The 131,551-nt window shown below is 41.4% G+C and overlaps 6 protein-coding genes and 3 non-coding genes across 26 annotated transcripts in view; 3 read left to right on the top strand and 6 right to left on the bottom strand.

The window, feature by feature from the left end:
* The first annotated feature begins 13,302 nt into the window (after nt 1-13,302).
* LOC128256958 (protein jim lovell) lies at nt 13,303-43,758 on the top strand. Of its 2 annotated transcripts, XM_052987700.1 has the most exons (6): nt 13,303-13,795; nt 13,953-14,268; nt 34,064-35,546; nt 35,652-36,263; nt 38,891-39,022; nt 41,470-43,758. In XM_052987700.1, exons 3-6 carry the CDS (start codon nt 34,100-34,102, stop codon nt 42,306-42,308), a joined length of 3,030 nt encoding a protein of 1,009 aa, XP_052843660.1. In that variant the 5' UTR covers nt 13,303-13,795; nt 13,953-14,268; nt 34,064-34,099; the 3' UTR covers nt 42,309-43,758. The 2 variants fall into 2 exon arrangements, with proteins under 2 accessions (XP_052843660.1, XP_052843659.1); XM_052987699.1 differs by having other exon boundaries at nt 34,064-36,263.
* A 1,663-nt stretch (nt 43,759-45,421) lies between these two features.
* On the top strand, nt 45,422-61,656 carry LOC128256960 (E3 ubiquitin-protein ligase goliath). 7 transcript variants are annotated; one of them, XM_052987707.1, is made up of 9 exons: nt 45,422-45,989; nt 46,058-46,233; nt 56,428-57,062; nt 57,124-57,256; nt 58,399-58,516; nt 58,577-58,728; nt 58,787-58,883; nt 60,717-61,073; nt 61,142-61,656. In XM_052987707.1, exons 3-9 carry the CDS (start codon nt 56,504-56,506, stop codon nt 61,556-61,558), a joined length of 1,833 nt encoding a protein of 610 aa, XP_052843667.1. In that variant the 5' UTR covers nt 45,422-45,989; nt 46,058-46,233; nt 56,428-56,503; the 3' UTR covers nt 61,559-61,656. The 7 variants fall into 7 exon arrangements, with proteins under 7 accessions (XP_052843667.1, XP_052843670.1, XP_052843669.1 ...); XM_052987710.1 differs by lacking the exon at nt 46,058-46,233 and having other exon boundaries at nt 45,422-45,857; XM_052987709.1 differs by lacking the exon at nt 46,058-46,233 and having other exon boundaries at nt 45,422-45,864; nt 56,431-57,062.
* Nucleotides 57,323-57,394, bottom strand: Trnaa-cgc (transfer RNA alanine (anticodon CGC)). Its single transcript has one exon. It is a non-coding gene; the product is annotated as a tRNA-Ala (tRNA).
* Trnaa-cgc (transfer RNA alanine (anticodon CGC)) lies at nt 57,664-57,735 on the bottom strand. The gene has a single exon. It is a non-coding gene; the product is annotated as a tRNA-Ala (tRNA).
* Nucleotides 58,200-58,271, bottom strand: Trnaa-cgc (transfer RNA alanine (anticodon CGC)). Its single transcript has one exon. It is a non-coding gene; the product is annotated as a tRNA-Ala (tRNA).
* A 10,120-nt stretch (nt 61,657-71,776) lies between the features above and the next one.
* On the bottom strand, nt 71,777-74,438 carry LOC128256969 (protein gooseberry). Of its 2 annotated transcripts, none has more exons than XM_052987732.1 (2): nt 74,165-74,438; nt 71,777-73,127 (listed from the first exon to the last, which is right to left on the bottom strand). In XM_052987732.1, the coding sequence occupies exons 1-2, from the start codon at nt 74,217-74,219 to the stop codon at nt 71,887-71,889; spliced, it is 1,296 nt and encodes a 431-aa protein (XP_052843692.1). In that variant the 5' UTR covers nt 74,220-74,438; the 3' UTR covers nt 71,777-71,886. The 2 variants fall into 2 exon arrangements, with proteins under 2 accessions (XP_052843692.1, XP_052843693.1); XM_052987733.1 differs by having other exon boundaries at nt 71,777-73,121; nt 74,161-74,228.
* Nucleotides 74,439-84,228: 9,790 nt separating this feature from the next.
* Nucleotides 84,229-105,472, top strand: LOC128256968 (protein gooseberry-neuro). The gene is made up of 5 exons (XM_052987731.1): nt 84,229-84,855; nt 84,980-85,293; nt 88,402-88,513; nt 103,846-104,436; nt 104,946-105,472. Exons 1-5 carry the CDS (start codon nt 84,798-84,800, stop codon nt 105,224-105,226), a joined length of 1,356 nt encoding a protein of 451 aa, XP_052843691.1. The 5' UTR covers nt 84,229-84,797; the 3' UTR covers nt 105,227-105,472.
* A 373-nt stretch (nt 105,473-105,845) lies between these two features.
* Nucleotides 105,846-115,324, bottom strand: LOC128256967 (neuropeptide-like 1). 4 transcript variants are annotated; one of them, XM_052987727.1, is made up of 5 exons: nt 114,921-115,324; nt 109,774-109,893; nt 108,968-109,640; nt 108,512-108,765; nt 105,846-107,151 (listed from the first exon to the last, which is right to left on the bottom strand). In XM_052987727.1, the coding sequence occupies exons 1-5, from the start codon at nt 114,990-114,992 to the stop codon at nt 106,825-106,827; spliced, it is 1,446 nt and encodes a 481-aa protein (XP_052843687.1). In that variant the 5' UTR covers nt 114,993-115,324; the 3' UTR covers nt 105,846-106,824. The 4 variants fall into 4 exon arrangements, with proteins under 4 accessions (XP_052843687.1, XP_052843690.1, XP_052843689.1 ...); XM_052987729.1 differs by having other exon boundaries at nt 107,022-107,151; nt 108,493-108,765; XM_052987728.1 differs by having other exon boundaries at nt 107,037-107,151; nt 108,506-108,765.
* Nucleotides 115,325-118,027: 2,703 nt separating this feature from the next.
* Nucleotides 118,028-131,551, bottom strand: part of LOC128256966 (protein unzipped) — a 21,662-nt gene continuing 8,138 nt past the window's right edge. For all 7 annotated transcript variants that reach the window (XM_052987719.1, XM_052987718.1, XM_052987724.1 and 4 more), the window contains 3 exons: nt 119,687-120,464; nt 119,279-119,628; nt 118,028-119,224 (listed from right to left, as the gene is read on the bottom strand). In XM_052987719.1, coding sequence (XP_052843679.1) covers nt 118,811-119,224; nt 119,279-119,628; nt 119,687-120,431 — 1,509 coding nt within the window. In that variant the 5' untranslated portion in view covers nt 120,432-120,464 and the 3' untranslated portion in view covers nt 118,028-118,810. The remainder of the gene's footprint in view (nt 119,225-119,278; nt 119,629-119,686; nt 120,465-131,551) is intronic.

Genomic DNA, 131,551 nt, shown 5'->3' with positions numbered 1-131,551 from the left:
ATGATATTTTTTTTAATAAATAAAGTTAGAGTTCCAGAGACCTTCTACTTCCTGTTAGGCGAGAAAATTGTTCACACTTTTAACTTTGTAAGCTATATACAAATTCCACCCTCAAAGAGATTTTCCTTTTTTCGGGTACATATACCGATTTTTAAACTAATTTCAAGACGCGCTCTTCTCTCATTTTGGCTGGATTTTCTCTCAAATCAAGGATGGAGTCGTCGGACTCGGGACAATCCGGATTCTGAGTTCATTCCACTCATTAGCATGTGCTCGCCGTAAGAGGAAAACGAGGGCGGAGATTTTTTCCTTCTTTCTTTCCTTTAAATTTATCGATTTTCTTGGATGGGTCGCTGTGCTCTTTACCGTTGCTAGCTAATGAGCTGCACTTGTGCAGACTCATCCCGGCCCAGGCGTAATCATTCAACTTTGCTGCCATTGCTGATTATAATCAGCATAATGTGTACTCTCTTACACTTCAATAGTTCACGCCACGGATCAGTGGAGCTCGGCTCGGCTCGGCTGTTCCTGACCGGACCCCCTCTCACCTGCATAGTAAGAATGAAAAGACGCAGTGGCCAGGGCAACGGTTCTCTGCCTGCGTTCTTATAGGTTCTAATAACCGTAATCAGGTTAACGTTAACGTTCAGTTTACCTACTGATTTGCTGCCACTTGGCAGTCACTCCTATTCGGGCTGCAGCCATGGTTCAGTGAATGTGTGAACATTCAGAGCCTAGTTTCTGGAAAGCCGTTCGAAGTTACAGAATGCCCCGCAGGAACTAGTGCAAAAGTTTTTAGTTACTTGAATTTAATAAAAATCGGTGTTACGTTGGCCAGCCAAAAGACCTTTCTCCCGCACGTTAGCTCTTTATATAATTATGATATTTGACTTAATGACGACTTGCTTCCGAAACAATCCAATCAAAAAATTTGATTGGAGTAGGCGTCAACGCTACAGAACTGCCAAAGTAACTTCTGCTGCCTTCCAGGCGTGAAACTATTTCAAAGGTCAGGCGAAAAAAAAATAGTTTCTTACACTCGCTAATGTTTAACCAGCTTTCGGAATTGCTTTTCCTGATTTACTGTAATGGGCAGTTCATGCAGTTTCCTGAAAATTTATAACCACCTGATCAACCCACACACTCACATGGCGAGCGGATCTATCGATATTACATTTTCAATTTGGAATCATTAGCAAGCCAAGGCAAAGTTGATAAGGCGGTGAGTGAAAAGTGGTCAGAAATGCAACGCCCATTGTTTCTATATTCGGTATTGGACAACGAGCCCCGTTCACAGCCTTACAGAGTCTTCAACTGTGCTAAGAACACGAGTACACAAGAATACTCGCCAAAAGCAAAATCAAGCCGGCAAAATTTAATACCCATATATCGTTACGGGGCTGCTACACAACACACACGGCGCACGGAGCCACAGATCGCCGGGATCCGATTTGCGCGCACCTCCTGCCTGCTTTTGATTTTTAAATTGAAAATAATAATTTTGCGCACTCAATTTTCAGCGATTTGTCAAAACATTGTTTATTGTCGACGCCAAGTCCCGATTCTCCAATGCTCTAGACCGACTCCACATCGCCCTGCCGCTGTTCTCTAACTCTGTCTTTCACTGCGGCGGCGCACTTTAAGTTAATTGAAATATTTCAACGATTTTCGCCCTGTGGTTTCTTCTACCTGCCGTCGTGTGTCCGTCTTTGGGATCAAAGGGGATTTCTCTCTGCATGCGGCTACGATCAAAGGCCTTTTTGCATTTTCCCCTCAGTTTAGTTCTCCGGCTGCCTTTTATTAAAATTCAACGCTCATTTCTATCGCATGCGATTTATTTCCAACAGTTTTCGGTTCACGAGTCTTTGCCCCTCGCCTTCGGTTGTGTGCGGAGAGTTCAATATTAATTTTTATTGCCATTTGACCGCTAGGCGCTACATTGCTTTTAAATTGAGTGATTATTGCCAGCTAGTATTGATATGGGAAAATTTTAAATGAAAATATTGGAAGACGATTTATTGGTACTGAGTGAAAAGAGCGTGAACATCGCCTAATAAGTGAGTTTCGACTATTTGTATCGCAATCGTAAGTTAAGCAAAGGATTAAGACAAAAATGTTTTTAAAATTTGTTGCGTTTGTTCTACAATGGTTGCTATCCTATGCTCATAATATCACAGCCCACTTTATATGATTAACTGCTGCAACTGCTTGACTCTTGGCCATGGGCCTGCTGAGCACATTTAGAGGTAATCCTGGGCTTTGTAGCCTACAAATTTTCGGCTTGTTAGCTGTCACAGACTGCACCTCATCATACTAGATCTGCCGCGCAGCGTGTCCAACGTATCTGCCATCTGGCACCGCATAGGCCGTTGGTGTTTGTAAGTGTATGATTGTCATACGCTATTTCCACTGCGGCGTTGGGCTATAAAATTGTATACAGCGTCAGCCAGAAGTCTGCCAACGCCCCAAAAGTTTGTGAGCAGTCCGAAGGCAGCGCGTAAATCTTTTGCATAATTCAGTGCCTGCTTTTTCTTGTGCCTCTCCAGACCTACTTGAGGGGCCACTTCCACTTTCACCTCCCGGCCCAGCTCTTGCTCATACCACCCTCACGCATTGTCCCCCGCAGTCCTTGTTTGTGTCCATCCAGTCGAACTGGCGAAGAGCCCTCTGTCTGTACTCATTCTTGGCAGCATCCTGGTGGGTGTCCGACGCAAAGCCTCGGCTGTCCTTCATTCGCACCCAACCCACCCTTGGTCTCATCCTGGTCGCGTGCGTTTTATAGTTAAACATGCCACCCATTTAATAATCATCCCTCCACGTTCCTGTAATGTCGCAGCCACATGTAAATGATTTCTTCCTCGCCCCGCCGTTTTGACGTACCTCCACACTTTGCTACTTTCTCGGGCTCTGTTCAAACACACTCTAGAAGCTCCCTGGTTATGTACATGAATGTATATATACTTTTTAAAACTTAGCCCAGTGCTTCGGTTGGGAGTGTTTTTTCCTTGGTCTCTTGGGGCGTCATTTGTATAAAGCGAAGGTGAAGGATTTCTTAATTCCCGTTGCTGCCCCTTTACGCGTTCAGTTGCTTTGTTTTCGATTGTGCCACAGTGAAATGAATTTCTAAGAGATACAGGCATTGTCTTTTAGTTGACTACATTGCACTCAATGCACCACAGTTCCAAATGCCAATTTATTTTCATTTTCAGCTAAATTTGTATTACATATAAACAATGTAATAGTCAGGCTATAAAGCAGTTTCTGAATATATATTTATGTGAAGAAGTAAAGAAACCATTTTACCTGAAAAAGTGTTGCAAAGATTCTGGAGTCAAATTTTTCTGGTTTTATTTCAGTAAAATTATACAAAATGTAATCAAAGGATCTCACGTGCAATTTGCCAAATTTGCTAAAACACTCTGGAACATAGCACAAGTCTTAAACGATTGGTAGACAAATCCAAACGCAAGGCGGTTATTTCTCCCACCTACTCGCAAATCCGCGAGCACTAAAGGTGGAAGTTGCGCATGCTCAGTTGGCGTTCTGCGGTAACAATATCGGAGTGGAGGCATCGATGCCTGCCTGGCACGAAGCATGAACTCGCCAGCCTCAAATATAATATTTGTATGCGTTATGGGCATATGCGGTTCCCAAGAGGTGCAGCGGAAGGAGTGGAGGCTAGTCTAAGGAAACATTTGCAGAAAGGCTTGTTAGTGCGGAGCTGCCCTGACCATGTCTGTGGCTACCATCGTCATTATCATCGTGGCCCAAGCAGGCATAAAGTTGTGAAGGCTGTTACACTGTTTCCATTTGATTATCGCTGGTGCTTTAGCAGGGGAACCCTAAGGTCATTTAGCTTCTTAAATATATTTCGACGTGTTCGTGTGGTATTTTTCGGCAACACTTTACAATTGATTCTTGCACTACAAGAGGCTTAGATGTGTTTCCCGGAAGCCTTTGCTAAGAGTCTTCTCCAAGTTTTCTTGGTGGCAGCTTAAAATAACCGTTTTCTAGAAATTTTCCTCCAAAGTTCCAAAAGGGTTTATGTATTGATTAAAAAAATATGGTTCATTTGGGTACTTTAGCAACCTTAATTGGGTAGTAGCGAACTTTATGTATAGACAGGGCCAGCTCTTAGCAGAAAACTTTTAAAACGTAATCTTATTTAACCATTTATCGACATAAATTATTTAAAAATTTAACAAACACTCGCAACATCTTAAAAAAAAATATTAAATGTCTCGACAGGGCCAGCTCTTAGCAGAAAACTTTTAAAACGTAATCTTATTTAACCATTTATCGACATAAATTATTTAAAAATTTAACAAACACTCGCAAAATCTTAAAAAAAAATATTAAATGTCTCGGCCTTAAATTTTGGTATTTTACTGAATTATTGTTCTGCGCACCAGAGTCTGCCGCTTCCGATTCCATCCTTATTGCCAAAGAACAGACATATACGACCCGCAAATATTTAGATCCCCTTTACCTCCCCCTCGCGACTTGAGCTTGCTTTTGCATCTTTAGTGCCACTCAAGCCTGACCGAAATTTTCACAGCACCATTTTTCTCAGTCCACTTTATTGGTTTGCGGCACTTTTGCACTTGAAATGAGATCGCCAATGGATCAGACACTCAAGTCATGGACATGATTTATTTGTGCACGCGCACTTGAACCCACAAAGTGAGGCCCTGAAGCCTTTTCGTAGTATAAAAGTCTTTACTATCAGTGGGCAATTAATCCGAGTGATTGGTAATTTCACGCCCACATAGACTAAAGGTCTGTTAGAGATGCAGGAATTTCTAATTGTATTGAACGGGGAATAGCAGCCACAGGAAATAACGATGAATGCATCACATTTTTAATGGTCTTTCTTTTAACACAGCCACAAAACCTATTAAAAAGAACGATTATTAAATATTTTAAAAATTAAATATTCTTGAAAACATTAAAATATGATTTTCTTAAGTATATGTCTAAAAACATTGAAGCTATGATTTTTTTTTCCGATTGTTCCTATGGAAGCTATATGCTATAGTCGTGCGATCTGGCTCGTTCCTAATTATGTACTACCTGCAATAAAAAGTCAACTTTTGGGAAAATTTCATGAAGATAGCTTTAAAGCTGAGAGACTAGTTTGCGTAGAAACGGACGGACAGACGGACGGCCAGACGGACATGGCTAGATCAACTCTCCTAGTGATGCTGATCAACATATATATTCTCTACACGGTCGAAGATGTCTCCTTTACTGAGTTCCAAACTTCTGACTAAAATTATAATACCCTCTGCAAGGGTATGAAAAAACCGGTAATGAAAAAACTTTTAACCGACGATTTTAAGTATATACAATAATAGATCGACTATTTTGTAAAGCTGTCATTAAAGGGATCCCAAGATAATAGGAAAATCGACATAAATTACTTGTTGTTCAACATATAAGCATATAACTCCAGATATGGATGCTTTTTACGATTTCAAAAATACATATTCAATATACAACAAAAATCTTACAGTTATAACATAAAAGATGTACACAAAATAAGCTATAAAGTTGTTTTAAGAAATATAATTTTATTTTATATATATAACGGCTTGCTTAAGTTTGATTATTTTCTGGTTAATAGTAAACCAGTTTAATTGAAAGTTTATATTACAGCTGAAGGCAAAGTAATCGTGTCAAACCACTCTCTTTTATTTTACTACATTTCGAAAAGATCTCTTATTTTTACAAGGCATTTCTAAATCTCTGGTTACTTTAAACAATGTCCATATCCAATCTCATTCGTAGCGATTCGTGCAGTGAGTGCTATAGCAACCACCTCCACCACTCGCAACCCAATATCTTGCCACAAAAAAAAAAGATAAATGACAGCAATTGACTTCATTAGCAGTATATGTCAAGCACTGCATCGCTTGGCGAGAGCGTGTGTAATTTTTTATAACAACAAACAAAACGCCAGTATTCCCGTTCCACCCACTCGCCCACCCCTTCACTACCGTGGCACCTCCCTCCACTTGAGATATCCCCGAAAAAGTCAGAAGAAAATTTGCATACGCATTTCGCTTGCATCGCTGCGTGAAGGCAAGCGGAATAAGCTGGCAGCAGTGACTCCATTACTGCCGACCTCAGCACAGACAATGGAACCATCAAAATCCAATGAAATAAAATAAAATTCCAATAAAAACATTTAGGCAAAGGGAAACCAGGAGTGAGTTTTGCGCCCTTGGCACTGGCTCCCGGACGTGAATTCTGTTGACATCCCATGGAAGGGAAGAAAGTGTGTGCAGCCAACCAAAATCTGCACATATACAGCCACCACCACCCACCCTAAAGCCTCACCCACACCCGTGAACGTGTGCTTGGGATTTTGCAAATTTTCGCAATGTCGTGGAAAAACCACTGGAAAAACAGTTTTCTCTGTGCTGATGCTGTGCTGGTGTTTGCCTTTACCCTTGTTAGCGGTTTCTGCCCTGCGCTTCTGATAAACTGTCAAGTGTCAACATGACACTTGGTGGGTTTCGTCAAACAAGGGGCGTGGGCAAGTCGCCGGAAAAGACTGAGAAGATACTTCAATAAATTCCTCCGGAGTGCAAATAATAAATCGTTTGGTGTTTTGGGAAACTTGCCGCTTACTTTTAGCTTCAAAAATTTCAAAGCTTCCACGTACTGCCTGTTTCCACGAGCTATTAAAAATTAAAGCGAATTCGATGCGTACTGAGATGCAATTGCTGAGGTGCAGGGAAACAAAAACGTGGCAATTGCCACAGTTACAATATCAGAGTCAGATTCAGATACGGGCAGACTTGCAACATGCTATTACCAACATATGCCACACATATCAACGAACGGCAACCAAAGGCAAAGTCATTCACTTTGACTAGCCAGTTGGCCGGTTCTGCGACTGGTCTGGAGAGTTTGCCTTTGAAGCCGCACAATTTACGATGCATATTTGGATCAGGCCACATTATACGGTGTAATCGTTCCACTGACGCTCGCTGCACGTTTTGTGCAAATTGGAACAGAGCCATGCTGTTGATGGGCAAGGTATATTTGCTTTCGCCCCCTTTCTGCTGACAGTAACATCAACCTTTTCGCTATCAAATTAAACATTTACGTTTTTACATTTATTATCTCGAATCGCAAATAAGCACTATTTTACCTTCAAACGACACCAAAAAGAAAAGAGATTTATAAATCAGAACGTAATTCACATCTTGATTATATGTAATGTAATTTGTATGTACCGTAAAAGGGCATGCTTCATTCTCGATTACATGCAATGTATCACGAGCTGGTATTTAACACCACTTAGCGCACATCCGACCGCAACTCCTTGTGAAACCGGTCTGGAAGGGCAAGTTTCAGTCCCTTCTTCAACTCTTTAATTTCCTCTACAAATTACAACTTAATCAGGAATTGACCCACAGCACCAGGCCGATTTAAAAATAAACGGAGGGCAACAAACAAGCAGGGGAAACGGTGACAAACAAAGGTCACCCAATGTCCATGACGACGACGGGCAGCCGACGAACGACAACAAACTGACCGCACGAACAAATAAATGGACACGGGTCGACGGTAGAGGTCAGTTTCAGTTTCGGTAGCTGCAACAAAAGGTGGGCAATCATAATAAAAATAATTCCTAAAGGGGTGCGATTATTCGTAGGGGTGAGTGCTGTTGGTGAAGGAAGGCAGGCCAAAGGCTATTAAAGTTATTGTGGCTGTTGTCGTTCTTGTTGTTGTTGTTTCGGCTGCTCCTGCCAGTGGTCGCAAATCAATTAAGGTGGCAAATCATAACGGAAATCGCCAGACCGGTTTTTTGAGCAATTCAGTTTTTTGACTTTTTAGCAGGTCGACCTAGGACGAATCGTACAGCTCTTTTGGAATGGAATGGAATGGAAGGACCAAAAACAAGAAAGGAAGCAAACTTCGGCAAGCTAAAATGTATATACCCTTGCAGCTATTGCCAAATTTAAATATTCTTGAAAACACTTAATTTTCGGTTTATATGTGTATATCATTAAAAACATTGAAGCTATTGTGATTTTAAGCTTAATTATTCGATTGTTCCCATGTCAGCTTTATAATAATTATTACTACATTTCGAAGAACTAAGAACAAAAAAAGCAGCAAAGTTAATTTATTTTTCGTATTATTCCTATGGGAGCTATGTGCTATAGTCGTCAAATACGGCTCGTTCCGACTTATGTTTGCGTAGAAACGGACGGTCAGACAAACGGACCTGGCTAGATCGACTCTCCTAGTGATGCTGATCAAGATGAGAGAGGAGATGTCTCCTTCACAGAGTTGCAAACTTCTGAATAATATAATAATACCCTCTGCAAGGGTATAAATATAAGCCAACGAAATCAGCAAAGCCATTAAATTAAACATCTGGAAATAAAGAGCCAAACAAGGAACATGCGGGGGTCAATCCAACTGGAACCGATAAGCTATAAAAATCGTTGTATGAATAACCAATAATTTGCAGGTAAATAAAATATTTTATTGTCCCTTTTAATTGGTTTTCCGAGATTTTTGCATGCGATTTCAGTATCTGTATGTCTTTTTTTTTTTTAATCCTCAAATTTGCGCTCCTAATAACTAAAAGACGAATACGAGAGAAATAGGGAATGGATAATGGATAAAGCATTTCACGCTCCAGAACGTGAATGCAAATGAATATGATTGAAAGGGGGAAGGGGAAAGAAGGTCAACCTAATTGAACTTAGTTGTTGTGTTGCTGCTGCAGACGAGAACTGCCCAGTGCCTTAGCGTTCATGTAGATCATCTAGACACCAAACAAGAATAAAAGCTGGCCCTTACACTCTTGAGGGCTCGCGTGTGTATCGCCGCCGGATCAGCATCGGCAGCAGCCAAGGTATAGCATTATCGGTCACGTAGTAAAACAAACATTTTCATAAAAACGCCATACATAAGCTGTTGCGCATTCGGCTTCGAAGAGGGGGCGAGGACTCGGCATGGAAACTACTCATAATGGATGATAATCGTTTCTGTATTGCAGTGGGACCGGGACCTTCGACTGAGCATTTTGGCAATGCCTGTGAAGCGCCACATGCCTTCAGTTTTTGGTTTACCTGCAAGTCTGCCCATCCGCCAGACTAGATCGCCTTGCACTCTTCGCTCTGGGAAGCAACGTGGGCACATCTCGGGCACTTTTATTTGTTTTTACCAGCTTTTCTTTGCTTATCTTATGCAAAATTACTTAAAATGTGGTTTATTATTAGTTTAAAATAAATAAGTAACTTGACAAATGGCTTAGCAGGTGGAATTCCTTAAAGTATTCTAATTCATGTACAATTTTCCACAAAATGAACGTTAACTTGACGCAGGTCTCATTGCAGGGCCGGATTGTATGACAATCAGATAATAATACCTCTGAGATACAGGGCAATTCCCTTTATAACCATGAGCCGTTGACAGGCGCCGCATGCTGCCCCCAAGGAGGCGGGGTGGGCGGCGTTTAGGATGAGAGCTCTCTACTTTGTCGGCGTGCAAATTTATTCTGGGAACAAAAATTTATGACACGCAACTTCGCACACCCGCTGCACGTAAACAAACATGCACCCTCACCCTCATAAAAGACAGCCAATAAACTAAACGACGAGCCATCCTCCTCTTGAAGTCCCCCCTTTACGGTCTTTCGATGCTTGCAAAAAAAGGGAAGGAAAGAATCAGGCTTACCCTAATATATTTTGGCTTTCACTTTCATATTCAGAGTTTTGGCAAACAGCGAACGACTAAAGGACAGGACTTTCTCTTGCATCCCTTCCCCGAAAAAATGAGCATCTACCCCTGCGAGTCGGGGGTTTTCTATTTCCCGTCATCGCTTTGATTGCAATTCAATTGCAAAATTGGCAAAAACATCAATTTCATGCCGCCGCAGAACAATCATCAAGTGCCAAACCATTACGTAATCAGGAGCAACAATGGTGGGGGTGTTGACGGGGGAGGGTAGAACGAGGACGAGGGGTGTGACCCAATAAGTATTGGGCAAACATGTTACCCATATCCTAATCCTGTGCCCTGCTCAACGAACCCCATAAAGGATACTTAACTCGACTTTACACAATCTGATTTTCGGCTTGCAAATTTTTCCTTCTGCGTGGCGCATTTTCTGAGTTTGCCAATTTTCCTATATGCTTTCTTGTGCGGGAGAGGGTGGCTTGTTGTGGTTGTTGATTTAGTGGTGTTGTGATTTCTTGGCTCTGCCATTGTTGATTTCGGGCCTTTTGTTGTTATTGTCGCTCTTGGTGTTCAAGGTAACCAGGAAATATTTGATAAACGGTTTAATCGCATTTGCATTAAAATAAGTAACGAAAGAGTCTATCGACGGCGAAAGAAGAGAAAAATTGTGAAAGTGATGTTCATTTTGTGCAATTTGTGATCAAATTAGCGGCCAGGGAGTCTGATTAACTATCATGGCAGTGAATTGGACTCAGCGAAAGGTAATTCTAGATCGAGCTGGTTTAACTCGAAAAACTGTCTGATTTAATTTCCAATATTTCAATGCAACAAAGTTGTGTACTGCTCAACCAGCATTTATAAAACGAACTTAATCTCTTAACTCCTAAAGTTATCGTTAGGATAACTTTTCATCGTCCCATCTTTAGTTACTCAAAAGTTACTTTCATTCACTGGGTATTATGCTAATCTCGATTCATGCCCTGCTATACAGGCAAAACAAAAGCCATAGGCTCATGTGCAGCTTCAATCCACAACCCTCGTCGCTGAGGCGATTGAAAATACTATTGGCAATGCCACCCTGCGGCCTGAATCGGCCTGCTGTCGCTCAAAAAGTTTCTGCCACCAAATCCAATTGATTTTAACCAATTTCTCAAACTCCTCAGCCAAGGGAGAACGAGAATACAAGAAATACGTGCTAGGCGGAAATAAGAAACAAAAAAATAGCAAAAAGATCAATTGAAAAAACTTTTTATTTTTCCCGATGACAGTGAGGAGTCTCACGCCCACGACCCACCATCTCCTGGCCACTAAGCCTCAAGCGGTCCAAGTCCAAGCACTCAAAGCACCATTGGGTCCATACTTGTGCGTCGCATGAGTGACATAGAAATGGGAAAAAATGAGAACTAAATCCGGCGGCGCGGCGAGTCCTGCGACAGCTCGAAGGTTTCTCATTGGCCGTTGTGCAACACATGGAACATGGATTGTCAATGGAGTTGCGTATCCAAATGGGCAGCCCCCAGCAAAATACATACATACACGAGCGTATCTATATTGCTGTCTGTCCTGGTCGGTATATATCGTAGTGAAGGCTGCTTGAAAATGTAGCAAATAAAATGGAAAAGATACCAAATAAAAAATGACATTTGGATACAAATCGAAATCGGAAGGTGATGGTGGATGGTGGATGGGCAGGTCGGGCATAAGAAGTTCGGAGAAAATTTCAATTGAATATTCAACGGCAGCCAACTGCTGTTCAGCTGACTTGGACGTTAGGGTAAACTTGATGTTGGATTATAGAATTTCTTTTGAGCTTAGAGCTTATTCATAATTAAGAATACTTGGTACGCTGACGAAAATTCCATGGAATTTCAATATCTATATCTATCGAACGAGAAACCGTTCTCAAAAACTTGTTTGAGACTTACTTGACGCACGTGATTAATACGAGATGTTCCACTAAAAAAACAACAATAAGGAGAAAAATACATTTAAAATAAACTCAACAAAATATTAACTAACTGTATTTAAGTTTCTAGGCGTATATGTATAAAAGCAAAACTAAGTCGATTTTTTTACTGAATTTTTTGATCACTTCTTAAGCATCTTAATAACATTAAACCGTAGTTCAAATAAAAGTAAGCCATTGTTGAGTATAATCGTATAAATTGAAAAACAGCAAACTCATAATTCTTTTTTCATTTATTTTTCGATTGTTTGAAATACATGATGTATTCGCCGAACCTGCCCGCTCCGACTTTTAATTAATAGATATTTTATCCAGCCAGCTTCTAAGCTCAGTTTTTGTAGAAACAGAGAGACACAATGATGCTGATCAAGAATATATATACTTTAGAGTGTCGAACATGTCTCCTTCACTGCCTTACAATATTTTGACTCCAATTATAATAGCTCTACAGAAGTGAAGTAACAGAACATAGACTCTTTAAATTAAAATATACCCAAATGTTATCCAATTGAAGTCAGCGTTTTCTTGAAGTTTGTCATTATGTATAACGCCTCCAACAAACTTCACGTGGGCTTTGGTCATTATGGCCGAGCACAGAGCAAAGAACGAAAACGAAGACATAAAAAACCTTGAGAAAACTTGCGCTTTTTCTTTTTCTGGTAGTCCATTGTGCTTGGGCAAGACCGCGAGGTGCAGAGCAAAGCCATGAAAAAAGACATCCAGGCAAACTGTTGTTCAAAGTCAAGGCAAAATCTTAAAGTAATAAAGTAGCCGCCATCGCGAGGTCATTGCTGAACCTGCTCCAAAGTGTGGATGACCTTAAAGTGACCCGTTTTTCGGCTCCACATTGTGGCAACGTCGGCTCTTTTGCGCTTTAACTTCCGTGATGGACTCTACCATCTGCCGTCCAGGACTTGGCCTTGACTTGAATTAAATTAAACTTTCTTTCCGTCCATTTCTAAAATTTATTCTTGCTTTTATTTAATTTTTTACCGGTGTCATTTTCATTTGCAAGTGCTTTGGAAAATTGCATTGCCTTTGAAGAACCCTTTGCCTTTGACTGTCCTATTATTGTAAGTACCGCCCTCAAGTACTTCTAAAATAATTTGAAACCTTTTTGAGGCCTTTGGGGTTCGCTGAAGGGGGTTTTGATTCTTCCGAATAAATAAGTAGTTTTATAGAGTTAACTGTTCCGTTCAAAACGGCAATTTAAGCGTGTCTCACTTGGTTTTTGGTTGTACATAAAAACGTTTGTTGCTTTGCATTTACCAGATTTATGTAATTCATAACTCATAAGTTCGACTGTATCCGGTTTTTATACATAAATGAGCTGTTCACACACCTCTTAGTATAGCCACAATGTCATATACGTGATATATGCACAACATAACTGATACAATCGTCTCTGTCCTATTTTAGCAAATGTATGAACACACAAGAACATTCCAGCCATTTCAGTCAATCACATGAGAGAATACGTCTGCAATGTACTACCATGTAGTATATAGGGAAAGTAGGAGGGAAAGCTTCGAGTATATAAAGCTGCAATCGTATGTATAATTTTGTGTGCTAAATAAACCTAAACAAGCTACCAAGGAAAACTCATTCGTTTCCCATTCGTCGCTTCGCTTGGAGTCCAAGCTACACATTAAGTTCAAAACGAATGGATGAGAGTTAAAATGAGCCACACACATACACATGCACATTCATACACACACACAGGGCAAGTGAGCATAAGTACGCAACGAGTACAGAGAATAAATCACACGAAATGCGAATGGAACGAAACGAAACCGAAGCACAGTACCAAACAGTCTCTTACATACATTCACTCTTTCACCAGGCAGCCTCTGCCCCACCTTTCATCGCCTAACCACCCACCACCCCATTCCACCCTTTCCAACCTTCTATCAGAGGCAGCGACGACGACGTCGCTTAAAAATCCCACAACAGTAGACTGCGAAGCCGAAAGGTGGCCTCTGAAAGTGTGCGGAGTGTGGGGACGGGGTGGCGAAGACACACAACCAGAGACATGCAGACGACAAAAAAGGCGGAGTCTAAAAACTGGGGAGCAAAACAACAACAACAACGTCAACTGAAAAAGGAAATAAAAATTATGTAAGACTGAGACACACACCCACACATATATATAGGTATTAAAGCGGCAACTCGTGTGCAGCAATATACCCACAACAACAACAACAACAACAACAACATGCGCGTCTGTATGTATGTGTACCTATGTGTGAGCAGCTCTCTCTTTCTACCCCTGAAGCTCTCTCTTTCCCTCAACTGGAGCTTGAAACGAAAAAAGCGTGGAGCAAAAAAATGAAGCGAATGCCGAGTAAAAGCCGAGCTGCGCAGCCGGCAGCGCTGCTGGCGCCTCAGCCACAGTCGACGTCGACGGAGCGTGTGTGACGAATTCAACTCGCATTGCACACTTTCATACGTGTCCCGGAGGTGGAGCTAGAAGGGAGTGGGTCGGGAACGGAAACGGGAACGGGAACGTGAGCGATAAGGGGAAGGGGAGCGGAGCTTGAATCAAGACAAGGGTCGAGGCGGAATGATGACGATGCCTGATTCGTACATTGGTAAATACATACGAAAGTACCTATCCGAACGTGTGTTTGAAAATATGTACATATGTATACTCATATACATTAGAGAGTTGCATGTGTTTTTCAATTTATTTCAGCCGATAAGAATCGGAGAAGGAGGAGCAACGGGGGGCAGGCTAGGATCCTATGAATGATGGGAAAAGGTAGCGAAGATGGAGATGACCGGCGTCTTTCACAAAGTGACTTGAAGAGTAATAATATATTAGCTAACTCTTATCGGTGATAAGGCACTTTAGGTTCCAAAGTTTCCATATAAAAAATCACTTTGAGGACATTGCCCATTTAAGATAGCAATGTATTTCACAAAACAAAGATGGTCATAATCTCTTTATCCATGTTTACCACTAGAATCGCAAAAACAAAAAATAATCGTATGCAGAAGAAACGCCCTAGGTAATAAACCTCTCGTATTCTGGCTCCTTCCTATGCAGATTTTAGCGACAAAACGCGACTACAAGCAAATTGCGCAAATTCAAAACGGAAATGTTTCCATCAGTAAACGAGAGTAAGAGACGAAGACGAAACGAGCCCTTTTCACCATGGCAAGATGAGGCGGCGAGAATATAAATTAAAAATCTGACTTAATGCGCAAAAAAAAAAAAAACGAAAATCTGTGCATTTGTTAGAGGAAACAAAATATCCACAAACAAAATATGCCATCGGACGGGAGAATTATTTGAAGTAGGGAGCATGGCGGAGCACAATCCAGTAGACGTTTAATGGAAGTCGAAGCCAACTGACGACGCTCTGTCTGTGGGGAAAAACACTCCAGCTGGCTGTGTAGTGGGCCCAGAGAGACAAGAGCACTCTTGTGAGAGAGGAAAGCCAACCGGGTATTCGGAGCGTATGAATGACTTTTTGAGCGCTCTATGGCAGTCTCTCTCTCTGCTATTCGGTGTGACTCGGTTTTGCTTATTTATCTTTTGCCTTTTTATATACTGAGACATATAGTGAAAGGGTTAAAAACCTGTGATCTTTCGAGACACCCCCACTAACTTTCTCCCTTATTTATTGACAATAGTTAGGAGTTGGACTTTTCTTGTCTAAATTATCGATTAATCTTCTCAGTTATTTAATTTGATGTGTTCGATAGAACATTGGAGTTCTGCACTTACCCTGGCGACACCTTTAACAATAACATGTCTACAGTGGTTAAGCAACCCTACCAGCGTTAACCCTTAATTTCTGGAATTAATACAGAGTCATTACTCTTGCGACGGAATTTTCTCCAAGTGGCCGGGCAGCTGGCGGTTATCTATGTTTTTACTGATTTTTCACATCTTTCAATTGCCTTTCTTCCGCTCTAACCGTAAAAGCCTAATTAATAATTTTTCTTTAAAACATCATCATCGTTTGCTACGCAAATCAATCAGCTTGGCATTTAGGAAAATTCGTTTCCTTTCATTTTTCTCCCCTCGGAAGTTAAAATGTGAAAACGTTAGTCTTGCCCTCTAGTTGAAAAAGACCCACACAGGTTAAGCGACTGAAGTACTCGCTGATGAAATAGACAGAATTAATTAAATGTTTAACTTAAAGATCTTTGACATTTTGTTTGACGTTATAAATGACTAAATATTGAGCATCAAAATGTATTATAATCAACCAGGTAACAAATATTCCAAGACCGGTTTCAGTTTCTCTTAATTTAGTAAGCAGCTAAGTAATGGACTCACTTACGTAATAGTCTATATCACCTCAACAGTGAGTAATATTTCCGCCAACACCAGTAAGAGCCTTAAACGTGCCCTCGATCGCGAGATTGATCATTTAGCAAGCGTTACCACCTATTTTGGCTGGTGCTGCACTTATACATTTTGTGTGGCTTCCTTCCAGGCATAGCGAGGTGTTTTCTTTTACGACGAAATGAATTTTTTTTTACATTGCACTTTCTACACTCTTTCAAAGAGTTAAGTAAACGCGATTTAATTGGAAATGAAGACTGTTGCAGTGCAACTTAATCGATAAACAAAAAGGTATGCTTGAGCAAAAAACAGTTTGTTGTGATTGGATAACACCATATAAATGATAATTTTCGAGCATAATCAGGTATGAGTAACAAAGATACCAGAGTATAATCTACTTCGTCGTGCAAAACAATTTTGTATTCTTTTTTTTTTTTTTTTTTTTTTATCTTAGGTTTAGGTTTTAATTTATGACTTTGGCGATATTATGCTTCTTATTTGAATATAATTTCTTATAGCAAAAGGAGCTGTTTTGCTCTAAAGCCCCATTGAAGAGTTAAAGCGGTCCCCGTTTTACATTGACTTTCAAAGCATAGGCAGAGCGCTGTCGATGGGCTCTCAGGCCGAATCAAACGAATCAAAATCCGGAAAGTACATTAACAGGTCTATGATTTATTTAGAGCAGAATCGAATTTCAAGCATCTCTGAGACTTCGTTAGTTAGATACATCGAAGAGAGAATAAGCCACAGATGAACGAAGTTGCAAATAAAAAAGGGATACGGGTTGAGAGCCGAGAGCCGCGTGCTTGGAGATCAATGCTTGCAAAATCGATTTTGGCACCAGCAAGAGCTTGGACATCTTCCACGCTCCGACATCGCTTCGTTAGCTGAACCAGATGCCAGTGGTCTTGGGAAATCTTGTCCAGACGGCAAATTTAGCTGTAAAATGTCATTTCGTGCAGACAAGTTAACAAGGCAAATAATAATGTTGACGGGTAGCATGGACCCAATCCCAATAACCGAAATTCAAGTCGGTTCGGTCAACTGGCTTACTGGGTCAATCTGATTAGTTTGAAGAGTCGCTCCACGTCCAGTTGCCTGCAACCAGCTTTTAGTGTCGAAATCTTTTCGCGTAACAATAAACCATCGGCGTCGATTATGAGAGCCCCCTTTCCTCTGTGGTGCGCTGAACTTTCTGATGACATTTAAATTTGTCTAATTACCGACTAAAGTTCAAATCCAGTCCGATGATGGATCAATAGTAGGCACGCCACAGAAACGTAGATACGAATACGTAGATACGCTTCCACGGTTCGTTCACACAAAGTTCTACAAAATTTCTCACACTATCTCCCCAGCAACTACAATGGGTGAAAATATAATAGACACATTATAACCCCAGACAAAACAGACAAATACCCAAACTACAATTCGTCAATTGTATTCAAATTTATGCAAATGGGGTGGGTCAGCAGAGGAAGATCTAGAAGAAGTTTTCCCCGAAGTGCCCAGTAACGTGCCATGAAATTGATCTTCACACTTGAAACAATTTGAAAGCGCTCACATGCTGGGCCCTGGGCAGCTCGACTGTTGTCTCTCGCTCAAGAGTTCCAAATAAAGCATTTCAGGGCGCTTGGATCGCTTTACCTGTTGTTTGACTTGGCAGTGGGGTCTGGTGTTTGATCCGCTGATCTGGTGTTTAATCTCGATTAGTTTCTGCTGAGCTTGGATCAGCGCATATGCCTGACGAGAGACGTCTGGTCTTCGCTTTATCGGCGTTGTTGTGGTCTTGAGCTGCTAATCACGCGTGCAACATGCCGCAAAGGCAAAGATACAAAGGGATCAGCGCTGGCATGTTGGCCGAGGGTCTGGACCATTGTTTGCTGCAGATTTAAGTTGAGAGAAATGTGTGTCAGCTAACTTTCCTTCGTTGGAACGGGCGAGGGGGAAAAGTTGCAAATTGTTTCTATTATTAAAAAGGTACAACTGATCTGACCCCAAGCCCAGTCTTTTTCTACTTGTGTGTTTGATAGCTTGGCGCTTGATGCGCCGATAAAGAGAGTCTGATAGACAAGTAAATCGCCAACTGCCCAACAAAAGGGGCCCGTAGACGGACGACCTGATCTGGGAGCACAAATCGGTTGTGGCATGATGATGGTATGCATCGTTGTATGCACCAGCTGATCAACCTGGACACGGAACACCAGCGCCGACAATTAGAATCAAATTTGATGCTGCGCTTATTGTCGGCTGGGCTCCATCTGCAACTGCCTCTAACTAGGAAGTTTCGCTATGACCACATTGTGCGTCACGATGCGGCCTCCGATCGAAATCTTGTACTCAACTGGGAAGTCGGCATACTCACACACGCTAAAACTCGGACTACCTTTCCCTTCGTTTTGATCCGTACGGCGTGGCCGATGATGCTGCTGATTCGGATCTTCTAGTTTTTATGTTCTGATCTTGATTTCGATTTCAGCCTCAGCGACATGCACTGTTGGTGGGTTCTGGTTGTGTTGTGTTTCTGCAGCGCGCCGGCGACGACTCCCCGGCGCGGCAGCTGCAGCTTCAACTCTGAACTTGCAACAAATTCAAGCGCCAAATTTGAATGCCCCACCACGACGATGAAGATGATGACAATGATTGGGCGCGGACGGAGGGCGACTGCTGAAGGAGTTGCGGGGGTGACAAAAGCGTGTTGTGTATGCGATCGGTTGGTTCTGAGCTCTACCCTCAGAGCACGGTTGGCTCCCTTCTCTCATTGAATTTTTTTTTTTTCGTATGACACGACGAACATGATCTTGTTGCAGCAGTTGTTGTTTTTGATGTTGTTGTTGTGCTTGCTGTTTTTGTTAGTAGATCACTTCGCTCTTTGTGTGGCTTTATCAGTCGAGACAAGCGCTACGTTTATTGCTGCAGGAGTTACGAAGGAGTTGAGTTCAGTGCAGTTCCTGGCGTACTCAACCAGCAACTCCACCTACACTACAGAACCCTCGCTCTGGGCTGGCCCTCTTGACCACGTGATCACGATTTATTTGCTCGCATTGCATTGTTGCGGTTCTTGTTTTTGTTGCTGTTTGTTTGGGCCTAAATACCCCGCGTGTTGCTGCTGCTGTTGAAGCAGCCACTGTGGCCGCTGCCGCGAACGTTCCCTCCGCTGCCTCCGAAATTGATGCCTGAAACTATTCCCGTTGCAGCTTGATCACAATGGTATTATACCATGGCGGCAGCATTGGGAATAGAAAATTTGCCTTTACAGAACATGAGCCTTGCGACCGGATTTAAACCGCAAAATTTTCTAGCGAAATTAATTTAAAATTCTGGTATTGATTTCGATCACACATTAAAACAATGCATCGGAACATAGCCTGTTAATTGCTTTCCAAATTAATTACAATTTTACTCAACAAATTTCAACCTCGGTAATGAAAATCAAGTATTCTACAACCTTTTCGCACCATTGCATTGATCTAAAGCCAGATGAAAACTCAATTAACGTGCAGCCTCTCTGAATCAGAAAATAAAAACTTAAAAAAAAATATATATATATTATTGCCCATTCCATCAAGATGCAATCTGGGTATTGACAGCACCCGCAAAAACCAGATCAGATGGCACTTTGCTTTTTTTGCTAAGGTCAACACTGTTGTTGACTGTCCAGGCAAATGTCGGACAATATATATTTCTGACCAATTAGAACGAAAACTAATTGCTCAAGAGCCAACGGGGAAGACCGCTGACCAATTAGTCGGGCCAACAAAACATTAACCACGACTGTAATAGAAGCAGCAAGAGAGAATATGGAGCCATGTGGCCAAAACCAGTTCCGAAACTCTCTGCAAGTTGGCCAACCAACCAGGGAACTTTAAAAACGCTCAAAAACACAAACTACACCATAAGCACCGGTTTCAGCTTAAGCCGAACTTGTATAGTGGCTGTGGCCGATCTTGGCCGATTCAAGCTAACTCAGTTTCGGGCCAAACGCGAAGCGAACCTGACGCGCAGGCGCACAGCACAGTCTAATTGGAAGCGCAAGTCGATATCGTAATGTGAGCAAATATCGTAACAGTATCAAACGTTCAAGCGCCGTCGGAAGTTCCGTCTTGAATCTAATCAGAAAACCGTTTAAATAGTTTTAGTGAAATGGAAATTTAATGGATTGAGTTAACATAGAAAAATCGAAAGCCTGAACATCCCTGAAAGCAAAGAAATAAATTAACCTCAAACTCACGCGAATGCAAATGTTCAATTTTTTACTTAACCTGGCAAAAAAATGAATTGAATGGGGCATGTATTCGGGAACATAATATGCAAATGGCCAATATTGTATTTAGCATTTCTCATTTAATAAGCAGTGAGCAACAAAAAGTTGAGAAAAATTTTCAGAAATGCCGTGTGTCTTTGTGAGGGTCGCCGACTAAGATTTTTACAATGTTTGCATAAGTTCACATCGCAAATAAATAATAAAGAACTGCGAGTATTTTTCAATACTCAAATTAAGTTAGCTTTTAAATACATCTTAATTGAATGTTAATCGGCACTGACAAGCCCCCGCGTCGATGTTTCAATGAGCACCTTCAACTTGGCCAGTTCCAAAAATTCCATGCGGCTTAAGCTTGAAGGTAAGTTCAATTAGATGTTGCCAAGAGTTTAAGAGGTCGGTTATCTCATTATTTTGTCCCTGACAGTAAACTTATGTTGTGAAATATGCACAGCAAGCAAACCAACGTTGCGAATATTTTCACTTTTCAATTAGTTGAGGTGTTATTGGCTCTATGATAACAAATTATCAATCTTCAAATCTCCTATTTATATATCAAGAAGTTATTGCAATCAATAAACACATATAATGTCAAAAGCCAAAACACAAAATAATTCCTTGACTAACATGACAGCAAATGTCGAAGTCTATATATAACGTTGGACTAGAAAACGAGTGAGATAAGAGGGGTGTAAGGGGCTGAAGAAGGAAATACACCAGCAGTCACACAATAAGAAACGAGTGAACCAGACATGAATAGCATACAACGTCATATCCTCAGGGAATTGACAGCAATTACTAATAACAAAAACAATACAAACCAACAAAAAGGTTATCAAACTGCTGAAATCAAAACAAATCGCACAGCGAAATGAAGCAATAAAAGCCAAAGCGCCGGCACTCGGTTTTGTTTTCTGCTTTAGATGCCGCTTCTGTAGCCCTGGGATATGCCAAGGGTACAAAATGTTGATAGTGGGTTTGGTTCGGCTCAACAGCTTTTTGCAAGTGGACTTGCACAAACTCTTTGCAATCGGCCAGATGCCAGACGAGTTGGAAGCCGGCAAAACTGAAGCCAACCTTCAGTGCGAAAGGCAGATTTACTCCAGATACGTGTTACGTTATTGCAAAGGAAAAGTCTTCAAATATGCGAATGGGGCCAGAAAATCTTCATATGTGGGTCATAGGACAATGCGTAACTGTTGACAATTGTGGGATTAGTTTATCGTCTCACTCAGTTTTCAAAAACTGCCAGGATATTTGTTCTGTCATATCGTTGGTTGATGCCTATCGATAAGGACGAAATGTTTTTTAATAGGACGACATATTTTAATACTGATCCTGCCTAATTTTGATGATTATCTGGCGCTTCCCAAACAGAAGCCCTTCCCTCTCGTGAACCCATATCTCCTGCTACGCAGACTGACCTAATTTTTGGTGTGTAGAGGGATTAGTCGTTCCTGTCTTGTGGTCACTAATAGCGTGTCGTCGTTCCTCGACAGGAACCTGACAAAAAAAAATCCCACCCCCCCCTGGCTAGACGATGGTAATCTTAACTTTTGCTGGTAAAGGATTTGGGCATTCATTGATGCTAATGTTTATTTGATTTCGCTATTGTCTGACCTGCAGTAGAAACTGGGACAATGAACATTAGCCCAGATCACGGCAAAGGCTGGCTAATCCTGGCGCTAGGATAATCCTCTATTTAGACATGGCTCAGTCACAAGTCTAGACAATGGTCACCGACAAGCATCTCGATAAGGATAATTTGTTTCCAATGAGTATGATGATGATGTAATGTGCTTGACAAAGCCCCTTTCACATGTGGCACAAATTCCTTTTGGCTATTCCTTTTATGCCAACAAAAGCATTCCCCTGCCTACGGCACACAATGGACAAACAATGGACCACACCACGGCTAAGAATCATTTACCTTGGTAGATCACTGTAAGGTCCCCGCTTTTTATGTGGTCTAGAGATGGACTCGGGATATTATCGGGCTGCTAAAGCTAGTTTTTGACACTCGCCATTCGAGGCAAGCAGCTCCCACTTCTAACGTAATGATCTCTTCCCCTTCACCCATAGAATTAGATGCCTTGGGCATCTGCGAATACTGAAGTTGATTTTACTGACGATGCCATGCAGCTGGCTGCAGACCCCGATTTTAATAATATTACTGTACGAACAATAAAGCAATAAGGCTATAAATGTTATAGTATGTATTATTTTACTTAAATTAATTCATTTTTTATTCTGGTACGACCCAAGTCTGGCCTTTGCATAAGCCAATTTTTTGGTTTACAGAGTCGTCAATTGTTCATTGTTCGAGGATCGCTGCACGTGTGGCAAAACACACAAACTGCGGCCCACATGTGCCGGGGTGTGGCAAATCAAGGTATTGATAGTAAGACTCCAATAGCCCTGACACCAAAATAGGATGCAAGGCGGCGCCTTGGTTTGAAGGTTATGGGAAACGCTAATAACTACGATTGCCTAGAGCAGATCTAACTGAACAGAGCTCAACAGTCAAAATGTTGCACATAAATACAGTAATCAGCTTTTAGAGTTATATCTTTAATCGTAAAGTTGGAAAATTTATCGGTTCATTTAAACATTTTCAATTCTTCGGCATCACTTTATAGGTTTCTGAAGCTGACGACCAATCTTTAATTGCGTTTTCTTATTACAAAGATAACTCTATTAAAAGTTTCCTGTCATATTTCAATATAGAAGTGTGAGCAATCTTGAAGATTGACTGAAGTTTATTTCAAGAACACCAACAAGTTTTAAATGGCCAAGGAAAGTTGGGAAAGTCTTGCGCTGCTCCATCTGAAATGGTAAAATAATATTAATTTTTCCTTTGAGCTGGATGTGCAATTGACAAATATTTGTTTCTCTAGACATTAACATTACAAGAATTTAATCATAAGTTTTCTTTGCAACTCACCAAAGGCGGCTTCAGTAGGCGGATCTTGAATTGCAATTAAAAACAATGAGTAACCATTGTCCAAAAAAGAAAGACTACTACTAATCTGGTAAAAAGCAAAATAGAGAGTCCAATAAAAGCAGCATTTCTCGAATAAAAGAAATACAATATAATCACAGAACAGTAGCGGGCAGTAGGAAACCTGGCAGAAATATGAGGCTTAAAAACTCCACCCTCAAACAAAGTAAAACGAAATAAGAGCGGGCAGGGGCTCTCCCGGGAAACAGGGCACTGATAATATTACTTTAAGGTGATTCCCAGCGCATATTATGACAGAGATAAACATCGCTTAAAGCGGGCGATGGCGACGAATGACCAACTTTAAAGGCCACTCTCAGTACTCGCAGAATGTAAATTGACCTCGGAACATTTTTTCGTCCACCGAAAGAAAGCTGAAAAGAAAAAAGAAGATACCAGAGTAATAAGAACAACTTTCGGACAATAAAGGTTAAGTTAGGAAAGTTGTCCGCCGACTTGCTGGTCAGTTGATGGCGGTGCCGACGACCGCTAGAATCGATTTTTATCTTGGCGATAAGAAAGCGGCGGGGGCGTCTAGGGAAGACCCTGAACACTAAACTATGTGCCCAAGTTAATGAGGCAGCGCACAAGACACGGCCTGGTCAACTTTCTTTAAGGGAAGACGAAAATTTAAATTAGCCTAGATAGCAGTTTTGTTGAGTTTAACCCAACTCACTCCCACCACGAAATGTATGCTCATGTGAAGGCATATGGGACGGACGCATTGGGCGACTACCCGAAATAAGAAACTAACTGGAACTATAATTTAAGCGTGTGAAAAACTCATTCAATTGTGTGAAAAACTTAAATTTTCTTTTGTTGTTCTTAAATGTGTTCACATTCGAGTTTGCAGCGAGGGAGGGGAAAGCTGAACTTGTAATAAGGGAATGATGTGAGGCTATGGGAATGTGTAGTTACTGTATAAGTTATGATCGAGTTATAATGCGCGATAGCGATTCGGCTTAATGTATGTGAATGACCAAGCCCTAAGTCACACTATAAAAGGTATCATACTAAATAATTTACATTTCTCCGCTGACTCTTTGATTTAAGTACTAGGTTTATTTTGGTACAGTGAACAATTCCCATATATGTACGTGTCAGCCCAAGCTAAGATTGTTTTGCCAAATTTACTTAAAAAAATACATTGATAGCACTCACTTTCACACTTATTCGTAATATGTAAAGAGATTTGCATTATGAACAGTAATTTAAAAAATATTTGCCATATGGCAATCCAGGAGAAAACAGTTATTCAAACATTATTCAAGATTAAAAATTATTATTTGTTCCCCACAAGAACGAAAAATCCGGTCCAAGTACAAGCACAACCGCCTTGAGGAATCTCAAACGAAGCCGTCAACAGGGAAGGGCTTGGAAACTCAGATCCCATTGGGGAAGCAGGCACCGAGAGGTTACATTATGTGAGGTACATAAATACGCAAACATTCGATAATACGGGCTCTTACGTTTATAATTGTGTATAAGTGTGTCTCTCATCAGCAACAGCGACGAACTTTTCGTGTGGGGGGTGAACGTGGAAAAAAACGAAAGCACCGCCAGTGAAAAAACTTTTGCACATACGCGGGAGCGGGATAGGTGACGATAACGATGACGACGCCGAGAAAATACGACGATTGGTGGGGAAAAGGGAAATGGAAAAGCGAGGAGAAAAGGGGAGTAGTCGTATATAAATGTGTATGTGCGTGTGCGCAGCGCCAGTCGCCAACTAATGGATGGGTCTGTGATGAAAAAGCAATGGCGAGCTGAAGGGGGCCTACCAACGCACACTTTTCCGAATCCTCAACCGTCCGCTGATGAGTTCGAAAACACTTCTGCCTTGCAAGTATATCAGTTCGGTATGAAAAGTCTTCCCTTAATTTCTTCCCCTGGGGAACCGACTTTCACTTTTCGCTCCTTTGTCGCCTCACAAATGAACTCATTGGTTGGGGAGAGGCACCAAGGACCGTCCAGAGAATTGGGCAGCATAAAAAACTCAGAAGAACGGTTTATTAGTCCGATAATGATGGGCAAAAGAAAATAAAATATAAAGAAGTTAGTAAACAAACTTTAAAAACAATTTTCAAACAAGAACGGTACATATAAATTTGGCTGTTTACCACACTTCCGCCATAGCTATTTCTGACAAATTCTAAGTTGCAAAAAAAAAACCATGCAAAATATTTAATAGATGGTAAAATAACTGTACACATGAAACATGTATTAAACCGAATGCCTTCAAATTTCTTCACCACTTTTCCTTCTGAGACGAAGGCACAAATAATTTCTGGAGTAATAGGAAGTAGCAGAAGTTAGGATATATAAAGACGAGGAAATGAATGAAAATATGGGGGAGAGTAGGAGCGGAGCCAGCCATCACCAAGGCCAGAATGTCCACATATCTTTGGCCCACCCCCACTCAAATCGTAATATGTTTCTATGCCCAGCAAGTTATTTAAAAAACTCGGCTATTGTCTTTGAGCTCAAATTTCAACTAAAGGCGAACAAGGAAGACGGACATGACAGGACCGTGGTGGGGATTGGGGAACAGTGAATCGGTGGAAATATAGCATGAGCACGGCCATAGCCATGGCAACGGTTTCTGTTTCTCAAGTAGATTTCAACCAGGGATAATTCACGAAACAAGACAGCTGCTCTCAGGACGAAAAATGCTTTGGTAAACAATATTAATGAAAAATCGGCAGGAGCGGGCAAGAAAAGCACAGGAAAGAATTTCAACTGTCTAGCAACATCAGTTCAGTTGACACGATACGATGAAAAAAAGACTACACAAAATAAGCATTTATATATGTAAAAAAAGTTTATTAAAAATTATAAATCAGCAACAAATTGTAAATAATATGTGAAGACAGGAGATCTTGCTAATAAGCTGAAACGAAAGCCTTTATTTAACGAAGTAACTTTCCTTTTTATCGTCATGCTATCATTGCCATAAAACCTATAACTAAACGTAATGTTTCTGCTTTGGTCAGTTTTAATTTGGTCAAGTATCCTGACCAGGCTCGTTGGAGAGGCTGACATTGTCAACAGTGGCAAAATGAAAATAGCGTTGACGGCTGGCGCAGTAGCCGCCTTTTTTAATTTCATATTTTTTGTTCTTGTTGCTGGCGCTGTTCTTGATGTTGATGTTTGCTATGCATGTCCTTATTGCCTGCCGTTTGTGTGAAGCTCAGAGGTGGTAGTGACGCTTTCCACTTGCCCAACGACGGCAAAGAGTCGCGCCAACTTTTCTCCGCCTTGTGCTGGAGGAGAGCAGCTTCCCCCTGTGGGTTTTGGTCTACGTGCCTGCGATGCATCTGCCGCGGTGCAGTCCCTTTCTCTTCGCCATCAGAAAGCTATCTCGCTCTACTCCAGCGAATCGCCCGCTTGTTGCTTTTGGCTCCCCGGCGTATTTCTTGGGCAAACTTTTCCCGCATTCGCCATCCATTTCTCCCTGCCCCTGTCCCGTTTACCCGCCTCCGTCGGATTCCTTTTTATTTTCTTTTAATCATATTTAATTTTTTTAGCTTTTCCATTCTCGGGCTTGAGTTTTTCCTTTTCCTCTTTTCCTGCTTATTCTGGCGCATTTTCTCGCTTGTGCGGAGCAACCTGCTTCTGATTTCTGCGCTCCTGTTCTAGCACTGGACTTGGCCGGCCATCCAGCTGCCAGTCTCTTGCCTCTGTTTTTTGCCAACGCTGTGGTGCCTCGTCTAGTGGTCAAGTTGTATTTACACTTGTAGCGCATTGATTTTTTCGTCTTCTTTTCACCTTTATTCCACCACTGTCCGCTGAGATATGCCTTTGTTTTTTAAGAGCTTTGTTTTTATGCTTCTTTTTGCACACCCTGGACCTTGTCAACTTTTTGCCAGACTTTTGAGTTGGCTGGAAAATGCACTCGTATAAAATGGGCGGGTGGAAAACGGCTTGGTATTTTAATGTTCTGTTTGTATGAAATATGCTTAAGCCTTTATTCAACACACCAGAAATTTCCTAAAATAATTAAATAAAATATGAAGCCGTTGCTTTATTTGTGTTAGAGAGAAATAGATGGTCTCACCCATAAACTGACATTAGGATTGTGAGAAACTGAGGCGCCACGACACAGATATCTGTAAGCCACCTGATATCTCGTTAACATGCATCAATAATGACCCTATCCCCAAGAGCATCCCCACCGCCTTCTATCCTCTGCTTACCCCATCGCAATAGAGAAGTTTTTAGCAGATAGAAGCTATCGAAACACGCTCCGCCGAGTCACTGGCAGCGGACGGCGGCAAACTTGTGAGCTCTTAATTAGTTATGGCGGATCCTGCACCCCACCCTGCAGAGCATCTCGAGTAGCAAACAGACCATAAAGCTTCAGCATCCTTCGCACTCGCACGCTTGGCGGACCTCGTATATAACCCATACAAAGCCATTTCATACATTTTATAATTATCAGGCGAGTCAAGAACCCTTTTATCACTAGAAGGAGCACCTACAAGCATTTTTTCCTCCCACTACATAATTTTCAAGCCTTTAATGTTATGGGAAGCCAAAGGAAAGAGAAGAAAAAGAAGACCGAGAGAGAAAGGGCGCATCCCCGCCAGCACCGAGTCCGCTCATTTTCGCGAGCGTGAAAAATTGAGCATCCAAGAAAATTCCGGAAAAAAGGAAAACATAGTAGCGACCGGAGACATGCGCACGTGTGCCGCGGAAATCGCGCGGAAGGGGTGGCACCGAGGAAAAGCGCGCTCGGGAAAAGTACCTTTTAACTCGGCTTCTGCAACCAGGCCCACGCAGACAGAGACGCAGAAGCCGCTGTTGGGACCAGACCGCGTCAGGCACCCGCTGCATACAGCGATTTGAGCAACGTGAACAGCTCTAGTGAACTCTGCTCAGTCGAATCGAATATCGAAATAGTTGGAAACTTAATTTGCATAATTTCCAAATAAATCCCATGAAACGAACGCAGCTGAGAAGTGCATCCGTTTTCCGGGCACAGACTATTGCCACCCCTTGAAAATGTTCCTTTTCTCTTTTTTGTTGTAAGGTGTACAAAATGTGTAAACGTATCCTTTATTTGCCCTTTGTCTGAATTGCATTTGCATATGAAACGCGGCACTTTTTTTTCGTAGAATTTGCATAATCGATGCGCGCATGCGTACAGTTTTGGTTTTTACTTCGCAATACGATATGATTTCTACCCCTCAGATCAGATTGTTCAGATCTGAATCCAACCTCGATAGCTTAGCGACATGTTCCCCACTATTTTGGTAATCAAGTAAGCCTGATCGATCGATTTCATCAACAATTTTGATAGTAATTCGAGTATACCATTGCATACTCCATGAAGATACAGACGGCGAAATAGATGTAATCAGTAGAATTAAATAGGCTTCCATCATTTTTCGATATCGAAAGAAAAAAAACAAAATACAACAATGCTAACGAAAAACAAAAATTATTAAGAATGGTAGGGCGTCCAGTATAATTGTGGAGCATCAAAGGTGGCACACGCCTGAGCCGAATCAAAGAGGGCACCGCAGCCACGGAGCCAGTCACTGACTGTTCAGCTCAAGCATTGAACTGCCAGAGACGTTCAGTAAAATCGAAGAAAGACAATTAAAATGTATGGCGATAACTGAGCCCTGGAAACAAAGCCCATGCAAACAAATCATAAAATGCAAATGAACTACCAAAGGGAAAACATAATTAAATGCAAAGAACGGCAAACAAAAGCGACGAGACTAGGCTGGAAAAATGGAACCGAAGCCAACAAAATATGAATAGAAGAAAAAAAAAAAAAAGCGTAAAATAGCCGCTTTAAGGAGACAACCCTTTTAGGATTTTTTTTACAAAGTCCATAGGCTTGATCTGCTCGGATAGATACAAAACATTTCCAAATAAAGTGGGGAAAGTTGGTCATGGATTTGGCAGAAAGAGTTACTCCTCTTGTTTGCTCGCTCCATTTTATGTATACGTCAGTCTCGCTCTTAGGAGCCGGCAGCGACCAATGTCGATGTTCGGTTGCCAACATACGGCTGACCTCTCCTAATCCATCCGAGCACATATGTGGGCGTGTGTATATACGCGAGTCCTGAGTGCCGTATCCTGTCTCATCTAGTCCTGTAGTGGTGAGCGAGAGATTTGCGCCAACAAATCGAAATGTTGCAAAAACGTCCTCATATGGCCCAAACACAATAACACAGTCACACATGCTGACATACACATACACATCCACTCACATCCACCCTCCACCTTCCGTCGAGTTTCCCACAACCGCTTTTCCGATTTCCACAAAAATCGCGCTGAGCTAGGGGTTGGTTTTTCCGAACTTCGCGATGTACATACAAACATTTTTTGTTTTTCATTTCTCTTTCGCACACATGCCCGAGAGCGAGAGACATATGCAACATACAAATGTACTATGACTGCTATGTGTGTATTATGTTGTGTAAATGATTTTTTTGTTGTGGCTCTGCGCCAACGCCAGGGTTCTTGCGCTCTGTTCCCCAAGCTCCTATGTAAAGGCAGCCCCCATGCATGCCACGGAATAGATAACATATTAAAAACTGAGCACATGCGACAAGGACAGCACCAACAGTCGTGGCAGCGCTGCAGCAGAGCTGCAGATCGGCGTCGCCGCTGGAAAAGCTTGAAAAGCAGAGCTGCCGCTTTCCCTGGAAGATGAGCAGAAGAGTTGTGCATGTGTGGGGCACACACACAGATACACCCCCACGTACGTTGGTTGTTCAGTTCTCGTGCGCTCTCTTTCGGAACTGCCGTCTGTCTCTTTCTCAGCTTCTCCCTCTTCCTCTCGCACACTGTGCCACTTTCCCCCATTCGACAACGACAGCGGGAAAAACTGAACTCGCAGGTTTTGAAATTTCCATAAGCTGGCAAAAAAGGGATATGTTGCCGTCGACGCTGACGCTGACGCCAACTGCGGCGTCAACGCTTTTGGGGGGCCTGTTAAAAATGTTACACTCCCGCGCAGTTGGCGGTTCCAACGTGTGACAACTGTGGGTCGTGAGTAAACTCCATGTGGGCCAATAACACGATGGAGTGAGTCCTTCCAGTTGTTGTTGCTGTTGTTGCTGTTGTCTGGTGGTGACTATTACTCTTTACGGACTTTTGGAGCCTCCACATGGATAAGTGTGTGTGTGTGTTTCTGCATGCACGAAGGGATGTCGGTGTGCGGGCGTTTCGCTCTTTTGTGCTCTTTTTTGCTCCTTTCGTGTCCTTTCGGCCCGCCTCGTATCACTCGGCTTCTGCTCGGCTTCGGATACGCATGTGTATGCAAATGTATTTCGTATAAACATATAAATAATAAATTTTTTTCGGTGTGACGTGCGAGGACATCCTCCTCCTCCGGCCTCACGCAGCTGCTGTTTTGATGAGGGAAAATATATATTTTATATGATGAAGGAGTAAGGACGTCGGCGTCTCTGCCGCTGCTGCTGCCTCTGCTGGCCTCGCCGCCAGCTTCCAAATCCGATCCGACCCAGCTTCGTCCTGCCGAACGGAACGCCGCATCCTCATGTGAGCTCTGTTTCGCAGGCTCCGACTGTTTGTGGCCCGCTGCTCATACGTGTGCGCGTACGTGGGCGGCTTTTGCCCACGCGGGCAGGGGGCGTGGCAACAGGGGGGGTAGTGGGGAGCAGCGCGTATGTGCCGTCGCTGCCGCCTCTGCTGCTGGCGCTTCTGTTGGCTGCGACGCCGTAGCTGTGTTTTTTCGGGCCGGCCGACATCATTTGAATTAGTCGCTTCGTGACGTTTGAACGGTTCGAAAGATACACGCGACACCCACATACGTCGAGAATTACCCGTTAACCGTTACGATGCGCAGCGGTCGTCTACACCGCCGCCGCCAATAAATACAATATTTATTTAATCGAGAAGTATGTTTAAAAATAAACGCGGGTTCCTTAATAAAAAATAAGAATCAAACAATTAGCAAGTGTTTAACAGACTTTTTAGAATATGAAATATTTATTTTACACTTTTTCATAGTTTTGGAAACTGTTTAAAAGTTACCATTTACAGTTGAATCGTTGAGCCCAATACTAATAAAAAAGCTTTCAAAGTTTTTAACAATTCTTAGGTAACCTATATTTTATTAATTAAAGAATCAAGTTTAGAAAATCAATTAACAACTTAAGCTATAACAAAAAGTAATGTAGATATCAGTCCATTTTTAATTTTGTATGAGTCTTGAATTGAGTGAACTGAAAGCAGTTAAATTGTTAAGCCCTCTAAAAATATTTTCGAAACCAAGAAAGTTTCGTGTGGAAATAACTGTTGTGTGTAGAGTGTTAAGAATATCGCGCCCCTCATAAACATGCAAACATTTTAAATGAAACCCAAAATCATTTCTCCGAAAATTGCCTGCAAAATTAAAGGATCGATATGGTCACATAAACATACAAAAGTGCCTCAAATTGACCTGTCAGCAGCCATTTAGGGAAAAATACCCAGCACGCTGCAAATCTACCTGTGCGGCAGGTCTGCCCTTTCTCCTGTTTGTTTATTATGATGTATGTGTGTGCCAACATATACGATCACGCACCCGATTATCACATGTACGACTGACCAAGAGAGGAATCCTTCGACCAGCAGAGTAAGAGAATTGCGAGAGCGAATCTCAGTCGATCAAGCTCACCCCGACTCACACATGCACGCATTGTGTGGTTTGGTGCGTGGTGTATGGTGGTTTTTGAGGGTTGCGTGTGTGCGGGGTGTGGTGAGGGCCGCTCGCACATAGGTGAGCACCATTGCTAACTTGCTGTGCATTTATTTGCATAGATATAGCTCAGTTTGTTACAAACCCTCGGCAAGACCGTGTTACGATCGAGCTGCGTGAACTCGCACTCGTTAGCAATTTATTGAATAGTGACTACGTAAATTTATTGAACCTGTTTCAATGGAATGACGATTGCCAAATATAAAAGGATTAAAGTGAAAATGTTAATTTTCACATAGGTGAGCACCATTGCTAACTTGCTGTGCATTTATTTGCATAGATATAGCTCAGTTTGTTACAAACCCTCGGCAAGACCGTGTTACGATCGAGCTGCGTGAACTCGCACTCGTTAGCAATTTATTGAATAGTGACTACGTAAATTTATTGCACCTGTTTCAATGGATTGACGATTGCCAAATATAAAAGGATTAAAGTGAAAATGTTAATTTGAAAAATAGATAGTGGAAGTGCAAATCAAAAAAGAAGTATCGTTTGAACATTTCAGATATACTGCAAATTTAAAAATGGTATGTAGGTTTGATAAAATTAATATTTTTGGAAATGATTATTTTAAACAAATAGTCAGTTAAAAATGCATCAAATTTGTGGTCCAGCTACAAAATTTGAAGTTAACTTGTGTTGCTATAAAAAACATTTCCCAAATTGCATAAGTCCCATATGTGACATTATTCAACATTATGTATATTTTTTTGAAAAAGCACATACAAAATTACCTAAAGCATTATTTAATGCTTAAAAAATTAAAGTGAAAGGTTTATGGTTAAAGATGGAACTAGCCAAAAAAATGGTTCCCGATAAAACTTAAATATTTTAAATGCATACCCTTAATGTGATATCCTTAGCCACTCCGCACTGGCTTACTCTACCATTAATTAAAAAACTTGACAGTTTCTTTTCTCGGCGTTCCACTAACTTGCTTTTACCTGTCGCCACTCTAAAGCAAAATAAACAAATAAAAATGTTGTCTCAGCTGCCGCAAACCGCAAATGAGTTACGAGAAAAAAAGGGGCAATCCAAACCCGAGAAAGAAACGAGGTAGGCGCCTAGCAGCTCGCTGCTAATTGCACATTGTTGCATTCGAGCGTGGTTATCCTTTGGCTCTGGTTTCGTTCCCAGCAAAAAGTCCTGGTGTGGAGAAGCATGTGTTAATATGCGGTTTTAAGCTCCGTCCGCCCACCACTTACTACTCTACAATCGCTCCCAAAAGGTAGACAGGCGAGCCAAAGATGAAGCAACTACAGCAAATAAAAATGTTTATTTTGCTTGCACTCCTACCAAAGTTTTTTAATTTTGCCCTAAGAAGTCAGTGTGAGGGACTGCCAAGTTTGCGGACGTAGTCAGGCAGCTGGTGACTCTTTTAAAAACTCTCACATCCGAGAATATGGGGTGCGAAGCCGTGCCAGACAGTCGCTGAATTAATTAGATGCTCGCACTAAATGTGGCAATTGCTTATTTATAAAATAAAGCAGATCCAGGAAATTCAATCTGCGTTTCGAGTATTACAAAAATGTTATGTTGATCTTTACTTGATATTTTAAACACATTACCAAATGAGTTGCCGGTGACTAAAAGTTGGGTCTAGCAAAAAGCAAAGGATATTTCTTTTGATTTGCATTACCTCATTCATTCCACTGTGCCTTGTTTGGGCACGGTTAAGCAAAGCAAAACAAAATCCAGAGGAGACGAATGCTGAGCCAATTATGAGGGGGGAATGAGCGCCTTTATCACACATCACACATCTGCATGTGATATCCTCGAGGATATACGACACGACACGTAGCAACTGTGATTGCTACACCTTTCAGGTGTCTGTTCCCTGGCTTTTTCTTTTTCTTTCTACAGCTAATGTCTGTTTTTGGCTTTTGTCTTTCCTATGCTTTGGCTCCTCAACAGAAAAATGATATATGCAGCGACTCATTAACATATTATCGCACTGTGTGTACCGTACTTTAGAGATACCTCACAGCATATGTCATGAATACGAATACATTATGCCCGGCATTATCCTTAAGCTTTGCTTATTCGTCTCTCGCTTAAAAACTTTTTTCTTTCTCTATCCCCGCTTTTTCCTTTCTCAGACAAGCAAAGCACCTTGCACGTGACTGGGACGGGGCATGTTAAAGGACGCCGACAAGGAGTTGATTAAACATCGCCTACTGACGTCGCTTCCCATGACCGACTTCGCTCGTCAGGTGGCGCCCATACAGCCTCCTCTGCCGCTCCAAATTCCGCTGCCGCTTTTGGCCAAGACGCCGACCAACGATCACGCCCCGATGCACTCTACGCCACCAACGACGCCGCCCACGCCTCCACCTCTGCCCTTGAACATGAGTCAAGCAGCCACGGCGGCGGTAGAAACGGAGTCTCCCTGTGAACACAGTCCGCCAACCACACCCCCCTCGAGAGGGGCAAGCGGAGCAAACTCGGCCCCACAGGATCACTACAGTCTGCGCTGGAACAACCACCAAAACCACATCCTGCGGGCCTTCGATGCACTGCTGCAGACCAAGACGCTGGTGGATGTGACCCTGGTTTGCGCAGAAACTTCAATCCGTGCACACAAAATGGTGCTCTCTGCCTGCTCGCCCTTCTTCCAGCGCGTTTTCGCGGAAACCCCCTGCAAGCACCCGGTTATCGTGCTTAAGGATTTTCGGGGCTGGGTTGTGCAGGCCATTGTGGACTTCATGTACCGCGGAGAGATCAGCGTCCCCCAGCAACGTCTCCAGACCCTTATTCAGGCTGGAGAGTCGCTTCAGGTGCGGGGACTGGTGGAGAGTTCAGTGCCCGAGCACACGCCCACGCCGGCCGCCTCTCCCGACGACTTTGGAATGCTAGACGCATCGATGCTGTCCTCCAGTTTCAATGACGAATCGCCCTCGATGGCCGGACCGTCGGCGTCGGGCAAGCTGATGATGCCCTCCGCCCGACTGTTTGGCAATGGCTCAAACACCATGCCTGCATTGAGTCTTCGCCGTAAGCGGGAGCAGGATTTCGACCGCGAGCAAGAGAGCGATCAGGAGTTGGGGAGCAGTTCGCCCATGCCGCGACGCAAGCAGGCACGGCCTCGCCGCCGATCTGGCGATGTTCCCCACGACTTTGCCCTGAACAAGACCGATGCGGAATCTCTGCAAACTGTGATCAAGCACGAGCTGCTGGAGCGTTCGGAAAGAGACCACGACGAGGATCATGATCAAGATCACATCCAAAGCGAGACGCAGAAAAATGATTCCTCGCCAGCGGAAACGTCGACAAACCAGTCGAAGGAGCAGCAGACGCTAAAGCCAGAAATACCCGATCATCGCCTTAACCTCAACGAAAGCCACCATCAACTCGAGCTGGACGATGAGGACGACGACGATCAGGACCATGAGGAAGAGGAAGAGGAGCAGGACATTGAAGAGCTTATTCACACAACTAACGAGCTGAGACGACAGGCTGCCGTGGCCGCTGCAAATGCGACCGCCATGTCGCCCACCCCCTCACCCTGCCCCAGTGACGGGCCAGAGGACCTCTGCACCACCAAGAAGCCCAAGGACGGAAACACCGCCCACTCGTCTGACTGTGAGTCCAATAACAACAACAGCAGCAAGCTGCAGGACAACAACCAGCGCATTATGCTGTCTCTGAAGGACATCCGCCAACTAAACGCCAATCCGAACCCCACAGCCATCCACACGCCCACCAGCTGCTCTGGAGGCAACAACGGACTCCTGAGTTTTCCACCGCCGGGTCTTCGGCCACCTGGACTCCCGGACAGCCCGCCGTGCCACATGGAAGCGCTGGAGGCGCAGATGCACGCTGCCGCGGCAGCAGCTGTGGCGGCTGCCGGAGCCGGCGAGCATCCTTTCCACCACATGGAGCACCAAATGGAAATGTCTTTGGCGGCTGCGGCGGCAGCAGCTGCCATGCATCAGCGGGAGCCAAGAGATCCCCGTGATCCTCGAGACCACAACGTATTTGCCAGCAATCTTTTAGGGCCAATGGGAATGCCCCCCTTTGGAGGTCATAACGGAGGACATCCGGGCAGCAGTGGTCCTGGAAGCGGATGTCCCGGGCAGGCTGCTCACGAACGGCTCGAGGAGAGCATGAATCGGCTGAGTAAGGAGCTGGGCAAGGAGTTCGGAAAGGATTTTGGCAAGGAGTTTGGAAAGGAGTTTGCCCCGGCGTCGCCAATGAGTTTGCCAGGACACTTCAATGCACCGGATGGACCTCCGCATCCGCCGTCGCCACTGCCCTTTCCTGGCATGTCGTCTGCGATGACGTTGACGCCTCCGCACAGTAAGTACTTCTGTTTGAATCTAATTTTGTTCGACACTAGAATAAAGGGCCTTCAGGGGTCACTGGGTTATCTGTCAGGATGCAAGTCTACACGCAGCGGAAGTCTTTAATAACGCAAGCCCACTTTCACCTCCTCACTTATGGTCTTAGGGTCTTTTTTCCCCAACGAACATCCCCAAAACGTACGTTCCACATGCTTGCTTGTTCTTTTTGCCACTCTTCCAGAGTTGGCTGAAAATCAACATGTGGCCTCTTTGCGACATCAAAGTATCGTCAGTGACGAGAATGAAGAAGTGCTCTTGCATTGCCACGCAAAGCTGTCGCAAAGCCCCTTAGCACATTAAGGCTCCTATCGCTTATTTTTCTGCTTCTATGACCAGTTAAGAACTTTATAAAATAACTCCTTTTAAACGAATCAAATTTTTTTTCAAACTAATTAAGTCATAAAAAGTTTAAGCTGTTGACAGCTAATAAGAAATATGGAAATGCAATCGTATAAGCAATGGACTCCTAATAATTTGACAGTTTGGCAGGCCCCCACTCCGTTCTCCGCAGACAACACCGTCTGGGCAGACCTCAGCGGAAATACCTTGCGGTTAAGTCCCAGGCGGAACTGCAGTCGAAGTAAATTCAATTGCGTTTTATATGATTTTTATATTCATGTCACTTGGAGTCAGGCAAAACAAACGCAAACACAAATTGAGGTGCAAAGGTTGAAAAAAGGGCGAGTTGAGTTGGGTTAGCTTCCGCCGTTGCGTGCAGAAAGCGCAAGAAATTTATGTTGTGTCTTTCCAACATGTGAGTTTCCGAGCGGGTTGAGTTCAAACTGTCAGCAGACGTTTAGCCAAATGACTTTTAAGTTGCTTGGCTGCCGAGCAGGAGACGGCACTCCTCCGCTCCAGAACATTCCGTGTCTTTCTCCGGCTCTTTATCTTCATGTGTTGTGTTTAAAGTATGCCAAAGCGCGCACAACTTAAACCTTTTGGCAAACAACTTTGGCAGCGTCGGCGGCATAAATAAAAATACGAAGGCGACGTCTCGTGGCTGGGCTACCCTTGCCATGGTCTAGTCGTCCACACAACTTTTGCATATAAGTCGCGCGATATTCATATTAATAATATCCGTTTGGGGAGGCCGAGCAAAGGCAGAACCCAAGGACCAAGACCTTCACCTGTGAAAGCCGGGGAGGGTAAATGCAGGGGAGACGCGCGCACACAGGATATAAAATAAATTAAGGCACAAAAATATGAAAAATTGTACGAAAATGCCATCTGAAGTCAGGCAGGAAGCGCAATACCTTTTAATGCGACAAAATTTTCAGCCAACATATCAGAGCAGCGAAGCTCAGGAAGAAGTAGGGGCGAGTAAGGCGCACCAAAGTCCCGTCGTATTCGAGCAAATCACTAACTACTGAATAAACAGGCTGCAGGCAATGAACGATCCAGCCAAGGATACGGTAAAGCACAGAACTCTAGATTTGATGGTCACGAGTAGTTGACTTCAATTTACCCTGGACGTTTAAAAGTCAAAAGTTATTAGTACTGAGTATTCCAAAATTATGTGACTTTTTTATTCTTTTCAACTTCTTTTTTTTATTTTTAATTTCAAATTTTAGTTCACTTAATTGAAGAAAATATATTCTGTCGAATATACGGTACACAAATTTTCTGTCGAATTTACGGTACGATTAATTCCCTACCGCTTCCTTAAGTTCATGCTACCCACTGATTGTTACAACAAATCTCATCCCCTGACAGGACCTCGCAGACAGTCCTGTAAGAGATTTACCACCGTTTGTCGTTCGTATGAAGAATGTGATTTATTTTTTTTTGGTGAAATATTTTCGGCGTGAAAATCATTGAACTAATAGCTTGTGACATGTGGTGTGGGCAGTATATTCTACCTGCTTGAGCTTCTTCAGATTTTGAAAGAAAAATCCACTAATTTCGTGCAGTCAAAAGAAGTGGGAAGAAAATAACGCACATAACGTATACGCAGCGTGTTGTAATGTCTACTTGAGAAAACAGAGTCAAACAATGTGCGCTCGTTATTTGTGTCATTATGCTGCAGATACAACACATCCTCGAGACACAGACAGAGATACAAGTACGGGATACGTTTCCTTATTCATATGCTTGAACATTGTCTTCGCCTCCTTCTTTTTGAATGTGAGCTTGTCTGTTTTGCGGGGTTTGTTTGCATCTTGGAGTCCGCAGCGCGACTTATGAAATCATTCAGCACAATGGCAATATTATGCGTTACTTCCCAGCAGGCGAAAGGTTCTTGGTGGAGTCCCATCCTTGGTGATCCTGCAGCCTTCGGCTCATCAGCGCTTCAATTGTTTCACTCATGTGTAGGAGTGCACTCCAAGCGTAAAATATTAATAGAATAACGATGTTCCATTGTTTACTAACCGGTTGGCGTAACCGCTTTTCGAAGTGTGCTTGCGTCTATTGTCTTGGCAGCTAATCAGCTTCAGTGAGCCGGAAAATGAGTCGCTTGCCTATGCTGTATTTGCCCAATGCAGTAACTCTTATATAAGACAAGTGCATTTTGCTATAAATAAAAGTTTTTCTGTGAGGCTCTGGTATAAGGCAATCAATTTATGACAATATTTTTATCCGCAGTGTTTGGGTTGGACTCCCCACTCGGACTCTTTCCTCCTGGGATGGATCCTGGCAAGCTGTACAATCCGCTAATGGAAATGAGCGATCCGAGAGACATGACTGGAGGGGCACCACCGTTTCTCAAAAAAAAAAGTAAGTACAAGGAGCCCATTAAATAATTGTATAAGAACAAACTTTCACCAAGCTGAGCAAACAACTAATTAACCCGGGAGACAATGGCGAACCCCAGAAGAGAAACACCCAAACACCTCCCTACCGCTCAAGAGTTTGAAATAATTTCGACATGATTGGCGTCGATCACGTTGAGGCGTTCGAGCTTGTAGGCCGATCGGTTCCGTGCCTGGCTGCAATACTTCACACCTGACTGATTGATCCCTCGCTCGGGCTGCAGAGTTCAAACTGAGTCTTCTACCTTTGTACCTCTTGCATTGATCTGCTGCACTTTTGATCACGTATTCGAGCTGGGGGCAGTAAGAAAATCGATTGCGGATAATTGAAGAGCAAATAGAAAGGTTTTAACCAGTTTTGTAAGTGGCTGACCTAAATTATAACTGATTATATAATCTAATTCTATTAGGAAATCAACCAAGAGGGTATAGTTGGATTAAGTTCATTTCAAAACTTATCGTCTGCAAAAAAAAAACAGCTAAGACTGAACTCACTATACTCATTTCGTTTAAGCCACATTTTATGTCTCTCCTCTATACTCCTCCCCTCCTCGAACCGTTCCAGATGCGATCACTGATCGCTCGTGCGATCATGTGAGGCGGCAAATTTGTTTCTGCGGTTTTCCTGTGCGCCGATGCAATCGTTGAACCGTTCGAGAAATGGTTTGTTTGTTTCTTTATTGGTTTCTTACATGTGCACCTATGCATATCGCAGGCAAACGACAGCGTAAACGTAGCTTTTTCTGATTGACAAATGGGCGAGGCGTGGAAGTAAATTCGCTTTTTACTCAGTTCACCTGCGGACGATGCGAAGCAAGTGAAACCTCAGAGTTAATGAAGTTTTTTGTAAGCCAGGAAATCAAACGAATTAGATAAGTGTAGTTCACAAATCAATTATACCCAGCCAGTAAACTGATTGACAAATGAGAAGAATAAGGAATGAAAAGGGTTAATGTGAAGATATGATTTTTTAATCTACATATGAGCTTGTTTCTTTGACAGGTAATGTGACATGCAACCCGCGTTGATGGGTTAAGTGCTTGGCTATTACTATTTTCCTTTTTTAAAGTCAAACTTATGTTGGCCAATGCTTTTAAATCTCTCCAGGCGCTAGACAAGAGAGCTTGAGAAACGTGAAAGAAATATAAAGTGGACATAGTTTCTCACTTTACTCACGATAAAGTTAATCGCTTAATTTTCTTGCGCTCAAGAACCCATCAATTGAAGGAATAACAAAGCAAGTCGTGATCATATATTGGAAATCTTTCAGTGAAGAATATCCAAAGAAGATTTGTAAAGTGTTATCTAATCTACATCTTGAGGCGTGCAGAATGATGCCGAAATTACAAATACAATTACAACAATGTGAGCAGGCAAATAAAACGCTAATCTGCCGTATCGCACGATATTCTTTGCATATCTGCAAAACCCGTTTCGCAACTGATACCTATCAGGAGCTGAAGAAGCTCTACACGGACAACTTCGATGCGATCGCCTCGAATTCTGGGACTCGCAATCGTGTGGGTGTGATTAACTGATTTGTTCACATTTATTTGTTCATTCGGTGATTGTTTTGAGCCCGTCTGTGAAACGTGATTTGCCATTTGTACCAAATTCAAATTGCGTTCACGTAAAAGCCCGACTTAGCTAACCGTTGGGTCTAGTGGAACTTCATTAGACAGCACCAGACATTTTTGGTATTTTCTTTTTCACTGGAATCGAAGGGTCAGACCTTGCTGGTGACCCAGCTGCTCTAGACCGAAGCAAGAGTCCAAACTGCGGACAAGCCAAGTATTCAAGACTGCCAAATAAAGGAAAATTCATATGATCAGGCTAAAGCAACCAGTGAATTAGTGTAAGCTGAAGCCACATAGTTATATTTACCGGCACATGACTGTGCCGTTGTCAAGCAGCTAAAGGGTTTTGCAGAAAGGAACCTGTGGCTTTGCTGGCGTTTTAGTCGGTGCCAGCCGATATCTGGTGATCTAAATTGAGTTTTCGCGGCGCATGTGACGCCGCAGTCTCTGCACACTCTTAATTTGCATATAGAGGAGAGCCAAGCCGAGCCGGGCAGGTCAGGTTGGGAACCTCCACAGCGTTCTTATTTCTTCGACAGTGCAGAATGATCGCTCTCTCCAATAAAAGGTGCACCTTAAGAATCATAGCAGGGTGTGTACGAGTTGAAGGCAAGTTGAAGTGAGCCGCTTCGCTATGTAGGTCCCAGACAATGGGTGACTTTTCAGCAAATTTGTCTAGGCAGCATATGAGGCCAAGAGATTGAAACATTAGCAGATATAAGCTTAGCGATAAACTCGTGCTTGTGGCGCCTTGTCGTGCCTCTTCCTCATCCCTGCCTAACGTCCTCGCAGTGAGAAGCTCTGTTCTAATCCACTTTAACTTATTTCTTTGTAGTGCCACGACCAAAGGGGCAGCACTCGGCGCCTCGCGGAGGTCCTCCTCGCTCCTGGACCAACACAGAACTGACGGAGGCACTGCAGCACGTTTGGAACAAAAAGATGACCACGTCGCAGGCCTCGCGCATTTTCGGTATCCCCTACAACTCCCTGCTTATGTATGTGCGGGGCAAGTACGGAAAAAGCTTGAAGCTCGAGCAGCTGCGAAAGGATTGTATCAGTGGTCCGCCGATCGAGATGCTGCAGATGGGCATTAGCGGCGGCAACGGGGGCAGCAGCGGCTCCAACAAGAGCGAGAAAAGCAAGGAGCGCAAAGATAAAGAGAAGGACAAGAGCTCCGCGAGCAACAACGGCTCCGGTGGCTCGACCAATGCCCAAGGCGGAGGCCCGACTTCTGGAAACGGATCCTCCGTGCCGCATTCCGGGGATCTTGGACCCTTGGGCCCGCTGGACCTGGAGCTAGGTCTTCCCCTGGGACCACCTGGCGGCCCTCGCAGCGGCAGTTCGGAGCCCGATCTGCTGAGCGGTCCCAATGCCCTCTTCAACCCGTTCAACCCGCAGGGCTTCTACCCGGACTTTGCCGGCGGCTTTCCCGGTCTTCCCCTGAGCATGCTGAATCTGCTGCCGCCGTCAGAGCGCCACCACGCTGCGGCAGCCATGCACCACCTGGGCGTGACCATGGACGAGGACTGCAAGTCTGTGGGGTCGAAGCAGTCCTCCTCCATAGACGATGACTTCGCGGGCCCTGGGATGCCACACTCGCTTGACCAGCGGCGGGAGATGAGCGCGACGGGCCCACCACTGTCGCAATCGAATGGGGCGGCCGGGCAGGATTGAAACTTGTGGCGGGATTGGGCAACTGGGGCTACCAACGCCAATCCAATATACTTCCCTGCTTTCGAGCTGAACCATGAGCAGAACCCGACCCCACAGTCCCTGCCTATGCGACCCGCCCAGCACCAAATGGCCTGCCGTGAGCTCAGTTTTAAGCCGGACCTATTCATGGCCAGGCGCAAGCTGAAACGCTTTCGAACCAAACGCCAGCTCCAAACGCAGATGGAGCCGCCAAACGCAGCCGTTTCTGCCAACTGTACCATCAGCCACGCGCTGCCATCGCTGAGGACTTGAATGTTAACCCGAATGCAATATGATTACTTTTAGTTTATTTTATTTTTTAGTGCCCGTGAAGGACAATATTGATTTACTAGGATAACGTTCCCCTTTGTTTGAGCAAAAAAAATCTGTAAATTTTGCTGGTGCTTTTAGTTCCTATTCCCAATTATATAATTTTAATATTTTGCTTTAATTTGGATAATTGTAATTGGATATGACAAAGCTTACAAAGCATTTGAGGCAATACATAAAAACAATATATATTACAGTCTGTATTATTATATAATTTAAGTATGGAAAGGAATATAATCAAAAAGAGCGAAGGTTAAGAAAAGATAAAAATTGTGTATATATGAGGAAATCCAAACCAACAAACAACATTAGCCCCCTGCTCAGGCTGTGGAACCGATTGCCACGGCCTGCTTGTTTGGGAGAGAGTTATACAACATGGCGAATAGTAGTATTGATAATATCGGTTACACGGCCGATGACTGTACCAAAATTTTTAATGTTATTTTATAAAAGAAAAACAAAAAAAAATAGTTTTAGTCGTAAGTTTTCTCGTAGAAAATTCGTAATTGTATAGAAAACATCAGCACCAATATTAACCACTCATAGTTGCACATTCCCCTCACCAAAAGTCGACATTCCTAGTTATTGGCAGATGCCCTTTGTAAATCTCTGCCAATCTCATGGAATAACCCAGAAAAATCCGTTTTGTAATCTTATTTGTAAGGAATTGAACAAAACCGACCGATTAAAAATACACAATGTGACACATTTCCGCACATAGTTTTAATACCTTATAAGCTCAAATAAAATATTTTAATATTAAATATTACAACAGAAACTTATGTAAGTAAAAAAAAAAAGTATATGCATTACAATAAATAGCAAAGGTTATTAAATAAAACGTCAAATGTTTATCTTTATTTAAACAAGAAAGGATTTTTATGAGTCTGTCTAAAAACAATGAGGTTTTGGTGATATTCCGTTCTATTTTTTCTTCGTTCCGTTAATATTTTAATAAATTTAAAGTTCTAAAAAAATTTGTACCCAAATAATAACCAATCAATATATATGGAGTATATTTGTAGAAATTAAAAACAGCGAAGTTATATTGGTTTTAAATGTATTTTTTCGCTTACTCCAATTGGAGCAGCCCGTTCCGACCTATATACTTACCTGCAAAAGAAATAAGACTTTCGGGAACGTTTCATCCAAAAAGCTTTACAACTGAAAGTTTATCTTGTGAAAAATCAGACGGAAATGTATAAATCATCTCTGATGCTGATCAAATTTATATATTTTATAGTGTCAAAAATGTCTTGATCACGTTGCAAACTTCTGACTGCAATTATCTACCCTCTGCAAAGGTTTACAAATTGACTGTAAATATCTAACAGAAACAGAAAAGAAAAATTCTTAAGAAAATGTTTTTTTTTTTTTTTTTTTTTTTTTTTTTTTTTTTTTTGTAAATAATAAAAGAGTTAATACTATTTTGCTACAAATCTCTTATACAAAAACTACCTGTTTTCCTAAGCTCCCTCCAGATGGCGCCAACTTACATTTGTGACATCAAAAACCAACTGAAGACCTTTATCAAAATGAATGTAGAGTAAATCGCCAACAGGGGGCGCCAAGGCTCAACTTCACAAGAGGTGGCGCACCAGCGGAACTTCAACGACAGATGGCGCCACGAAATAAATGTTTGACCTAATTCTCTAGTAAACCGCAATCAAGTTCTATTTCAATTTGCTTTTTTTTGGGGGTTAATTAGGGGGTCAGCTTAGTTCAAACTTTAACGCTCATTTTTCCTAGGTAGTCCAACCTCGAATCACGCAATTGTTGGGGGGTTAATTAGGGGGTCAGCTTAGTTCAAACTTTAACGCTTGTTTTTTCCTGGGCAACGTCCGTTTCTAACTAGTCTCTCAGTTTTAAAACTATCTGCATGAAACTTTCCCAAAAGTTTTCTTTCTATTGCAGGTAGTACATAAGTCGAGCAGGTTTGGACCACAATCGGAAAAAAAAATGAAAAAATATTATAACTTTGCTGTATTGGGACAGAAGAAAAAATACTTTTATTGCGTCACGCTGTGACGTCTCTGCACAATTTGACGATATGGTTTGACATTGGTTTGTTTTGATTTTTACTTGAATTTACCTAAAAAAGAAAAGGAGCAGGTGAAGCAGCGGGCGGGTGCGAATTCAAAAAACCGGAGTTTCTGTCAAAACTTTTGCCAATTGATTTCGGTCGGGGATGTTTTGTGCTTACTGGTAATAGCCTGGCTAATTACTAGGCCTTAAAACAGTACAGTAATTAGTTAGTTAAAACAACGACACCGTCGAGATAGTCACATTGCCGAACCAGGCGGACAAGAAATGACAAGAAATGCATAGGAATACGGCATGTGACATGTGCATAAACACCGTACTGGGCCAGGCCACTGAGATCTAAAAATAACGCGCTAAGCCTTCGGTGGAGGTGTTTCAAAGCGAAAACATAAAATTACAGAGAACCAGGGTATATTGAATATGTGGCAGCATAAATATATAAATTATCAACGAAGGTCTGGTATGACTGTTTATCCAAACCACCGAAATTCTGTCATTCTTTTTTTATAATTTGTCGCTCGATGACTTCTAAGCTATCATCCATAACTGCTGGGTATAAATACTTCGACTATGGGCTAATGTTAGTAAACCTTATTTTTGTTCTCTTGCTGGCTCTGCGCTCTTTACGGCTCTCTTCGAACTGCACGCTCTTCAGGCGCTTGCGTTGTTTGAATCTGTATTTTTATTTCCATTTCGAATTCGAATTGGGCGCCTCTCCACTTGAGTTCTCCGCCTAGTTGAATCAGTCGAGTTGGATACATCCGTCGGCTGGCAACCGTCTGCTGCTAGATTGACGCTCCGCGCGTATCTGCGGATCTATACTAAATTGTTTTTTTCTCGGCTAGTCAGTTTTCTTATATTTAAATAATCGTGTCGGAACTTACTCAACTGTAACTTAACAAACGGCAATATCCAGAGGAAACAGCAGGATCGCAAAAGCTCTACAGCAATTGTTTTGAGATAGAGAGACAAGTCCAACAACAGAAAACGCATATCTCAAGCCCTTATAGCGCGTTCGCATAACACACAAAAAAAATAGGTGGTGAAGCAACAGAAAAACAAAATAATACAAAAATACGTCAAGAAAATTAAAAAGCGCAGATAAATTTCAATGCACTCAAACGAAGAAAGTATCTGCTGTTTATTTATATTGTACGAGTGAGTGGTGGGTACAAACAGCTGTTGGGGAAACAAAAGTATCAACCGCTTTAAAATTTTCACTCTGGCTTCATTCTTTCAACTCGTTGCTCTAAAATACCGACAATTTTGTATACATTCAGTTGGCTTAAGGTGAGTCAATTTGCTTTATAGCACAAGTGTTTATTAAGTGATTATAACAAAAGATACGTTTTTCTTAGCAAACCATTGTTTGTCAACGCAGACTGATAACGTAGAGTTGGGCAACGCACTTTAAAAATTCCAGCAAAAGTTCAATGCTTTCCAGCTTGAACCAAAACAAGATAGACTTTGAAAGTACGACAGACAGCTTTTTTTTGTTTCCATAAATTAGATGAGCCGATAATTTATGCACCAGGTACTGATCCAAAAATATAAATTTGTTTCCTATGTCTCTCAACTTATTTTAAGCCAGATGCAAACAAAATGTCGAGTTCAAGTTTTGCATTTCTAGAAATCTATACCCAAACAAACTACACTTAAAAAAAATGTTGACTCCTTATGTGGGACCATATTCAAAATCAAATCAAAAAGAATTAAAGGTACATATTCGCAAAGCATTCATATAACATTAATGCAACAGCTCCGCAGCAACAAAGGAAAGGTCTGGGGAAAAATCAATAAAAACGAAAGACCAGTAGGCCCAATGCTTTTTCTCCCTCTTCTGCAACACAGTCCGCAAATAAGGGAATCCAGTAGAAAATCGGACAACTCTTTTTGCGATTCAAACTCGTCTGTAGCTAAAATTCAAAAAGGACAAGTTTGGGCCAAGTTAATAATTTTCTTCATCAATTTGGTGCAGAAAAAGTGTTTTCAAAGCTTGAGCTAACTACAGCTGGTATTATTCCTAAGTATTCTCTTTCCCAACTACTCATTTTATTGTTGTTCTATGACAGTCATTGCCTTCAAGCGTATACGGAAACCAACAGCAAATTCAGCAGGGCAGGTTTAAATATTCAAGTCGTCAAAGAAAACAAATCATCGCAATAGTTAAAGAGAAAAGATGACCTGCGCATGCCCAATCATCTTCTCAACTCCCTTTTAATCTACAGTTTGTTTAAACCAAAATTCAAGCTCCCATTTAACCGATGTCTGTTGTTACTCTTATATTTGTTGTCACTAGTCTAATTTTATTGCTTCATTTTTGACAACGAACTGTGTCGCTTGTATGTATATCGTGAATTTGGTTGCATTATACGCAGACAGCTTCTCTGTCGAAGCGATTCTCGCTCAAGCACGCTAACGCGCCAAGTGAAAAGCGACGTCCAAACTAGTTTCTCTTTTAAAGAACTGCAATTTCACTGGTAGCATTAAGATTATTGAACTGGTTGTAGAACAAACATATTTGCTTCAAATGTCAAATCGGAACTAAATGTGTAGCACAATAAGTATATTCGGGTCAATTGTGACACACACTTGTGCAACTTTAACTGAAGGGTATTCATAGTACCCTGATTTAAATGGTTCCCTTCTACATCTGAAAAGGAAAAATAACTTTAAACAGTTTCATGTTGAAAAGTTTTAGACAAGGAAGTTTTTAGAGGAAGTATTACAATGTCAATAAAGTGTTTTCAGTTTCTATCGCAGCTGCCCGACATGGACCAAAAATAAAAAAACAAAAATTTAATTTTACACTTTGCTTGCCCAATTAGAGAACGCCAGTATGTTTGACGTTCTTTGTCGTTGATATGGTGTTCAGTGTTTGCCTCCCATTGTTTACTCGCCAAAGCGCCCTTTGCCATTCTTCAGCTCTAAGTGCAATGAACTTGGCAATTAATCAGGGAATGAAGTGAAAAGTGTTTAACCTTTTTCAAGTTGTAAATAATATTGTCTACCACAGAAAATTAAAACAAGTCGAGGTATATTTTTATACCCTTGCAGAGGGTATTATAATTCGAGTCAGAAGTTTGCAACACAGTGAAGAAGACATTTCCGACCCTATAAAGTATATACATTCTTTATTCTTTTGAATTATGCTTTTAAATTTATTAAATTCGGACGAATCGAAGATCAAATAATTGAGCTAAAAACCGTCATAGCTTCAATGTTTTTAAATCTAAATTTATATGTTTTAAAGAGCATTTAATTTTGGCAATAGCTGCAAGGGTATATAAACTTCGACCTGCCAAAGTTTGCTTCCTTCCTTGTTTTATCGTTGACATACTTATTAAAAGCAATGAGTTTGCGAAAGAGGCGGACGGAGGATGCCGCGCGATCAAGGATCTGGAAGGAAAAAAACAAACAAAAACAAACCTACTCACCTGTCTCTTTCTAACAGCTGTTAGTTGTGGCCGAAGCTTTTCGCTCTCTCGGTAATAGCTTCATCATCATCGCCTCGATTTTCAGCTTCGTCTTCTTTTTCTTGCCGTTGCTTTTGTTTTTGTTTTTGCCTTTTGCTGCCTCACTGGCTGTTGTTCTTGCTGCTCTTGCTAAACGATGCTCTGGGGCTTGTGTTTTGTTTTTTCGGCTTTATTTATTTTATCGCCTGCCGCATTCGAAAAATAACTTAACCAGCAGTCACCACTTTGTTGTGGCACTCGCACACTGTTGGGATAGGCTTGGCTTTTTAGCTTTGGTTTTGGTTTCCGACAATTACTTGCTTAAATTACACAAAAAATACTTAATATCACACACCAAATAACAGTAATTCTTAAATTTAAACTTGAGAACGAACCCGAACTTAACCAAAAACACGGAACGCGGAACGACCAAACCAACGAACTTGACTTGTTTCATAGAGTAAGAAACTTTATAGACGCGCCATTTGCTCTGCCGCCTCTCTTGATGCCGCTCTGCCAGTGATGCCACATGGATACAAAGAGAAGACAATTTCAGTTTCTCACGGCTCGATCTGAACTTGTAATTTGGCCCCGCAGTGAGTTTCTGCAGCTGAACTGGTCGCTCTCATTGTTAAGGGCTGGTGCGAGCAGTGCAGTTGCAAATTCACCGCGGGACCGAATTGCAAGCTCGAACCAAAAGCTGATTAGTGGGGTGGGAAATTAAATTTAACTTCGAACATTGCTCTCAGTAGAGCTTGGGCAGAGGTTCGGGCAGAGCAAATGGTGTCTCTAAATATTTCTTACTCTATGTCTAAGCTTGTTTTGCTTAGAAAAATGCTAGCTTAAGAAGAAAGAGCCATTTAGCCCTACGGCAAGCCAAAGTTTTTACGCCCTGGCAGCTGTAAAAAAATTATGTATTTTATAAATCAGTACAAACATTTATAAAAAAATATATAAATAATTTAATACTATGACCATCGTCATTAAGGGCAATAAAATTCGATAAGGCTACGATATCGGCAGTCTTAAGACTTGCACATTATATTTTGGAAATATGAAGGACGTATGTACGATCCTTCAAAGAGTCATGTTATTCAAAAGAAAATTTTTTTGACTTATCTTATCTCTCAGTTAAGCTTGTACCTGAAAAGTGAATTTTGTCATTAAAAGTCGAATGGTTATATATTAGTTGTAAAATGCAACATAGGTTAGCTAAATTGGTTAGCCACAACTCAAGATACTTAAATAGACACCAATATACAAACAAAATTATTTGTCAAAAGAAACACTATACTTTTTAAGGACCCATACTCACGTCTGACAGTGTTCTCAGCATTTGTGTGTTCAAGAGTGGAATATGCTTCCTTTATTTGGAACCCCTCAGGCGTTGTTCATATCAATAGAATTGAGAGACTGCAGAAAAAATACCTAAAATTTGCACTTCAGCCGTTAAACTTTTCGGAACCTTTGCCAGCTTACTCTAGCCAATGTTGCCTACTGCATACCTGCAGTGTAGTAGATCGGCGTTCGATAGCGAGCTTGCTCTTTATCAATGATGTTATAATTGGTAATATAGATAGTCCACTCATATTAAGCTCAATTAAATTCAATATCCCTGCCAGGAGTCTCCGGACCGTCATCCCATATTTTGAAAGTGCTGCGAGGACTAACTATGCGGGGAATGAGCCAATCTTAAGAACTTTAAGACTTTTTAACTCCTTGCCGCTAAGTATTCGATTGGTTTGGGAATCCAAGAAGGATGTGCTTAGGCAATTACTTAGGGAATAGTTTTTTAATTAATACTTAGTTTTAAATTTAAGTTAGCTGATAGCCAGATAAGGATTTATCCATTGGTGAATAAATAAATAAATAAAATTAATGTGAAATTTTGTTAACAACACGGAATTCTATTTGACAAAGCAGTTCCCTGACCATTAGTTCGCAGTCAGCATGAAACTAGAAATTCGACTGCTTCGACATCACATATATCAAGCGAAATCTAATGGAGTTACTCAACATTAATCGTTGACTTTCTTAACGGCACTTTTTGTGCTATATGTCACGAAAGAGAAACACAAAATTACTGACTATGCAAATGGCTCATTAAGTGGCAAAACAGAAAAGTCAGAGAGTTTTAAATGCACCCACGTTTCTGATGTGTGTGAATTATGTTAATTGGAAAATATTTATGGCATAATTGCCTAGCGATAGCTGTCGTTCATTAAATAACCGTTTAGACAACACATTCTGCGGTGAAATGAAAGTGAAATTCAGATAAAATCTAAAAATCGAAATCTAAAATAATTATGCAGATCTACAACAAAGATATCAAAATCAAGACGGAAAAAAGTAAAATATAAGAAATAGGAAGTAAATAAGAAATGGAAACTGTTAAAAGTTCTAACGATCAAATAATTGACTGGTTCCAGCAGCCATTAATGCAAACATCCACAATACTAATATTGCTTCAGGAATTACTATAAAAACTGCTGTAAAACAGCTACCGATAGAAACTTTTAAATAATCCGTATGAAGCAAATGTGCCTAGTCGGACAGGTCTTTATCGAAAAAGTAAATAAGAGTGATTAAGTTTGAGTTTTGTGACATACAACTTAAACAACGAAATTATGTCGATTTTTCAATTATTATTTAATACATTTTAGAAAATATATTATAAAAGCTATAGCTGTCTGTGTTTTTAGCAAGGGCAAAAAAAAATATTTAGAGTAGTCAACTGACGAGAGTGTTAGCAAGTGCGTCCCCAAAGACCTTTGTGTAACGAAGTCTGTCATTGCGACCAGAGTCTCATGCTGAAGTCAGTTATCCCCGCATTTACACAGCTATGGCCAGTTTAGACTTGTTTCAATAAACTGAAATCTAACGCTTGTAGAGTGGAAAGTATCGGGAGAATTCGCTTTTATTTGTCCCATTGAGTGGTTAATTACTTTCAACGCCTTCGGAGCTATCAATAACATATTCAAGTGCCCAATAAGAACTTTTGTTGTGTTTTTTTCTACAACACATTAAATCAAAAGCTTTTAAGGTTAAAATAAATATTCTGTGATTAAAATCCACATGTCATATTAACAACTAGTCTAGCTTACCCCCAGCCTCATAAACCATTAATATTGTGTGATTAAGAGTACCAAATATTATAAAACGTTTAGCTTATCTCCAGTCTCATTAATCATTAATGTTTGCGATGGCTTTTGTTTCGCATCCCCAAAAGAAGCAAGTGATAAGAGTCCATAGAGGGCAATCGAAATTGGATTAGCAGAGGTGTAATTGAATCTTTTTAATATAATATTATCAATGTTATTTTCTCAGGCTGTCCCATTACAGTCCTTCATAATTTGAAATTATAAATTAGTTCGGATGGGTTTTTTAATTATCTCAAAGTGAACTCCAAATTTATTTTTCATTTTCTACACAAGACATGGAAAATAGAGACTCCCCAGTCGAAACTTTTAAGACATGACTCACAATTACCAGTAGACGGTCCCAGTCACAAATAGACACGAGTCGCACTCCAGGAGTGCGTCACTTCTGGCGCCCCTTCTCCTTCCTTCCCCGGACAAGGCGCTGCTGGAGATGCATTTGCATGCAAAGGCAATCGGTAATATCTTTCTCAGGGCCGATGTCTTTGAACTAACGACTACCCAGGGCGGCGTTAATTAAGTCGACAAATGCCTGCGCGGAGTCGGAGAACTACTATACACTGGCGCTCTACCCCCAGAAATCTTTTGAGTCTGCGTTTCAAAGTGGAATGCGATCGACGAGCCCCTTCTGCCTTCTGGTCTTAAAAAAATTTCATTTTATTTTTTTCTGTTTCCGAGAATGTGAATCTCATTGGCCAAGCAGAATAAATAAAAAAAATAAAAGAAGAATTAAATTATTTTTCCGCATTAGAGATTGTCAAATGACAAATGAAATCTTTAAACGAAAAATAGGTGTAATAAGAGGCTGACAAACAGTAGGTCGACGCATAGGAAAAGGAATAAAAAGATCAAGGCAGAAGCCCCGACAAGACATTAATATCGTTACAAATGTCACCCGACAAAAATTAAATCTTCCCACTAATTGGATACAAATGCGACTTGTCTAATGTTAGCCGAGATCAGACAGGGTAGGGGCAGAAACCAAATGAGGCTTCCTTCTATCGATGATTAAAAAGCTCGACGTACTATAAAAATCGATATTGTTTAGCAATCTCGGCACGCAAATTGCAAATCGCCAGCACGTTGCCATGGCCTAAACGAGGGAGACACAAGGAAGTGTGGTGGCTAGTGGTTGGGGGTGCAGTCTGTATGGGTTCTGCAAACTAATTAGCAAGTGCCAAACATTCTGCTGTCGGTGATACACCTGAATATCCAGTAAGCTGTTGTTGGCTATCAAGTGCTTGCACCAAGTGCGAGCTCATGAAAAGCCCTACATCAAAAGACAAGTTCAGATTCTAAGTTCAGACTGTTCTCATTCCGTGGTATCATTCTTTTGGGGGATTGATTTTTTTTTTTGTAAACAGCTAAAAATGTTTGCAAGCTATTGCGTATTAAGAAAATTTTGTACTCTTCTAAAAAACATTTAAAGGGGTTAGTTTTCTCTAAAAGCGCCCGTTTAAAAATTGCAAAATCGACCCAAACAACTAAATCCGTCTAAATAATTATACTCAAACAGTGCCAACAGGCAAATAGCGGAAATCACGTTTTTACACTGCTGACGTTCGAGTGGCTAATGAATGGGTGCTTCGGGTAGGGGTTGGCGTGGGCTTGAAAAAAGCTGATCCAAGTCGGATTCCGACTAACAGCGAAGGGGAAAGATAAGTTGGGGCTGGTTGTGAGTGGACAGCACTCGGGAGGTGTGTAAAGATTTATGACGTCGTTGCCAGCGCTGGCTTACACATGTTCTGGCCTCCCCGACCACCTACGGGCGGACTCAGTGAAACGACAAACACTAGAAGAATAACAATCCGGTAGTACGCCGCAGTGGTATTTTTAGCTCTTTACACCGTTCACCGCCAACCCCGCGCTCGGAACGTGGCTGCGAAGAAGGCGACTCACAAGTAGCGGGTGTTAATATTTATATGGTCGTATCAACTGGGATACCTGCACTCTTACACCACTTCCAAGCAAATGCATTGACACTACGAGAGACTTTTTCAGCCTAGAGGTGCAAGGTTTTTATTGGCTTTATCGGCAAATCATAAAGCAACGTGCATCATAAATATTTACAAGTCTGCACTGCAATGTGGCGACGATTCCGACGAGTCCTTCTTGGCCAATGTCCAAGGTTCCGGAATGACAAAATCGTTTCGAGTCCAAGGCAAATTAATTAGCTAAAAACCTACAAATTAAGCTTGATATTTTTTCTCAAAGCTGTTTTCATCAACCCAACTAATTTTCGAATGTCCTTGCTTTGAGTTTAAAATAGCACACCCACCAACCGCTTTCCCCTTGAACATCATCCAATTATGACCATTTACGACCACTACTCAGAGAACATAATGATGAGATGAAAATGGCACAACTATAGTAAAGCTCTGATGAATGGTTGAAAGATAATTTGCAGAGAGAGTGATATTAAAATGCACTTACCAAATAAAGACGAGCATTATATATTGGGCAGTCGGCCAATAGCCCCCAAAGCTCATCTTTCATGGGCAAAAACAATTGAAAACAAAAGTGAAGAAATTCAGAAACTTAATGGCTACCAGTTCTCAACAGCTGGCAAGTAATTATACCCTTTACATGCTCCAGTCAATAATATGAGGAAATCCTATCGAAGGAATAGGAAACAGCAACAAGAAGGAGGAATGGAGGGGCTGCCTTTGCTTGTTGCACTCCGTCAATCCAAATTACGTCCATGCATATTAGAAAACGTAATGTCTACAATGTAGGCTTCTCATTTTCCCATCATACTATCAGTAGTATAAAACAAGGAAGCTGTTCCAACCACTGTGATAAAGCAATTTCTTGGCTCGTGAACATAAGTATCATAAATCGTTGCATGCTAGATAACTTACTTTTCTAAAAGCAGTGAGTATTAAAAACATTTAGGAAATACATGGATAAGTAAGGTGCATTCATTCGAACTGGCTAAAATGCTTTTGCAATTATTATTTAGCTTTTGCATTGTACACCCTTCTGTTTTATTTATGGCATAATAGCAGTATTTGTGTTTTTTTAAATAGGTCTTGCTTATTATACACTGCAATACAATAACTTGTTAACCATCGGGCAAAACATATAAGGACATAATATACGTTTATTTTACTAACGCCTCTGCCTCTTTTTTTCCCGCTTTGTTCTCGCAATAAAATTAAAAAATATCTTCAACAAAAATACTGAACTGTGTTAACTTCGGCGTAGACAAATTAATTCCAAGTTTTTTCCCATGTCTTATCATTGGCGTGGTTTCTTTTCCTTATTTTATATGCAGAGCCAATCCACGCACACATATTTTGATAAAACAAGACACTCTATTGTATTTGCAGACAATAAAATGCTGGTAACAAGATTGTCATTTGAGGCACGTTTTTGCAAATCACGTATAAAACAAACACAAAAATATCAGAATAAATAGTAAAATTTTATTTTTAGCTTTGTTTTAATCTACTGACAGTTTCCTCTTCCTTTTTCTACCTTTGCGTCTTTTATTTGTTTCTTGCTCTTTTGTGTTTATGTATATATGTACACCAATTCTACTTCTTCATACACATATACATTTTTGGTGAATACTCTTCGCACACGTTTAAAGAAAAGGTTTGATAAAAATTAAATAAAATCATTTAAATTTCAAAATGCCTAAGTGGTATCATTAAAATGACAATTGATTAAAATTAAACTACTTCTTCAAAACTGGAAGAGAACGAAAAAAGTCACTTTTGGCTTTCCGTGAATAAAAGTTAAGACAAAAGTTAAAGTTGTTTAAGACTCAAAAAAAAAATATATATATAGTGTACACAAATAAACAAAGGCAAATCGTTTCATTGCCCGCTGGCTATTCGCCAAAATGAATAAATGCGGATTTTAAAAATAAACAGAAAGAAGTGCAATAGCCGCCACATGCGCCAAACAAGTTGTTGTAAGTAAACAAATACCTATGCACAAGAACAATCGAAGAACATTCTCTGGGGCTCCCATAATATTATTTTATTAATTTTTGTCGAATTCAGTATCAAGAATTTCAACATCGTACAATGACAACAAATGATTTTGCTGTTCCGGTTATACGACTAGCATTAGTATTATTTATAAAAAAAAATCTATACTTCTTATAATTCATGTTTTAGTATTATCAAGCTTGGCAGAAGGACAAATTCTTCGAGTCCACAAGTCGTGTCGGCTGTTGATTATGACCGGAAATGCTTTGTATATCTACTTATGTATATACTTTTGCACGGTTAACCTATACCCTTATTATTAATTTTAAAATAGATTTTTTTCTGCCAACATTAATTTCTGGGTATAATATGAAAACAAACATGGCATTTTCAGAGTTTTTTTAAATTTGGTTGCTGCTTTAAAAAATGCGTACTTCGAGTAGTATACATAAATAAGTACTTATGTATGTTTATGCTGTTAGCGGCCACATTTTTGATTGTTTTTATATGCAACTGTTTAGAAAAAGAAATTTATATATGACATAAGGGCCTGAAAAACCGGTTTTAGTACATAGGAAACTTGTATTATTTCTCATTAGCACAGATTTTAAAGTAGGCAGCAGAAAATGCATGTTGAAATCAACGATCGGACTTCTTCACTTTGTTGCCAAACTCAAATGAGTAAATATGCAAATTTGTATGGTTCTTATAGTCCCAAAATTCGAGTAATAATGTAGTATGTAGTTATCGGTCAGGTATCAACTTCAGTGAAAGACTGTCCGCATGCAAATTGTCAGTTATGCCTTGAACGCGGAGGCAGAAAAAGGCGGTTGCCGTCCAAACCAGATCCCGAACCACTTTTCAAAGTCAGAACAACTTTACACACCCACGCTTCATCCCATGGTATTGGTTTTTTGCGATGTACAGGGGTACATAAATGCATATTTTTTTGAGCCCAAAAATTGTTGTATAAATAAAATTAATATTTATTTCTTTGTTTTCATATTGCTTTGCTCGCCTTAAGAAAAACTGCGCGTTACTGATAAAGCGCATATCGGGTGGGGCAACCTGGGACAGAAGGCGGCTAGTTCTGGCTTTGAGTATGGCAGCTTATCGCCTGATAACCACAGACCTCCAATAATTTTAATAAACTCTTTTGTCGTTTTCGTTTCAGTAGCGAAAACACACTTGCTCAGAGGCAGATGCGTTATTCTGATTAGAAACGAAAACAGCTGAAAACCAACCGCAGTATGTATTTACGGGAAATGCTCTTACTGGCCTGTCTGGTGCTACTGTTCGGGGGACTCCCACAATTCACTTCCCCTACAACGACCACCACCCTAGTGGCCGCCATGTCCATCGCCAATCAGGACTTGGAGCGCTTCTTTAGACCAGGAAACGGCACGCACACTTTCTCCGGAATGGAGGACCGAATTGCAGTGGACGTCTATAACTACGCCTTCCTCAACTGGTCGTACTTAGATGGTAGTACACTGTGCAACATGGACTTTGCTCAGGAGCAGGCTCGCTACGGTGAGGGCAAGGTGTTGAACGTCACGGGGCGTCTGGTCCACATCAGCGCCACGGAAAACGTCAGTGACGACTACGCCTGCACACCATACATCCGCGGAACTTTGGGAACCCCAACGCCAGACAAGGGTGTGACCTGGATAGCCTTGGTCCGCCGTGGACGCTGCACCTTTGAGGAAAAAGTTAAGCATGTTTACCAGCAGAACGCCGCCGGTGTCATTATCTACAATGACAAGCAGGTGATGCAGCTGGAGAAGATGCAGATTAAGGGCAAGACAAGTGAGATGGAGCGCTGACACTAAGCTTCGCAGCTAATAATAGTGAATTTGTATTCGTCTAGGAAGCATCGCCGCAGTGATAACTTATCAGAACATTGGACAGGACCTAGTGGACAGTGTGGACAGGGGCAACAATGTCACCATCTCTATTATCGAGGGACGACGAGGAGTACGCACCGTCAGCAGCTTAAACCGGTGAGTTTTATCAGCTATTGGCAGTTGAAAAAGAAGAGACAAAAAAGGTAACAAAACTCCTTAGCATGGAGACGCCGGGGTTTGAACCCGGGACTTCTCACATGCGAAGCGAGCGCTCTACCACTGAGCTACGTCCCCTTAGAATCCTAGAAACTTTCGAGTATTTATTCAATTTGGATAATGTAATTTATAATAATATATTTAAAATTTAAGAGATCGAACAATAACCGAAATCTACAAACACTTTAAACTCAATATTTCGTTCTGTTTTTAGTTTAATGGTTCTTTTAGCGGAATACTGCAAAGTGCGTTTTGATATCACTTGCAGCTCTGGTTTTTAATTGCAACAGTAGTTTTTCAACTAAACCCTCAAAAAAAAAAAAAAAAAATACAATTACGCACTTTGTTGGAGACGCCGGGGTTTGAACCCGGGACTTCTCACATGCGAAGCGAGCGCTCTACCACTGAGCTACGTCCCCATGTGCTATGCTTGTGGCCAACTGACAGTTACAAGCTGAGGCAACATTTGTCTAATGACTGAATACTGCTTTACCATCATGACGTCGGCAAGGCAGATTAATATATATTTTGTTTCATCGAATGTTAAACACTCTTATTTAATTTTAGATAACTACCCTTTCAGCGGAAGTTTATTCCGCGTTTTTCAAAATGCAATGCTAAAGAAAGAAAACTTTTTGGAAAAGTTTCAACTGAAAAGATTTAAAACGGCCTAGTTTGTTTGGAAACAGAATCTTTCTTTTTAGTAAGCCAGAAGTGTAATTGGGTTTAACTCGTTAAGTCAAAATTATACAGTATTCAGTGCTTACATTTTTCTTGCTGTATTTCATTTTTCCAATTTAATAAAATGAAACTAGTTCGGAATAGTTATTAAACAGCATAAACAAAAAAAGAAAATAAGAGAAAAGAGAACTCTATACTTTTATGGAGACGCCGGGGTTTGAACCCGGGACTTCTCACATGCGAAGCGAGCGCTCTACCACTGAGCTACGTCCCCTTGCCGCATTGGCGCGACAATTTCCAAATACAGCCCCGGCATGTAATGTTCTGCTTTATCAACTACTAATAAGCAGTTCAATTTATTGCTCTTTGACGAAATGATGAGGTTGTTATATATTTTTCAGAACGTCAGTGCTGTTCGTCTCCATATCATTCATCGTTTTGATGATTATTTCCCTGGTTTGGCTTATCTTCTACTACATTCAGAGGTTCCGGTACATGCAGGCAAAGGATCAACAATCTGTGAGCTGCGCATCTTGTTAAACATATTCATAGACTAATCCATTATATTTTCCCATGTAGCGCAATCTGTGCTCGGTTACCAAAAAGGCCATCATGAAGATCCCAACGAAGACGGGGAAAATCAGCGACGAGAAGGATTTGGATAGCGACTGCTGCGCAATTTGCATCGAGGCCTATAAACCCACAGATACCATTCGGATATTGCCGTGCAAGTAATTGATCTGCTCTCCTATCTTTCAATAGGATAACTACTGAACAGCATATTTTTAGGCACGAATTTCATAAAAACTGCATCGATCCATGGCTCATCGAGCACCGAACCTGCCCCATGTGCAAGCTCGACGTGCTCAAGTTTTACGGATATGTGGTGGGTGACCAAATATATCAAACTCCCAGTCCGCAGCACACAGCTCCCATTGCCGCGGTGGCTGTAGCCCATCCTTCCATCGAGGAGGTGCCCGTAATTGTGGTGGCTTTGCCGATGGGGCCGCAACCCCTCCAGCAGCTACAGGCTAGCAACATCAGTAGTTTCGCTCCTCGCCACTATCTCCCTCGTAGTCGTAGTCCTAGCAGTAGTATCCAGCAACAGCTACAGCCGCTTGCGTACCAACACCACCCGCAGCAGGTGGTAGCGGAGCTTGCCAGACGTAACTCCGCTCCCGCCACAATGCCGCACGCTATTATTTGTACTGCCAGCCATCAGGTGACCGACGTTTAAAATATTTCCAAGCCACCCACGAATTAGACTTATTGTAACATTCAACTTACTGTGTACATATTTACTATCCCGCGAGCAGGTATTCAATAGTAAGCTGTAATAAGTTACAATTATTTGTAAGATCTGAAATCCTTTCAACCAGACCAATGTTCATCTTGCTTTGGCAAAGACTTTGCATCGAAAATTGTAGTAAACATATAACATTACAGGAAAGCAACCTACATGATCCAATTACAAGCAAAGTTCATTCTTCTGTCAGCTCCAGTCATTAATAATTTTAACTGAGTTAGGTATTTAAAACTTAAACTGTGAGATTTTGTACGTACTATATGTGAATTTTAGGTATTGCTTAGAAAAAAAAACTTGATTATTGATTAGAAGGATTAACTTTTTTCTTGGCCTGACATTACAAGTGCTGATGACGATTCAGAGTAACCTAAAGGCTTTTTGAACTATGATATATTCACTTATTTGTAAATAAGCCCATTTAAAAACTGTGTACTTACAAGTGCCGATGAGAAGACTTCAATTTTAGTTTTTACAAGAACCCCACGCACATTTATATGTATCTAAGCAACATTACAAAATACCGCTAGAAGTTCAACTTGAAAACGGATTTATGAATAAATTGCATTACGGTTTAAGGTAAATGTTTAAGTTCTATGTAAGGATTAGAATTGTCGATAAAAGTAGACGAAGGAAATTACTTGCGAGTACTACAATAACTATGCCTACCTTAAATAATATACCAATACAATTATAAACAATGACTATATCTTATAGCTGTAGAAGATGTAATGTTAAATGCAATAATTATAGCAAAATCAGCGACTGTTTTGCTGGTCAAAGGCATGCGAAGTCGAGATATCTGCCGATTAGACACATAAAGAGATTCAAACACCAATCGCACTCAGCGCATATTGTTTATTAACGTTTTCTGTAATATTGAAGGTGCCAAAGTATTGCTTTTAGTTGTTCACATTGAATAAATCAAAAAATATTTTATTTTAATTATTTCGTAATGCCTGCGTCATTTATTTGCATTAATTTATTTTTGGTGGCTTTACAGAATGGTTGACTACGTTTTAAAACATTTTGAAGCTGCTCTTATAAAACCTTTCAATGTTAAATCCTTATCATTTTTTAAGTTCTGAAATATGTTATCTGTTTGAAATACTCTAAAGTTTATCGAATAGCTAACTTGTGCCTATTGAAGATTTGTTTTGATTAAGATTGTTTTAGCTTCAATCTCAGAAAAAGACCATGCTGATCGGTTAAACTAATCGAAAAGACACAATATCTTTGCTAAACCCCTTTTACAAACTGTAGACTCAAACATTTTTAAGAACCAAAACAATAAAAATATTGAAATTTGAAAATGTATTTTAAAGTCGCCGCACCTTGCATTTAGAACTGCTTTCATCACCTTTTCCTTGGAGTCGAATCAGAGTGGAATTACTAGAAAGACCTATTTTGTTATAGTTTCTAGGCAGTGAGGAAAGTATTTTGGAGTACCAGCCAGATCCCCCGCAGGGTCTGACAAGTGTGGAAGCAGGAAACGTCTCTGCTGAGCCTGTAACTGAAACGGCTCAAACAAGACCTAGCGCCTTGGCGGAACTTATTCGAAGCCGCGACTTTGTAATCGATTTTCCGCGAGTATTTGTCCTCGACAGCGGCAGTGTTGTTGGAGCCCGCGAAATGCTGTTTCCAACCCGACTACCCGAACGCTCGCAGAGCTCCCTATCGCTGAGACAAGCCCGTGATTGGATGAGCCTAATGAGCAACAAGCTCGAGGAACAGCAGGGTTTGCGCCGAATGCGCAAAGATGAAATGCAGCAGGTATGAAACGACGAAATAAGAAATTACACTTCCACTTTCACCTCCACTCAATTTTTTTCTTTTTTCAGCAACTTCTTAGTGCGCGGGAGTCGGCCCGCCACTGCCGGTCGCGATCTGCGGATGGGCGCTACTCAACTGGATGCTTTGGTGGTCGCCAGCGCCAGCCCTCTGTGCAGGCATCTGGCCAAGTGCAGCACCACTTTCCCTTCGATGTCGCCCAGCTTCGGCGCACCAGCTCCTCGCAGGCCTTGCAGCAGTTGACGGACGCCGCCTACGCCCAGTCGCGTCAGAGGCAGCGGGAAGCCTTTGACTTCGCTAGAACGCGGCGTCGCTTCATAAGACGTGAGAGCGAGGAGATATCCTTGCGCTCGCTACCCAGGCGAGGAGTAGTACATCGGGAGAGGGATAGGGAGGCCGATGCAAGTGGACCCTGTGACCAAATAACCATTCAAGTGAATGGTCAAGGTGTCGATCTCAATGAGTGAAAAAGTTGCTTACGCTTATTTGCTGAAATAATTGTATAAAATATATTTTATCTATCTTAGAATCTGTTTAAAAAATGCTTAGCCGCCTTTGTGAGTAGTCATTTGAGGGATAGGGCATGCTAGACCTCTCTTTGCTCTTTGAACCTCATTCGGTTTACGCAAACCGAACTGAGGGCCCATTCCATGAAGGATATGCGCGTGCGCCTTGAGCATACAGTATAAACGCTAAACACGGCTTGATCCCAACAAACAGATACGTTGTTAAGGGCAGACAGCCAGGCAGCAGCAGAACCCACACACAGAAAAAAACAGCATTCGTAAAATCAAACATTGACTTCATAAAACTGCCACAACCTATTCAAAATAGGCAGTTGCTAAAAAATAGTAGTTTACCTTAAAAAAATATTTTATAAACAAAATGCGGGTTTTTAACTCACAACTAGAAAACCTTGTGATCTAAAAATTCGAAGATTGTCTATCTAAAAAGGTTACCTACAGTTTATAATTATAAAATTTAATTGTTATTTAACGACAAAAAAAAAGAAAATTTTTGTAAACAGTAACATTTTTAAATCCGAAGTTTGCAACGCAGTAATGTTTTACACATTTTTCAGTATGTAAACTTCGGCTAACCAAAGTTAGTTTCCCTTCTTGTCTTATGTTGACATTATATATATTTTTTTTCTGCGTGGATGAATCTGACAATGGACCGTAGATAAATCCCAACTCGGCAGCGCAGGGGAGATCCACATTTTGATCCCACCTAAGGCGCGCAGCAAAAGAAATAGAGCACAAGTTTTAAGGAAGCCCAGCGGTTGAAGTTGCCGCAGCCAAAGACAGCTAATAAGAATTCATCATCATGCCTCACCAGCGAGCAGCAGAGGAAGAACTCTTCAATGTGGAAGGGAAGCCAGCGTCGCCTGCACGCGCCGTAATTGCAACACAACAGGAGGGCCGCGGATGCCTGGACCAGGAGCCACAGCTTCGAAGCCTTTCGATGTTTATAAACTTAAAGTCCGTAATCACATTAGCCCTGGCCTTACTGCCCAAACTGTTGCGGCTTTATCACCTGACGGGGCTTCGCTTCTCGCAGTCCACTTCTCCTCTTCGACATATTTGCTCCTCTGGTTCCACGATCGCTATCGATGACAGCACGTACGAGTGTGGCTGCCCCGTCTCGAGATTGAAGGCACTGCCGCGTTGTGTTTTTTGTGAGCTCTGGGCACAAGGGGCGTGTCTGTGGTGGGCGTTGCACAGAGCATTCATGATATAATTATTATATTGTTCGAGGGCCGCCGTTTTATAGCCGTTCTTAAGCCGTGGCAAGAAAAAAAAATGAACGAAATATACGATTTTCCTTTAACATTTACATACCGAACCTCTGTCAAGATTTCTAACACGGAGATTAAGAACTGAAGTCATAAAATTCAATAATAACTAAAGGTTTTTTTTTAACTTTGTTAGTGGTTACCGATAGATGTCGCCAAAAAAACAGAAGAATACATATAACACTGTGTAGAATGTAAAATGTAAAGTATGTTACATTCATGTAAAGTTAAAATGGTTCTTGCAATACATCGGGGAGTTATTGATCTGATTAGAATCATTCTAATCAGAACCAGAAATTAAATTATATTGGTCTCTTAGAAACAGTCAGAAAAATAATTAAAAAACAAAAAAGAACGATATAGTTGAGTTCCCCGACTATATAATACTTTCTGCAAGGGTACATGAATAACAACTTCGCAGATTTTTTGTTATACCAATTTACTCCGAGATATAATAATGATAGTATACTTTTATTTTAATTTAATTTAATTCGCTGCTACATGAGCACTCCAAAAATTCTGAATAATGGCTTGACTAATAAATTTATTATTTTAAGTTTTCATTTTCCTAAAGTAACCTTAAAAAAATCTAGTTAAGTATATTTATGTTTAATTTAAGTTAGTTTTTAAAACGTACTGTTTCAACAAAAAAAATAACTTTTTTGATGAATACAATTTAAATTGTTATATAAGTCCAACGTGTTCGTTATCTGTATATAATCGTTTCAAGATTAAATAAGTACAAGTTTTAGTACCCTTGGATAATGTATTATAAGGATACATTTCAGACCCTATTAGTATATATATTCTTGATCAGCATTACTAGAAGAGTCGAGAGTCGAGCCATGTCCGTCTGCCTGTCCGTCCGTTTGCCCGTCCATCTGAACGTCCATTTCTACGCAAACTAGTTTCTCAGTTTGACTTCACTAATTTTTAATTTTCATTACGTTCTTGTTTAAAAAGAATTCAGGTTACACTAACAATATCTTAAGTAGCAATATCTTAAGTAAATACATTTAACACATTTTTTTTTATTATTTGTTACTTTTAATTTGTTCTCCTGACGCTTGTACTTGTATACAACTTTTACATTAATGCGTCACAAGAACATATCTAGTGTCACTCGCCCCGCGTATTTTTTTGTGGTTGGGCGCTGGCCTTAATAAAAACGCACACGACAAAAACAATGCACCGTGCTTATGTGGCAAGTAGGAGGCGATGCCATTTAGGCGAAACCAATCGGCCAGCCGGCAGATGTGGCTCCGCTTTTCTTCCTCAGATCGTTGATGGTTTAAACCCAGGTCAGTTCACAATGCGATCACCAGGGCCGTCGCTAATCTGCTGTAAATGAGTAACACGAAGCAATGAATATTATTGCAGCTATTGACGATCCTCCATATGCTCCATGAATCCGCTCTCCCAATCGGAACTAATTGGGAATAATAAAATCGTTTTTTTCAACCCTCCTACGATGTGTCAAGTTAAATTCAATCACAAAACAAGCGATGACCAGGGATTAGAAAAAACGAGACGGGTGATGGAATTTTGTTGCCAATACTTTACTTATTGTCATTTAACTCAGTTTTCTCGCAGAATGATCATGGATCACGTGACAAAAAGATTGGTGCTAGGATCAAGAACACGACAGCGAAAAAATGGCGATTCGATCCGCTAGCTTGTCATGATTGTCGTTCATCCCTGAGTGCACCCCCGGGGATTCGAACTGGATTTGAATCTGCCAGTGGGTGTGGTGACACCATTGTAAATGTCTACCTAGTGCTGTCCTGCTCACGTAAGTGACTTGGTCTGTACTGTTTGACGTTGGTGGGTCAAATTCGCAAAACTTCAGGAAAATATATTTACATTTTAGAACTCAATGTTCAATGAGTAATAATCATCACTAATAATTTATTTTAAACAGAATGAATTTTCTCTTTTGGTCTGATTCATACATTTTGGAATATGCTTTCACCTAAATAGGTTGTTTCGGTATCAGATCAAAGTTTAATATCCGTGTCGGCATTGGGCAGCTTTTAACTTGAGACTCCCCTCTACGAACAACTGCCTTTTCTCGTGGGGGATCGACGAAAGTCCATGAACAACCCAACTTGTTAGCCTTAGGGAAGTTTTTGCCGGTCCTTGGCTTACAAATATGTTATGTAGTCTGACTTGTTATTGTGAGTGATTCATAGGCCGGTGATCTCTTTGGGCAACCTTTCCTAGGTGCCTTTTTTCGCTGCGTTGGACCTGTTGAGATAGCGATCGAGTCGATTCTTCGCTGATGTAACCATAAACGGGCGAGTATTGCGCTGATTTGTCGGCTCTACTACAAAGGAAAGACTAACGGCAAGTTCAGATAAATAATATTCGGTTCTCCACCGCATAATACGATCATTGCGATCTTTAAAATCAGACCGCTAGCGATTTATCTTTTGCAGTTTGTTGTGTACAACATAGGGAATTTTATATATCGACTAATCACGGTTTGGTATTTTCTCATAGTTAATGGCCCTTGACCTCTTCATTCACAAGTAGCCAAACGGCTCAAGCTGATCGAAAAGTCAATCCATAAATTGTCAGAAAATCAAAATCTACCAAAACATTTACCAGACCTGCCTAAGCCCTTTCCTGGAGGCATTCTGATATTTTTCCGAGGGCAGGAGCCGAACAAATATATCCAAAAATCAGCTTATATAGATCAAAACGATCAGCGGGCAAACACAAACCGGCCAAAAAAAGACAGAAGAAAACGGCATGTTGTCAAACGTTGAGTTGGCTCAGCCGCAGGCCAAGATTAAGTTGGGACTTTGCACCCGAATACGACAATGCCGCGGAGATGAGGTCGAAAAGAATGAAGAGCGAGTCAAGGAATAGAGGCTCTGGCAAAGCCATAGGGGGCGTGGCTGAATTTTGATTAAAATTAAACACAAAGCAGATTACAATTTATTTATTTGGCCAAGCATGCGAGAAAAGAAGAGGGTAAAAAGGAAGGATGTGTTCGGGAGTTGCGCGTGTGCGGCAGATTATCCTTACGCACTTGTTACACATCCGTGCAGGAGACCGAAGTGTAGGTTACGAGTCAGCGACAAAAACAAGGGAATTTAAAGACGGCCAAGTTCAAGAGCCGAAGAAGGCTGAGGAGATGGACTCATCAGACCGATTCTGACACCAGAAAAGCCGGCTGAACACCGGCACTGATCCCGATCGCCTGCCTTGGAATAAATGCGGATTAGTTTCCCGAGAGGGTGCTAAGTCGAGTAAACGCCTACACGGCCAAAAGTCATGTCATGTTGGGCCAAAAAGGATTTGCTGACACAATTTCTTGTACCTTCGGGATAAGACAACCTGTCGTAGATCAAGATCCTTTCTAGACCCTTGCACTACACAGCACTGGGTACGGATTGGCAATATTTATTAGTTTTTATTGGATTTGCAGCTCAGGCTTACAGCAATACCACACTTTAGATCGTCCAACGGAGAAGCAGGAAAATGAAGGGACGCTGGGGGAGGACTTTTCCATGTCACCTCCCTGTGTGAAACAACATTAACTTGGTCATGGGGTATAATTATTTGCCGTCTTATTACCAGTACAGATTATCTTGTAGACGAATTTTTTGCTTTTTGTAAAATCAATGTTCAGCCACCCAATCCGGAAGGGATAATCATAGGGTGGATCCTCAATTAGCAGTGAAAAGTGTGGCAAATCGTAATTACTAATTTCCTTATTAGTAAAAAATATTAGACGGACTTGAATTGTATCAATTATACAATAACTGCACCAAAGATAAATTAAGTCTAAATTAGCTGAATTCTAGATGCAGCTTCACATACAAATGTATGTATTATATAATCAATAACAAATTCCGAAATATAACAACAAAATTATTAAACTGCATTAGAGTAGATATGGGCACCGTTTTCACAACTTTCCTTTTTGGCAACTATTGTTGCAACTCAAAGATGGCTGTCGCGCGGAGAAGAGGAAGTGTAGATATTTCAACCCTCAATGGGAAGGGACGTTGAGCTCGAAACAACTTTAGACTAGACTCGGTCGCACCAAGCGTTTATAACCTCCAAAAGCAAACATCCACCGAGCATTTCGAAATAAGCGTGAAAATAATCCATCTTTCCGCTAAGCAAGCTGCATGCCCTCCCGTCACATCGCCCTTCCTGACGCTTGGACACACGGCCTGCCTTGACGTCCCTTCGGCACAGCGCTTTCCATGGCCAGGATCAGCGCAGGGCAGCTGCCGTGTAGAGAATGGCAGCGAAAAAAAAGTGTCAAAAAATGTTTCATTTTAGATCTGTTGAAAAATAATGCTCCTGTCTTTGTCTATTTCCCGTGATTTCTGCACGCTTCACGCCAATTTGAGCGCCTATCAACTATGAGATGGTAGTGATGTTGGGCCCATACCCACATCCCTTTGCGCCGCTCCCGGATATGTATACGCTCACACTATACCGATAGCGACTGGCCTCAACTGCGGTATCCTTTTCCATATAGCTCCCTTTCGAACTTTCCCTCACATGGGAACCACATTCAGTGGTGCGAAATATAATTCATTTAAATGATTGGGTTGTTTGTATAGACTGCAAACGCGGCGAGGGCAGAAATGCTAGCCGTGGAAATTAGTTTTTCCTTTCGTTCAAAGCGTTATGGACATTGAGCCAAACTTTAAGTAATACCTAACGTTTTGGGAAACTGTTGGAATATATTTAATTCCAGGAGAGAAATTTCTGCTTTATTAGCATCTTTCTAATCAGTACAAATTACCGAAAATTGACATAATAACAAATCTTGTCTCGCATTTTTGTTCCAATAGAAAAGTAGGCGATGTACGAATCTAAGTACTCGGGCCCGACTCGGTAAGAGCACAATACGGCTGGAATTACAATTACAAATGTCAGTTGGCGGGTCGGCGAAAGATCAAAGCGAAGCACAAAGCTATGCAGGCTAGAAAATAACAGATAAAAACGTTGCCAACGTGCACAATAACAATGGCAATAAAGATAAAAATAATAAAAAATATAAACCAAGGGAAAAAAGGTGTACAGAAAATGGCGCAGACACAACGGCAACAAGAAGCATTGTAAACCATCTCCATCGCCAGCACCCAAGCCAAAACCCAGTTCATCGCCAACTTTCCCAAGCAATGCGAGTGCGAGTATGCAAATATATCGTCGGATGGCTAGTTACCTGATGGATGGCACAGCCAATGTTCCATGAGTCATCCGCCCTGGAGGCTGCTTCCTCGATCCCGCAAGCTTAGAGCAGGTACGACACCAAAGTTACGGTTTGATCACAAGTTGAGCGTAAAATATGCTAAAGATCATCGGGTGTCAGTGACTGTGTGCGCCGGCAAATGAGCGTAAAAAGATCAAAGAATCTTCGCGCGCTATGCCAAGTCGAACCCGCAGTCCTCTCCACCCTGGCCACGGTCCAGTTCAATCCAATCCTCTGATCACCTGAGACATCTTCCGTCATAGCACGCTGCACTGATACTAACTACGTGCGCGCATTTTACAAAGTAACATTCAATTTGTGGAACCTGATCAAACCATAACATTGGGTCCAGATCACTGATCGCCTTCGATGATCATCGAAAAGCCTGTCTTAATAAATTATCAAACTCCTTTGTAATCACATTTCTGCAATCCACATTTTCAAATCACTCGACTGACGTTTTCGCATATTTTTACGCTTGCTTAAAACGACCGAGTGCCGAGCACAAAGAAGGTCGCCGACGGCTCCACCGCTCCCTTGCGCTCCGAACTTGGTTCAAACTGGCACCATCAGAGATGGAAATTACACGTTGCAGGCCCCTCTGATGATTTCTGCAATTGCTGGCCAAGCATCGGCGGCAATAACAACAATTTGTTCGCATAGCCGGTGCAGACAGCCTGGCTGCTGCCGCTCATCGCTGGTCCAATTGTACAAGTCGGCACCAGCATCGAAATCAACTCGCAGCTGCATCGCCATTACTCAGCCGATCACCGGGACTCCTCCCGGTCTGGAGGGGTTCCTTATTGAATTATAATGTTATTTAGTTGCGGCTGCCGCTGCAGCTTCTCCACCGACGTCATCGATTGTGGATTGCAGACTTTGTGGAAGCGATCGTCGCCTGGGGACCTTGGAGTATCGATGGAGCTGCTTTTAGTGCCGTATGAAGACATTGTAGGAGGCATATTATTAGAAGGTTTATAAGTGTCGGCATTAAGTGCTTAACGGAAAATTTTGATTCCTAACCTGTCAAAAGGTTCTTTCAAATGGACGACGCACTCGCATATCGCGCTGGGTAAAGTATAGTAAGGACAAAGCGCTTACAAGCTTAAGAAAAACAACCGGCGAATCGATCAAAATTCATGCGTAATTGCCTTGCAGCGGTTTTGGAAAAAAAGGGCACGCGAGAAACAGTAAAATTGAACCCTCCCAGACGAAGACGAACCGCATCCAAATGTAGTGGGAAGTCAGAACGAGCCCTCTTATAACCACACAAAACAGAGATACGCTCTAAATTTGCGTTACGTAACGGAATTTAAAGCGTTCCTTATCAGATTGGTTTTGATGTTTTATCAACGCTCGCTGCTCACCGCTTCCATGAACATTAACATGAGCATGGACGGTTGTTGTTCCTCCTCGGCTGCGCTATTTAAATACGTTAATAATCTTTAATGAATATATGATAAATATTTTTTGGCGTGTGGTTCGGAACAAGCGAATGAGTGTGTGAAAAATTAGCGGAACATGCCCAAAACGGCAACACTTGAAAGTTGTAAATTAATTCCTCAGCATACGGTTGTTTTGCTCCGGGTTATTGGATTCCCACGGCAGATGGGAGCCAATTAACGGTTGCATTTTCAATTGAAACTGAGTAATTTGGATATGGATGATGTGGTCTGGCCGCGACACAAAATCAAAGAACAGGATACCATCACGAACCTAAACCCGAAACGTAACTAACTAAGCCTCTACACCTTCAGTCAAATTGGCCACACAGGAAGTGTGGGTTAAGATGAAGAGGCTGAAAAAAATCGCACAGACTAGGCCCGCCTATCAAAAACGCATAAATCACGGAATTCTTTTTAGGGTCGGAAAGGCCTTTAAACAGCCTTGTCAAATAGGCCGCTGTGTATCTCAGTTCTCCGCTGGCCACTCAAATTAAAACTGTATAAAAAAATCGAAGCTGGTGGGCCCAGTCCAGGATAAGAGAAGTCAGGACAAACGAAGCCGCAGGCTACTGTATGGCATGGAAATGACAAAGTGGAAACAGACAACTGTCCTCGGCAGGAAAGAAGTCCCCAGGACAAGATGCGATCAATTATGATGGTCACAGTTGACACACATTATCGCCCTCGATCCTGTCGCCCCCGAACCTGTCGTCGTAACAGGCAAGGGCCGGCGATATGAGCTAATTGATGTTTTCATTTGGGCGCTCTGACGGGCAGAGAACGTTTTCATTCTAGGTGGTAAGTGCGACGCCCGCTGAGCACACATAATTGAGAGCAGCGGGAAGGACCTAAAGAGATACACCGATCGCTGGGGTCCGAGATGGTCCTGTATACGGCTGTATCGGCCGCACCACCCAAGACTCCGAACATCGGTAACTAGTGGGTGAGGAGAAGCCTGGTCGTACAAGTATGAGTCCTTCTGTCCCTCCCTGTCATTTTGTCAATGGCTTTGTTCACTCCCATGTACACGTTGCTGCCTTTTCGGATCGTCTCATCTTTGGTGAGCCCATCTTTTTGCGGCATCTTGAAAGTCCGCAGTGACGTTGGTGGTCGCAGGATCCCACCACTCCTCATATTTTGCGCATGTCCTTTGTCAATTGCTCTATTTTTCTGCGATGTGTGTGGGCTCCTGAACAATGCACAGCTCCTAAATTATTTTCGTATTATCGAATCTGCAGTACGTGTTAGTCGTTTTTGTGTCTAATTGTTTAATTGTCAGATCATGAGTCGGCTCGTTGTCTGGATATGTCACGAGAGCGCCTTCATCCAGACCCAGTTCTCCATCCTCGCTACAAGGCTAAAAGGAATGTTTGGGCGACCGACCTATTAGTACTTCTTACATTGTCGGCTTGTCATTTTAGGGAACAGTTTCTGTACTTTTTGAGGGATTAGTTGCTTATGCTTGTGAACCTGTTACGTGCCGCTTGCCGCAGGGACATCACCAAAAATTAGTCCATCTGTGCGGTCTAAGACCTTAGAAACAATGCCATTAGTTTAATGAAGCGTGAGAGATTTTCTTCTTTGTGTGAATTTTATAACGTAATGTACTATAAAATAATATAACATATATGAAATATATATTAAATATATACCCATTGACATGCAGCTATTTTAAATGGAAATATGGCTTTTTTCACAAAAGCTATAGCTTTAAATAAATAAAAAAAAGTTTAAAGAGCCCTTTCTTAAACTATCTTACAGATCTTCCAATATTTTTAAAAAACAGGCAAATTTAAAAAAAAAAAAAAAAAAAAAATGTCTTATATTATTTTTGGTTTCTGAATTGCTCACAGTTTGTGTGTGATATATATACAGCACTTATCTGTATTTAAACTTGTCTAGGCAAGTTAAACTTTTCGCTGAGCTAGTGGGATATTTTCAAAAGTGGCCGAGCAACTATTCCTATTACTGCGCCCTAAACCAAAAATCTCAATATGAAGATAATAATAACTTTTTGGATTGCAATAATTCTGGTATCGTAAAGACAATAGCTCTTGAATCAAACTCAACTGTGTTATATTTTTACTCAATGTTGTGCATTCATAAGAAAAACTTTTTTAGTGCCAAATGAAATTTAAATGCCTTAAAAAAACACCTTTATTAATAAAACAAGTTTTGTTTTAAGTTTAAATTTTAACATTTATTTATTTCTTTATCGCTCTTTTATCTTACATCTATTCAGAACATGAGTCTTAAAGTATTTAAAATAATTTCAAACAGTCTCAGGGGGCTTAAATGTCGATTTGTTGCTACTAGCGCTCTACTATCCGCTCAGAATCCGAAATATGGATAGGTGGGAGCAGTGGTCATCATAGCGCTCTTTTGATCGACCTGATGATGGTAGCTGCCGATATGGTTGCCTGCGGCAGCGGTGGGGGGAAGGAACGATCCAGAAAAGTTGTAGCTGTCCCACGTCGAGGGGTGGTGGGAGCCCGAGGCGGCGGCGGATGCAAACTGGGATCTAAGCTGCTCCGCGGATGTAGCGGCAGTCGGGGGCATGGTGTAGACGGCCGACCCGGTGGATTGGTAGGCAGCACTGCCCGATCCTACGCCGTAGGAGGAGTTTATGAACTCGTGGCCGACTCCCGACTGCTGGGCTTGCGTCTGCACGGGACTGTGGTCGGCGGAGCTGCTGCCAGAGGTGCTGCTGGCTGGGGACATGGATGCCAGTGAGCCACCATAGCCGGCGTGATTCTCATAAGTAGTTCCGGATGCTGGCCAGGTCTGGGAACCGTACAGGCCAATGCCCATATTTGAAGCTGGGTTAGAGCTGGCGGCGGCAGGGGCGCCGTAGGATGCAGCCGTTGGGGCGAAGCTGGAAACCTGCTGGGTGTTCAGTTGCTTGCGTAGACGAGCACGGCGATTAGAGAACCAGACTTGGACGCGGGCCTCTGTCAATCCGGTACTCTGGGCTAGTTCCTCGCGGGTATAAACATCAGGGTACTGTGTACGGGCGAAGATGCGCTCCAGAGCATCGATCTGGTCGTTGGAGAAGGTGGTGCGTGAACGTCTCTGTTTCCTCTTTAGCTGTACACTGGGTTCTGCATCGTCCTCGCTCTCCTCTTCGCTGCCAGCCGAGCCAGCGCCTCCACCGAGGATACCGTCGATGCTGTGGGAGGTTCCCGACCCGGAGGATCCTCGCAAGAGGCGTGAAATAGAGCTCACAGACGGGGCGTTCTGCTTGTCACAGACTCCGGCCTCGATTAGCTTGGCACGAATCTCCCAGCTGAAGATTCCGGGCTGCGTCTGCTTCAGTTCCTCGATCCTGGACTCGATGTCGGGCGTGGCCACGCGGGGCTTGCTGCCGCCGATCACTCCTGGGCGAATGGAGCCAGTCTCCTGGAAGCGGTTAAGAATCTTAGAAACGCAGCCGTGGGAGACGCGCAACTGGCGGGAGATGACGCAGGGACGAACCCCAGCAGCTGCCATCTCTACAATTTGGCGACGGATGTGGTTGGGCAATGGACGCCCGTTAATAAAGACGCCACCTAGTTGGTTGACGCGACCTTGTCCTAAAAGCAAAAAAGAAACGAACATGATAAGTAAATTGGTAAGCTAATATTTGTTCTTTAGGTCCATCCATTGTAGTCCTATCGAATTATAAAGGTTCACGTAGTGTTGGCTGTGTGGATCGTTCTTGTTTTTGGGTCGTTCTTTCAATCAACCTATTTTCTGTGCTCGATTGAGCGGAAGCAAGTAATCTAGTTAGGCAGAATTGACCACTTCACTGTATTGCATTCGAAATGCACTAAGCTAGATAATCTCGAGGATCAGCCCGCACGATCTTTTGTGGCAGATAGGTACAAACGATTCGATGGCCATTTGTAGACATAACAAAACGCAAATTGCCTATTTGCGAAGGCCTTTTCTATAGGATGGAAATACTCTTGCTAGCGGGTGCGGAGGAAAAATGTCGATCGCGCCGGGGAACGGAGATGCCAACGCATCTGCATGCCGGGTTGCCTCATGCAATCAAATCAAACTAATAATCCATAAGCGCTGCAGACGTCCAGCTGTGCCAGCTAATACAAGTGTGTACGTATGAAAGACGGCCCCAAAACAGCCGAAAAGAGAAATGAAACCCCAGTCCATGCACGGGTTCTGTTGTTCGGGGCGCTGACGTTACTCAGCTACGTGCTACACAAGACCCCGAGCTTGAGCGCAGACACTGATCCGCACCAAGATCAAAGCCCAGCGCCTCAAAAGCCGCCAGGGAAAGAGACGAGACGGGCCCGGTCGAGACATGAGCTGGCAAGACGCGCCAAAATGTCTGCAAAGTCCGCACTGGAAGCTGGATGCGGCTGGCTCGGGCTCTGGCTATGAGTCTGGGTCTGGCCGGCCAAGTTGCCGATCACAATCAATAAGTCAAAAAGCTGATCATGCTGCCGAACGGGTAATGATCTCTCGTTTGAAAACAGCGGGCGAAAGCGCTGCCCCAAATGATGAGCCAGCACTTTTCTATGTCCCAGCGTTTTGTACTCGTAATTGTGGTAATTGGTAATGCTCGTTGAGGTCTGTTTGTGATCTACTATCTGCAATTGGTACTTACCTTGGAAGGGATATCCAGCAAAGTAGGGTGTCATGTTGAGAGCCGAAACAGCCATATCTTTTCGGTTATCCGTTGAGGAGATTTTCCGGAGTCTTATTCAACACTTTTTAACTTTAACGTTTTAGTTTACACTAGTCACAAAACCCGAAAGTCTACAAAGTAAGAGTGTTCTCGGAGAAATATAAAATTGGACCCAACTCTGCTGAAGTGATGCTGCTCGTTTGCTTGACAGCTCGAAACTGATTTTGAAACGGTCAGCCACAAGACTAAAACGAATCCGTGAGATTCTCAGAGCCAAGAAAACTAGTTTTGGTCGGCGGAGAAGCAGTGCGGGCGAGGGTGGAAGTGCAGGCCGGCAGCCAGTCGAAGCAAGAGCGAGAGGCGGTGATCGCACGAGAGCGTTGTCAGTGGTTAGAGCAGAGCAGCAGCTTACCGTGCCCCTGTGTGCTAGAGCAGTGTCGGGACACTAAAAACGAGAGAGAAAACTCAGTGAGTTTTCATAGCATGGCTGCAATTTTGCTTAGCTCCGCCTCCAGAAAACCGAATTGAGTTTGCAATTATATTCCTGCTTGGCAGAGCTGATACCTCCGAGTGGGCTTAGACTGAAACTCCATTATGATTGTTTATTTTATTAACTCTTGATTTGGAGTTATGCTTCTTGGAGCCGGGATCTAAGGTTTAGGGTGGGTGGGATTGCTGCGAGTCCAAGTTGATTGTGAACATCGTAAACAGACAACAAACTGTTTCCTGAAACCTTGTTTTTGTGCGTCGCAAAAATAGATTTTCATTGCACTATTTCATCTCAATTGAAATGCGTTGAATGAATCCGAGAGGAAAGCAGAATGCAAAATGTTTTCAAGCCCACAAACTGCGCTTTGTTCCGACCTCCCTTGTTCCACCTTCAACTTACCGTAGACACGCATTTTGTTTGCATTCCTATCTGGAAAGACGCCCTCTCCAAAGCAATGGCCTTGGGCTAAATGGGGAATGCCTTGGGGCTCAGGTACTCGTGTCTTGCTCAGTCTGTGGAAATTGATTCTTGTGACTTTGCCTTCAAGCGACTTAAAGGCAGTTATTTTGTGACTGTTAGGGTACAATGGTTCAACTTAGAGATCACGCTTCATTAAAAGTTTATTTCTCAACTGTGATTCAATTACCGAGGCAATCCAAATCCAACAGCCGCTGTTTGCCTACACTAATAAGAAAGAACCCATCTCCAAACCAACTCCCAAAATTAATATTCATGAGAAAAAGAGACTCGGCATAGCACTAATATGTGTGGCCGAGTGGGAAGCTGACAAAAACATTTTCGCACGGCCAAAATAGAAGACAAAAAGGGAAACTCCATTTCCGAATGCATGACTTTTTGTTAATTTGCTGCGAGTGCTAGGCTTGCTGGCGGTCGAAATCAAAGAGGTTTCAGCCGTGTTGCGTATACGCCGCGTGTGCGAGCACTGAAATTATGCGGCATCATAGCCAGACAAGGTGGACGCGAACAATACAGACAAAGTTGTTGCCACTGTTGTTGGGAGCAGGCAATCGCCAAGATACTTGCCGAGCGAGATACTTTTGTGATCTGTGAGATACTTTTGGCGTGGGTGCGTTGCTGAATGTGGGTCCATTGTTTGGTTGGCTGCCACGCTCTGTGTGTGGCTTGGCCGCGAGGCAATCGTTCAAATCGTATGACAACTGAAACTGCTACTGTGCGATTGGCAAAGTCGCCGAAGCCGGCACCGCCTCAGATGCAGATGCCGATATTGATTGTGTGTCAGCGGGAATGATGAATCTGTCTCTATTGAGCATTCAAATGGCAAGTGTTCGGCCTCTGTTTTACCTGCATTGACTGTTTTTTTTTATTTTATATTCAGCTTTCCTTCATTTATTTTCGCATTGAACCAACTTTCCGATTTACATTACTTGCAACAAATACATAGTCTGAACGCCTCAGACTCAGATGGAGAAATACTTTTCACTCGTTGACTTGGGAATTTTTGTGGGAATTTTTAATATATGTTGTAAGCCAGCCGCAGACGGAAGGAACTTCGGGATAAAGGCAATGTATTTTCCAAGCTGTCAAGCTGCACAGAAAAATAAAATTGACTTGAATGATGGCATTAAAATGCTGTGGAATTCAATTTCTTTCATTCAAACGGACTGTGCTGATACAGTTTGCTAACCGGACGCCTTTTCTCGTCAGAAATAATTTATCATAGACGTAGTAGTGTGCAATGAAGAGTTCTCTAAAATACTGGACTAATGATTTCCAAACCCTCCCAATAAATACAACTGAAAAATAACCACTAACACCCATATGTCAGCTTAGCTAAAAGGGCAGAGGCCCTATAGCATCCGCTCGCCGCAGGCAACAACAACAGCTGCTGGGGCACTGGCAAGAGCAAAGCGCTGAAACAAGAAAACTAAATTAAAACTCAACCACAACTGTTTACACAGCAAATGTTACCACAAAGGGGCGGCTTGGCGCTTTAAAGCCAACAAATGGCTCCAAACTAAAATCCCTGAACGGCCTGGGACATGATTAATTAAGGCGGCTACTTGGCAGCGGAGGATCGAGCGAACAGCTCTGACAGTTGGCCGCCAAGGTGAGAAGAGTAATATGTACAAATATATCACTCCTTCGGAACGGTTAAAAACGAATTAATAATGTGTTATCGGAGGCCGCCCCCGAAAACGTGGAAGGCCAGTTGGCGGATTCGAGAACAAAATCGACTAATTGTGCAGGCAGCCCGGAGGATGTACCAGCCAATCAGGAGTGTTGTTCGGGCGGCCACGACATCATCTCCTGGATGATAAGGCAAAAGGATGTCCCGTTCTCAGGGCCTAAGGACTCCTTGACTTTGGATGGCTGGACAAAGGAGGCTATTGTGTGCATGATCTGCGGTTTCTCTTTCATTCCGCGCAGCTCTGTTTGCGGCGCTTTGTCGGCAAGAGTGTGAACAGAAAATTGGAGTGGGGTGATATGAGTTAGGGGAGGACACCCAAGCCGCTTGCATGGACCGCTATTATCGATGTGTGAATTGTAACAGCCCGCGTCGGCGTTTCGGCGTAAATAATAAGTTTGGGATTCGGTCACAGTCGCTGAAATGTAAGGATTTTTCAAAACCAAAAGCGAATGGAGACGAAACGTCGAAAATAATCGTGATGAAGATTGAGGCCAGCTTAATTGGTCCCGGCGTAGCGCCTTCGTTTATCGAAATTCTGTTAATTTTGAGCTGATCCTTGATTAGCACTCCGTTCGCCTCTAATAGTTATATTAGGACGAACTCCTGTGCTTCCACCACATGGACTCGGCATTTCGTGTTGAATGGCGTCAAGCCATAAAATTAGTTTAGCACCTGCGCGACCGTGAGATGCGAGATGCGAGAGGTGCGATGTCAATGATCATAATTATAACGCCCGGCTATGCTATTCAGTAGAAGGGTTTTGACCGTCATAATCTACTCATTCTTGCGGAGGGAAAGATTTCATCGAAATGACTCTCAGGCCAATATGAGCTGCCAGCCGATAAGCTTTCTAGAATAAATGCTTTTTCGATCCACTTCAATTCCATCTCATTCCATCCGCAGCGTTGTGCGCGTGGAAAATAATTCATTTAGTATCACATTATGATTAGAACTAATTTGACATTGAAATATTAGCATGTACAGCCCCTAACCAGATACCGCAAGAAAGAAATCCCCGAAGTATCGGAGACGAAATAATCACTAACCGAACTCAATCCTTTGATGATGATGCATATGACGAACCGGGCCATACCTATAAGCTGCTGCCACAGAACATAAATAATCCACATAGGCAGGAATTTTCTCTTTCCCCGTGCACTGTTTTCCAGCTTTGATTTATTTACCATAGTATAAATGCATTCGAAATGGGTTTTAGTTCTGCGCCGAGACCTCCACCAATCTTAAAAATCTTGTACGCAGTACCATGTGAAAACGGAAAATAAATAATTATTCAGAGGCTTACTCTGTACAGCTCCTAAAATCAACACAAAAATTTGTGCTCGTAGTTCGACCTTTTATTAAAAACGCATTTCTTGATGTTGCATCTCAAAATCGATTAGATACAATTCGATTTTTTGTTGATTTTCCTCAAAAGTGGCAATTGGCCTGCGTGATTTTCAATTATTCCCAGTTGAATCGGTTCGTCAGTCGGCACATGTCAAAGTGGGAAGTTGTTGCTTCGAAATCCCTGCGACCATAATTGTGGCATCCATTTCCCGTTAAGCCAAGTGTACTGACTCGTGCCGACTTTTCTAGCTTATATGGCTGGGTTTTTGAGCGAATTGTTTTATTTCGGCGGCTGTGAAAAATTGAGCTGCATGTTATCTTTCGTTGATTTAATTAGATTTCGATTAGTTCCGCCATTTTTGCATTTAATTGATGTTATGTTTCTGGAATCGAAGATTATTATTGAACAGGTTTTGAACTTGCCGCCTACTTTGTTCAGCGAAACTTTCTGTAATCGTTATTAAATTTTATATTTCATTTTATCTTGAGAGATCATTAATATTTACGAGAACTTGATATTTCCGAAAATCAATTCTGCACATACTTTGCCGCCAACATTAAAATTTGATTTGTTAATCTAGAAATATTTTACTGTCTTTAGTGGGCGTCTAAAATTAAGCGTCATTAGGTCGATTAACACATTAGATATCATCAACTCCATTATCATTGATTATCATCGCTTTATGCTAATTTTGAGTTTTAGATAAAGCCCACAATAACAGCGCGTTACTGTTCCCACCTTTAACCACTAATTTAATTAGCATAATTTGGCAACACCTTTTTCGGCTGTCGTGACGACGCCCACTTGCCTACGAGCAGATGTGTATCTTCCGGATTCCTTGTAGATATTCCTATTTCTATTTGTGCGTTTAGGCCAAAAAGCGCTGCTAAAGCGATTGGCAACGCCAGCGCAGGATATAGGCAGCTAGAAGTTGACTAAGTTGGCGTGTCAAATCGATCATTGGCACAGTTTGACAAGTCTATTTGACTGGACAAGTCCGTGAAGCGGGAAACAAAACCCGGCCTAACAAAGCCCGTCGCAGCGACCTCCGGGAGTTTCGGTCTGGCCAGGTCTAGACTCAGAGTCACCAGGGGGACAGGGACGGAGCGTATCACTCTCGATTTGTAATGGACTCTAAACATGCGACATAAAGAGGAAGATGGCAATGCAGCGGCAGGACCTACCGCCGACAACAGGTAGTCGCACTAGTTGGTGCAGCATCTCGGATAGTTGTCAATTTGCGGTTCTGGTGTTAATGGTTTGTTAGTACGCGGCGGTGTCCTTGCTGTCTCGTCCTTGACGGTCATAGTCATAAGTCCGCCCAGCCAGCCCCTCGTCAGACTCACCGCAATTATGACGCTTGTGGTCGGTGTGTTTGCGGTAATTTAGTTATCTACCAGGACTTAATGCGATTTTCGCCGGAAATAGCCAGTTGGCGGTCAGCCACAGATCTTTGATTTAGCATGCACTACTTAAAAACACATTCGGCAGCCTATAAGCCCGTTTTACTGTCAATGCCCAGCGATAAACACCCAGACAATACAATACTCTCGGCCCATAAATATGCCCAGTCCTGCTCCATCGATTGGCGGTTGCATGTTTAGCAAATTACTCAACACGGGGCACGGCAGGCAGGCGGAGTAGCCCTCCGCTAGCCATTAAATAAATTATAACGAACTGCTGGCGAAAGAACGCCCCTTGCCTTTCGACGCTGAGCGCAAACAAATTGCTCCCTGCCAAGAGCTCGCCCCGCCACGTGGGAGACGACACGCAGTCTGCAGTTTTTGTGGACAAGAAATTTTGACAGTGGGATTACGATTACAGGACCCTGGGCGAAGGAGCAAGCCATTTGCTCAAAGCAAATGCCGCTGGGGGTTTCCTTTTCGGGTGAGTTTTAAATTTATGTTATTGATGCGAGAGATATACTGAATGCACTGAAAGAAATTGGTGGAAAAGTCGAGGCAATAAAAAAATGGATTTTCCTACACACGAGTCTTCAAAATTGTTCCGCACAAAACTTACACAAACTCGAAATTTCGGTGAAGGTTGCACTTCGAGGCGAAATGAGTTACGGATTTGTAATCGTTTAGGTTGAGTGCCAATCTGAGCCAGCTCCATGCCTCAGTCATATAAACAAATGAGCATATGTAAAATCCATGCTCGACAGCGGCCACGACAACTTGGTCTGACGCTGATGCTGAGGTTTTTTACGACTTGACACAGAGTTTCCGAGGACGGACGGGATGGGTCTGCGGTGTCTGCAGTGACTGCAGTGACTGGACAAAGTGGCCGACAAAAGTCGGTCGGAGATCCGTGCGCTTCAAGCTTGGAGTTCGGCGGGCTGCTGACTGAAATGGCTTTGAAGCGCACATTTGCCAAAGTGATCGTAAAAATGCCAAGCCAAATACCTTGAGCACGTCAAGCGCAGTAATTAAAATTGAACTTTTATGTTACAATGACATATAGCCCAGTCGCAGTCCCGGGTTGGCCCACGTCGGAGCGCCTTAGCGCTCAAATGAGATGCTGATAAGTGCTGGCGAGAAGCGAGTCGGGGCGGGGCATGGGAGTGGAGTGGAGTGGAAAGGCCATGCGTGTGAACGGGGCAAGATCAAAGCTCGCGCCGCAGCCACGCACTTGCAACTGGGAAAAGGACGCAGCTAGGGTGCGAGCGAGTGAGAGGTCTGTTTCGGCTGGACAATGCAAATGCCGAGGTCGGTCCCGTGCAGTTTGGTTTCACAATTTAATTGCAAATAAATTGAGTTTTTGGTACTTCATTTAAGCGAAACACGCTAAACCTTCCTGGACCCGCGGATCCATCAAAGTCGGCTGAAGATGTCTTTTTTGCACTGCTCAAAGTTGGCTTTTACGAGTCTCTCTGCATTCACAAGACACAAAACTCTCAAAACGATATTTTTGCATGAAATTAAAATAGTTTCCTATGCAAGTGTCTTTTTAGGACTCTTTGTTTTGGTATATCTCTTCTTCTCCTCACCTCTTTAAGTAACTACCATTTCCTCCTTCCTGGAACAACCAATCGACAAACTCTTCCACTTGGGTACTGCCAAATAATGAGGTTCCTCTAACTGATCCATCAAAACTCCGTTAGAAAAACTGTCAACAGATGCGCAGGAACTCTGAAATTAGGCACACAGTACAAAAAAAGTAGTATCAGTAGCTGATGGTCGAACGGAAGCAAAACAAACAAACTGGCGAGCCGACAAATATTGAACAATCGCATATGACAGATCGCTCGTCCATCTGGACCAGGCCAAAGAGGAGGACAAGTGAAAATTAGGCACACACACGCTCTCGCACTCTCACACATAGAAGACAGTTGTCAAACAGTTTTCACTCCTTCATGCTAAATTTGCAAGGCAAACAAACGCCGTCGTTGGTCCCGCCGGACTGGCCAGACCCAGTGGCAGGGCAAGGATTGCGGAGGTGTCACTACGCAGGGTGCCGCCCAGGACGGAGGCACAGCAAGTGGCGGGCAATGGTCTGGGACATTTAGCTACTCGTTCGGGATACGGTAGTCCTTGGCCTCAGTACACGCCAGATGGTAGACGACTGGATTCTGGAAAGCCTCATCCTATTCATACGAGTCGATGATAATAACTTTGAAGAACCTTTACGCCCCCAACCCCCCCCCCCCCCCCCCCTTTTGTTAATAGTTTCTAAGGAGGTTTACGATCTTGTGAGTTTGAATGAAGTTGACTTTACTCACATTTGCCTTTTACTGCCTCTTATAATGATCTATAGAACAAGTTTTATGTATGCGCTCCATGGCGACAAAATTTACAGCCCACTCTAAATCTTGGGTCTGCAGTGTGGCCAACATATGCTCTGATTCAGAAGACGGTAATCCTTAGAATTTAGGCAAACAATTTACGGCGTTCATAAAATCCTGCCAATAGCGTGGCACATGGACCAAAGCCTTTTAAGGATCCAATGCATTCTTACAGCCATAGTCATTGATTTTGGAATATCGTTTATTAGACGCTAATTGGGGGGCTTTGTTGACGACATATTAACTGGAAAGTATCCCAAAGAGTGTAAATTGAAGTCTCAACACGTTTTTATTTTCTTCGTTTTCGGTCAACAGCTTGTAACGCAGTGAAGGAGACATTTCCGACCATATAAAGTATATATATTCTTGATCAGCATCACTACGAGAGTCGATCTAGGCATACCCGACGGTCCCGACTGTCTGACCGTCCGTCTAACTAGTCTCTCAGTTTTAATGCTATCTGTATGAAACTTTCCCAAAAGTTGTCTTCGTATTGCACGTAGTGTATAAGTCGGAACAAGCTGGATCAAACGACGGAACCTTAGAATCGCGAGCACATAAAGTGCCCTTATATCAAAAACAAGAAGCCAACATGCCACACCACATTTAATGGCGCGTTTCCGTATTACAGGGTCCTTAGAAATTTGTTGGCACTTTCTGATTATAAAAAGTTTTAAAGCGGTCGCTGGCACGCTTGAGAACTCCGCTAATTGAAAACTGTCAATACGCAAATTAGGAAATTTGTCATGTTTATAGTGACCAAATGCTTGTGGTTTCGGCCTGAGCACGGAAATGGGCGAGGACGCAATCAATTAATGCCTTGGACGGGCATGTCCTGTTAGGCTCATTTGCATTGCTGTCGTAGATGAGGCATACTAGTGCACTCAAGTGCCTGGCAGCACTGGGTCCTTGCATAACGCTTCATTAGGATCGATTTTTATGGTGATTATTGTAGAGACTCCAGGTCGGCGTAACAGCTAAGTCCTACTTCGTAGTACCCAGCATATTTCATCAGCCTGCCAGCTCATTCCGCTCAATTCAGTTCTGGACCGAAGGATGTTTAGATATTTTTATAGATAAGAGATTTGCATGCGGCCTGCTACCACGAATACACTTTCATACTCGCACAAAAGGCGAAGCAGCCATTTTCGGTTCGAGTTCATCCCCTGTCCCCTTCTGCCTCGTTGGAAGCCAGATGCAGGCGGCATGTGCGCATCCTTAATATGCGTAAACTTCACGCTTAATTCTTTATATTATGATTATGTCCTTTCGCTATTTTCGCTTTTGTTCGTTGGTTTTTCAATTTTTCTAAACTGCATACCGTCAAGACTTTGCCAGGTGTGACTTCGTTTGCCGTTAATGGCTGTTAATAGATTTTTATGTTTGTATATTGGTAATTGACTTTCCCAGTTCAGGGTAGAAGGTTCTAGATTGGAATAACGAGTAGCTTTGAAATCGCTCTGTTTGGTCCGTCGTAAACCTTCAATCACGGAACCAGCTAATGAGCTTGAAGCTAATCCACATGAGGGGTCATTGTTACACTACATTTCATTAATCAATTGCAGCTTTTCCTGGCAACTGAGAAGAAATAAGGAAAACTACCGCAAACCTTGACACGATTTCATCGGCGTAAGCAAGCATTAACTGACATTGTGTATGTCGCCAAGGGAGGATACGCCAAGAAGCTAAAGGAAACCCGGACCCCATAAACTTGCACGACAAAGAACTAGCCTAACTAGAAGCTGGCCAAGGGAGAAGAAAATAGTAGAGGAAGTGTGAGAATGGGATAAACATACACTGGGAGCACACGGCACGCAACTGTGGGTGCTAAAAATGCCAAAACCGGAACGATTGATAATGCGTTCTGGTGTGAGTAATGGTGTTCGGCTTGGTCTTGGTCTCGGTCCTCGGTCTGTGTCCTGTGTCCTGTGCCGACGGAAGCCTTCACGGTTTCGGTTTAATTGGCTGCCAGCGACAAAATAAAAGTCACACAATTCATTCAAAATGTTCGGGGACAGCTGCACACCCAGAGTGATCAGGCGAGAGTAGGAGGGGGTTGATATGCGGATATATTATGGATGCGTTGCAATATCAAACGTCGGGCCAGGGCCAGCTGAGAACCAAACCGCCCTAAGCGAGCTCAGCCAATCAGAGGTCTTTCGAGGCGTGGCATTGCCTCGATTAAAGCGCGGTCGGTTCGCTCACCAGCGACTCGCTCTCAGTCCGGCAACGAAGTTTTGATCGTTGCCATATTGTATACGGCTGTGGCGCTCTATCCGGCATCAACCACTGAAAGGGCGGACGCGAAAGCTGCTCTCACTCTCCCTCCTGCCAGCATCTCCATCTCAGGTGGTGGTGGCTCGACACGGAAACCAGTTTATGGAGCGATCTCATTGTTCATTCGTCTGCGGAGTAGTCGTCGTCATCGCCCGGACCGGCCGGCCCTCTTTAATTTATGCTCGCGCTTCTCTTTAGTTGCTTTGCAAGTCTCGTGCTGTTTGATCGCCTAAGCGCGCGTAGTTCCAAGAAAATTTCCCGCAGCCTCACCACCGGGTTGGGAGTTGCAAAATTCCGTCGGAATCGGAAACGGAATCGAAAGCCGCTCGTCGCAGGCTTCGCAGTGATGAAGTGGAGCTTTTGGGCCATTTTCTAAGTGATCTGTCGCTCATATGTACTGCCTCTGAGCTCTAGAGTTTAAATCATAATTGTGCAATTGTATCGACTCTGATGCACTACTTTAAAACCAAAGCAAATTTGTTCTACGGTGCAGCGTTATTTTAGGTTTTAAGCTATTAATAAGTAAAGTGTATTCGGACAATGGATATGTCCAGCGCCAACTCGTTGCGGCCTCTATTCGCGGGGTATCCCTTTCAAGGTTAGCTACAAAACTGTCAACTAAAACAAAATATTTTAGTTTTATTATCACAAATTATGGTTTGTTTATGAGCCTTTGTCGCTTTAACAAAATGTTTTTTGTATTTGATCTCACTCGCTCACAGGACAAGGTCGCGTTAACCAGCTCGGAGGCGTTTTTATCAATGGTCGCCCGCTGCCCAATCACATTCGCCTTAAGATCGTGGAAATGGCGGCTAGTGGAGTTCGGCCCTGTGTGATCTCGCGCCAGCTGCGCGTCTCCCACGGCTGCGTATCAAAGATTCTAAACCGATACCAGGAGACGGGCTCCATTAGACCCGGTGTAATAGGTGGATCTAAGCCCAAGGTAACCTCGCCCGAGATTGAAACGCGGATCGATGAGCTGCGAAAGGAAAACCCCGGCATATTCAGTTGGGAGATACGCGAGAAGCTGATCAAGGTAAGTAGCGATGAGCACCTGCAAGACTGCAGGAAGCAATAAAATGTGCCAAAACAAAGGATGCAAGGACATTTCCAGCCCATCGGTAGTCTTACCGCATGCCATTATTTGACACACAGGGCCCAAATGCGAATCAGTTTACTTCCGTTTTCCGAAAAGTCACGTGGCCGACTCGGGCCGCCCGCTGGCTTTGTTATGACACGTTGCCGACGAAACCAAAAGGCCGTTTGCATATGCCGGCTTGGTTGTTGCCCAGGTGGCCAAAACAGCCCAAGGACCTATTTTGAACTTGGCCGCTCATTGACAAATTTGTTGTACAACGGCGGCGACAAATTGTCGCTTGCCACCCAAACCGTTAAGAAATCGATTAAACCATAAAGAGTCGGCTGACACTGCCGTTGTCGGTTTTCTTGTCGGCATCGATTGTGTTTTATCCTTGAGGCGACAAGGTGCAAAAAGATAATATATTTATGTCTTTTGCCTTTAGGACATTGCTTCAAACTTCCTGTTTGGCATGCATTTTTAGGGCGTAAGAATAATAAGGCAAAAGTAATTGGGACGGGTATGTCAATCGAACGTGTTGATAAAACATTTGTTTATTTATTTTAACACATTTCGCCACCCATATCTGTTTTAATATGTCGCCTCACAAAAATTTAAATTTTTCCCAAATTTCTTAACTTTAAAAAAGATGATCACACATATACACACCTTAATATGGACGGAAACGTTAAGTTCGAAGAAGTTTTATGCTAGCTTATGTCTGAACCTACGCCCATATGGCTTATTCACTGCGATTAGCTGTCTGGGTAAACCATCGATTTCGGATTACTGCCCACTAACCGGGGCAGCTCCTCTGATCTACGTCTGGCCTGTGACGGCTGTGTTGAAGTACTTGTTTTCCCCTGTCGGCGTTATTGCATAGGAGGCGAAAGATTCACTGGAGTATTCGTGTATTCATGCGCCAGCCTCTTTTGGCGGCTCTCGTCTCGCTCTTTATTTGAAGCCGCAATTAGCCACACTTTATGTGGCGATACGTTTCGAGCGACCATCGATACGATCGGCCAACGGATCAGAGTTGGTATCTTTTCAGACCGTGTCTGTACGATGCTCACTCTGTACATATGTGCACAGAAAAAAAACCTAAGTATGAATTTGTTAATTAAAGAATTGAATTAATAATAAGCGCTGACTGTGTGTTGTATAATGCAAGGGGTAAACTCTCATGATATAAAAAAAATGTGAAAGAAGAATAATTAATTTAACTCGAATCTTGGTCTAGCAGTGAGCTTTTAACTACCTCTAGGTGCGCATCACGCTTAAATTAGAATACGCTTTGGACATCTCTCCTGGTTCGGTTTTATTCCTGGGTGCAACTGTTCCTCCTCTACAAATGAAGCTTGCTCGGTGGCGGTGTATCTTTGGATTGGATAAGGCTTACACTAATTGGGAATGGACCTTCGAGATTTAAGTCTCAAAATTATTATTACCCGCTGACAAACTGTTTGATTTCCAGAAATCGAAATATTTAGGAACACAGAACGCACCTGTCACTCAAACAAAAAGCTAGCACAGCGATATGCAGCGGTAGACAAAATACATACATATATGCAAAGAACATGGTTCGAGTATAAAGCGCAGTCAAGCGTCAATACAACTGTCAACTAATTAATTAAATTTCAATTGAAATTGTTAAGCCAGAACCAAGGCGAAGGCAAAAATGTATCTCGCAGTCGGGGGCCCGACCGAGATCAGTTTTGCTTGGGGTTTGGATTCGGGATTGGAATTGGGTTCCAGTTGTCAGTTGCCTCAAGATAAGCCGTCACACATTCCAACGGAACAACCGGTGTGGTAGGCCCCAGTCAGAGTCCCAGAGCCAGCCCCAGCACAAGTCATAAATAGCGCAACACAGTCCAGTTGAAAATCAAAACATATTTCTGTTGTTGTCTCCATGACACATTCAATAGAAATAGGAGCCAGAAGACCGACACCAGTTAGCCCGGGGCAGCACACACAGCATTTACTCGCGACTGGACAAAATGTCAGTTTCGGTTTCCGTGCCCGGCGTCTTGTCTTGTCTCGTCTGGTCTGGTCCACGTCCTGTCTATGAGGTGCCAGTAACTCACCTTTGTTAGCCGAGGAATTAAAATTTACCACAGCCCAAAGAGTCGGGGGTATCGGGGTATCCCCACCACGATAATTTCGTTACTGAAAATTAAAATTATTAATCATGAAAATGTTTGCGGCACATGCCACTCCATTTGAGCAGCGAACTGACACCCGGCCACCGGACAGACGAGTACTGTGGTGCTGGGTCACACTTTGGCCACCAAGAGCCAGCCTCCAGAGCTGGGATTTCACTGCCAGACATGACGCTGCGTCGCACAGTTGCGCTTCGTTGTGCAGCGATTAGTTTGAAGTCGACATGTCGCTCTAATGAAAACTGACAGTTTTATTCCTTACCATAGGAATCGTCTTTTGGTATTGATTTCGGGATTGGATAAGTGATTTAATATTGAAATTATAAAAATATAGCGCAATTAAAATATATATATCCTTCTGAAAAATATACGCTCTTTACTTTTGTGCCGTCCAAAGTAAAGCCTTACTTTGCATGTGGAAGATTATCTTCACACTGGCCATTTTCCGCAATTTGTTTTCCATTTCCGCACCGGTTTTCTTTCTCAATTCTGTTCAGTCTCAGCACTTGTCTCTTAACACAACACGCGTCACAATCACAGGGCAAGCGCACAGTTGGAGATAAATTTTCATACATGGCCTAACTCTCGACATGACATTTTCCTAATTGGATTACCAGACAAAGTTGTTGAGAGAGGAAGGGGGCCTACCCCAAAGACATCTACATAAAAATTGTCCAAACACAAAGGCTGACCGACGACTGTAGCATTAGTGTCAGAGCTTTCTAGTGCTTGGTTTCCATAAAAGCCGTCCCCCACGAAAAATATATATTGGTCCCCCGCCTTATCTTAATTTGAATTAGTTATTTATTAGCTACGAATCCGAATCCACTATAATTAACATTAAATATAACCCGAATCATAACTAGATTTCTAATTGGATGACTTTCTATTTATTCCATAAATACAGGAGGGCTTTGCGGATCCACCGTCAACGTCATCGATCAGTCGGTTATTGCGGGGTAACGATCGAGGCAGCGAAGATGGTCGGAAGGACTATACTATACATGGAATTCTTGGAGGTAAGAAAAACCAGATTACCACGATAGGCAAAAGAGAAACCTCTTTGGGAAGGGGCACGGGAATCTTGCTGTGAAAATCACCGATCATTTATTTGATAATTTCGGAAAATCATCATCAAATCATTTGTAGCTCAATTCAACAAACTGGTGTCGGCAACAAGGCTTTGATCGTCTTAGAACTAGCGACTTAAACTTAAATAAAAGCCGCTCGGAAGGGGAAAGAAAAGACTACAATGGATCTTGCTGACCATACGATAACGATCTCGATGGCTTGTTGGCGATACACAGCCGAAATAGGTGTAGATGATGACACCTGAGAATAAAAAGTACACAAGTCCGAAGATTCTCTTGCCACATCCCAGTCCCAGCTAATAACCCTGTTCTCCAATGCCTTGCGTGAGATCCGTAGTGCCTCCGCCTTTGTCCAATGATCGGAGCCAATAATCATGCTAAATATGCATAGTCATTCGATAAACGACCGACGGAGTCAAAGCGGTGGTCGTTCAGCCAAAGAACTTGTTATTCCACTCGCATATGCGTTTGGGAAATTGAGTAGAAATTTGTTTTGTATATTCTCTCACAGCATCATAGGTCGCGCTCTGCCCCGTACTTCGCGTTTTTAATTAAAGCCGATTTCCAAACTACTTTTATATGTTCTCCTATTTGCAATTGCTAATTTTTCCGACTCTGTTATTTGCCGACCTCATAGCGTCAAAACAGAAACCCGACTCACAATAGCCCCAAGGGGGTTCCCTGTGATGTCACCTTGAAGTTAAATGCGTACAAGCCAACAATGACTCAGGACTGCATTCAATTTTGTAAAAGCGTTTAGGTCCACTGGCCTTAAAGGAAAGTCATTTGCCCTATTGTTTGCTTTCTATGAAGGAGTTCCTAAGCGCTCTGTAAAAATGGCCCTCACAGGTGAAATGCTAAAGGGAGGACCCAAATGCAAAATAGACTTCGATCCCCATCCCACCCTTTTAAGTTTCCGTAAGGCACCTGTGTTCTTGAGCTATTTAACTGTTGTCGGAATAGTACAAACATAAAAAACATACTAAGCATAATCTACACAGCCCTGACACAAGGGTAATCATTATGTTGTCGAAGCGTATAATAAGCACACGCCCTCCCATCATCATTGATTCCTCGCCCCCCAACAAATCTCCGTGCCCACATACAGTCAATGCCCGGCATCGTTATTATAGCTGGCCAGCAGAAGCAGCAGCAACTTCAATCGGAAACACTCCGCAGAGACACATCCCAAGTGCAACTGGCCAGACCCCAGCTGTGCTGGAATCTTTGGGATCTGGCACTTGGGACCTGGGATAACAAAATCGGTGCCGTTGCCTGTAATCAACGCGTTCTTTGCCGGCGACTGAATGATTCCTGGCCCTCACCTACAGAGGCCGAAAATAAAATTATTCATTATTAAATATGTTTCTTCATCCTTTGTTTCGCGTATAATTTCGTTTGATTTGGATTTTGAACAACTTATACAACTGACTCAGTAAGCCTCCACGATCATGTCTGCGTCCGTCGCTTTTTCCTACTCGCGTCTCTTTCCCAGCCCCATCCAGAGCTTCCCCTGCTCTGGCCACAAAGCCCCAGTGTCGCAGACTGTGTTTCCCGGCGGCTCGCTTTGATCGCGCAAATACCGAAAAATCGATGGAAAAATATAAAATACCCAATAATAGCTGAATATACCCAAAGAAAAAAAGAAAGAGAAATTGTGTGGGGGCTACTGAAATAAGTCAGGTGACAATAATGCTGTTATAATTTTTGGTCAAAACCAGTAAATAATATTTGAAAAAAAACCGACCAAATGAGTCGAATAAAGTCGTTACTAAGAGCAGTCGAGAAATGCGGATGGAGATCCTCAGCTAAAAGTTTTAGAAAATAAAAGGTGAGGAGGTGAGACATCAGACGAACCTAATTATAATTCGGCTTTTGAGCCGTTTTCCGAAAAAAGGAAGCATATATAATCGCAGCGAAAACTCCTAAAGACTCATTGTATATTATTTGGTATTCGCACTTGACTTCTTCGTAATCTCCGACTTGAGCGGCATTGCTCCCCGGACAGACAACAAACACACCGCTAAGCGCTTAGCACGCCTCCGCCGAACTGAATGACAATAGCCAAGCTGTCTATTCGGAGTGCTAAACCTTGACTGATAAATACTCGTGCGTTTTTTTTTTATTTTGTTCGATCGGCCCACTAAAAGAAAGAAAGTGACCCAACACAATAAAATCAAATGGCAAAACACCGACAAGAAGTCAACGGAGAAAGAAAAAAAGCCGAACAAAACACTTGTGGCAATTAGTGGCCACGACAAAGGCATCAAGAGAGGCCGCCGTGGGAATGTCTGGCGATATTTACAAAATAGTCTCCCCCAACCCAAGAGCCTAGGACCAGACAATGCGGCAGCATTGCAAGGGCTAATCCTGGGCCACAAACACAAACATGTTCAATTATTTGCAAAAACAGTAACACAAATTGGCAACCGAAGGACGAAGGCAATCCTGTCATGGGAGTTCACACCTCCTCTAATGATTCGCAACGGGATGTCAGAAGAAGAGAGGAGAGGTGAGGAGCATTCCTGCAGGGTCATATGACAAATGACAGCATGGCGAGGGAGGCATCTCGGCGGTGATTGCGCAAAAATACCCTATCCTTGCATGTGCGGTCTCTAACCCGCAGCACCGATTTCGGGACTTCGGAGCTGTCCCTTATCTCACACATATGGCTCGATCCAGTGGTTGGCTCATTTGTTCGACTCGAAAACCCATTAAAATCGTTCATGCCCGAAAAAAGTGTCAACGTAACAAAAGCATCGCTTTGACTTCAAATGCACCGATCTGGAGCGGTTTCTTTAATGCCCTCCAGGGTGTCCTGGAGCGTTCTGTTTGATCTCATTGTAGGCCGGATCGTTTCGGTCCGACTTTCGTATGTTTTCCGCCGACTCGACGCACTGGTGCGCCCCCCGAGTCCGTCGTTCGTTCGTGTTGATTAGTTACAAAATATTTTATTAACGTATTATCACACTTTAACCGACTTCTCTCTCCTTCTCTTTCGTTCTGGCCGCCGTGGCCGTTCATCTGGGATTTGTTTTGATCAAGTATTTGTATGCATTGTTATTTAAATTAGTTTTATTTCACTTTGGCCCGATGTAGGAGGATTCTTTCGATTTCGATGATTACGTTCCTTTTGCAGCCGAATTTTGATTATAACTATTCTTTTTTTTCCCTTCCCGTTGTCCATTTACATTGAACCCCTTTAAATGTTTCTTAATTAGTTTTAACGGGCCTCAGTAAGTATTCAGTGATCCGCCCATTTCATTGCGGTGCCGTTTCTAGCATAAATTACTAGATACTTTAGTGGTTATATTATACAAAAACAAGAAAGAAAGCAAACTTCGGCAATCCGAAGTTCATATACCCTTGCAGCTATTGCACAAATTAAATATTCTTGAAAACTTAAAAATCTAATTTACTTGCGTATATGATTAAAAACATTGAAGCTATGATGATTTGCAGCTCAATTATTCGATAGTTCTCATGACAGCTATATGATTTCGTTTTCCGCTTTTAATAAAATTAAAAGCGTAATTCTGAACTGTATAATTATCAATAAGTCAAAAAGAATTAAAAAAAAAAAAATTATAAAAAAGTTGTTTCAATGGGTGCTTTATGTTATAGTCGTACGATTTTAATGACATTTAAACCGTAATTTTAAAATATTTAACCATTACTATATTTCGAAAAACTAAAAAAAAAATTAGGAAACAGCAAACTTATAATTTTTTTATTTATTTTTCCGATTTTTTCTATGGGAGCTATATGCTATCGTTGTTCGATCCGGCTCGTTCCAACTTATGTACTACCTGCAAAAGAAAGACAACTTTTGGGAAAGTTTCATGCAGATGGATTAAAACTAAGAGACTAGTTTGCGTAGAAACGGACGGACAGACGAACAGAAGAAAATTTGAATCTAAAGGTTTTGCAGCTACAAAAACCGGCCTTTTTGACACAATACGGCAGCATAATAATAACTATTAAATTTATTCCTAATTTGTTCGGAGGAGGCGTTATTCCGGGCAGACAGAACACTGCAAACTGATTGAAGACGGAGAGAGAGAGACGAGCAAAGAGCAAGTTTCCGATCGAAGAATAAGCTATTCCTTTCGGACGTTTTTCTTCCTCTTCTCCGTGAGAATGATTTGCAATGTAACGGAAAGGAAAGAAAACACGCAATTAATTCTGGTTCAAATTTAAGATAAATAAGTTAATTTGCAAATGTACAAATGCATATGTACATACTTTCCAATAAGTCTTGTACACATTCACATGCACAAATACATTTAATAACTATTAAATTTATTCCTAATTTGTTCGGAGGAGGCGTTATTCCGGGCAGACAGAACACTGCAAACTGATTGAAGATGGAGAGAGAGAGAGACGAGCAAAGAGCAAGTTTCCGATCGAAGAATAAGCTATTCCTTTCGGACGTTTTTCTTCCAATGCATATGTACGTACTTTCCAATAAGTCTTGTACACATTCACATGCACAAATACATTTGCGCTTATCCCGGGAAGCACTTCTTGAATTAAATGACCGAAATTACCGATTTAAACGCGAGAGAGAGGTAGAGAGAGACGAGCAAAGAGCAAGTTTCCGATCAAAGAATACGCTATTCCTTTCGGAAGTTTTTCTTCCTCTTCTTCGTGAGAATGATTGGAGATGTAAAACGGAAAGGAAAGAAACCCCGTAAATAATTCAGGTTCAAATTTAAGATAAATAATATAATTATTTATTTTACTTGCAAAAATTGAATCTTTTAACGATACGTAGAAAGTTTAAGTCGTTTAGCAAGTTTTTTTTCCTGTTTTAGTACAGTAAAATTGGTTTCAGAACCCTAAAACATCAATATGATTTAAACAAACAAACAGGACGACAAAAGTTTTAGTATTAACGAGAAAGGAAGCAAGCTTCGGCAAGCCGAAGTTTATATACCCTAGCAGCTATATTCAAAATAAATCACCTATTAAACATTTAAAAATTAATTCATGGGCACTAACCTTCGTTTTCTATTTTACTTTGATGCATTTGCGAATGTACACATACATATGTACATACTTTCCAATAAATCTTGTACACATTCACATGTACAAATACATTTGCGCTTGTCCCGGGGAGCACCTCTTGCATTAAATGACCGAAATTACCGATTTAAACGCGAAAACGCGAACGAAATAATCAGAATTTGAAGAAAATTTGAATCTAAAGGTTTTGCAGCTACAAAAACCGGCCTTTTTGACACAATTCGGCAGCATAATAAAACTATTAAATTTATTCCTAATTGTTCGGAGAAGGCGTTATTCCGGGCAGACAGAACACTGCAAACTGATTGAAGATGGAGAGAGAGAGAGACGAGCAAAGAGCAAGTTTCCGATCGAAGAATAAGCTATTCCTTTCGTACGTTTTTCTTCCTCTTCTTCGTGAGAATGATTGGAGATGTAAAACGGAAAGGAAAGAAACCCCGTAAATAATTCAGGTTCAAATTTAAGATAAATAATTAATTATTTATTTTACTTGCAAAAATTGAATCTTTTAACGATACGTAGAAAGTTTAAGTCGTTTAGCAAGTTTTTTTCCTGTTTTAGTACAGTAAAATTGGTTTCAGAACCCTAAAACATCAATATGATTTAAACAAACAAACAGGACGACAAAAGTTTTAGTATTAACGAGAAAGGAAGCAAGCTTCGGCAAGCCGAAGTTTATATACCCTAGCAGCTATATTCAAAATAAATCACCTATTAAACATTTAAAAATTAATTCATGGGCACTAACCTTCGTTTTCTATTTTACTTTGATGCATTTGCGAATGTACACATACATATGTACATACTTTCCAATAAATCTTGTACACATTCACATGTACAAATACATTTGCGCTTGTCCCGGGGAGCACCTCTTGCATTAAATGACCGAAATTACCGATTTAAACGCGAAAACGCGAACGAAATTAATCAGAATTTAAAGAAAATTTGAATCTAAAGGCTTTGCAGCTAGAAAAAACCGGCCTTTTTTACACAATTCGCCAGCATAATAATAACTATTGAATTTATTCCTAATTTGCGCGGAGGAGGCGTTATTCCGGGCAGACAGAACACTGAAAACTGATTGAAGATGGAGAGAGAGAGAGACGAGCAAAGAGCAAGTTCCCGATCGAAGAATAAGCTATTCCTTTCGGACGTTTTTCTTCCTCTTCTCCGTGAGAATGATTTGCAATGTAACGGAAAAAAAGAAAACACGCAATTAATTCTGGTTCAAATTTAAGATAAATAAGTTAATTTGCAAATGTACAAATGCATATGTACATACTTTCCAATAAGTCTTGTACTCATTCACATGCACAAATACATTTGCGCTTATCCCGGGAAGCACTTCTTGCATTAAATGACCGAAATTACCGATTTAAACGCGAGAGAGAGGTAGAGAGAGACGAGCAAAGAGCAAGTTTCCGATCAAAGAATACGCTATTCCTTTCGGAAATTTTCTTCCTCTTCTTCGTGAGAATGATTGGAGATGTAAAACGGAAAGGAAAGAAACCCCGTAAATAATTCAGGTTCAAATTTAAGATAAATAATTTAATTATTTATTTTACTTGCAAAAATTGAATCTTTTAACGATACATAGAAAGTTTAAGTCGTTTAGCAAGTTTTTTTCCTGTTTTAGTACAGTAAAATTGGTTTCAGAACCCTAAAACATCAATATGATTTAAACAAACAAACAGGACGACAAAAGTTTTAGTATTAACGAGAAAGGAAGCAAGCTTCGGCAAGCCGAAGTTATATACCCTAGCAGCTATATTCAAAATAAATCACCTATTAAACATTTAAAAATTAATTCAGGGTCACTAACCTTCGTTTTCTATTTTGCTTTGATGCATTTGCAAATGTACACATACATACATACTTTCCAATAAATCTTGTACACATTCACATGCACAAATACATTTGCGCTTGTCCCGGGGAGCACCTCTTGCATTAAATGACCGAAATTACCGATTTAAACGCGAAAACGCGAACGAAATTATCAGAATTTAAAGAAAATTTGAATCTAAAGGCTTTGCAGCTAGAAAAACTGTCCTTTTTTACACAATTCGCCAGCATAATAATAACTATTGAATTTATTCCTAATTTGCGCGGAGGAGGCGTTATTCCGGGCAGACAGAACACTGAAAAGTGATTGAAGATGAAGAGAGAGAGACGAGCAAAAGCAAGTTTCCGATCGAAGAATAAGCTATTCCTTTCGTACGTTTTTCTTCCTCTTCTTCGTGAGAATGATTGGAGATGTAAAATGGAAAGGAATGAAACCCCGTAAATAATTCAGGTTTAAATTTAAGATAAATAATTTAATTATTTATTTTACTTGCAAAAATTGAATCTTTTAACGATACGTAGAAAGTTTAAGTCGTTTAGCAAGTTTTTTTCCTGTTTTAGTACAGTAAAATTGGTTTCAGAACCCTAAAACATCAATATGATTTAAACAAACAAACAATACGACAAAAGTTTTAGTATTAACGAGAAAGGAAGCAAGCTTCGGCAAGCCGAAGTTTATATACCCTAGCAGCTATATTCAAAATAAATCACCTATTAAACATTTAAAAATTAATTCATGGGCACTAACCTTCGTTTTCTATTTTGCTTTGATGCATTTGCGAATGTACACATACATATGTACATACTTTCCAATAAATCTTGTACACATTCACATGTACAAATACATTTGCGTTTGTCCCGGGGAGCACCTCTTGCATTAAATGACCGAAATTACCGATTTAAACGCGAAAACGCGAACGAAATAATCAGAATTTAAAGAAAATTTGAATCTAAAGGTTTGCAGCTACAAAAACCGGCCTTTTTGACACAATTCGGCAGCATAATAAAAACTATTAAATTTATTCCTAATTTGTTCGGAGGAGGCGTTATTCCGGGCAGACAGAACACTGCAAACTGATTGAAGATGGAGAGAGAGAGAGACGAGCAAAGAGCAAGTTTCCGATCGAAGAATAAGCTATTCCTTTCGGACGTTTTTCTTCCTCTTCTCCGTGAGAATGATTTGCAATGTAACGGAAAGGAAAGAAAACACGCAATTAATTCTGGTTCAAATTTAAGATAAATAAGTTAATTTGCAAATGTACAAATGCATATGTACATACTTTCCAATAAGTCTTGTACTCATTCACATGCACAAATACATTTGCGCTTATCCCGGGAAGCACTTCTTGCATTAAATGACCGAAATTACCGATTTAAACGCGAGAGAGAGGTAGAGAGAGACGAGCAAAGAGCAAGTTTCCGATCAAAGAATACGCTATTCCGTTTCGGAAGTTTTTCTTCCTCTTCTTCGTGAGAATGATTGGAGATGTAAAACGGAAAGGAAAGAAACCCCGTAAATAATTCAGGTTCAAATTTAAGATAAATAATTTAATTATTTATTTTACTTGCAAAAATTGAATCTTTTAACGATACGTAGAAAGTTTAAGTCGTTTAGCAAGTTTTTTTCCTGTTTTAGTACAGTAAAATTGGTTTCAGAACCCTAAAACATCAATATGATTTAAACAAACAAACAATACGACAAAAGTTTTAGTATTAACGAGAAAGGAAGCAAGCTTCGGCAAGCCGAAGTTATATACCCTAGCAGCTATATTCAAAATAAATCACCTATTAAACATTTAAAAATTAATTCATGGGCACTAACCTTCGTTTTCTATTTTGCTTTGATGCATTTGCGAATGTACACATACATATGTACATACTTTCCAATAAATCTTGTACACATTCACATGTACAAATACATTTGCGTTTGTCCCGGGGAGCACCTCTTGCATTAAATGACCGAAATTACCGATTTAAACGCGAAAACGCGAACGAAATAATCAGAATTTAAAGAAAATTTGAATCTAAAGGTTTTGCAGCTACAAAAACCGGCCTTTTTGACACAATTCGGCAGCATAATAAAACTATTAAATTTATTCCTAATTTGTTCGGAGGAGGCGTTATTCCGGGCAGACAGAACACTGCAAACTGATTGAAGATGGAGAGAGAGAGAGACGAGCAAAGAGCAAGTTTCCGATCGAAGAATAAGCTATTCCTTTCGGACGTTTTTCTTCCTCTTCTCCGTGAGAATGATTTGCAATGTAACGGAAAGGAAAGAAAACACGCAATTAATTCTGGTTCAAATTTAAGATAAATAAGTTAATTTGCAAATGTACAAATGCATATGTACATACTTTCCAATAAGTCTTGTACTCATTCACATGCACAAATACATTTGCGCTTATCCCGGGAAGCACTTCTTGCATTAAATGACCGAAATTACCGATTTAAACGCGAGAGAGAGGTAGAGAGAGACGAGCAAAGAGCAAGTTTCCGATCAAAGAATATGCTATTCCTTTCGGAAGTTTTTCTTCCTCTTCTTCGTGAGAATGATTGGAGATGTAAAACGGAAAGGAAAGAAACCCCGTAAATAATTCAGGTTCAAATTTAAGATAAATAAATTAATTATTTATTTTACTTGCAAAAATTGAATCTTTTAACGATACATAGAAAGTTTAAGTCGTTTAGCAAGTTTTTTTCCTGTTTTAGTACAGTAAAATTGGTTTCAGAACCCTAAAACATCAATATGATTTAAACAAACAAACAGGACGACAAAAGTTTTAGTATTAACGAGAAAGGAAGCAAGCTTCGGCAAGCCGAAGTTATATACCCTAGCAGCTATATCAAATAAAATCGGCAAGCCGAAGTTATATACCCTAGCAGCTATATTCAAAATAAATCACCTATTAACATTTAAAATTAATTCAGGGTCACTAACCTTCGTTTTCTATTTTGCTTTGATGCATTTGCAAATGTACACATACATACATACTTTCCAATAAATCTTGTACACATTCACATGCACAAATACATTTGCGCTTGTCCCGGGGAGCACCTCTTGCATTAAATGACCGAAATTACCGATTTAAACGCGAAAAACGCGAACGAAATTATCAGGATTTAAAGAAAATTTGAATCTAAAGGCTTTGCAGCTAGAAAAACTGGCCTTTTTTACACAATTCGCCAGCATAATAATAACTATTGAATTTATTCCTAATTTGCGCGGAGGAGGCGTTATTCCGGGCAGACAGAACACTGAAAAGTGATTGAAGATGAAGAGAGAGAGACGAGCAAAAAGCAAGTTTCCGATCGAAGAATAAGCTATTCCTTTCGTACGTTTTTCTTCCTCTTCTTCGTGAGAATGATTGGAGATGTAAAACGGAAAGGAAAGAAACCCCGTAAATAATTCAGGTTCAAATTTAAGATAAATAATTTAATTATTTATTTTACTTGCAAAAATTGAATCTTTTAACGATACGTAGAAAGTTTAAGTCGTTTAGCAAGTTTTTTTCCTGTTTTAGTACAGTAAAATTGGTTTCAGAACCCTAAAACATCAATATGATTTAAACAAACAAACAATACGACAAAAGTTTTAGTATTAACGAGAAAGGAAGCAAGCTTCGGCAAGCCGAAGTTTATATACCCTCGCAGCTATATTCAAAATAAATCACCTATTAAACATTTAAAAATTAATTCATGGGCACTAACCTTCGTTTTCTATTTTGCTTTGATGCATTTGCGAATGTACACATACATATGTACATACTTTCCAATAAATCTTGTACACATTCACATGTACAAATACATTTGCGTTTGTCCCGGGGAGCACCTCTTGCATTAAATGACCGAAATTACCGATTTAAACGCGAAAACGCGAACGAAATAATCAGAATTTAAAGAAAATTTGAATCTAAAGGTTTTGCAGCTACAAAAACCGGCCTTTTTGACACAATTCGGCAGCATAATAAAAACTATTAAATTTATTCCTAATTTGTTCGGAGGAGGCGTTATTCCGGGCAGACAGAACACTGCAAACTGATTGAAGATGGAGAGAGAGAGAGACGAGCAAAGAGCAAGTTTCCGATCGAAGAATAAGCTATTCCTTTCGGACGTTTTTCTTCCTCTTCTCCGTGAGAATGATTTGCAATGTAACGGAAAGGAAAGAAAACACGCAATTAATTCTGGTTCAAATTTAAGATAAATAAGTTAATTTGCAAATGTACAAATGCATATGTACATACTTTCCAATAAGTCTTGTACTCATTCACATGCACAAATACATTTGCGCTTATCCCGGGAAGCACTTCTTTCATTAAATGACCGAAATTACCGATTTAAACGCGAGAGAGAGGTAGAGAGAGACGAGCAAAGAGCAAGTTTCCGATCAAAGAATACGCTATTCCTTTCGGAAGTTTTTCTTCCTCTTCTTCGTGAGAATGATTGGAGATGTAAAACGGAAAGGAAAGAAACCCCGTAAATAATTCAGGTTCAAATTTAAGATAAATAAATTAATTATTTATTTTACTTGCAAAAATTGAATCTTTTAACGATACATAGAAAGTTTAAGTCGTTTAGCAAGTTTTTTTTCCTGTTTTAGTACAGTAAAATTGGTTTCAGAACCCTAAAACATCAATATGATTTAAACAAACAAACAGGACGACAAAAGTTTTAGTATTAACGAGAAAGAAAGCAAGCTTCGGCAAGCCGAAGTTTATATACCCTAGCAGCTATATTCAAAATAAATCACCTATTAAACATTTAAAAATTAATTCAGGGTCACTAACCTTCGTTTTCTATTTTGCTTTGATGCATTTGCAAATGTACACATACATACATACATACTTTCCAATAAATCTTGTACACATTCACATGCACAAATACATTTGCGCTTGTCCCGGGAGCACCTCTTGCATTAAATGACCGAAATTACCGATTTAAACGCGAACGAAATAATGTGAACTTAAAGAAAACTGGAAGCTAAAGGCTTTTCAGCTAGAAAAACTGGCCATTTTGAGACAATTCGGCAGCATAATAATAATAATTTAATTTATTCCTAATTGGCGAAAAGTTTGCGTTATTCCGGGCAGAGAGAACACTGAAAAGTGATTGGAGGTGAGAGAGAGACGAGCAAAGTGCAAGTTTCCGATCAAAGAATAAGCTCTTCCTTTCGGACATTTTCTTCCTCTTTTTCGTGAGAATGATTGGAGATTTAAAACAGAAAGGAAAGAAAATCGGTAAATAGTTCAGATTCAAATTTAAGTTAAATAATTTAATTATTTAAATTGCAAAAATTGAATCTTTTAACGACACGTAGAATGTTTTAGCCGTTTAGCAAGTTGTTTTCCTGTTTTAGTACAGTAAAATTGGTTTTGTTAACCCTAATACATATATATAATTTAAACAGAAAAACAGGACGACAAAAGTTTTACAATTAACAAAAAAGTCGTTTAGCAAGTTGATTTCCTGTTTTAGTGCAGTAAAATTGATTTCAGAACCCTAAAACACCACGCGGAGTATGCTAAGTAAAAAAACGAGAAATCCGTCCTACAATCAAAATGCACTCGTTCTTGAACATTGCAATAAATTCTTATAATAGAAACTAAACTTAAATTGAGCACCTTTAAAGCGTGTTGGTTATTTAAATGCAGTTATTTTTAAATCATTTTTTCGGCTGCACATAAACATTAAACGTTCTTATTCATTGTTAAGTGTATCTAAGTCCTTATCTAGTCTGTATTTGTATTTTACTGAAAAATTAGGATGACATTTTTTTGCGTGGAAGAATGTTTTAAATAACTAACTTATGAAACAACTAAATAAATAAAAATTTAAAAGCGTATATTCAGTCCAAGTTTCTCAACTTTATTGTAACGAAATCAGATTTTAGATGCCGAACGATCTACATCTATCTATATTTATTTTACATGTCCCTGGGTGTACAGAATCCATATCTGTTAAACACAATTATAATACCGACACCACATTCCATCCTACGTGAGCGACTCAGCGCTTGTTAAACTTAGCGCAAATAAGCGGCATTAATATTAAAGCTCTTGTAATCCTTTTGCTGACATGAATCTTAAGACACGAATCTTAAGACTTAACGAGCAACATTCGCCGCAGTCGAGCCCAGCTGAAATGGGCTAAGTTTAGCTGGTCTGGGTCCCCTTCGGCCGTGCCCAAGTCAATGTCACATAGTCCGAAGGCTTTCAAACCCCGAATCTGAATCAACTGACATCTGACAGGTCGGTTGTCGCAGATCCCCTTACCCCCAACAAAACGAGAGGGCTGTTCATGGATTGTTTTTCAATTGCATGTCGCTTTTCCAGGCATACATGAAGCTGCATTAGATGCACTAATTTCAATCAGGGGGTCAGTGTCAGGATGGTTGATTGATGAGCTGCTGGATTTTACTTTGCCTTCCCATGTATTTCCGAACAAGAAAAAAGGTACGGAGCAGATTGATCTTTGCCATAACTGGCATATAAGCTGTGCAGCAATTGACCATCAGAGTTGATTCGCTCCAAAAATAAATATCCCAAAAAGTCTGGGGAAAATGACCGCTTGCCTTTTGCACTTGCCACACAAGAGCCGGGTTCCCGAAACACTACCTGCTGTTCGAAAACACAGCCTAAACGTCGTCAAAAATGATGGAATACCTTGCCCAGATTACAAAACCGCAGTAATTTATCAAAGCGCAGGGCGTCAAACGGTTTTCCACGGCGGCCAGTCACCGAAATGAAAGCCCAAAATTCAAAGAGCTCCACAGTAGCCAAGGTGGTGCCCTGTCGGTGTTGGTGCCAAAATAAAAAGGCTTTTGTCTTCAGCGCTGCTGGATTGTTTTCTACCCGGACCGGACCGCCAGTACTACCGGCTCTCTTTCGCTGCCATTGATGGGTCAGTAGCAACAAATTAATAAATGTTTAACATTTAAAAACTAATTGATTTTTCTGCCTTCCACATTTCTTGCCGTCGTTTCTCTCGGCCATTTGCTTTGTCTCTGGCCCTGGCATCCACGTACGGCTTCTGCAGCTCTAGAAATCACGACCCCTTTTTTCGAATAATTAAGTTTTATTGTTTCGTATGTTGAAAGATTAATAGTCCGACTTCTGTATTTTATTATTAATATTCATTCATTTTCATTTAATACGCATGTGAACTTTTCTATTTATTTATGGGACCACAGGCAGAACTAAACAGTGGGCGTTTCGCGCTTCAAAGTTTTTTTTTTTGAGGTTTTGCCTTAGGGTTTTTTGGGTGTGACCTGTTGGTTGTAGAAGCTCATCAGCGTTTTCGGCAATCCGATTGCGACAATTTTTATATATACGAGTCTGGACCAAATAGGTAGTACCCTAATATACAATGATGATAATTATAGTAATGCTATTGGGAGGTCTAACTCAGCGCATGCATCTTTTATGTTGTAAACAGTGTTAAAATCCCAATTGGTCACATTGGAAAAGAAAACAGGAAGCCACCTAATTCTTAAAATCAATTAATAATTTAATTTGGCAGACCGGAAAAATAAAACCTCGACACTGACCGCAACAGCCAGATAAGTCAGTTCCTCAGTACCTGGCATTCAGGTCAAAGGGCGATAAATTAAATCGAAACCCAAACTATTTCCGCTTCACCAGCAGACATGCACACAGAAAGGTTACAGCAGGATCAGGACGCAATGGATCCTGATTGCATTATTTTTGTGATTCTTGTTGAATGATTCCCGCAAAATACTGCCGCTTTTCGGCTTTGATCCTAGGCCGGTGGGGCTGAGACTACACCGCGTCTCAAATACCCAGTTTATTGTGTAATGAGCTCTCGAAATAATTTGAATGCTCTGCCACACGCCGCACTTCAAGCCCGATTGCCAATGACAGCGGCTTTCCCCATTTCCCTTTCGTAAACAGATGCCGAAGTTAATTGGCGCACTCCTCCATGGCCGCTGACAACTTGCCGATCATCTTCTTGTGTAATGTGATATATTGTGTCACTTGTCAATACTGTGACTTTTACGAGCTGCCAGCGGCAACGCCCCGCTGGATCTCAAGAGCCCGTCCGGCCGCATTGTTGCCTTCTATGGGATCGTCGGATCGTCGGTGGCTTTGACAGATTTGTTGCGCTCCCTGACGTCTCAATTAATATGCAATGGCGCGCAGTGAACGTCGACTCCCATTCATATGGAGCTGGGACCCCGAGCCGATCTGGGAGTTACACGATCGCCGGCGATTCACGTCGGTGGGCCTGTTCATTGAATCCGGAGATCAAACCGCAGAATATAATTCAGTTTCGAGGGAACCAAAGGGCGTGGAAAATTGTACGGCTTCTTACGAGGCGTTAATAATTTAAGTTGCCTTTTAATAAAGACCCAAATCTCTTTCCCATCGTTGCAGGCCGTGACTCCGACATAAGTGATACGGAGTCGGAGCCTGGGATTCCGCTGAAACGCAAGCAGCGGCGCTCCCGGACCACCTTTACCGCCGAGCAGCTGGAGGCCCTTGAGCGGGCCTTTGCCCGCACACAGTACCCGGACGTGTACACCCGGGAGGAGCTGGCCCAGACCACTGCCCTGACCGAGGCGCGCATCCAAGTCTGGTTCTCCAATCGTCGCGCCCGTCTACGCAAGAATTCGGGCGGCTCGAGCTCCGGACTTTCGCCCATGAACAGTGGCAGCTCTAGTGTGGGTGTTGGAGTGGGCAGTGGGGCGGCGGCGCCACTGGGCTTTGGGCCTTTGGGCGTGGGTTCCATGGCAGGCTACAGTCCCGCGCCTGGCACCACCGCAAGTGGAGCTGGCATGAACGATGGAGTTCACCATGCCGCCAACGCTCCAAGTACCCACCACAGTGCAGCAGCGGCTGCTGCAGCGGCGCACCATCATACACAGATGGGTGGCTACGATTTGGTACAAAGTGCGGCGCAACACGGATTCCCCGGGAGCTTCGCTCAGCCCGGCCACTTTGGGAGTCAGAACTACTATCATCAAGGTGGGTGAACTTTAAGCAATCAAGCTAATTTTCACTGATATAAAAAAGCTTGGTAAATTCAAGAGTCTTATACTCAATTTGAATTAGTTCGCATTGATATTCATCCAATAATGCTTTTAATTATTTTAAATGTTGAAATATTCCATTGTGTAAAACATTTAATACAATATCTCACTTTGGGATTCGGGACTACATACTTTCACCCAATATTATTTAGTTCTCTGATACAAAATGCTTAGTAAATCCAAGTATATTACACTACGTTTTAATAAGCTTCGCAATGACTTTCATTAAATGCGGCCTTTACTTTTTTAAATGTTAGATATTATAGATTATTTAACCAGAAAAAATTTTAATAACTGAAATAATTTTTTTTTAAACTCAAGGCATAATTCTCTTTAGTAGCATATGCATATCATTTTTCCTTTTTAGTATAATCCTGTCAGGATATCAAAGCTCATCAATTTAGTCCTGGTTCAACACCCTTTCTTACTTTCCTTTTTTTGCAGACTACTCCAAAATGACCATTGACGACTTCTCCAAGCTAACCGCCGACAGTGTCTCAAAGATCTCGCCCTCACTGCACCTGAGCGACAACTACTCAAAGCTGGAGGCGCCTTCGAACTGGTACCATCTTAACCAGTCGGCGGTGGCCGCAGCCAACTACAATGCCCACGTAGCCCAACACCAGCTCAACGACTACGCCGCTGCAGCGGCTCACGGCTCAGCGGCTGCCGCCTACAACCACCACCCCTTACCGGCGCAAGGTCAGGCCAAGTACTGGTCATGAACTTTGGATCCAGAGACATCGCTTCACGAACGAGAGCCAATCCATTTTTGCGTTAGTTTTATGCATTTCAATTATCAGCAGAGGCACATTTAGATGTTAGGCAACTATTTATACAACGCAAATGTGAATATGGAAAATAACGCTTACTGCACGTGCATTACATGGCTTTTATAGGCGCATTAAGGCTGCCAGCGTTTCCATACAAGCATTTCGAAAATAAAGCTACAAATTAATTTATATTTGTAAACCTTAAACCATGTCAGTACCGGCGAAAATTCGTTTAATAAAACCAATGATGTGGAAGATATTTTTCAGCGTTTTAATACTAGCAGACGCTTGTAAATGAATGAAATAATAAAACCTAAATAATAATTGGATTGCTAGGACTCCATTTAATGTATTTGATACATTACCAAAACATTGCAATACGTTATTATAAAAGGTTATATTAAAGGTTGAACTCTTAAGTGCCAAGGTGAGTCATTCAATGATGAAATGGTTCTGTTTTAATTTGACCATCGTTGTGAATCAGTCTCCTGTATCCTTAAATGAGGGAACAAAGCACCCCCTAATTAAACTTTAAATAAAGCAAAGTTTATATTGTATTATAGGAACAAACCATTAATATTTGTATATATTTGCATTAATTTAATATGATGTACATAAGGTGTATACAGATACATAATTTTGATAATTAGTGGATACTTCCGCTGCGAGTTCTTAGCTTTCTGTTCCTGTTTTTGGAGCTTAACCTCATGAATGCGGGCTTAAATAGGTATCATATATAATCGAAGTAAATTCTTGGTAATAAATTATTATTTTTCTTTCTCATTTGCAATTCTTTGATTTGAAAATTCATAATCGTTTAAGTTAGTTATTGACAACATCAGACTTATTATTACACAGTTATTTATATATCCTTTTTTCCAATAACTTTAAAAATTTTAAATAATCCAAAGACTTGTAATGAAATACTTAATACCTTTGTATTGTTTTATTGTCAATATTTTATTTATTGTCTGAAATACATATAGGTATAATATATTTATGTGTATATATATCGATATTTTTCTTTATTTCTCACCAAGTTTTATTGTCTTTGACGCAGTTTGTTAATACTCTCATATATCAATGATCGCTGGTGGTAATAAATAGCTTTGGACTAGGGGAAAAATTTATTGTCATATACCCATAAAGGATGTTGGGCAAAAGGGTTTTTAACATGCAAGGTACAACATTGGCACTAATTTAATATTTCCTTCAACTGTTTAAATGATAAAGACGATATGATTTTCTTTGATATTTATCGTTTTTTTTTTTGCTTTGCACTGATATCAGTTACTTCAGATATGTAAATATAACCTATACATTAAGAGATATAGCAACACAGATCCTACAGATTGGAACACCGTTAACTCTCGAGTGCACTCGCTAGCCTCGGTAGTTGCGAGTGCCGCAGGTGTTGTGTGTGACTTAACCAATAATATTGGGGAATGGGTATCTACATTTAGTATGTGTACTGCATAGTTTTACATTCCGACTGCTGTATTAAGGTAATCGGTATCGCATAATTAGCATAAAGAGTATATTGTCGATATTTAGTATTCGTAGTTGTCCAAGTTGCGTCGAAATTCTCGTCGATGCAGTGCTGTGATACGCGGCGGAGTGCCCCAGGAGTGGAAGGGCGGATAGACTGGAGCCCCAGTGCGCAGGAGCGGACGCGGCGGGCGTCCTGATGGCAGCGAATTACTGGAAACTCTGGGCATGCGCGCTTGAGGGTCCACGGAATCCACGTAGAACTTGGACAGACGACCGCGTATGCCAGCACCGCTCCAATTAATCGTCGGTTGATTGGGTATGAAACACTTCTTACAAACGGCTGCGATGGGTTGACGCAGTCGCTCGTGTTGGGGGAAGTACCCGACCTGTATGGGGGAAAGAAACCGCTTGGATTATTAAATTTCCTCCAGCAGGCTTTCTACAAGAGGTAAACAGGAATACAGAATAGAAAACACTTTCGCAGTCAATGCACTAGGTTCGGGATGCAGTCGATTTGGTAAATACCCGCCGCAGCCAAGCTACAGGACAAATTTTAAGTTAATAATGATAACAGCAAATAAGAGCAGAAGAGAAACCCAAGATCATGCCAATGAGCTAAAACATGCCAATGCAAACTAAATAGTGTAACACCACTAAATCAATAAGTGCATCAGAAGAATTTAACAAATTATTATCAATTAATTTATTTACAAATGTCTGGAAGAAGTACTTTAGGGTCCATGACTATTAATGTCAATTCCAAAAAAAAATTAAAGACGACCACCACAAGGTAAGAACACTCTCTATTCCGCAGAAATACCAAAAAGCGCCTTTATTTTCCAAATACGATGCACAGGTCTGAAGAAAGTTACTATCGAAATTTTTCGGTTTGGTGAGTTTTCTAACTTCGGTTTTATGAGAAAACTCTTTTCATCCCCAGCATACGGCACGACCCAAGAAAAGAGTCAGATTGCCTAACAGCCCTCACGATAAAAGTCGTTTTACTTATGTATACTACATATTAATGATCATCGTCGAGTGCATGCTGCCTACTTTTAGGCATAAGCATATATTTTAAACAGCGTTAAGAGCAGCATACTTTTTGACTGCCGACGTATATATAGCCTTTGTCGTAAATCTAAAATTTAGATTAGATATATGTATAAACGTATTGTTTCGATTTGAAAACTTTTCTTTTTTCTTGCCTTTTTTTATTATTATTTTATTTTTGTTAAGGAAGGCAGACAAAGTGCCGGGAATTGGACGTTGTCCCCAACGAAGAAAGCCCTTGTTGAAACGCAATCGGGAGTTTGCCAAGTACACGGAAATCAAATTTCCGAGAACCATTTAAATGGAAAAAATAACATTGATTATACCGACGGAAATGTCTGAGAAATACAGTTCATTGTTGTTGGGAATGGCTTTCAACGGACAGGATAAATAGGAAGTGCCGCAGCTAAATTTGTGACTAAATTGGCTGCAAAAATCACAAACAATCGCTACATTGACAGAAAATGTATGTCCAATGAAGGCTAACATGCTACTTCCGAAACGGGATAACCAAACACTTGACACGGCATAGACACAACAAAGAGCAGAGATGAGAGGTCTCTGGAGCCAATTACTAGAACTCAAACTCAAACCAAAAATAATCACAATTTCCACAACAAAGAAGGACACAAGGAAAACGAATAAAATGAAATAAAAGTAAGCAGCACACATCGAACCATCGCCATTTACTCATACAAATTGCCTGGCGTCCCGTCCCGAGCGACTAAAACGCCCACCGGTCCCGCCGTAGCCACCACCCCCTCCGGGGCTACGCAGGTAGCGGTAGCTGGGCAGGAATCCGGACCGGTACACGGCGCCTATGTGGCGCTTCTGGGGCGATGGCAACTGCTCCTCATCCGGCTCCTCATTCGTCTCGTTTGCCTCCGCAGCGGCATCTTTGGCGTCGTTGCCATGCTCGATGCTGAACAATTCGGGATCCTTGGAGGTGTCTTTTGTGGGATAATATATATAAACATATGTACAAAACTGTGCCAGAAGGAAGTGCTCCATGGCAGCTAGCTAGAGTGCAGGGTGCTGATAAATGTTAGGTATGCAGAAGGAATTCGACTAACCGGAAACGGGACTAGCCGGGAGTTGCATCCCCACGAGACGTCAAGCTTTCTCTTAGAAACCGAATCAGGGGGTACTCACCTAGAAAACGCTTTTCTGCCCGACGATAATCATTCCAGTCGAGGTCAGCGTAACCGGCATAGCTGGGATACCACCAGTAGCTCTGCATGGGATCGGCGTAGTCGGGGGCGGCGGCCGGCAGGAGCATCTCTTCGTCCTCGCGCTTCTGCTGAGCTCCGTGCACCGGCGAGGACTTCAGTGCCCCCAGGTTGCGTTTCTCGGCACCGGCTCTCTGCTGCGAGTTGTAGCGGGCGACGGCGGCCACATTTCTTTTTGGCTGCTCCCGGTGGGTGGAGGGAGCACTCTGCAGACGGGCCATGGTGGCTAGGTTTCGTTTTCCGTTGGGGATGGGGAGCTGAAAGTCGCGGGCCAGAGTGCCTACGTTGCGCTTGCCATAGGTCATCAGTCCGCCGGCTCTGGCCAGGGAGCCGATGTACCGCTTCTGCTCACTCGGCTCGGCGGAGTCGGCGTCGGCGTAATCCTCGCCGGGCTCCACCGTGGGCAGCTGTCCGTTCTTGGCCAGGGTGGCCAGGCTTCTCTTCGGGGCGTTCAGGAGGCCCTGCGCAGCCAAAGCAGCCACCGAGCGCTTATCCTCCTCCATATAGTCTGAGTACTCACCCAGAGGTTGCTCCTCGCCCACGGCCAGCTGGCGCTCACGGAGCAAGTTCTTCAGTTGATTGCGCAAGGCGGAGGCCTAAGAATGGCGGGGATTTGCGGGATGGAAGGAAATGGAAAGCAATTTTTATTCAAAGCTAGGGCAGATGCTGCTTTCCGCCAATAAATCCTTAAACGTCAAGAATAAATACGAGTTGCAGCAGGTGACTTACGTGAAGCTGATACTCGGGACTGGGGTTCATCAGCTGATTTATAAGGGACTCCATTTCGCAGGGCGACACATTGCCTACATCATCAGAGGCACTCACGATAAGGGAGCGTGGTTGGATGGCCTGAAAGCAGAACAGTGCAAGTGAGAGGGCTGGAACGTCTACATTTTAATCAGCCGTTGGATCGAGAATGTCGAGTTTGCTCCAAAGGCATCACACATTGCCTTGTACTTAATTACCACAATTATTTACACTAAATTGACTTTGAAATGTGTTGACATTGGACGCCTTTTCGCCTGTTCAAAGTTTTCTGGCTCTGGATCTTACATTTTGGGGCTTTTGAGGTCATATATTTTTAAAAGCTTCTCGTGAACGATGCATGGCGTTTTGGAAGCACCACTTTCGACTTATTTACTTGTTGCCCACTTTGCGGAGTCCATTAAGGCCCTCAAGGCATCGTCATCGTTGACTTTGGCAGGAGTTTCCCTAAATGTCCGACAGAGTTCTTATCGAACAGCTCAAGAGCCCCCTCTTATTGACTCACCTACCTTTTAAGGAAACGTCATAGAAGGGTTGAGGAAGAAAAACAGCAAATCGTGGAGCAGGAATAAGTTAGTGTAGCGAAGCAACAGGAGTGTCTGAACCGAACTCATAATATTTTCCTTAACGTACAGCAAAACAAGTGTAGAAAGGACGAAGCAGTATGTTTGCCAAATGGTCGCTCAACTGAAAGGAGGATTCCAAGTTCCAGGAGTGGCCTGTTGGCCACCCCGAAAGCTCGATTATGTGAGCTTAATGCCAGCATCGTCGTGTGTCGATGGGTCCAAAAACAGTGCTTCCGGTTTTAATAACTGGCCTGCTGCCAAAATGGGTGGCGGAAGGAAGGGCGCACAGGATGTGTTGCAGGCATGCTGGCTGGCGGCGTCAGTGCTCGTAAATATCATGCAGGAACTGATAACCTCTTGGAAGAACCATGCGTGTGTGCTACAGGCCCAGCTTTTTGTCATATCAGCCCTTAAAATAATAACCTTAAGGTGTTTGTTAAAACCATTGCTGTCTTTTGGATTTTTCTATCTAGTTCACTAGCAAACTGTTTATAAATCGTAGTTCTCAGGCAATAAATTGAAGATGCTGCCTTGGCAGGAAAAATAATTTAAATAATTTATGTTTGGATAATTTATCTTGTATATAGCATCCATTAATAACAAAGCTTGAAATGGTGAAAAATTATATTTGTTTTCGTGAAACCAAGGCTTTTTATGACTTACTCCCACGCACTTGTGCAAATAAGCAAGTAAACAAAAGCGTATAAAACACAATGCAAGCAAGTTTTCAGATTTTTAAATATATATAACAAAAGTCTTAAATATGAAATAGCGCTTTAGTGGCTTTAAGAATTTTGTGTCCAAGGAATAGCGCTCTTGTCGCCCACATTCCCTAAACAAGCAAAAATGCTTTCTGTGTTGCACAGACGAGAATTTCATTTTTAAGGGCCTTGACTGTTGCGTAACAATTGTGTGGCTGGTTTTCGATTCGCTAATTTTTGCCACATTCAAAAGGACTGGAAAGCACGTAAAACATTCGAGGTTTATTTTAATCTCTTTTTATTATTCACCCTTTTAAAGCAGGTGCCCATTCAGCGGATAATTAGAATTCCTTTGCCATTGTTTGCATAATTACATTACCTTTTAGCCAGATCCACTTAGCTCTCAGCAGTTTCGAAGTTTATGTCTGCATCCGACAACAAAACAGTCTTTCAACTGAAATAAAGCCGTAACACGCGGTCAGCAGCAATTAAAAGTAGTTCAATTAAAGTGTAAGCTCGTCAAGGCGGTAAAAATCAATAAGCAAATGAAAGGGAATCTAATTAAACTTTCCGTGCATCCACTCAGCTCGACAGCCGCAGGAACAAATCCAATAAGCTAGATTGAAGCCAATCGAACTGGATTCAGATCGCCGTGCCTAATTGGGAGTGGGATTTTGCACCTTCTGCAATACCCAGGAGCGCAATAAGGACTTCATATCAGCAGTCATAGGAACGTTTGCTGCCCTGCAGGGCACAGATTTCCTTTTTTCCCGACTTCCCCACCCAACCGCATACACTGATTAACTGTTTTCTGTGATGTCTGTTGAGCTGCTTATGTCGCCTCAGCCCAGCCGCAGGCAAGTTTTATTATCGCAAACGTTTCGTCCTACGTGGCTCGTCCCTGTTTTCCCTTCCCTTTTTGGGCATTTTAATGGCGTACTCAGTTGCTTCCTTTTAAACTAAAACAAATACTGTGCCTAACATTAAAACTTAAGTGCTATGCTGACCTTCCCGAGAATCCCAAATGTGCCGAAGACCCGGACGAGGAGTTTCGAGACCCTCAGCAGCATTGCGCTGAAGGAATTTATGAAGGAAGGTGAGTCGGGAAAAGGTACAGCATTCCAAATGTAATATGCTAAAATAACTTTTAAGGGCTTTGCGTAACAAAAGAGGTTTCTTCTGTCGAATTTTTCTTTCATCGAGAATTTCAAATTAACAAATTTGCAATAATTTGTTAATCGAACTTCTATGTGCTTTCTATGACCACTTGCTACCACTAGGTAATTTTGTGTACATTTTAGTATCCATTACACTAAAGTTTCATGAGCCACGTTCCCCAACTGGCATTCAGCTTTAAATGTGTCCATTGCGTCGAAATGCCTCTATTAACAGTAATTGTCCTTGCGATAAAACCCACATGTAACTCCCTTTTGTATATATTTTTGCCAGCAAGCGTTAGTGACTTGGAAAGGCTTTAAGAGCACATGGAAATTACTACCACGTGAACAGAAATATACCACCTTATTTTATACGCGGAGATAATACATCCGGAGAACAACAATTTTAACAAAATTTATTTGTAAACTCTAAAAGGAGTTTTATTTTTACAATTTTTTCCTTCAAAATTGTTATTTCAAGTTTGTAGATTTTGCTATGATGTTAACATATTTCCATAGAGCGTGAAAAGATAATATATGTTGGGCTTTCGAGGGTATTCCTAGCTTAGCACATATGTTACACTCAGCTCAACTTTGCATAAATCATTTTATGAATGTATGCTTGCTTGAAAATTAATGAAAAGCAATTTTTTTTTTAATTTTAAAATCAATTTCACTTGCTGGCATTTTAATGAAAAAGTCAAATGGCGTTTCATATTCTGACATTAATATACAGAAGCTCGTGTTTTCTTGGTTGTTCATGCTTTTCTATTTGCATACATATTTGATCTATGTTATGTTATTGGCAGCATATTTCGCATAATAAATTGCACAGCTGGAACTGTTTGCAAGTTAAGGGTGTATAGATAAATTAGTTAAAAGATAAATAAGACTACAAAGTTTAAGAAAGTTTACGACCCTACTTACTTAATCAATTAACAAGGACAACTTCGAAAAACTTTACAGACATTTTCAAACAACAATTCTTTTTTCGACTCCATTACAATGTAAGCTAAATATTCCTGAAAAACCTTTTGCAATTCCGCATTCGCAAACAAATCAGAGAGTCCCATAACTTGAAAAAGTGTTTGCACAAGAAAATTAATGTTTGCATATTTTTCCGAATCACACGGTGCGTATACGCGATAAACTCAGTGTCACGGTTGGTAGATATTGATTTTTGTGATTATTAAATAGCCGCCGGAATTGACAATGACGAGCTATATCATAAACCGTTCATATCTAACCTGATGCAAGAAAAACGCAAACTGACGCGTTTCTGTTATTAATATCGGGATTTATTTTAGTTCAGTTGTTTGCACCGTCACGCGTTAAAATGCTGACTCATTGTCTTCAATTCAGCGCTGTATTGCCGTTGGGATATAGGAAACAAAAATAATGTCCAAATCTATATTCAACCATGTTGTACAATAGTTCTTATTGACGTTCCAGTTGCCTCTGACGTTGCTGACTTCACTGACGCTGCTGATATATCCTTACACTTTTGCAAATGTCAAAAAGGTACATGTTCAATATTATCTAAAATTAAACAACTTGTGTACTGTCTTCGATAACTTCTCCAAAGACAGACAATGAAAGGAAATTGGAATCTGCTCTTTAGAAATTATAATTAAAATAGGCTTTCAATCGATGTAAGTGTTTTAACGAAGTGTTCATTTATGTTCTTATATCCTTTTGTGATTTTCTACATCCGCCATTGTACTTTCACCACAAATTGTTTAATTTCTTCTTACCCAGTAAGCCTCTTGATTAGAATTCGAAACTTGAGACATTTCTTGCGGCTTAAATCTCTTGCTAACAATGATAAGAAGCGTTTTAACTTTTAATTAATGTTTGGTGGAAGTTGGGAAAAGTTTTGTTGCCCAGCGTGAAAAGACTTTATGTCTTGTGGCATGGAGAACATTTTGACAAATTAGTTTTAGTTCCCTTTCCGGCAGCCAGTTATGATGAACAGCTTTCAGGGGAATACCAAGCTCCGCGAATATGAAAAAATGTCACCATATGTCAGCGAGGGACAATAGAAATGTCATCCAACTCGGAAAAAAACTGCTTCAATGCACAGAAAAGAGATGTGAAAGCGCCAAATGAAAGGCTGCTCTTTCACCTAAACGTGGACGACCTGTCGCAACCACAGAAGCAACAGTTGCAGCCGTAAAAAAAAGCCGCAAAAGATAAATGCTCCAATTGGCGTGGCTTGGCCCAATATAAATTACAGCCAAGTGAACAGGGGCCTTGAAAAATGAAAAATAATTTAGTCTTCTTGTTGCCACTGGATCTGGGCAACCAGAGACAAACAATTTAACGGAAAGTGGAAACGTCGTTATGTAATGGTGAAAGGAAAGAAGCATTACATTTGTGTTTTAAAAGCAAAAATAAATAAATGACCAACTTAGGTGCCAACTAAATAAACACTTAAAATTAGCTTTTATAAATAGGGAAATCTTTTTAGCTTTTATATGATTATATCGCATTTTCAATTTCCTTTCGTCCGTAGGGAGCTGGCCCACAACCGAATTTCACCAAAATTCATGCTCCCCCGCACACGTCAACGCATAAAAAGATAAATTTAGGAGAAGGCAGGAGCACGGTCCATGAAACACAAAAGACCGAACACTGCTGATAGCGCTACAAATTTCGAAATTGAAAATATAATCCTCAAGACTTACGGCATTGAGCAGCATGGAGAGCAACAGCACCAGCCGCCTGCTGCTGTGTGCAGATTTGTGCACCGTCTGCATCGTGGATGGCCTCCTGGAAGCGGTTCTACTGCAAAGTCCCTGTTAATTGAGTTCTCTTTCGCGTCGAAAGGATCCACCGCACTTGCACTGCCTCAAAAATTAATTTGACTCGCACCTTAAAGTGAGCTTCTGCAGCATCCACTTTCGAACCGATTCAAACTGTAACGGAAACACAACCGCGACGCTTTGCTGTTCACCAGCAGCTGTACCAGAACGTTCGCCACGAAGTCCTTTGCTCGACTGCTTGCCTGTGGACAGGACCCTCCACTTTTTATAGCCGAGCGGCCCCGGATAAGCTCTCTCGCGGGATGCGAAACCGGAGCGCTTAGCTCGGATAACGACCGTCAACTGTTGCTGCTTCTTCGCTGTGTCAGTCGCGGGCCGTATACTTTCGGACTCTCTGTTGCGCGAGCAATGTCCTGTTTTCGTGGGCCGCTTATGTATGAAATGACGTCATAGCAGCTGCAGGACACGGTCTCTGTAACTTGTTGGCAAGCGCTGTGTATTCAGGCCAAGCGGCAGCACAGTGTCTGGGATAGTAGGAAAAGCAAAGAAAGGTGGTCGAATACATCTCAACCAAACAACAACACCTCCCAACGAGGTTAACAAGGTTATATAAACCGTAACAAGGAAACAGATTTTTGACTTTGCGTAAACCTATCTATTCGTTTGCAAACTAGGTTCACCTTATGATATTTTGCTTAAAATCTAGATTTTGGAACACTGCTAACTGATTTGAAAAACATATGGTGTTTTCCCAAAGAAGGCAACCAGGAGAAAAATCTTAAGCATCTTACAACATGAGCAACATCTACTCTAATTTTTGAAAATTTCACTTTCAGAAATCAATTGTTTGTCTTAAAAGCTTTCGATCGGTTTACAATCCGTTCTGATTTTTTTCATCATATTATTATTAATTTGGCTTTCAACTCAGCGATTGTTGCCCACTGTGCGTGGTGTCGCTTACCTCTCTTAGGGACCAATCAAAGAGAAGTTCACTTGAGCTTCAGGCCATATGTCGACGCTCTCAGCGGAGCTATTGGCCATTCCAAAGCTGGACGAGAGCACTTGCGCAACGTAAGTAGCCAAGTTAGAAGCGAACCCGAGCTAGAAACCCGAGAATCCCTTACGCACTGTGGCCGGCACTAGGGCGCATCATAATTTTCTTACTTTTCCTTTTCCAATTAATTTCCTTCCTTTTAGCTAACATCTGGGCTGAACCCCAAACTTAAAAAGCATTTAAGCTAACATATTTTTTAAATATACTTTATTTAAATGAGTTAAACCACAATTGGAGTCATTGGCAATATTTAATTACATGTTGGATTTGTTAAAACTTTTTTCTAATTGTGTATGTGTGAGTTACAATATTTTCAGTTTTTATTATCGCATATCAATGGGCTGGCAATAAATTTATCAATCACATGAAACTTTTGGTTATAATGCATATTATTATTAAGAGTTTAAATAGGATTTAATTCGCTATCGCTAATTAATAGGGCAAAAACTGAATAACTTAAGATCCGCACGCCCGCTCCTGTGACCTGTCTGCGTAAGTTCCTAAAATAATAAATAGCCAAATAGCCGGAAAAGTAATGCCCTCCGATAGACTGTTTCACCCCAACCGCCGATTGTGGCCTAAACGTATGCAATTTCTGAAATCCAAAACTATGAAGCGTAAAAGGCTAAAACGTAACCAGCACGCACACGGCACAGACAGCGCCGCGGTTACGCCTAGATCCCTTAATGCAGCAGAAGCAATGCACAAAGTGCAGAGGCGGTCACATTCATATGCCTACGTCAGTTAAGTCAGGCACGGTGGGGTAACTCGCGTCACGCCTGAAAGCAGGGTATACGTATGCGGCAGATGGCGGAAGGCGGATGACGGAGAGGAGATGGCACGCCCATACAGGCGGTTTGCAAAAACCTGTCAGCGAGCTGCAACGGAAGGGGTTGGAGCCTGCGGTATTGGCGGCTTTTGTTTCAAGCAACCCATGCATATTAAATTTGGTCAGCAGACCAGAGCAATAGTCGAGGATGAGTTGGTTAGCAAACTCTTGTAATAAATTCATGCGGATTTTATTGAAGTCTTAAATCAACAAAAATTCGCATTTCGATGTAGTCCACGTTGTCGAGCTTCCGAATTCAATTCAAACACAAGTAATTATGTGCCAGAATTCGGTAAATACTTAGTTAGATTTTATCGTACCTCTCCTCAATCGGTCTGACACCCACAAACAACAATGATACTATTTCAATTGCCTGTCAACTTGATTAAAACCCGTTCCATAGCCGTCATGTGGTCACGCTTTAAAAATATCACTCGTATAACAAAACATCGGCTTCTAATGTGAAATCACATTTGGCTTTGGCTTTCAAAAAACCGCTTTCGTCGTATTTTGCCCAACAGCGCAGAACGAGCGGATAAAGTGATGTGTACCACAACTGGGCATATATTTCATTATCACAGCGACTCAACACAACGGGCTGTGCATTATAATTGGGAAGGCCGACAGACTGCATGGCATTTCAATATGCTAATTGGCTATTTAAATTTACAAGACAAAAAACAAAAATATAAAAAAAAATAAAAAAAAATCATGGCTAACCGGCTAATTATCCGCCGTTGGAACCAGACCAAAAACGATTTTATATGTGAGGTAACTCATCACATTTACTCATTTCCTTATAAGTAGACAAATAAAAAGGTAGCCGCAGGTGTTACCCGAAGTGTACAAGTAAGACTAACAAAGGAATGTGCGTTGAATATGATGGGTTCTATTAGTTTTCATTTAAATTGTGTCTCAGATCACGATTGATCAATAAATTGTAAATATTTATAAATTGGTCGTCAAAAAGTTGAGAACTACATTCCCTTTCACTTGTTTTTGCGTTACATTTATTTTTGTTTTGGGTATAGCATATATGAAAGCCGGATATTTGTGTTCAAATTAAATAGCCATTTTTTAAAAGGTATAATTTAGGAATTCAAGAAAATAAAAATTTCCGATTTTGGGTGTAAGGAAAACCAAATGTTTTTTTTTCAATTTTTAATTTACAAGCTTTATTTTTTTTATACGAAATAAGAGATTCATTGTATCTTCGACGTATACAAAATCAAACCAATTTTCAAGACTGATCTAAAGGAAACGCAAATCATATTTAAATTCAAAGATTTTAGGGAAAGAAGTTCTAGTTTACATATTTGGAGTGTTTTTCTTAAACAATAGCATACATACTCGTACTTATGTTTTACATAGGTTTACATTTTAGACATATACATACATCATTTTAAAGAGCGCGATTTATAATATCATCCCTAAATAAATTGTCAATTCATTTTTAGTACGTTTTCTACTTGCTATTAATGCGGCTTAATATCTTAAGAAATGAAAAGCCATTTAAATCATTCGACTTTATGTTTTGCATTGCAAATAAAAAAAACCTTTAAAAAATTTCTACATGAATGTAGTATACATGAATATATATATTTATTTTAATTTATACTTTTGATTCATTTCCGTTTGTGAGGGATTTATTTTAGGAATGTATTAAGTTTGTGTTCTTGGTAATTTCAATATTGCTACTTGCATGCGCGTTATAGAAGAAGCCTTGGTACAAGTATAAAAAATATCGATTTATGCTTTCCGTTTCCACACCAAAATCCTCCCGGTTTAGGCGCTTGCTATTTCTTATATACCTAACTCCATTCGGAGCCTATAATGTCTATCTGCGTATTTCTTTCGCTCTCAAAGACGGGTACAACAGGTACAACAACAACAATTAAACGCTATTCTAAGTCCAGAGCTCAATTTCATCTACAGACTCAGGAAAACCGTTACAAGTAGCGTTAAGAAAGCCGACCCTGCAGTTGCTATCGACCCCGCTGCGTTGATTCCGAACCCTGCCAGCGCCACGTCCACGTCCTTGCCAGGATTAGAGGACATGTTCTCGGGTGCTTCGTGCGAGTTCACTTCATTGCTGGATGGCGAGTCCTGCAAGGTTTTCTCCAATGTATCGGGACCCGAATGCTGTACACCCTTGTCCTTCATATGGACCAGCGGTGGCTCGTTGATGGGCGTAGGTTCGTTGGTGCTGGTTGTGGTGGCATGTGTCGTGGTCGATGTGGATGTTGTCGTTGTGGTTGTCGTTGTGGGTACCAGAGTTCCGTTCTCAATCCAGTACACTGGGCTAAACTCCAACTTCACATCCTTCAAGTAGCTTTTGCGCACCTGCAAGTTTAAGAAGCTTAGATTTGGACTCCGTCAAAAGGTTAATGTACTTGCCTCCGCACTGATCTTTCGGGAAACGCTCTCTTCACTGCCATAGTAGAAGGCAAAGAGCTTTCCACTGTACGGCGCCTCCAGAGTAACATAGTTGCCACGTAGTGTAACATTAATTGCTGTGCCAGGCCAGAGTTTAGTGTGAACTGCCTTGTTTTCCGTTCGCTTCTCGGTGTGCTTAAGGGCCCAGTTAATTTCAGCGGGAGCGGCCATATCTTTCTCAAATATTTTTGTGGGCAGACCTCGAGCCACACCCTCATGAGATCCCCAGTACTGATTATAGTCAAAGCTATAGCTAAGAATGGTCTCCACAGTGCTGTATTTGTCTTCCAGATTTTCCAGCTTCCTAGTGACTATGGAAAATATTGAACTTATAAATCAGCTCACAACCACATATACAATTAGGCTTACCCAGTTCAGTCAGGTTTTCCTTAATATCGGTGCGCAAGCGATCCAATTTGATGTCCTTGAGCTCATAGCGGAAAGGCTCCGTCTCGACTAAAACCTCTCCATCATCATAGTATTTTTCACGTTCGTTCTCAATTACCCTTATTTTTCCCAGGCCCACGGGTTCCAAGTGTCCCAGGTTGAAGTCTGCGCCCCAGTGAGTGATAATGCCCTCCTGGTTCGGTTGAATCGGGGCTCTGTGGCGTCCAATGTAGGAGTCGTCCCCAATACGAATGGCTCCCACCGGAACACCAGCATCGAACTTGCGCCAATGCCGCCAGCCAACTTTTCCCAGGTGACCCTTGTTCATCAGAACATCAAAGTTGTCGTACTTTCCGTGCTTATAGTGGGCCGCAACGCAGACGTGTCTTTGAAGGATTTTCTCGGTGTGGCCGGACACCTGGAAGCCGTCGATGGGCACACGGCACACGTAGATTGGGTAGTGCTCATCCTCGGTGACATACTTTCCGCCCTCCACGGCAAATTGCAGCTGAGTGACGTCCTTCGAATCATAGCTCTCCCAAACAAGGGTGCTTGAGGTGACCAATTGCCCCAACACCGAGGAGGCGTTCTTGTGAGTGAACACTGAGTGCACTGCAGCCTTGGCGGGAACTAGGGCTTGAATTAGGACCAGGAGGCAGCTGAGGCTGATTAAACTACTACTTGAGGTCATCCTACTGATTGTACTTCGTTGTGGCTGGACTCTCATTCCAGTTTGTGCCCAGAAGAGGTGGGAAAAGATCTGAAAATGGACTTAGTAAGTCATTGCGGAATTTTCATTTTTGCATGCACAGCTGCACCAATTAAACTTATCTAAGTAACTTTGAACTATTAATATTCCAATCTTTGTCTTTTAATATCTGCTATGGTGCCACGCATAGTGTAAAGGTTTGGATTAGAGTGTTAATTCTGCCCGAAAAGCAAACATTCGCTGCGTGCATCCTATCAACAGCTTAAAGGAATTGTTTGAATCAAGTGGGCGTGTCTGCGCCAAACAACTTTACCACCTCACACCGCTGCTTACCCCATTAGCGGCAAAAGTGTCGCCGACACATCACAGACCTGTTCATTCTGGCTTGAGAAGAAGCTACACTACATGCTGTATGTCTGCATGTTGTCCCCATGGAGAGGATTCCCAATAAATCTGTCACTTCTTTGCCCAACTTTCGTACGGGCACACGACGTATACGTAACTTTATAGCTTCATTGCTGGCCGGAGGGACAACAGAGGTTTGCTGCAGCGGAAGTGACTGGTCGCCGTGTTTATTCATTAACAAGCATTGTGTTCTGGACACGGACGAACTGAACTTGTGGGTACTAGTGTAAAGGACACATGCAGCATAGCTACAGTTTGTCCTCGTCTGGTGTTCTATTGTGTTACACTCTCCTTCCTCCCAGCCGAAGTGACTGTTCAAGTCTAACTCGGAGCGCTTGACCCTAGGTGTCCGGCATTCAGCTCCTCTGCCTCCTCTTTCGCCCCTGTCCAACACCGCCGAAGTAACGTAACTGTCTGCAACGGATATGAGATGATAAGGTTACATGCAACATCATTTGTTTGCCCTGACAAATGATGTGATATTGTGATAGTGTATTAAAAGCCGAGCTTGGCGAAGGGTTGAAGACAACGAACGTTGGCCGGGGCCAAGTAACTTTCGAGTGCCGGGGGTTTAAGTGCCAGGGTCAAAATTTAAATAATGCATGAGCAGCTAGAAAAAGGAATAGCTTGGTCTTGACGTTGTGCTCTACCAACTTGTGAGTGATAAACGGTGTGGTTACATTGACACTAAAGCATTGCTCCGTTTGTTGCATGCTTGCAAAACGGACTCAGCTGGGGTTTGCTGATCAGCTCAGTTTCTTTCCTTCCGGTTGCACTTATTGGATCTCCCAGTTCTGCTATGACGCACCACTTGCCACTTAAGGTACTTGCGGAACAATTGCATTCCACAGCCCATCACCGGAAGCAACTGTCATAAAAACCTCGCCGGGCGCGGCCTGCGACAGCAGCTTATAGAGATCCACATTTCGAGCCATAAATTGACCTCTGGTCACCGACCGCATTGTTGCCCTGTTTTTGCGCATGCAATAAATATGCTAAAAATAGCCGTAGCAAAGACCCGGCAAATGGGCGAAGGCAACCGAGAAAAAATTAATTTAAGGCCCAGCTGAGTTTCCAATGAGGAGCCTCCCCGCCCGCACTGCATTAATTCAATTGAGCGCTCTGGCAGCGCGGAAATCGGTCTGCGGAATCTGATCCGTCCGTGGCGGAGGAGTTGGGAGTCCAGGCCACGGCCATAGCTGGTGAAAGTTCACGTGGCCATTTATTAAATCACATGGCTTGCAACTTTGTCTTCAGCCTTCGTGTTTTCAGTTTCCTCTGCAGGTTGGTTTGCTATAATTTACGACTAACAGGGCCCGGTGAAAGGCTGCGGGCTCTGCCGCAGCAAAAAGGGAGGCGGGGCAGACTGCGGCGGTTTAATTGGATTTTATTGAACTTTGACCCTGACCCTCATGGTCACGAAAGTTGCAACAAGTTGTAGCCGTTGCTCATGCATGTGCAACACGAGGTTGCACACAATTGACTCAGCTAGTTGTTTTAAACAACAGTCGCTGGTCTTGCTGCAGATATACCAACCACTCCCGTTCCCATTCCTATTCCCATTCTGAATCCCATTACTATTATGGGGGCCCAACCCGCGAGTCAATCGACTCAATTGGGCATTGTGCTTTATGACTTTGACATTACAATGATCCGGCGTCCGGCCACTTCAACACTTGATTTCTCACATCGCAGTTGATTATCGCCACCAATGTCAGAGTTCAGTGCACTTGGCATCGCCTTGAAACACTTGTAAACACAAATTATTTAGCATGCCATTAAAAACTGGTAACGTTCGGAAACTTTTTCCGAACAAACGGCTCTTTTTAAATGAGCATGGGAATACAGACAAAAATAAAATGCTCTAACTCTAAGATTTTCGAAAAATTAATGTTGGAGGCTTGGTATGTTGGACTGGTAAGTTTGATTTTTTTGCTTTCTAGGAGTCACTTAACCGAATTAGTGAGCAATTGCTCTGGGCTCAGGGGTCAGTTTCAAATAGGAAGACCAAACGAATCTCGGTCACATCATTTATTCAATTTGAAATTAACTTCTGAATCGATTGTAACCATTTCCTTCATATTGATTAAGCAATTACCCCATAAGTCAGAGATAGTTAGCAAAGCATTTCCAACTTTCAGCTTACTTAACAACTATTCAATGCCCCTCTTTCTCTTTCTAATTAAGAGCCGGTTAAAAAATGGTATTACTCCAGTTCGAAAGCTTTTGCAGATTGCATAAAATGCCTGTGTAAAATGCATGTCCGCAATCTTAGCTGAAGTTATTTTTCCATAAATGATTTTGTAATTCTCCGAGTGAGTTAATAAAAAACGCCCTTGTTTTCCTTTTGTTTGCACCAAGCGATTGATTGGTCGGTCGCTCATTTTTAACAACCAAAAAAAAAATCAACCACAGGAAAGTTGCATTTCTGCTCCTTGCAATGCTGCTTTACAAAACAGTCGTTAATATAGTTTTAGTGTCCAGCCCAAAGGTAACAAGAAGTAAAAGGCAGAATAGAACACGGGTTCTGTCTGTCGAAGCACAAGCCTGGTTTACTCTGGAATACTCTAGGAAAAGTGGGTTTACTGATTACTGGTTGCTGATAATTTACATATTTATTTTCAATGTTTGAACACCTCTCGTACTCAATGCACATCACACCCCTCTTTCAGTACAACATCGAATACAGATATATTTTGGAAGCTGTGACTTCACAAATTCATTCTGTTGAACCTTATTCCCTCAACTGCCATATGCGGTGTTTGCCCAGCTGCGACACAGTCTGTCCCAAAGTTTTCACACCCCGATTCTAGCTCTCCCAACCTCGTAGGTCCATTTGCATGTTGCATCAATTAAGGCGTCTGGAGCGGTTCAGGTTATCGGCTACTACCGGCCCGTTAAATTAAATGCAGCCTGCACGAGGGCACGTGACAATGGACAGCCCAGCCCAGCCCCTCACCACTCATCCCCATTCCGCAAAATTTGCTCCATCGGCTCGAATTTAAGTTGATTGCAAAGCGTTTTCACTACACTTAATTAATTTAATGGATCAATTGATCGTCGTGTTTGATTGGTGAGACAAAGTCATTAAGTAAACAGGTTGTATGGGGCCACATTTTTATACCCTTGCAGAGGGTATTATAATTTCAGTCAGAAGTTTGCAACGCAGTGAAGGAGACGTTTCCGACCCTATAAAGTATATATATTCTTGATCAGCATCACTAGTAGAGTCGATCTAGCCATGTCCGTCTGTCCGTCCGTCTGTCCGTCTGTCCGTCCGTTTATATGCAAACTAGTCTCTCAGTTTTAAAGCTATCTGCATGAAACTTTCCCAAAAGTTGTCTTTCTATTGCAGGTAGTATATAAGTCGGAACGAGCCGGATCGGACGACTATAGCATATACCTCCCATAGGAACAATCGGAAAAATAATTGAAAAAAAATTATAACTTTGCTGTTTTTTAATTTTTTGTTTAGTTCTTCGACATATAGCAATGGTTAAATATTTCAGAATTATGGTTTAAATTTCATCAAAATCGGACAACTATAGCATATAGCTCCCATAGGAACAATCGGAAAAATAATTGAAAAAAAATTGTAACTTTGCTGTTTTTTAATTTTTTGTTTAGTTCTTCGACATATAGCAATGGGTAAATATTTCAGAATTATGGTTAAAATTTCATCAAAATCGGACGACTATAGCATATAGCTCCCATAGGAACAATCGGAAAAATAATTGAAAAAAAATTATAACTTTGCTGTTTTTTAATTTTTTGTTTTGTTCTTCGACATAAAGCAATGGTTAAATATTTCAGAATTATGGTTAAAATTTCATCAAAATCGGACGACTATAGCATATAGCTCCCATAGGAAAAATCGGAAAAATAATTGAAAAAAAATTGTAACTTTGCTGTTTTTTAATTTTTTGTTTAGTTCTTCGACATATAGCAATGGGTAAATATTTCAGAATTATGGTTAAAATTTCATCAAAATCGGACGACTATAGCATATAGCTCCCATAGGAACAATCGGAAAAATAATTGAAAAAAAATTATAACTTTGCTGTTTTTTAATTTTTTTTTTAGTTCTTCGACATATAGCAATGGTTAAATATTTCAGAATTATGGTTAAAATTTCATCAAAATCGGACGACTATAGCATATAGCTCCCATAGGAAAAATCGGAAAAATAATTGAAAAAAAATTGTAACTTTGCTGTTTTTTAATTTTTTGTTTAGTTCTTCGACATATAGCAATGGGTAAATATTTCAGAATTATGGTTAAAATTTCATCAAAATCGGACGACTATAGCATATAGCTCCCATAGGAACAATCGGAAAAATAATTGAAAAAAAATTATAACTTTGCTGTTTTTTAATTTTTTTTTTAGTTCTTCGACATATAGCAATGGTTAAATATTTCAGAATTATGGTTTAAATTTCATTAAAATCGGACGACTATATCATATAGCTCACATACAAATAATAAAAATATATAAAAGAACAATCAAATAATTAAGCTGCAAACTGTCATAGCTTCAATGTTTTTAAACATATACGCAAGTAAATCATAATTTTAATGTTTTAAAAAATATTTAATTCTTGCGATAGCTGCAAGGGTATATGAACTTCGGCTTGCCGAAGTTTGCTTTCTTTCTTGTTACTACACATTTTAATTTTCATTTACAAATTAAACCAGTTTTTATATTTATATAAATATCAAACGAGCGCATATTTATTAGAATACATACATATTTCAAACAGAGAAATATTGGGATACATTTAATGAAAACCAAATTAGGAAAACATCAAACTGCTTATTTATTAATTTCAATACATTTTTATGTTAAAAGTCAATTTTGTGGATGTTTTTTTAGCATAAAATAGAAGAAGTTGATGCAATAAAACCAATCTGACTTATTAGTAACTTCAAGATCTTAAGACATTCACTAAATTATCGATTCTATTTTTATTTTTAAGCCTGGGTATATTTAAAAATTTATATTAGTTAAAAATTCCAAAAGCAAATTTTATATTTTATAGAAAAAATATAATTTTATTTATCTGTCTTTGATTAAATGTGTTATAATGTAAGAAATAACAACGTCAAAAATATCAGCAGATTTAAATTTCGCCACTAGCGGAATATTGATTTTTGCTGAAATATATTTTTGTTGATTGACATTTAAGATTTATGAAATCGTCGCGAGGGTTGGAGAACATATTCCAATAAATATTGAGGAACCATTTTGAGCAGGTTCAGGCTAAGGGCCTTAAATGTGCTTGAACTATCTACAGCAATTCATTATAATTGCTGTTTAATTATGCACGAAGAGCCGAAGCAAGTATGGGTACCAGACAAAAAGCACTTATAGCTCTTAAAGACAAACTAATTGAATTCAATAATGTAATACGCGATTTGCCCTGCAGCCTCCCGAAAAAGCAATTTCGCCTCTCTAATGGAGTATTTTTGGTTGTTTCATAATGTTTTCTCCCCACTCTGTGGAAGCTTTGACCCCACTTTGAGACTGCGTAATTTTCGAAATCGGTCATGGATCGTTTGAGAGCAGGCCACATGTGCTCAGAGCGCCATGAGCACTACACGTCAACGTCAGAAAACTGGCCAGGCAAAAAAAAAAAACAAAACCGGTACTGTGCAGTGTTCTTGAAGCCAACCAGCCACGTGTTGATCCTAAATTGTAGCCGCCAAAAATCTAAGAGAAACGAAAACTAAATTAGGACTGGTTTTCTAAGCAACACTTAAAGAATCAAAGCCAATTCCTATCCAATATGCTCTGTAAATCTGAGTTTTTCAGGCAGAATGCCTGATGTATAAATAATTGGATATAACATGAAGTTCACATATGGGCCTTTTCAGACTATTTTGATGCCCGCTTCGAAATCTGGTTAGAACGAACTAGTTCATAACACACAAATTGCAAACAGCGTCGGGGCTTGGAAACTAAGATAAAGCTATGTAATTACAAAATTCAATTCAATTCAATGGTATATACTCGTACACATAGTATTGTTCTTTTGGCTTTTATTCCGCCATATGAGTTGCGTGAGTGGGGTTTATTTATTGTAAAATATTTCGATGGCAAACTCGTCACGCCAGCTTCGGCTCAGGCCTTGGCACTTTTGCCGGCACTTTTGTTGTGTTCATCTATTATCGAGCTCTATAACAGATGCCGTTTATTTTGCAATTTAGATAATTAATTATTAAAATGGGGTTATATATGGAAAAAATATGCTACGTGCCGTAGATTTGGACTGATAAATATTGAAATAAACTTGTTTCACTGCTCAGCGAACCTTTTGAATTATGGCGAGTAAATCTTTTTTTCAAGTTTGTATCTGGTCAAACGCGCCGTTCGTACTGACATCTGTTCTTAGATATTTCGAATGTTTGCATAAAAGCAACCTTATAACGTGTTCAAGCTCTCTTGAGCCAAAACAAGGGCACTCCATGGTGGTCTAAGGAAGTGGTTAAAGAAGCTGCAGCCGGGCATCCCTCCAACCACTTTTATTTAACATGGCAAGTCATAACTGCGGTTGTGGCAAACACACAAACTAACTGTACACCATGGCCGCGAGTCGGAGCAGTGAAGCAGACAAACGCAGCATGCCGCGACGGCACGGCGCGATTCAATGTCAGGGCTCCATTAGCACCTCATTGACAGGTAAAGTGCCATCAGGTTTCGCGCATCCAAGAGAGGACAGGGAATCTGGCATGCACTGGGATGCAATGCATCAATGACTGCCAGACCAGCATAACTACCGAATCGCGTGCTGCACTCATAGCATATCTCAGAGATAGAACTTGGCCATGCATCTTCAGCCGACCTTCGTGGCATCTCCTACAAGTGTTTGTTGAGCTATCTGCAGTAATTTATGACAGGCCATCAATAACCGTCATACAATGCTCATACGCTCAGTGATGACACGATGCTTTTAACTTGATGAACATAACTGCTGTTTCAGATAAATAATGCCCGTTTTTCAGCTTTAAATTTAGGTTTTTCTATTATTGACTACGAATTTTCAAATTCTTTACGTGCCTGATAGCGATGACCCCTCCTTTATAAAGACTTTTGTCAGTTTGAAGTGTCGCTGCAAACACAATATACAACAAGCGGACATTTGTCATTTGATCCTTTCGCCCCAACAGGCTTTTCCGTCTTCTGGCAGTAATTAACTGGTAATTTGCATTTTGTCAAGGCCTTTACCGACCATCGTCTGCTTAGCCCCTTTTCTATACTTTCGTCAATTTGCCCTTTCTCGGTTCATTACCAATCCTTCCCTTTCAGTTTCAGTTTCTTTTTTTTTTAATTTTCTGTTTTTCAATTCTATACTTAAGCTCTTAAAGCTCGATTCGTACGCCTCTCTGGTTGACTAATTTGAAACGTAGTGCTATCTGCCCCAAATACCCCGCATTTTGTTATGATAGAAAAATATTTCCATTTTTAGCTTCTAAATGGTCTGCAGCAAATTTAAGCTCGTGCGTTGCTCTCAGTGTCACTTTCAATTTCTAGCAATTTAATTCGCGTTTGCAGTTAGTTAAATGTGCGTCTCTGTTTCTCCCGTTTTTATGGTTTATGGAGCATTTCCGTCAATGAGGTCAGCAACTATAAAAATACTGTGATCTATAAGATTAGATTTAGAATAAAAAGCATACATATTTGCATTAATAATATCCCAGAAAACTTTATCTGAATGTAAAAAACTAACTTTTATATTGCCCTTTTATATTGTCCACTGAACGAATGCTAATGAAAAGTGCTGTGACCCAGACGAACTAAAAAGCCATTTGCAAAAGCATTTTGTTTAACAATGGAAATGTACGCCAATGTAGAGCACAATTATCGCAAAAATGGAAATATTTGTAGTGGCAGCGCCATGCCGGCTTACGCCATCAAAGGAATGCAGGTGGTGCTCGAGTTCTAAAATATTTCAGTCTTCGCCTCTGCTAATTGGCGAAATCCAATTACCATTCCACTCCCTATTCCTGCCTGCAGTGAAGAAATGTCAGTCAGGGTAATTATATAATTGAGTCTGGGTGAAGTCACTGCAATACTAATTAAGTTCTGCCAGCCATCATCGCCGATGATCTGTAAGATACGAGATGCGAGCAAAAAAAGTGTGTCAGACACTTGACATTAAACATTAAATGAATTGAAATTGCCGGCGTTCCATGTTTGGCATCTATTGCTGATGACATCGTTTGACAACATCCCATTGATGCGAAGCGAGCACCTAATGACCTGTAACGGCTCCTCCACAAGAGTGCGGTGCTTCTGCCCGCGTGGGTGGACTGGGTCGTTCTTGCGATAGGAGGGTGCACTGTGCGGTGATACGGGGCGTTAAACGCGATAAGCGGTGTTTCCCTCTGCACAGACAACCTACTCCACATTGATTGAAGAAAACCACGCACTCTGGTTGCCTCTCACATTTCTTGGCCAGGGAGAAATGGAGGTCAATAGCTTTCTTATTACTAACATGCTCTCGGAGCTAAACACTTAACCCATTGTCTCCATTAAGCTGTAGAGCCGCACTAAAGTTTTCGTAAATTGAATGCAAGGCGACACATAGTGGAAATTAATCAAGGCAGCCGATGAGGCTCTCCTTTGACAAGAAACTCCACCACCCCCAAAAAATGTATTTGACTGATTTGAATTATTCTCGCACGAAGAAAATAAATACATAGCAATAAATGAAAGCAATAAAAGTTATAGCGACCGAGGCAAGCGCTCAAAACAAATGCACCAATAAATAAACGCTAAAGGCAGACGTACAAAAAATACAAATTTTTACCCAACAATAAATAATAAAATAAATAAAAAAAGCTCGAACCAAGTGGAAAAGAGAAAGGAAGTGGGGACAGAGCTCGCCAATTCTCAGACAAGGTAAATAAAGGGAACGACCCCGGAGCAACGAAAACTCAGGCTGATCTCACAGCTCGGATAAGTGTTCCACAAAAAGAGAAAAACATTTGCCTTATTATAAGCCCGAAGTCGTCATGCCTACACAGACAGAAAAATGTATATATTATACGGTGTTTAAATTTTAAGTAAACACAAGAAAGGAAGCTAACTTCGTAAAGCCGATATTCATATATTCTTGCAGCTATTGCCATGGGAGCTTTATAGTCTTCCGTTTTTAATGAAATTATATACTTATAATAATTTTTTCATTTATTTTTCCGATTGTTCCTATGCTTTAGTCGACCGATCTGGTTCGTTCCGACTTATGTACTACCTGCAATAGAAAGACAACTTTTGGGAAAGTTTCATGCACATATCTTTAAAGATGAGAGACTAGTTTGCGTGGAAACTCTCCTAGTGATGTTGATCAAAAATATATATATTCTTTATAGGGTCGGATATGTCTCCTTCACTGCGCTGCAAGCTTCTGACTGAAATTATAATACCCTCTGCAAGGGTATAAAAAATTACCAAAAACCTTCAGTTTTAATTCCATAACTTTTCTTAAATATATCCGATTTCAAAATGACATATCTTTAATGTATTGGTGCTTCAGTCTCTAAAACTCTGCGTTTAAAAATGGTTTTGTAATTTCGGGTCGATTTTTTGTCATTTTTATGATGTAACCCCTTTCTAAATATCCGAAAAATCGTCGTTGCAGAAAAGTGACCAAAAACCTGCAGTTCTAAATCCATAACTTTTGTTTCACGCATCCGATTTCAAAGATGTATATCTTCAAAGTCTTCTTGCTGAATCCTCTAAAAAATTGCATTTAAATTTTGTTTTGAAAGTTTGGGTTGATATTTTTACGACATAACTCCTTAATTAAATTCCGAAAAAAATAGTTTTAAAAAAGGTACCAAAAACCTTCAGTTTTAATTCCATAACTTTTCTTACAAATATCCGATTGCAAAATGGCATTTCTTGACAGTATTGGGGCTTCAGTCTCTAAAACTCTGCGTTTAAAAATTGGTTTGTAGCTTCGGGACGATTTTTTATCATTTTTATGACAAATCGTCTTTGCAGAAAAGTGACCAAAAACCTTAAGTTTTAATTCCATAACTTTTCTTTAAAATATCCGATTTCAAAATGGCATATCTTTAATGTACTGGTGCTTCAGTCTCTAAAACTCTGCGTTTAAAAATGGTTTTGTAATTTGGAGTCGATTTTTTGTCGTTCTAAATATCCGAAAAAATCGTATTTGCAGAAAAGTGACCAAAAACCTGCAGTTTTAAATCTATAACTTTTATTTCACGCATCCGATTTCAAAGTTGTATATCTTCAAAATCTTGTTGCTTAATCCTCTAAAAAAATGTATTTAAATTTTGTTTCGAAAGTTTGGATTAATATTTTTACGACATAACTCCTTAATTAAATTTCGAAAAAAAATCATTTTAAAAATGATTTTATATAATTGATCTTGTTGCAAATGTCGAAATGACCTTGCCATTTCGATTTGATATCGAGCTGAATTTTTCTCAATGTATGTTGTGCCAGTAGTAGCCGACTGACGGAGACGTCGCCACTGCTTGTAGTTCAAGGTGCGCTAGTGAACTGTCGAGAGGCCGAACGCTATGCGGGTGAAGTGAAGACTGGCTGGCAAGAACAACGCCATGAGGCGAGGACGGAGTTTATTCTCCCGAGGGCGCACTGCAGACCACTTTCTACCATCCGCCAAGTACGGGCACAAAGTCATTTTGCATGTGCACTGTAAATTGACAATGATTGCCTACAATTTGCTCAGCACAAAAAG

This window comes from Drosophila gunungcola, assembly GCF_025200985.1.
Source record: "Drosophila gunungcola strain Sukarami chromosome 2R unlocalized genomic scaffold, Dgunungcola_SK_2 000079F, whole genome shotgun sequence".
NCBI lineage: Eukaryota > Metazoa > Arthropoda > Insecta > Diptera > Drosophilidae > Drosophila > Drosophila gunungcola.
The sequence above is the reverse complement of the archived record's forward strand: the minus strand, read 5'-3'. Positions and strand labels throughout refer to the sequence as shown.

Coding starts and splice junctions, on each gene's coding strand:
- LOC128256960 (XM_052987710.1), top strand. CDS start 56,504: ATGTATTTACGGGAAATGCTCTTACTGGCCTGTCTGGTGCTACTGTTC. Junction 58,729..58,786: donor ATTCGGATATTGCCGTGCAA/GTAATTGATCTG, acceptor GCATATTTTTAG/GCACGAATTTCATAAAAACT. Junction 61,074..61,141: donor GCAAAGATGAAATGCAGCAG/GTATGAAACGAC, acceptor TTCTTTTTTCAG/CAACTTCTTAGTGCGCGGGA.
- LOC128256958 (XM_052987699.1), top strand. CDS start 34,100: ATGTTAAAGGACGCCGACAAGGAGTTGATTAAACATCGCCTACTGACG. Junction 36,264..38,890: donor GACGTTGACGCCTCCGCACA/GTAAGTACTTCT, acceptor TTTTATCCGCAG/TGTTTGGGTTGGACTCCCCA. Junction 39,023..41,469: donor ACCGTTTCTCAAAAAAAAAA/GTAAGTACAAGG, acceptor ATTTCTTTGTAG/TGCCACGACCAAAGGGGCAG.
- LOC128256968 (XM_052987731.1), top strand. CDS start 84,798: ATGGATATGTCCAGCGCCAACTCGTTGCGGCCTCTATTCGCGGGGTAT. Junction 84,856..84,979: donor CGCGGGGTATCCCTTTCAAG/GTTAGCTACAAA, acceptor ACTCGCTCACAG/GACAAGGTCGCGTTAACCAG. Junction 85,294..88,401: donor TACGCGAGAAGCTGATCAAG/GTAAGTAGCGAT, acceptor CCATAAATACAG/GAGGGCTTTGCGGATCCACC.
- LOC128256967 (XM_052987727.1), bottom strand. CDS start 114,992: ATGCAGACGGTGCACAAATCTGCACACAGCAGCAGGCGGCTGGTGCTG. Junction 109,894..114,920: donor TCTCCATGCTGCTCAATGCC/GTAAGTCTTGAG, acceptor TTCTGCTTTCAG/GCCATCCAACCACGCTCCCT. Junction 108,766..108,967: donor GGCAGAAAAGCGTTTTCTAG/GTGAGTACCCCC, acceptor ATCCCACAAAAG/ACACCTCCAAGGATCCCGAA.
- LOC128256969 (XM_052987732.1), bottom strand. CDS start 74,219: ATGGCTGTTTCGGCTCTCAACATGACACCCTACTTTGCTGGATATCCC. Junction 73,128..74,164: donor TGCTGGATATCCCTTCCAAG/GTAAGTACCAAT, acceptor TTTTGCTTTTAG/GACAAGGTCGCGTCAACCAA.